The sequence below is a fragment of the Spea bombifrons genome, chromosome 13, assembly GCF_027358695.1.
Source record: "Spea bombifrons isolate aSpeBom1 chromosome 13, aSpeBom1.2.pri, whole genome shotgun sequence".
Lineage (NCBI taxonomy): Eukaryota > Metazoa > Chordata > Amphibia > Anura > Pelobatidae > Spea > Spea bombifrons.
This window is the reverse complement of record NC_071099.1, coordinates 3,322,447-3,466,625: the sequence shown is the minus strand read 5'-3', so window position 1 is coordinate 3,466,625 and position 144,179 is coordinate 3,322,447. Positions and strand designations below refer to the sequence as shown.

Below are 144,179 nucleotides of genomic sequence, written 5' to 3'. Positions count from 1 at the left end.
AGAAAAATAGTTAGCTAAAACGGAAATTTGGTGCCTTCTTTTTGGAAGCAAAGGATATGACTAAAGATGATGGAGTCGGCCAAGTTGAAAATACATTGATATATTTACTTATTATGTGCAAGTATAATCCTGCTTTAGTTGTAGTGATCACTATGATAGGTATAGAAAAAATGCCTAAGAAATACATAATTCAGCGCATCTTACAAACAGGAAATTGGTCCAATAAGGGAATATATCGGCACATAGGATATTTTGTTGTCCAAATTGAGTCCTTGTATATAATTGCTAAATGTTTGCATTCTTTTAGACTTTTATAGAGACCTTTGCACGTTTTTACACAGGTTGAACATTATTAAAGGTCTTTCTTTCGTTCTGCATTATCTGCACCGGATACCTCAGTAGAATATGCACTTTTGTATTATATGCTATTTAAAAAATGTAAAAAAAACCAAACCGTCATATCCTTTTATTTTTTACATGTTTAAAGTGCACACCCACTGTAGGTAGGTATCCTAAATTGGGAACTTTTGTGAGTAGTATACACAAACCTGGGAACTTTCTAAATTGGGGGGTCATTACGGAGGAGCTCTAACTCAGAGGCCTCCAGATATTAATATTAACTGTTTAATAGTCCATCACATTCATTCTCTTGTAGGAACATATTAATAGTGGCAACCTAATAGTTCTATTAACAGTCTCCTACATATCAGGAGAGACAGATATTCTGATTTACGTGAATCATATTCAAGCAGAGATTTCAACGGTGGTAAACCAATGAGAAAACCAGTAACTGGGATGTTCACATCAAAACGCCCTTAAATTAAAGTGAAAACATTTGAGTCACCCCCTGATAGGTATTATTATATGTGCAAATTTACATACACATGTATCGTACATTTATATTGCACCATAACTGCATTTAGAGATTTACAAAGTACATTGGGTATGGCCAAACAACTATATAGAGGGAAGCCAATAAACAAGATGAAAGGATTCTGTTTGTAATCTTGCAATCCAAACAGAAGTAGAGTGTAAGTAAAACACACCTAAAGAGATGAAGGAGATACCTAGAGTGATAAAGATGGGAAAAGATGGGTATCAGCAAGACAAAATTGACTAAATAAGACTTCTTTGACAAAATAGGTTTTACATTTTATTTCTTGAATATTAAGGGAAAATAAGAGAATTGCAGGCTTTGTGGGTTGTAGAGATGTGATGCAGTATGTAGTAGTAAGAAAGATTTGGACAAGGACACCTGCAGACCATGATTAGAACATGAAGACCATGCCGTAGATAATACTGGGGAACAGAATCGTAAAGGGCTTTGTATGTTAGGACCAGTATTTGATTGTAAATCAAAACAAGAGTTTGTGGCATCTTGGACAAGGAAAACTTTTGTGAAATGTGTTTTTAGTGTACCATTCAATGGTAACCCTAGACAGTTTTACATAGGAGACAAAAGACAGTTGGAATGTAGCACATGAGAGGTGGGAATAGAGAAGGGACTTAGGTATCACTTAAAATAGTACGTCAAAATGAAGGTTGTGACCAGCAGTGTCTAAAACAACAGCTTTACCAGAGTAAAGAGAATCAATCAAGGAATTAGAGGAAAGGAAGTTAATTAAGGTGTTGGATACAATTACCTCTAAAAGCTTTAAGGCAAAATGGCAAAGAGAGATAGGATGGTAGTTGATGGTTAACTTGTCACCTACCATATAATTATAAGTACAGAGTAAAAACTGATCTAAGTACTTTATCACCATTCCATACATCTTCATGGAGGCCTTACAACAATTCTTAATTCCAGGGCAGTTATCTCTCTTTGGCTGCTTGAAGTATTGGAATGTTTAAAGAAGACTTCTCCCCTATGAAGTTTTTAAAAGAACAATTACCAGAATTACCCTATACTGTAACATGTGGTAATTATCTTTGTTGCACAAAAGCCACAGCTCTAAATTAAATGATTTCTGGTGACCTACTTTACATCACACTTACTTTACACACAAATACAGTTGTCTTGCTCTGGCACCAATGTCACAAAACATCTTTTTTTTACATTGATCAACAGAATATTATGACATATATCAATACATTGTTTTATTCTGTATAAATTATTAAGTGCTTAGACAGGTTGTGATGTGAACAATGACATAAATTAATCTTTCACCATCAGTCACCTAAAGGGTTTTTATGGTGAGGTTGTAAGTAGTATTATATTATAAAATATAATAAATACCATAAAACTGATTTCACTCATTATATTGTTTGGAATTACGGTACTATTTATAGTTAAAATGGATGTAGTTTTCCCAATGCTACCACCTCTCCCTCTCCGATGTAGTTCAGGTGTAGATCAAATAAATACCACATGGAAACACAAAATTGCATGCATAGATCAACTGAAAACTCACAAGCAAACTCAGCACTGAAGGTATAGATCAAATAAATGATGCATGGAAACCCTAAAATTCAATCATAGATCACAGGTAGCACGCTCCAGAGGCCAGCCCGGCACTCATATTGGACTCAGAGGACTTGCCATAGCACCCAGATTGCACACAGACACTGGATTAACTCAGCACCCAGGTTGAACTCACAGTGGCCTCCTCTCAGAGTGTTAGCTCTCCTCTCAGTCTGTTTCACGTGTACATTTTATTCCTTCTTTACCCTTTAGGCCCAAAATAGAAACAGTAATGGGTATTCCCTTATAAGATTTTTTTTTTGTTTTATATATTTGTTAATTTAGTCCCAGAAACAAAGAAAATGTAAACTTGTCCCAGAGAAGAAGGCAAGTGAACTCATTAATCTCTTTTATAGGAATCCGAGCACAAAGTATAATTTAACGTTAGTAGAAACATTTCAACTCATCGACTTATCCACTCTGTATGATGTTGCATTTTCCAATAATATTAATAACACATGTTCCAATTCTGTATTGTATTTTTTAGAGGAATTTCAAGGTGGAATAATCCAGTATCCTAAATATGTTCTCACTCGACCTGGAGCGTCAGTCATGGTTACTTGCTCTGTCATATTTCATGAAGAAATAGAAGGGGTAAATCTGTGGAAGCAATTCAGAAGTATAATGTATATATACAAGGATAATAACATTACCAAAGAGTGGGACTATATGAGACGTCTAACTGTTTCGGGGACAGTTTTGAATTTCACAGCAACTTTTGTGAATTTGACAAAGAACGACACTGATCTCTACATATGCAATGGATTGACAAAAAGCAGGACTGATATATATGGAGACGGCACTGTGATTTATGTAGCGGATCATGTAGGTTGGTAACCATTAAAATAGTTCAATGAAATAGTTATATATTTATCAATGTAAATAACTTTATATGGCTCTGGATAAATTGATCTACCTGCACATTGATCTACCGATGAATCACATAGCATACATACTGATTGATTTTAACTTCCTAGCTCATTCATTTTTTATTTTTTTTGAGATTTATCAAAATTTGACTCAATGTGAACTGAGCCATATTCAACATGATGGCAGATAAAAGCCGTTCGGCCCACCGAGTCTGCCCATTTTTCCTGCTTTAAAGACTCACACCATAATCATTCTTTAGATTCCTTTCTGTGATACCCTCTACCACTTCCACTAAGAGGCTGTCCCACTGATATACCACCCTTTCAGTAAAGTAACAATGTACATTACATCTAGAATGTCAATATCTTACTGGGTGAGGTCTGACCAGAGATCTGAAAAGTGACAGAACCACCTCCCTCTTTATGCCGCTAATGCCTTTAGCTATAGAACCCAGCTTCCTGCTTGTTTTTTCAGATGCTTTGTTGCATTGTTTATTTACCTTTAAATCCTAAAACATAATTACTCCTACATAAGTACCTCTCCTTAGTTGTTGACATCACAGTACCCTCCGTGCTATATTTCTCCTTTGGGGTTTTGCATCCTAAATGCATTACTTTACATTAACATTACACTTCTGCTGTCACCCTTTCGACCATTCTTCTAATTTAGTCAAATCATTACCCATTTGGATTATTCCACCGGAATGTGTACCCGGTTCCATACCTTTGTATCATATGCACAAAGACACATTTGAGACCTTTTGACTTACCAGTAATAAAAACATTAAAACGTACCACTCCCTGAGGTACCCACTATTAACAAGGCAATCTTTTGAATATAATTCATTAGCAACTCTTCTACAAATTCACCTCCGAACAGCAGTTATGAAACAAAAAGCCCTTGGTACAATATTACATATTGGGGGGAAAAAAGAGAAACATGGAAATATTTCTGCTATTATTAATAGTCATCTCATTCTCTCTTTGCAGAACAGAAGTCACCTTCAGAAGACCGATTAATAATCACCATCGTTCTTGTGTCCCTGATAGTGCTACTAACTGGAATACTGCTTTTCAGAATAATTCTTGTAGGTATTATATGTACCTTTCTTTTCCTATCATAAACCACTAAAAACATTAGAATTAGTATTCGTTTTATGTGAGAAACCCCCTTTGCTGCTAAAGAGCTTAGAGATAAGATATTTCACTACTGCTATTTTGTCACTTAATTTTTGCTATGGCCTGTAAAGGAAAATAATGGGGGAAAATGATTTAGCATTTTGTTGCATTTGTACCGTAATATCTTGGGATGTTTTGTCTGAAATTAGACATTTATGAATGGCTTGAAAAAAGTTTAGCTATGTAACGTGCAAGCTATAGGAAAACAATGAAAACCGCCATGACCTCCAAGAGGTAAAATGTGTCTACAGTTTGGTGCACAGGGTTTCCAGGTGCTATTACTATACAGAGAGCAGGGCTGATTGAGGAGACAGGGGACCATAAATGCCATCTGTGCAGAGACAGGTAAATACCTTAATTAGACCACCAGACAGGGCAGCAGATTATCCATTAGGCTGGAATATGTGTCAACGGGACCCCTGGCTCTGGTCCCTGGTGCGCTAATAGTCACTGGACAAATAACAGTAGCAATCAACCGTAGCCAGGAGGTGGACACTCAGTTGGGTAACGTTATGTTACCCCACAGTACAAGTGCGGTCACTCTTATGGATTGGGAGCGGAAGAGAAGCCACAGTCTTGGGAGGAGATTTTTGTATGTGTGCGTGTTTCTGTTTATATGTATGTGTGTATGTGAGCTAGCACTGATCAACCTGTGTGTTGAAGGTCTATCAGGATAATATATAATATATTTATATAAATAACTACTGTTGACCCATTCTGTTGGTTTCGATGCTAAAAAAGCCACGTCTTAAGCTTTACATTAGAATAACTTGGATACCTTATCACCATTATTTTAACAAACTGCTTCTCCATTAGTTCCTGCATTAATAGAGAATGAACATGGTGAGTTATGATGTCACAGCATGCCATCCTGAACAGAAACAGGAAGAACAGATTAATTGCCTCCCCATGATATCGCCATATGAAATGTTTGCAGAGTATTTATAATACAAAAGAAATGGTAGCAAGATGCTGCAGTATTTTCAGAATACAGGGTCCCCTGATAATGATAACACTGCAGATATCCAACCATTAGGCCAAAACCCAGCCTGAGTGAAGACAGAAACGAGGCAATTTCAGTTCATCTTCATCATGTTGTGGTTTGGCATCTGAGTGAGAATACAAGCGTCCATGTCTGGGTCCCAGCTGACAATAGCACATCTTATGTGTGAATCTCATATTACTAACAGCCAGAGGCAATCTTTTTATTGGTGTACGTCTGTCAATGTGTGTGTACAAAGCCACTTACTCCCCTGGTAGAGAAATGTAGAAGCCGTTTTCGTGCATAATTATTTCTTAATGCTCTGCTCTAACCAAATCGACCAATGCTCCAACAAACATCTTGTTCTATAAAAGCTTCAAATAAATTGAATTTAAATGCGCTATTTTAATTCAGAGACAATATAAAGGGGAACTTTTATTAAATTAATTAATTTATTAAACATATGTATCTGTCATGCTCTTCGTAAGTGTAATTATTTCTCATATGTGACGCAAATAACATTATATCATCAGCTTCTTGCCCCGAATGTATACCCCTTTTTCCGCGACCTTAGACAAACTGCCTTAGCCAGTCAACAAAAATCAGCAACTTGCCAGAAGTGATGACTTAATGGGACGAATAGTTCTGAGAGTAGAACGTTAAGATTACTTTATACACATAAAGTAGAGTTTATATTTAACATTAAAAATGTAGATCTGGAACAAATCAACCTTAATTAAATATCAAAACATACAAAAAACAAAAACTGTCTGCGCTTCTTACCCTAATAAAGTTGGCAACAAATATATAAACATAATATAAAGGAGAGGTTTTGGTTATATGAATTGGCCAAAGCATAATTAAGCTCACCCGCCACGTCAAGGCGCAGACAGTTTTTGTTTTTTGTATACATTGTACAGCCAAGACACTGTTTCTTGCAGCATGCTTACACCTGTTTGGTAGGCCTCGTATTATACATTTGTATTATTTGAGCCTGAGACTAGCCTAGCGCACCGACATTTCTTTTTTTCCCTGTTTGCAAATATCAAAACATGTTTAAATCAGATAAATTTGATGTCCAAAAACTCTTAGTTGTTTTTATTAATGCAAAATTAAAGCGAATAATTAAAATAAAATAAAATGTTTGACTCAATACACAAAAACGACATAACACAAATTGAATTTTTGTGACAAAAATAAAACCGGTACTGCACCAGAATAGCATATTCTTGTCCTGATGAATATGGATGAGTTCATTTAGAAAATAATCATGCCAGAATATTTTAATAGCACACAGTATGTGATGGTGAATAAACATATCCCCGATATATACTTATTTATATCCATATTTGTATGTATATAATTTATAAAGATACCATATAATATTAAAATATTATATAATATGTGTTACATTTTTTTAACAGAATAAAATTAAAAGTCAGGAACAGACAAACAGAAACATGCAGAATGCTGTTTATGAAGACATGACGCAGACCATCCGTCGGAACGAAATGGGAAACTCCACCTATGACATTTAACATAAGCTGTACTATTGCATGTATCTTTGGGTCAATCGTTCCCAGACACAGATTTTAGGGATTTCCACAAAGTATAAGGAAGGGTGTGTATCCATGAAAACGGGACTGGTCATGTTCTATAAGGACTGGGTTAGGAACCACTTGGGGGAAGTGGTGTGCTGTGTTTCTCTTTAAAAAGACACTTCCTTTTCACATCAAAAAACTTGTAGTATGGTGTAAAACCACACAAACATACGGTATATATATATATATATATGTATATATATGTATAAAAGGTTTTCATGCTGTAATGTTTTTCCCACAATGGGTTCTGTGGTCCATAATTGAGATCAGAGTAAATGCTTTGAATGGGAAGTTGGTTTATTTGCTGAAATATGGAGCAAACTAATGTTATGGCATTACGGGGTATCCATGACCAAGAATGGATACCTGCTTGCTACAGGGCAAAGGTCTCCTTCTTCCAGTGTCTGAACTCAAGTCACCATTTGATGGAGGTTCTCTGTGACCTTTGTGATATCTGTGTGATGGTTGCTGTAGAAAATAACGTTTGATGAAAACAATAAAATTTTATTTTCACCATCTCTTTGATTTGAGTCTCATGATGGAAGCCACCAAAGTGGATGAGTTAAGAAAGTAAATTCAGCCAATAATGTTATACCCCTTTTGCTATTCCATGTTGCCAGTTTAACACACTATAATAAAGGGTATGCCTTTCATGTTGCCAGTATAACACAAACACACCGGTGTTGTGTGGGAAATAATTCATTTCCAGACTGTAGTACATCACCATTTTATGCTCTTGTTTGGTCCACAGACAAATAGACACAGATCTGATGCCTGGCCCCAGTCCTCCTTGCACTCATCCCTTCAAGAAACTCCACATGCACAGTACATACAAATGAACAAACTGGGAAATAAGTAAATATGGGACTTGTCTTTTTTATTCCAGGGTTATATTCCTGATGCAGCTACCTGGGATTCTTGGTACTAAAATGTGCCCTGAGGTTTTCTATACCACAGTTGAGCAATGTCACATGTTTTAAGGAGATGTCCTCCTTTGTTTACCTTACTCTGTGGTCTTTGGATGGATTTGTAATAAAACTGTGGCCAAAGGTTGACCACCAATATAAACCCAATATAACCCATATAGAGTAGTGTCACATCCCACCACTATACACAATGTAGCCCCTAGGGGGCAGAAGACTCAAAACTCTGAACCAATGTTCCACTCTTCTTAGGGTAGCTGTACATTAGCTCAATCATTCATGACCAACAACTCAACAAATTACTTCTTTTACCTCCTTTTCTGTTAAAAATAATAATAACAAAAAAAAAAGGATTAACTTAACATGGTGGTACCTGTATTGTCTTTTTGGCTATCCATTTACTTTGTCCGTCAGGTAGTTCCATCCTTTTGTGACATATAACTTTTGATGCACTTCAGAGATTCTAAATATACCTTTTCTTTTTGACATTCTCAATGTTCTAGACTGATGTCATTGATCTATTAATCATATACACCTTACATCATTGTTAGTGGAAACAATAATAATGGGAAAGATCGTTAAGTATCTTAATGGTTTGCAAGATCAGAAACAGCATGGACTGCACGTAGATCTTGTCAAATGTAATTTATTTTTTGATGAGGTAACTAACTCTATACTCAAAAGCAGGACTTGTTACTAGTGGTGTACTTCAGGGATCAGTATCGGGACCTATACTTTTTACTATTTTGATTATGGAAATTACAAAAGGTCTTAATGGTAAGGTATGTCTTTTTGAAGATGTTACAAAGGTCTGTAACAGGGTAGACATTATTGGTGGGACCAGTCAAATTAGAAAAATGGTTGCCAATGTGGAGGCTACAGTTTAATGTTGATAAATGTAAAATAATGCACCTAGGATGTAAACCTCCTAAGGCAGAATGTAGCATTGGGGCACGCGTACTTATTTCTGAGGACTTAAAGGTAATCAGAGGGAGGAGGTTCTGCCACTTTACATATCTCTGGTCAGACCTCACCTACAGTATTGTGTACAGTTCTGGAGACCCCATCCCAAAATGTATAGCCTGGATAAAAGAAGAGAAAGAGGACATGTAATATAAAAAATGAATTAAATACTTGAAGGGATATAACACAGTACAAGTTAATTTCACAAGAGAAATCTTAGAACAAGAGGCTGTAGTCTAAAGGTGAAATGTCTTAGGTTTAGATGTAATTTAAGGAGAAACTAGAAGACAAATCGACAGCCTCCCATCAATCGTGGTAGAAGCTAACACAGGGAGGGAATGTAAACATGCATGGATAGGCGCATGGATAGGCGTATGGCTATCCTGAATCTAAGGCAAGACCAAGGACTAATAAATGTCTGAGTGTCTACACCAGGAAAAATGGGCAACTAGATGGCTTCTTAATCTGCCATCAAATTCTATGCTTCTATTTTAAAATTACGTATTTCCATTTATCTTGTAATTTAATTTTTTAGATGACTATGTAAAACTGATCTATAACATGATATTGTTAACCTCTTCCTTTGCTTGTGACTACATTGTATATACACAGATAAAATCTGCTACATTGCCTTGGTTTCTTAACTTTAATCCATACAGAATAGTCATTTCTATGCCTCTTTTATCATACTTTATGCATCAGTCAAGTTTAATACAAAGTATTATTATTATTATATTTTCTTTACAGAGCACCACCAATGTATGCAGCACTCCTTGTAATACATTGAAATCCATTTCAAATGGATGATGCATTTTTAAAAGTTAAAGAAAAAAGATGCATAAAAATCTATTAGTTGTGCGTAGGAATTATCATTTCTTACAGTATGTATGTAGCTTGGGAGAGCGCCCTTTTTCTGTGTGTTTGCTGGTTAAGTTTGAGCTCCTTTTTCATTCTTAACCACAAACTTGAGGTAGAAGCAAGATGTTAAGCTCTTTGTGTTTGCTCTGTTTTTTCTCACTTGCGACAGGAACCTGTTTTCAAGGTATGTACAATGCTTTGATCTATGCTCTCATATTTACAATTTTTTTTCTTATATAAAAGAAGTAGAATTATCTGTAAAGTTGTTAACAGAACAGCGGCCAACTGTTTCTTGTAAAAAAGTTAAACTTTCAAAAGGAAAGAAAAAGGCATATATATATATTTATATTTATATATTTATATATATACACACACACATATAATATCAACTCACACACAACTGCTAGTAACAGTGTATTCTTCTAAAAATGTGCTAAAAGAAGTTAGGTCAGCTATGTCAAATGTCATGGTGCCATTTTATAATAGGTCAAAATGGTATTTATACATTGTGTTTGGAAATTTTCTAGCAACTGTATAGAACAAATGTTAACCTTTACTGATTGCATTCCGGAACAAAGTATAAACATCACTGTATGTGCCCAACATGAATTTTGTGACAGAATGGAGAGGATTATAAGTGCATTGTAACCTCATCCGACCAGGTCCCTAGTTTCTTTTTTCTATCTAAGTCAAAATTGTTGTGTGATGCATTACTTGTCATGTACAATTCTATGGAATACGATGGTGCCTCATAAATCAATAAATAATAATAATGTATGTATGTGGACTGTGGTGTCAAAGACCTTGGAGACTCTCACAAAAGAACATACTACTTCCAAGGAGCAAGACTCCACACACATCAGGAATGCTTTGAATAAGTAATTACAGAAAAAGTATGAAGCTTTGGTTAATGGAACTGAGTGGGGCATGCTGGAAAATACATAATTTAAGGTCAAACATAGGTACGAGTGAGTAGGACTTACTGGTTAAGGTGATATACTCTGTTTAATTGATTAAGTTTAATTACGGCATAATGTAAATAGCATGAATTACGGTATTATTTTCAATAGCGTTTAGCTGTTGTTATTATTCTTACATACCGTTTCAAGAGAGAACTGAGAATGTGTTACCACTGAGCTTCTGTATTCTGAATAATGCCCCCAAATATATTTATTATGCGGTTCTTCACGAGGGGTATCCAGCCAGTTAAATCTTTATACAGCATATACACCATGGCCATTACATCAGTGGTGACTTTTAGCAAGGTCACATCAGGCTGACAACCAGTAACAAGTGCAGGTAATCCTATGTAAAGTAAAAATAACATAATACTTTACTATGGGACCACAACTTTATTACAGATACTCCAATCAAGTAGCATCTCTGTAATGTAGTGTACACAGGCACATAAATATACGGTATACCCTTAAAAGTGCCAAAATGTGAACAAAGTAGGGTTCAGTCTAAAAACATTACACTGTAAACATGCAAAGCATGTGGAAATGCTAGGCCTAAGTCCTTAAGTGTCCCTAGGTGTCCTACGGCATTGCTTGCTGGTAATGAGACATTTGCGTCCGTTTGCACCTATAAAATATTAAAGGCTCTGTTAGGTATTACTATTCAAATCTATAGGCTTGTTGATCGCATTACATTTCTACAGAATCGTAATCCTGAGTTAATATATTTATAGATTTACATTTATTTTATGCCGATGACACTTAGATCTACCTATCCTCTCTTGCTCCCTTTCTATGAGATCGTGTAACTAACTGCCTCGCCTTTGTCTGTAACTGAATGTCTGCACGTTTCCTAAAACTCAGTCTCTACAAAACCCAACTTCTTATCTTCCCTCCCTCCAATGCTGACGTCCCTAGACAGTTTTTCTCAATGGTGCAATCACCCCCCCTATCCTCTCATTCACCCTCCATATCCATTCTGTCTCAAAAAACTGCTGCCTCCATCTTAAAAACATTGCCCACATTCGTCCCTTCTAAACACAATATGCCACTAAGGCTCTTGTCCATGCCCTCGTTGTCTTCCGTCTTGACTATTGTAACTCTGTCTTAGCTGGTCTTCCTCATACCCGCCTCACCTGTCTCACCATGAAGGCTGCTACCAGACTTTTCTTCCTCTCACATTGCTTTGCTAACACCTCTCCCATCTGTCAGTCTTTTCACTGGCTTCCTGTGTGCTTTAGGATTCATTTCAAAATCCTGATTCTTACTTTCAAGTGGTTGACCTATTATATCTCCTCACTCATCTCTAAATACTAATCTCCTATTCAGTCTATCTGCTTATCCAATGATCTCCATTTGTCCCTTTGGGTATGTATGTTTGCATGGATGTGGGCATTAATGTGTAAGTAATCATTAATGTGTATGTATAAGTGCGTGTGAGCATGAATGTGTATGTATAAGTGTGTGTGTGTGAGCATGAATGTCTTTGTGTGTTGGGATTTGATGTCATATTTTAGCGCTCAGCACTGAAGCCATGCCCACTGCCAGACCAGAAGGCGGTTTCTTAAAAAAGATAGAAAAGTAAGCAAAAGAAGAGGAGTATGCGAAACAGATTAAGACAGAAAAGGAGCCATAAGTGCATGGCTCAGCCTAAAGTGATGGCAGCTAAGTGTACAGTGAACCTTAACTCTTATCAGTATATACTAAGCCAGGCATTGATTGTGGTACCATCGTCGGTGTCTGGCTCAGTAAATAGTGATGGCAGTTATGCTGTATCACCGTCAATGCCTGGCACAGTATATAGTGATGGCAGTTATGCTGTACCACCGCCAATCTATGGCTCAGTATATAGCGATGGCAGTTATGCTGTATCACCATCAATGCCTTGCACAGTATATAGTGATGGCAGTTTTGCTGTACCACCTTCAATGTCTGGCTCAGTATATAGTAATGGCAGTTATTCTGTACCACAGTCAACGACTTGCTCAGTATATAGTGATAGTAGTTATGCTGTACCACTGTCAATGTCTGGCTCAGTATATTGTGGTGGCTTTTATGCTCTAGCAGCGTCAATGTCTGGCTCAGTATATAGTGATTGTAGTTATGCTCTAGCACGGTCAATGTCTGGCTCAGTATATATTGATTCCAGTTATCCTTTACTACCATCAATATCTGGCTCAGTATATAGTGATGGCAGTTAGGCTTTACCACTGTACATGTCTGGATCAGTGTATAGTGATGTCAGTTATGTCACAGTAAGTACCATATTATTATAAGACGACCCCCCAAATTGAATATTAATTTTGAAAACAAAAAAAAGCCCTTAATATAAGACTACCCTATAGTAAAAAGTTTTATTAGTAAATATTAATTCACATGCAAACAATTTTTTTCATATTTAGTAAAAACTATGATTTAGAAAAATGCATTTCTTGTTTTTATTTCCTTTTATTTGCCAACCTGCCCCCCAGTTATGCACATCTACCCCACGGCTTGCAACTCTGACCCATAGTTATGCCATGTACCCCCTATATGACACTCTGCCCCCTCTGAAATGTCTTATACCCCTGATATGCCATTCTGCTCCCCTGATTTGCCTGATACCCCTATTTACCACTCGGCCCCACAGATATGCCTTATACCCCCTTTTACCAATCTGCCCCTCTGATATGACTTATAACCCTATATGCCCCCCCCCACGACTTACCGATGCATCCCTAGACTTTTCCCACATGCTCCAGACTGCCTGATGTCAAGTGGGGCCAGCCAGCGGACGTCTGCATGATGCGTGCACACAACCTCTGCTGCTACCCGAGACTTCCATGACTGAGCGCCACAAGGTCACATCACGCCAGTGCTCATAGAAGCTCCGGAGGAAGTATCATGTAGCAGCGGAGGTTGTCTGCGCACATCGCTCACTGGCTGCCAGAGAGGAGGATCCAGGTCCCCTGCAGCGCTGCAGGGGATCCTCCTCTCTGGCAGCCGGTGAACGTCTGCGCGATGCGCGTAGACAACCTCCGCTGCTGCGGGGATTCTATAGTGGAGCACCAAAAGGTCATGTCACGCCGGTGCTCCATCATAGAAGCCCCGGCAGAAGTGTCAGCAGCAACGGACATTGACTGTGTGTCCACCGGCCGCCACAGAGGAGGATACCCCGCAGTGCTGCAGGGGACCTGGATGTTAGTCTTGTAGACCTTGTCTTATAATCAAGCAAATACGGTATATTTATATTTTTCAGATTGAGTTTCTGTATTTATATATTTTGTATTAATTATTTTTCAAATGCTGCCAATAATTATATATTATATATAATTATATTTATGTTATGTGTGGAAACCATAAAACCTATCTTTTGTTTTACTACAAATACTCAAAAATAGATATGACCAAGAAGAGGCATGGCCATGATAGAGCGTGGCTAAGGGAGGGGCATCACCACAGGGACCCCATGAGTTTTTGTTGCCCGTGGCCCTGGATGGTCTCAGTCCGCCCCTGTGTGGGATACTACCTAACTCCCTCTAGATTGTAAGATCATTTGAGCAGGGCCCTCCTCACCTGTTGTTTATGTAAATCAAATTGTTTTATATTGTTTTATATTACTTTTTATGTCCTGTTTACCCATTGTACAGAATATGATGGTGCCATATAAAACGATAAATATCAATTATACTTTTATTTATATATTAACAGGGGCTTGGCTTGTACGATAATATGAAAGCCTTTGCATTACATCTAAATTAGAATCTCTTCTTTCCAAATACTATTTATACTATGCCAGATTTAATTAATACAACTCAAGAAAGGTTTTATTATTGTCTTTTATGTCATGTGTAACTAATGCTCTTATTTTTTTTTTAGAGAAATACAAAGGTGGGATAAACCAATATCCAAAGCGCATATTAGTCCAGCCTGGAAGATCAGCCACTATTTTCTGCAATGCCACAACAAAAGATCCCATAACGGGGGTGCATCTAAAGAAACGCTTCACAAAAATAATGTATATAAACAAAAACAAAGTAAACTTTTATGGAAATCATCTTAATCTGTCTGGATCAGTTGGTGATTTCAGTGTAACACTGCATAATCTGACGGAGGACGACACTGATATCTACTACTGTGATGGCGAAACAGTAGCTGAAGAAGACATCTGTGGAGAAGGGACTATTCTTATTGTGGCTCCCAAAACCGGTTAGTACAGATCAGTCTATAACAATGCAAGTCAACAGGAGTTTACGGTTTGATACACATTCCAGATGTAAAAACACTGGTGGGATTTTACCATTTCAAAGTATTTTTAGACAGCTCAAAATCATAATTTGGGTGGAATATATTTGAAAATGGATAGAGTGTAGAGCACCCTAAATTTACAGCTCTCACAATTACATGCCTGGTTTGCCTTATGGTAGAGTTAGCCATAATTCATAGTTAAGTTGGTGAGTATGAAATGTTTTGGATTTTTTCTTTTTTAATGAACAAAGAACAGAAAAAATGACAGTTTCATTACAGATTCAGCCTGACATTTTTTTTTTTTAGGTAAATGTCAGGATGGCATAATGCAATATCCAAAAACCATTTTAGTTCAATCTGGGAAATTGGCTACGTTGCGGTGCTCTATAACATCACAGGAGAAAATAACACGGGTCCATCTCCTAAAACGCCACTCTTCTATAATGAATATAGATAACTTTAACAAGGTTGACATACGATCAGACTTTCAAACCAACCTTGTTCTGTCCGGGACATATTTGGATTTCAATGTCACACTGAACAATCTGACTTTAAATGATACTGACCTTTACTCTTGCAAAGGAGAAATCAAGGCGAAAGAAGACATATGTAGTGAAGGAACAATGATTACCGTTATTGCCAATAATGGTCAGTAGATATTACTTTATATTACAATCGCTGTGTAATGCCAAACTGGGTACTCTGGCATGTCCTATATGCACTGGCATAACTACAGGGGTGGCAGCGAAGGGGCCCCATGCCTCTACGGGGCCAGATGTGTGACCCCTGCGACGCCTTGTACCTGTCTCCGCTTACTGAAAAAATGGCATTTTTTATCCTAAAAAAGATCAACTCATGGGCATTTCTTACTTATAAGCCACCTAAGGGAATCCTATTATATAGATTGTAAGAATATACAGCTTATATATGAGTATATAGTTGCCCTGTTCGCAATGTAATTTTCCATTTAAACTATTGGTTCACATATATTTTAGTTATTTCATTTTTTGGGGTTCGCAGACACATTTTTGTTTGGTATTTTATTGTTATTACTTTTGGGACAATTGGGGAGTTTGTCCATTGTGTTTCTTTCAGCACTATTTCACTATATGGGGTTGGTTTACATTGGCTATAACATTTTGTGCTTCACATATTGTGTTTTTTGGATGTGTAATTGTGTGTGTGTGAGCATGGATGTGTATTTGTGTGTGTGTGAGCATGGATGTGTACGTGTGTGTGTGTGTGTGTGAACATGGGTGTGTACTTGTGTGTGTGTGAGCATTGATGTGTACTTGTGTGTGTGTGTGAGCATGGATGTGTAAGTGGGGTGAGATGGAGTGTGTGTTGGAATTAATGTGTACATGTGTGTTAGTGAGTATGAGTAAGTGTGTTTACATATATTTTATGTTTGAAGGGGGCAAAGAAGGCACAGATCAGCTATTGAAGTTGAGGGGGCCCAGGGGCAATTTTCGCACCAGGTACCTGTGGTTTCTAGTTACGCCCCTGCCTATATCTGCAATATGGGTGCTAAACAAGTAATTTAGATATAACTTGGGTGCTGGTGCAAGTCCTGTGGAAGCAATCTGAGTGTTGCTCCAAAACCTATGAGTGCAATCTGGGTGCTGGGCAAGTCCTATGAGGTTGATCTGGGTGCTGGGCAAGTCCTGTGTGTGTGATCTGATTGGTGGGCAAGTCCAGTGGATGCGATCTAGGTGCTGGGCAAGTCCCTGTAGATTGTGGATGTAATCTGGGTACCATGGCTGGCCTTGGGTGTGCAACCATGAATACTAATGTGCATTTTTCACTTGATAGCAGTAGATTTCTGTTTGTTTTTTTAATCCTAACTTTGTTGACACCATACAAATGTCATTTGTTGATCTGTGATGAATCAATGTTCATATTTTTAATTGCGCATTCTTATGGGCCAACCTTCCATAGTTTCTTCTAGCTGGTCCTTTTATATACCTAAACTGTTGTTATGTAAATCAATTGTCTGTTTCTATAAATGCAATGCAATGTGAATTTTTTTTTTTACCATATTCCAGAAAATCCTGTGCAGTAAAGTACATAATTACTTTCTTAGTCATATTAAGAAAATGGTTGATTTATAAGAATTGATATTCATTTGGATAGATATTCAAGGATAAGTACAGATAGTCCTTTTGCTCTAGATACTCTGGTCTACGAAACTGCAAACAAAACACACATTTGTGACACAAAATATTCAAGTCAGAGCAGCCCATAGACTAGTCGTTCTCCTCACCCCTTGCCAATTCTCATCTGGTTTGTGGGACTCGATAAGGAATTTAGAAATAAGGGCCTTGATTACGAGTATTGGGCAGTATTCTGGGGTCTCAGCCAACTCAGTTAGAAACATGTATCTGTTACAGTTTATGTTGATTGAACTCTACTGTTCACATAACTTGAAGTGGTTACTGTGGCAGCATTGGGAGGCTTAAATGTCCTTGCTATGGTTTTGCTTGCTTGGCTGTATATGTGCGGTGTGTTTAATTGGTTCTTGTACTGTGTGTACAGTTAGTTAAGTCTAGTGGAGATTACCCAAAGGATTCAATGGACAGAAATGTATGGACAAAAATATATTTATTGAATTGTATACATCTGTTGGGTGGATGTTTTATGATTATTGTATGTTTCATATCTTATTTATATTTTGTACGGTTCTGATGTGATGCTCTATTTTGGAATAATAAAAATATATATGTATGTATATAGATATATATATGTATGTGTATATATATATCTTTCAGGGAAGGGTTTTCCATGGTAGCATTTTATGCGCATTTATATTGTAGGAAGTACGATTGTTCCATGAGGTTTAGTTAGCCCACTGAATTGCTTACTGTGCTTTTTTTAAACAGTTGAGTTGTATCTACTATATACATATATTTGGCCTCATTGATTCAATCCTTTAAATTCAGATTTAACAAAAAACAAAGATCTGGTCCTAGAGTCAAATTAATGTTTTAAAATAATTTTAGAAAAAAAAGTACTCCAATGCCTGGGTTCGACAAAGAGTCTTCACGCTTCCCTAGGCCACTAATTGCTGTTTGACTACACCCACTTCCCACCCACTAAAGACTGTTTGGGGCTAGCTATGTGGCTAGTGCCCTATTTATGCATAGCTAATCCTATCCGTCCATAAAACTAAACCCCAAAAGGGGGAGAGCTACGAGAAACCTACCCTGCTATGGTCTTGAGGACTCCTTAATTTGAATATTGCTGTTTTAGATATACCATAGGGTTGAAAATGCACAGCCCTGCATGTTCCACCTACATATAGTAGATGTTTCAACATTTTAGATCTACTTAGTGCAGGAAAGGAACAGTTCTGACCCATGCAAGTGAAACTGAGAACATCTACCATCTAGCCAAGTGATAAAGCCCTCCAATGTTTAGTGTACCGCATGCAAAATGAAATACAAATGTCAAGTAATTTTAAGCTTGTAAATTTTAATAACCCTGCAGTTCCCAACTATGACACTTTAAATATTTTCCTCTTCTCTCTAGGTGCCAACAACTGCGAAGTGGAAATTGCCATTGTTTTTTTTACTGCCATTCTCCTGGCCCTCACAACCTATTCTGTATTTGCGATGGTAAAATGCTATGTGAGTATTAAATATCATCATTTAATGCCTAATGATCTGGGTAATCATGCAAGCCAGGGGTCAGTAAGGAGTGCATACATAGGCCAGACTCACTAGGTAGGAGAGCAGTCAGGCAAGCCAAATTAATGAGTATTAAAGACTAGTGTTATGACAATGATAGCAGTAGGACCCCGTAGCAGAGAGAGTAACCACAGAAACAACTGGACCAGTCAGTGAAGCAAGCTGAGTCTGGAGCCAGGAATTAGGGATGTCAGAAGCCAAACAGCTGGAAGGAGCTGAGTCACAAACAAGCCGGGTCAGAACCAGTGTGGGGCCTTAACAGGAGCCAAATCAGAAGACTACCAAGAACTACCAAACTGGATCAAATGTAATACATGAGCAATACAAAAGAGACATCAACCTAGGGCAGTGTCAGACTGCAGATTATAGATATGAAGGGGTGGAACTATGTGAAAACCATCTAAAAATAATTTTGATTCATTTACCCATTAATATATTCTGTTAAACTTTAAGGATAAAAAATTGAATAATTACTAATTATCTAATTTGTTTAATTAAACAGAAGAAGAGAGGTGAGATTCAATCAGCCAGGCTGCCACAGAACACAGTGTATGAGGACATGACACAAACCATCCGTCGGAACACAATGGGCCACTCCACCTCTACCAGCTACTGAGGATTCAGTTGTAAATGTATAGCTATTGTAATTATTTGACCTTTTTTTGCATGCCAGTTTATTGTGCAATTATTACTTAAAATAGTTGTTCCAGACTAAAAAGATTACAACTTGGTGTCACCCTCCATTCTGCTCGCTCCTTCATCCCTCACATCCAGTCCCTCACCAAATCCTGCCGCCTCCACCTGAAAAACATCTCCCAAATCCGCCCTTTCCTCAAACAAGCTAGCTCACACCAGATAAAGATATAAAACAGAGTATATTCCAACTGCAGTATGTTCCAGTTGCACAGTTAACGATATATAGTTTCAGCTCCCCATTTTCAATTTAGAAAATGTCATAAGGAAAAATTGTCATGTATACATTACCCTGTTTATCAGGAATACAAACATCTTTGACTATAGTTCCTGTAACCATTACTAAGTTTGACAGAGAGCAGCTTTACCCATCCTTCCTTGAGATAATGAAAGCTGACAATACATGTTCCTCTTCAGAGATGAGGGCTGGAAAGGGAATCTTGCCTCTTTGTTATCTGGTTTTATGACATAAAATATCCTCCCCAGTTTGACCAAAGTAAGTGTAGGCAGCATCTGCGTCCTAACTGTATCCTTTCTGTTCTTTGATGCACTTCTTTATTACGTCTTGTCAGAGAATGCCTCTACAATTAGTTGATATATTTTATCTCAATCCAGTCTACTAGTTATTACATCCTACAAAGCCTCCAGAGCTTCCCCCTCCGTTCATCCCTTTTTCTAACCTTTTAGTTTGATCCGGCACCTTCAAAAAACGTTGTCTCTTTTCAGTGCCCTCTTTCAACTATTCCATATTGATAATATTATAATAGAAAGGCCTTACGCCAGCCTCCTGTGAACCAATAATGGCTCTGTCTACAAGCCCACCCATAGCACAATAACATTATTTATTGCCCGAGGCTCTAACCTGTCAGACAGGCCATGTAGGGTAGGCCAAGGTTCTGCTTATATTTGTAATAAATTTTCCATCAAGCTTATTTACCCCACAGACTTTGGTGTGAAATCGGCGAGTTCCTGTTTTTCGGCGCCAATAACATATGTTATGTGGTTAGCAAAATAGGCACAGATGACCGACAACACTATTAGCGGTCTGAAAAATATGTTTCCTGTGAGTGGTTTGGCTGCCAACTAGCCGATCCGCATCATGTTTTCTCATTTTTATTGCAAGACTCGGGTGGTTTAATTACACGTGTGCAGTGAAGCCTCTTGTATACAATCAAACACATGGCATCAGGCAAAGGAAGGACTAATGCTGCTCCTTGGTCAATAGTATCTTCTCTAATTAAAAAAAAAAAAAGATTCAATTAACGTCGGGTTGCAAGCATTGGTGTATAGAACCGGCAGCTAAATGTAGTTGCCAGTTTCCATGGTAACAAGTTAAGGAAAAAAGTCCCTCAATTCTCACAGCTGATCTATAGTTAATAATGCAGGAAAAATCACCCAATCTTGCAGGGATTGGACGATGTGGTCACCATCTGTCATACACCCCCCCCACGCAAACAAAATATCCACAAATGCATACATTTATAAAATAAAAAAAATAACAGATGCAGTAGAGCTACAAAAGGGGTGGCATGATTGGGAAAATATATATTTTTTGTCTAGATAGTTTCTTTAGTAAAGTTTTGCATGTAACCACAATGTGTCTGCCCTGCAATATGTTATGTATGGTCACCTACATGTATGCAAAACCATGTATATTGGATAAATTACTTTGATAATTAGATTTTTCTTGTACTGGGAAATAATGGAGACTCTAAAAGGGTAAAACGTGTGTCCAGATCCCCAGGACTCAAAGGGTAAACATGTAGAACATTGGTGTCATGCCTCTTTTGTTTTGTGAAGTTTCCCTTCTGTCCAGACCTCTCGTATAACCACATAATTGTGTATGAAAATTCAGGTCACCTCTCCATGGAGCCTGATTGGTATTTCCAAACTTGTTAATTAAAGGTCACATGAAAACGCTGTATAATTTATCAATCAGCCTTTGGTTAAATTGCTATCTTAGCTCAAATGCTTTAACGTACGTCAACTACCTTAAATAAGGCAACATTGTTCTTTGAGATAGACTTGATAGCGGCTAACTTTAACAACCAATCCAAGCTAAAATAGTGGATGAGAATAATCTCTAGTGGCCATTTTTTCTACACATACTTAGTCTTTACAAAAAAAACACTATACAGTTTATATGCCATTAGATAGGAACTTTTGGCTTCACACTTCCAAACTCTCCTTTTATTCACATTCCTTGTTCCTTGTTTTTTTATTAATCGTTATAGAATTAGTTTAAATACGCAGTCTGAATTGTTATCCTTGTCGTTGCAATTGGATTTTTCACAAAAGACTATATGCACTGAATATTTCCCAAGATTGTGTTCTGCGGCTATGAAGCAATGTACTTATTGTCCTCCGTTTCGTGTGTATTAGCGTCATGCTCAGCATAGAATACCAGAACCCGGGAGCCAAGACTCAATAGTAGAAAAGTATGAGAAGGCCAATATGTTGTATATCCTTCTACAACAAATACAAATCTAAATATACATTCTACAGCCAAAAATATTGCAGCACACAACTGGAAAACATCACACAATATCAGCAAAGTATCTGTTAAGATACCCCTTAATGTTATAGACTACCATACCTGCAGGAGTGTAAGTAAAAAACCACAAGGCCCTGCTGCGAAGATTGCCCCAGGCCCCCCAACTTCACCAAGCACATGTACCACAGTGCCACCCTTGCCCTAAACAGCTTGTGAGTGCCACCTCTGCCCCGAACAGCTTGTAAGTGTCTTTGCCCCATGCAGCTTATCAGTGACATTCTAAACCCCCAAATCTTTGACCCAAACAGCTGGTCTGTGCAATCATTGCCCTCAAACAGCTTGTCTTTGCCATCATTGCCCCCTTCCAACATACACTATGGCACACATATGTAAACACACTTACACACATTTACTCATACTCACTGACACACACGTACACATGCTTTCTAACACAGACTCCATTTCGCCCCACCTGCACATGCTCACAAACACCTATACATCCATGCTTTCACAAACACAATTACACATCCATGCACACATGCATACATATCGTGACAGGGTGAAAGATGGCTTCTATGTAAGCAGGAGATTGAAAAGAGCAGTTTATCCCAGTGACTAATGGGTTAACTGCTGGTCCAATTAACACAGGTGCCCCAGGTTTAAATCTGCACTGAGGTAAATGCAGGGTGGAGGAAAAAGGCTTTCTCTCTCTCTCTGACTGAGAACAGCCCACTGCAATTTGTCCACATCTTGGAAGGAACAGGAAGTGTACCTGAGCTCCAGGGTGCTACAAGGTGGGCTGGTAGGAGAGATGACTTTTGGGAAGAATATTCTGTTTTATTTTATGGTGGAAACCGGCTTAGCTGGCAGTTCTGTGTTAGTCAGGGAAGACTACTGTTTAGTACGCCTCCTAAATAGGAGTAGGTTTTTCTTTGTATGTTTTACTGAGTTGGTGCAATTAAAACCTGGAAACATATTGGGTCTCCTGCTGTCTCCGCTGCTCTAGAAGTGTCCTAAAAGTACTTTACTACAATATATACAAACCTATATACATACATATTCCCGCCCGCCCTGACTTACCTCTCACCTCACCTGCAGCTTTCTGTCCGCCTTGTGACGTAAAGAGACCCTCATACGTTCCTGTCTCCCCTTGCCTGTTCAAAACAGTTTAGAAAGGGCTGGTGCAGTGTTTCTTATAATTGTTTTTTTATAAGTTATGTTCTAAAAACCTAAGAGCAATTGAAATTACAAACTAAATGCTCCAATTTCTAACAGATATTTTTGAATAATAAATAACAATCTTGCTGTTTAAACTATTTCTTGATCTCGAGAACCGATATGGAATTGTACACTTGGCATGAACATTTATCACTGACTATGGTACAGTATCTTATGTTAAAGGTTAATTAACACATACCTATTGATCAGAGAGGTTCATTACATGTCAAACCACTGGGCTATTAACTGCTAGGGTCTAAATAGCCACCCTCCTATACCAGTCCAGGTAAAATTTTCAACATTGGTTGTAGAGAATTGAAAGGTCGTCCCATTAATGTCTTATTGATATAGGCATCAAATTAAAGGCAACTTCCTTGATGTCTATGTCTTAGAAGAAATCAACAAGAAAGCATCGTAATTGTGCGTTATAAGAGATAAGTATGCGTATTTGGAGGAATACAAAACATGTCTGCTAATTACCTTAACCGCAATTTAAAAAAACTCTACTGGAAACTGCCTGTTATCTAAGGATGCTGAAAATTGTGTTGTTATCTGTTGATGTGGAAAATGTGAAAAGAAAAAGGATGAGAGGTTGCCAGAGGAGAATGTAAAAACTAGCAGCTAGAGTGACAGTAGGACACAAAAGCTACAAAACAATAACCGTGTGCAAAAAAACACTCGTAAAAACACCCAAAATATATAATGCACTTACAGAAAAAAAATATATATAATACGCAATCGTGGATAATAAAAATACTGGACCTTTTTTATGTCATCAAGGTTATTCTTTTGATGTGGAAAAGGTATCTGACAGAGTGGTCTGACCATACCCAAAATTGGTGATGGATCTGAGACATGACTCGATGACACACATTACGTATAGAGTTAGGGTCCAGCTCATTGGGTGTTATGTTAGGTGTTATGTTTATAGCAAATGACATTAGGCAAGAAGATCCCTCTTTTGATACCAGTTTTAATAACTTAAGCATCTATGGTGAATACACAACATAAAGTACAGGTTCCTTGGCAACGTGCACCAGCAAAGGTCCAGCCATTGTCACAAGCTGCCTGTCGAGTTCATCACAACAATCTTCTCATAAATGTTCTGCATGTTGGGGGGTGTTCTGTAACTGACTAAAGGTCCCTCTCCCTAATCTGTCCTTCAAAATACTAAAAGCCAAAGATAATGAATGTTTTAAATATCACATCCATTTCTGGTTTCAACGCTATTGCTGCCAACTAGAGGACTATAATGTTTTTATTTTGAAAACTAGGTTTTACTACGGTCTAAATACTCTCCAAAGACATAATTGCCAACATTTGGAAACACTTTTCAGGGATATTTTGCAGCACAGCTATCAAATACTTCACAATTTACCACACCCACTGCCCCAAAAGCTCCACCCACTATGCAACACCCACATTATTAGCATAATTAAGGTCTGTCTAATTATTATGGTTATAGGATGATTATTATATATCACCAGATTCACAAACAGAAGTTGCAATTACACCCTGGCACCTTCTGGACTCACCTTTCACCAACAACAGCACCATCTCAAGGTTAAAGAACAAATCCACACTCAGTTTTGCACTATAAGGACCACCTGCCACAGAAGCACTTCACCAATAGATTTATACATCCAGCAGCGTGTTGTGGGACTCAATTTCTCCAAAAATTTGACCAGTTGGATAGATTGATCCCTCAGAGTAGTGAAGGTTATATGGCAGCAGCAGTAGTAGCAGGGCACTGGGAGTAGGTATACACTGGCATATATTCAGCCCCACCATACAGTATACTGAATTCCCCCAAAATTAGAAAAATGTTTATTTCTCAGAGTAAGGAAGGAAATTGAGCTGCGGCAGCAGAGGCAGAGCACGGCACAGGACAGGCACTGGCATAATATGAATGCCCCATTATATTAGATACAAGAGCAATAATCATACCTAGCAACTCTCTGGGTTTGACCCGGAGATTGCCGGGTGAGCACTGCTTCCCACCTCAATACTAGAAAAAATAAGAATTCATCCTACAGGGTTGGTGAGAGAGGAGCGTTAGTAGTAGGCTGGCACTGGCAGATAATAGGCACATGCAGTCCTGTGGAGCAGGACTACATTTCCCCAATATTATATATTATACGTATTATAATGCCTGGTTGTGTCACCAATGTTTATTTATCAACGCAGAATAACAGATGATATGATAGAAAGATAATAAAATATTTTTTAACCTGTCCACAAATTAGAGGTTTAGCTGGTTGCATATTTGGGCAACTCCAGTAGGGTAACTACAGGTCTCTCAGAGGTCACAACTGCAACGGGCCCACCTCTCTCGGTACTGCTTCACAATTGTTTAGAAAGGGCCCTTCCGACCTGGTCTGCCTTACATCATATGGCCCCACAGTGAAACCAAGGCTGCTCGCACAGTTTGTGTCACGCTCTACCCAGGCTGCAGAGCTGCATGTCTTTTGTTTCCCTGTCTTGCTGTGGTCCATTTCTGGCTTTATGTATGTTCTGTCCTGAATCTCTGATTCCTTGATTCCAGTCTTGCTCTTTGCTTCAGCTCTGTTTCCTTTATAAGGTGTGCCCCACCCGTGTGTGCTGTTTGTCAGCAGTCTACAGGTATGTCTCTCTGATATGTGTTTGGAGTTCATGTTTAGTTCCTCTGTAGGCAGGTGTTAGTGTTAGGACCCACCGTCATTGGAGTACTTTGGCGTAGTGGTGGGCTAAGCATACTACGGCCATAAGATGTGACAGAATCTCTGTTATGATATAGTCCTAGGCTAGTTCCTGTATTTATGTGTGTCAGTCTGTGATGTAACCTGTGGGGTGTCCTGTCTTGTATCCCCGGTAGAAGGGTGTCCTGTCTTGTATTCAGTGGTGGGATTCAATTTTTTTAGTAACCATTTCCGAGATTTCGTACTAAAAAATAAAAACCTTAATTAACTTTTAGTATAGTAAATGAGTAACGAGAATTAATTGCAGCAACTGCTAAGCTAACTGTCATTGTCTTATAACTTTCATTAGTCTGTAACTGCTGCACACTATATATATTATTCCCCTTGTAAATTCGGATTGGCCAGAGTAAAAGTAAGAAATAACTCTATGTATCACAGCCAAAACCATCAATGAGACCACCTCTTGTTTTTTTGGCTACTTCGACCTATCAGGCATTGTACCCTCTTACACACAGTCCCTTCACACTTTACCTTATCAAGGAGCGCCAAATGACTTGTAATGGTACCAAAGTGGCTTGTAATGGCCGTAGCTACACGTGTCAACAAATGGACTTATCCTGGCGACATTTCGACTCTTTGCAATTCGTTTTCGCAGTTTCGTCAGGGAATCACGATTATGATCAGAGACTTGTACGAACGCACAAAACAGGCAATTTTCAGTAAGAAACAAGCTTGGCCAAATACGAATGCATAAGTCTAGGATTTATTATATCAGTCTTATTTTCTTTTTCTCTCTGAAGTTTTATTATTGCATACAACATTGGGGTATCAGTTATAAGTTGCAATAAAAAAACCCACAGCAGCCTCCCATTGTGCTACAAGTGCTACTACATGTCGGGTTAAATAGCTATGAACCACACAAACCACAACTCTCTAATACGGAGGATGTTTCAATGTGTATTTCTCAGCAGCCCACCGTACATACACTAACAATGCTCCTTAGTGGCCTGCGGCCTGCAGTGAAGCGAATAACACATTAAATCATTCAGAACACAACAAATCTATCAGAAAAACCTATGCGCGGCAACACCCAAATGTCTTAAAGAAAATCAACAGCACGTAGGACTGGGGGGGGGGGCTGGCAGCCACTTGCCTGGTGGGCACCGGGCTGACCCGTCGAGCATTTTCCAGCCTATTCAAATCTATACACATATACATACATACATACATACAGTAACCGGTACTGTATATGCACAGACATGTATACACGCAAATATAGCTTTATTCCAGGTTAGACAGTCGAAATTTATATCTAGGCCTAGGGAGATAGGTCAAGGGGGGGCAGCATAACAGGGAACCTCGGGCTCCTTGCAATGCTACTACATTGATCTTCCCAGCTGGCCCATTAACACCATTGAGGACTCTGACAAGTCTGCACAGTCCTCCATAGTTTCATTTCACGCGGAGCTTCCTTTAAATGCCCAGAAATAAGGACAGTGATGCAGAGGGGGTGGCAGGCGGACACAGTGTTCATTAAAAAAGATGGGGTTTTAGCAGGCTCGCAGGGAAAGCTGAGTTCCAGAATAACAGTATATATAATGAAAACCCTACATAAACTTCACTGAAAGGCTCACTATGCAGGAGATCATACATGTTCGCATCAGGTTTAACCCCTTAATGACAAAGCCCGTACGTGTACGGGCTCAAAACGTATTGTTTTCTATGGGTTTAGGGGCCGTCCATTGTCCTTAAGGGGTTAAGTTGTACCCTAGGTAAGAAATGCCTCAGGTCACAGGTCTGAAGAGGCCGTTGCTTCTTTATGAGGCACTGGGCATCTATGCGGCCCGACGGCCACCTAACGCGGACCCGCAGCTTCTGTGGAGGCCGCACACTGTGTGAGAAAACTCTTTTCCTGCCCAGGGGAAGCAAGAACCTGGGTGGGAAAAGTGCTTCCTTGCAGAGTGTGCAAGCTTCACAGCGGTTAGCTGCAGGCCCGTGTTGGCCATTGGGCCACCGGGCACCTCCCTGATTAGTGGCACCCAGGGCGGGCCACCCCCCTGTAGCGACGCCTATGCATCTAAGGTTTAGCAAGTAATGCGACAGAACCCAATGACTCGGAGGATGAAGATGGTCAAAAAGCCAGAGGTAGGGTTCTGACCATTTTGCATAGCAGACCCAATGCTTGCAACTCAACAGATACCCAGCTTATGGTGAGACCTGCACTAGGATACTTGTGCTAATGTTACTCAAGTTAGTGGTACCTTGGATACCTTAGTCAATTGTTAGACTTTAGGGACCCGTGTCAATGTTTATCATCCTTGTGACAGATTATCTTTGTGAGATATTCGTTCACAGATGCCTGAATCCATAAAAATCTATCCGTTTTCTAGCATTTTGTTTATAGACACTTTGTTCTCTTCAACGTAGGTACAGGCCAACCAGTAGCTCTCGGGAAGCAAAGGTCAACCTTTTTTTTCTTATGAAAACCGATTAATACAACCACCAAATAAGGAAACTGTAAACCACAATTAAGTAATGTAAAGGTTTCACCACCAACACGTACCTTAAGCAGACTCCCTAGCAAGACATAGCTTCCGCTGGCTCAGGCTGTGAAAAAAGAAATCACACAAACATGCAAAGAGGAGATGGAGGAAATCTTTAAAATACCGAGACTAGAGACCACTGAGTCTTGGCTCACTTCAAGCTCAGGAAGCTAGATAAAGCAGGTAGGCATGAATGCACCCCAGTTATCTACTTATAGAGATCATGAAAAGGCCCGGCAGTAAGCACTTATAAGCCAACACTTGCAGTAAGTACATACACCATGCAGAAGCAGCCCAGCTCTCTTGTAGGTGTTGGCCCTTTGTAACATAGTTAAGTCGGTGAGATCACAAGATTGATACAATAATAAACATAAAGTGCGAGCAAAATATAGACATGCTTTTGGGATCGATGCATACTTTTTGCAGACACTAAAGAACTTTGGTTGTGTATATATTTTACTTACATGTAGACTTGATACGCGATATTTTCGGTCATAAACATATTTTTATTTGCTGTTTTGCCTTTTGAACTTAATTACATGGTGAACAGCATGAATCAGGGATGAATGGTACCCCAGGCTAGAATATCTTTTTGTGCCTCTCAATTTTCTTCCAATTTTAGATATCAATTTGTGTAAAGAATATTTGCTGCTTTTCTGTTTTATCTAAAAATGAGTATGCAGTTTATTCACTTTCAGCAAACTGAGTTCTTAGAAAGGAGGTGCATCGGGGTCATAGAAAGAAGGACATGGATTTGGGTCACAATAGTGTGACATGACCCTGGTAAAGAAGCCGAGTCGCTGCTACCAATTCATTAAAAGATAATAGAAAAATACTGCACACTCAATGTTTAGGCAACAGATGGCCTTCTTTGGGGCAAAAATAATAGTACCGGCGAACTTGATGGTGCATCTACGCTCTCTTGAAGTCCCTCCCAGCGGAGGTTAAAGGGTGACAGAAATATCACCTAGGCACTTTCTATTACAAAGTAGCCAATATATGTCTTGTTGACATATACAATGATTATAACTACACATGGAGTTAACCCCTTCAGTCCCCTATGGACATACCGGTATGTCCATAAAACGCATCTTAAGAAACCCTTATGGACGTACCGGTACGTCCTGGCCTTCTCAGCCTAAATTTTCAGCTACTTATCTATTACTATGGTATCAAAAGAAAGCTCTATCTCTCCTTGTAAAAACAATATATAGTTTACATGGGTACACTATTTGCAGGAAAGGGGAATAATCGCTGAACCAACATACCGCAAAAATAGCAAAATTACTCTGGGACTTGCAGTACCAAAAACCCCTGGGACTGAAGGGGTTAACACTTACATAAAAAACGTCATAAGAATTATGACATTAATAATTTGGGTACCATGATAACCTGTTTGTAAAAAAAAAAAACTACAGATAATATTTTATAAATTCAATTGTGTAAATAATGTATGTTTTATATATATATTGAGCAATTAATGACCAATATATAAATAAAGTCATACTCATAATTCTCTGTGTACGTAAAAAATGTTGAGAAACGATCACCAAGATACACAGCAAAAAAATAAGAAAATATGTCAGGTAGGGGACAGATCTTTTTTTTAGCAGGCAGCGGTGTCCATGATTGAATGGAGAAGCCAACAATGGAGGTGATCTTTTAGAAAACGGGATACATTATAGTCATCATTTAATCAACTTAATCGTCCATAGAACAGTTACCTATAAGGGACTTATTCTATGCAATTTACACTCATTAAGGATGAAACATTATGCTTAAATTCCATGCAATGTCTATCAATTGTAGTGGTATTTTTTAGCTTTACATATTATGCGTTTGTGTTCAATGAAACTTAATCAAATTAAAACATATGTGGTCTGGTAAATTATAAAATTATGTATCCAGAATTTTTTTTTATACATATGGGAAAGAAAAAGTGTCTTCGATGATAAGACTGTTACATATAAAGCCACTGAGACATCTGTAACAGCCCTTCTTTCTAGTACTCAAAAAGTAAGTAGGCATTGGTTTATAGTGTAAGGGATGATCTGAACCAAAATATCGTTAAGATTATGTCCGTGTTTAGGTGGATATCTATATAAGGACTGAAGAAGGCTGCCTGTGGCCGAAACACTGACATAGAAAATCATTGTGTTCTATCTCTTAAGATTGTGCACTGTATTTTTCTGTTATATTTAATGTATTACATATTGGGGCGCACCGTCAGCACCTCCAATTATTTCTTTCTCATGTGATGGGATCAAATGGATCTGCAACGACCGATTACCACTGATAGCGTAATGTACGTTTTGTTACATCGATTTTATTTCATTTTTCCAAAACTCTTCCATAATCTGTAGATCTAGAGGCTGCCATTGTTGTCAGTAGTGTGATATTTTGAGTGACTTTACCTACTTGTTGTCTAATAGATTGGGCTAAGATTATAGAGCTAGAACACATATATAGCTGCCTAAATATATTATGTGAAAACTAGAACTGTTTTAAAAAGATAACAGGAAAATCGTTTTGACTTGTATGAGTGGCTTCTGGTTGCTTCTAGACTTGGGCGCCGGCCATCTCTTCGTGGAGGAAAAAATCTTCGTATTCCACGAATATTCGCCCGTTCCTGTCTTTTGTTCAGGCAAATTTTCATGTGCATTCTTCGTGTTAATTTTTTTCTTCGTTTTTTTTCCGTCTTTTGTGGAAGGAGTTAATACGTGGTTAACGCGGTACGGACTACGCAGCAGCTTTGGCGCCAGTTTAAATGTCCGTACGAGCAAGGGATTTCCGCTCCCGTTATCTCCAGCATCGCAAGGGTTAACGGGAGCAGAAATCCGTGCGAGTGAGCCTATTGGTTGATGCCAGAGGAGGACCCTGCAGGCGACCAATAGAGTCGTTCGAACGGCCCCTTAACCCCTGACGGCGAACCTACGGATTTCCGCTTCCGTCAACCCCTGCGATGCTGCGGAGATAAGGTAGGCTAGATAGGGAAGGGACCAGGGAGATTAGTAGACGAAGACGAAGATTCTTCGTGTTGTGTGTCTTCATCTTCGTGTACGTTTTACCGCCGCTATCTTCGCTTCTTTGTTTCTTCGGGACGAACATAAAAACGCACTCTTCGTGTTCGTTTTCATGTTCGCCCGAAGACGAATGCACAAGTCTGATTGCTACTCGCTCTTCTTCTATACACTTTACGGTATAAGAGAAGCCCAGAGAATTCACCTGTGTTTCTCGAGACCAATGTATGGCATGTAATTTTTAGGAACGTATGGGAAGAGCCAGTAGAATTAATATGAAGGTTAAACATGCACTTTATGAAATCCTAAAAGACACAGAAAAAGGGGAGAGATGCAGTAATGGTTTTCATCATATTATCTAAAAAATATATAATAATAGAAAACATTTTAACACTTGCATATTTGGAAAAAATAGAATGCACCAAAAATTACAGATAACACCTGAACTTAGGATAATAGCAATTTCATTGCGTGGGAAGTTTTGCAGATCTTCAATCAACATGAAAGCAGTGAGGTCGGCAGCAGACAAGTAAGCAGTACACATTTCAGTGATAAAGCTATATGCAGCTGTGGTTATAGACAGGAAACAGAAACAGTAATAAAGCATGTGGTTTGTGCGATGACTGCACAAAGATGTTATTTTGGTAAAAAAATAAAATGACCACAATGTTTGCCGATTATCATAACGTTTTTCCATTTTTAAAATGCCCTGTGTGAATGTATAACGAAGCTTTTATGACAGTCCAGTCAGGGGACAGAGCAGGCACCTGAACGCCCAGCACCCCACCAGATTGCTCAATGTTTCTCGACAACTTTGAATGAGAAAGCAATTGGGTGCAACTGTAAGGTGGCACGTTTAAGAAATGTGGTGGTCTATAATGAAGACAACAATCTATAACGCAAGAAATAATTTTTGGCTATACCCTTGGCAAAATGTCTGCAGACACCCCATGCAAATACCTTCAGAATATGCCCATGGGCTAAGTGTATATGCCAATGATGTGAAGGTGCCAAACACAACAATTTCAACCAATTGGTAGTACATATTATAAGTCGACCCTACAGCGACCAACATCCTGTAGGCTGGTTTTGATTATTATAAAAACTAGGAACTGTCTATCAGGGCCGGACTGCCGATGGTTGGTGGCCCTGGACCATTAAGTCTGGCTACTGCTTGACAAGGACAATGTGGCCAACAGCTGCATATTCACGTCCGCACACTACTTTTTCTTCTCGTGTGGTGTGAAGCCAGGCATATCCGCTGGGCATTGGATATCCAGTCCAGGCCTGCTGCATGTGTTCAGGAAAGGACAGCAGATAATCAGGCCTTGAGGTAGCCTTTATTATCAGGGTGGGAGATAACTCTGAGGACAGGTTAAGTAACCATGTTCTGCATTAATATCCTGAATCACCTTACAAGAATAAGATATGCTATCACAATAAATAGTTTAATAATAGAATATTCTTATATGTCATCAAAGCACATTTTTACTAATACAAGAGTGTAATATATGGCACAGTGATATGTCTGAAAGTACTGGCTATTCATTATGCTGGTAAAATTAAACTGCCATCATCCTCCATGAATCTTTGATGACAGGTTGATGATGATGGCAGTATGCTCTGGACAGCAATATTTTTAGTAGGTTATGATTACATAGCCAGGATTAGCAGCCATCCATCATCCTTTAAAAGAATTAATGAGCGAGACGCTTATAGGCATTGTGATTACTTCCCGGAAAGTTTGAAAACCAAATGTATTATTTCATGTTCGGAGTCACTGAATCCAATGGAACGCTTCCTGTTCCGTGCGCACCCTCTCTGTCCATGATGGTGAATATTACCATACATGTTGGTTGTGCATTATGGATTGGATGGTAATGTAACTTAATGCGGGTTTTCTGCAGTGCCTAGGGGAGTAGCTGTGTTTCTAGTTGTATTCATTATTAATATTTTTATTTCGCATAATCTTATTTCTGTGAATTTAGGTCTTCAGCATTCTTGTTCAGTGTGTTTTATACCTCGATGTGTATCATTTTCATGATACTGTAAGGCGTATGTAACTTAAAATCAACTCTCAGTCCAACTGAGTTTAACACCCCTGACGTTAGAAGGTGGCCAGATCCATACTCGTTAGAGCTATATATCATGTGTACCATCTGGGTAATGCCACATGTAGTCTTTGTTTAAAAGTAGCCATTAAATTTATTGATGCTAAGTTGCCCGATTCTGAATAGTAACTATTTCTGGTTTATTCTGAATGACGTACATGGGGTGCTCCCCCTGCTATGCAAATTAATTTATGGCTTTTTGAAGGAATCTTTTGTATTTCAACAATATGACTGTGTGGAGAACCTTATGGCCTAGTATTAATATACTGATGATATGTTTTTAATATGAAGTTTTCCTAGAAAATGTCATTGAATGAAAATGAATACAATACAAAGTTGTTACAACTATTGTTGCGCCTATAATGTGGTAAGAGTGCCCTCTTTTACTTTTTATGTTTCTTATAGGGAATATCGGCCTAAGGACCTCATTACAAGTCACACTAGAATTTGTGGATACACCATACTATGTGGCTGGATGTGTCTGCCAGTGCCTGCCCATTGCCCTAATACTGTTGCTCAATCACTTTCCTGACTCTGAGGGATCAACCCTAGTAATTGTTATCATTTTTGTTTAAATTTAGTCCCATAGCATGCGGCTGGATGTGTCTGTCCATTGGTGCCGTCCTGCTGTTGCTGGTGGTGGTCCTGCAATAAAAATTCAACCCTGGATCTCTTGCCAAACCCTAAGATTCTGCTGTTGAGTCCAGAAGGTGGTGGTAACAATCAGAAATATTTTTTTTTGTGTGTAAAATGCATGAACCAGATACACCGTGGGTATTTTACATGTTCTGCGGTTCATTTTTGATTATTTTTTTTTAAATTTGTGTACATTTATATATGGCAGTGGCACAGTTCCCTATCACACATAAGTACCACTTGTAGTTTTAATTGTAAACTTGTATATAGCTTTAGTCTGTGCCCTTCCAGCTTTGTCTATCATTTAATAAAAAAACACAAATCACATCAGACAGATCTTTGGGTGGCAAAGTGAGAACGAGTCCATAAATAACTAAGTAATATGCCGTTTGTAATCAAAGTTAGTTAAATAACTGGATTGTAATGTCTATTTTTTAACACACACTTACAAGGCCAAGAAACTATTTAAAATTGGGAAGTCCCATAGAAAAAAGACGCTTAATAAATCTATGTGGAAAAAGAGGAACGGGTGGGGAACAAATTTCAAGAGATTTGGGGGAGAATTTCTGAAAAATTGTCTATTTTGAATGAGGCTATTTTGACCTCGATTTTGTAATTCTCTTGAACGTCCCTTAACATTTTATGTTTTCAAGTTTATTAATGTAAAAATTTAACAAAAATCTTTTTTATTTAAATAAATTGCATTTTTATTTGTTGTTTAATCTAATTTATTTTTTAATTGTGTTTATTGCAAAAACATCTTGGGCCCTACAAGCTGCACCAGGGCCCTTAGCTCACCAGACAGCACTTTAGCATATGTGATTTTTTTACTTTGCATTTTTTATTATTTTGATACTGATAACAAATTCTGTGGTATGTAATTCTAATAACTTGTACAGAGATAAAGATTAAACAAACAACAGATGAGATGATGTCCCAAAAGAGAAGAAAAACATTGCTATCGTTTCCCCTTCCTTCCTGGCCTTATTGACGAATAATTCTCCCTTTGTTAAGCGTCCGCACATACTTACTGCTTAAACAATTCTGTATGATCTGTTATTCAGGGGAGTGAGGAGTCATGATAAAAGTTAGTTCGCTATTGCATCTGCGTAGAAGAAAGACTGTGTCTACTCATATGCTAAAGAGGTCCACATGGACTTATTTTTGCCTTTTTTTTCTTTATGTGTAAACTAAACACACAGACCACACATATATACTTTACACCTCAACACCTCATAGTATAATATGATATTGCATAGGAGTGTTGTGACAGAATGACCTGTCATACAGGGCCCCAAGGTACTCAGAGATGGCTCCAGCCTGGCTGTCAAACAGGCAGGAACTCCATTGTGTAAACTAATCCCATTAACAGGATGGCTGCCAGGGGGAGATTCAGTAGCTAAAGGGGATGAAAGGTTGGGTTGTCTACATGTACCTGTTTATCAATGTTCATTTATGTTAATGAAGTTCTGTGGCTATATCAGTCTATGTTTCACAGGAATAAACTGTTCATTCCTGCTGTACTCAATTCAAGGTAGTTGTGTCTACTTACTGAGTACACATAGCAGGGTTCCAAGCTGACTGGTGCTGGAAGTGTTTTCGGGGACAACAGGAGGATACATGTGGGTGATCTCTGGGAGTTACTACAGCTCTCTTGGTGAACTCTTTACAAGTGTAAACACAAGGTATCTGGTAACTGAGGGAGAAGGAGCTATGACCGTCAATCTTATAAGGAGTTAGTAATACTGTGAGGCTACCAGGATAGTATCCCAGCACATATATATATGGTTTACAATAATTGGACTTCTGAGACCAGCGAAATGCTCCAAACTTGCATGCATGCCTTGATTGAGTGGGTGTGGGTTGGTTCCTCCATGGTTTGTAGGACATAATATCTAAAACCTCTCCCCAGGTCATAGGGGTTGGTCCTTTCCAACATCTCACAAATTTCTGGCTGCCAACAGTACATAACTTGAACAGTAAATAACTTGAATTCTGAGAGTATGTGCAGCAGAACTTTCATTGGCTTTAGAATCATTTGTTTATGGGTCGCTTCCTTTAAGAAAAGTGTTTGCTAGTCTTGCTGGTAAGAGAAACCTGGTACCAAGTACTGCTTGGTCCCATTTTTGCCCTGCCTGTATTTTAGAATTCAGATCCCTGATCCTTTGTTTGTATGAATTTTGACGTTCCTTATGCAGTCAGGAGATAACAGTCTGATAAATGAAGGGTAGCATTTTTTCACATGTAAAGAACAAGAGAGAACGATTTACAGATGTGAAATTCTTTATTTATAGGAATGGTGTTAAGAGACGGAATGGTAATCCGTTAAACCGGTTTAGCTACAAGATACAATTAATAAATGTAACAATGTAGATACAAGTATGGATTAAGGCTGTAGTTTTTACAATGGCTAAATGGTTCAATTAGTTTTTGTAGACTCCAAAAATTTAATCTCACTTAGAGGATGATCCACATCGTTTTTATAATGTATGCAGCTCTCTTTTTAATATGACCAATTGTTACGGATGCCACTAAGCCCTGCTCAATAATTCAAAATACTGCCAGGGAAATGAAGCAACGGCACAACTTATCAATTGAGCAGTAGATGCACTCAGTACACATTCATATAACAATATATAATATATTTACAATTGGCATGTATATAAGACTCACACTGCTCCCAAAATGTATTCATCATAACACAAATCTGTAAATCACCATTATCTCTCTAAATGCACCCAAATCTAATGGGGGGGACAATGGTTTTATAGCGCACCTTTGTCACTCTGATCAGTTTGGAAACCCCAAAACATGAATGCTGCTATGTAAGACTGCAAATTGTGAATTACCCTGATCTGTCATGAGTGTTGATGTGTATTATCCTTCCTTCCCTTATTGCATGTCCCTTCCACCGATCCACAGTTCATTTCACAAGTCATTTCACCATATTGTCAAGAAAAGACACACAACGATGTACTTCAAAGGCAATTTAAATTGCAGCATTTCATCACAGAGGTGTACATCCTCTCTGAATTGTTTTTCACGTCCGCTTCTTCAGGATTATCACTCAGCACATTGAACAGACAACTTTCTCCGTTCCCTCTCGATTCCAAAGCCAGGACACCCACAAGCACTTAATTTCACGCAAGGATCTTAATGAACTTTCAAGATGTCCTACCAGTACGGAATTGCCAGTTCTCAAGCTTCAATTTCTGAATGGTCCTGAAGGTCATTTCCATCACTGGGTGTCCTTGAGTAACTTCTTCTTAACGCTCTCCTCCTATCTGTCAGAAGAGAAATAGAGAAATCTGGAAACAACAACTAATTGACACGACGCTCTAAAAAAAGTCTTTGGTAACGCAACTGGTCACAATAGCTTAATTTGATCACCCTTTTGCTAGGTGTATTTTATACCAATCTAGAAACAGGCTTAGCATCTAAAGAGTAACGACACCAAAATAAATTCGTCTGTAAAAGGACTGGGTCCCATGAATCTTTGGGTCTCTCTAGAAGTAGTACAATGTATTCATCATTTAACATTTCCATATATATTGGATCATTTAGTGTTATTTGTACATTCCAAGGATTGTTTTATTAAAAAAGGTTTTTTTTCTGTATTTTCATTTTTTGCGCAGTCCCAAACGCTCCCATTTGACATATTGTTCTGGGTTTCTAAAGAAAAGTTTAAAAGGGATTTAAAAAAACCCCAAAACAATATATAATAAGACAGGACACATTTTTCACTGGTAATTATCCTTCATTTTACAAGATGGCTGTGAAATGGGTATTTTGACATGTATATATCTCATATTGATAAAAGTATGTCAGGAGAATATAAATAGATCATAAAAATGGAATGAGGTGGTGTTAACAAGGTGATTGTGAAGGCATGCAGAATCCAACAGGTAACCTCCCCCTCTCAGCCCCATCATTCTCCCGTCCTGCCTGGCACTGATTTACATTTTACACAGATTGACGGTGTTATAACCATGTCGTAGCTGTGAGCTGTCTATGCTGAATGAGAGATCACAGATTTCATTTTGTTTAGTGTTATCCATGAAAAATTATACCCTATATACCGGTGTGTGTGTGTGTGTGTATGTGTGTATATATATATTTTTTTTTATTATTTTTTTTTTTATATTTTTTTTTATTTTTTATTTTTTTATTTATTTTGTACTTTAAAATGTTTAAAGCAAAAAAATCTTTTACCTTTATTTAAATTATTATTATGAAGACAGAATTTTAAACAGAACCAATCCCAATTACCTCCAGCAGTTGTTGCATCTGCTGTTTTCATAGATTTAGAGTCCTAATACCTATTAGTCTTTTGTAAAAATGAGGGCTGGACCAAGCTTTATCCCGAGTTCGGTCCGCAGCTAGGATAAGTGTAGTTTACTCCTTATAGTAGAAGATGAATCGATGCATACCATCCAGCATTTTAAATTTCCAAAGAGTGGCAAATTCCATTGTGTGGTCAACGATATGGCAGGGGGAAATGGCTCAGCCAAGACTTTTTTATGTGAATGTGTTACCTGTTCGTAGCTATTTGTGTAATAAAATAAGACAAAGATGTAAAACTTAGTTATTTGAGTCATACAATCTAATTTATAAACACAGTATTTTCTACCTTATTATTATATTCTCATTAGCACGACTTTGGGATGTAGATCACTGTGAGGCACCAACCATGCTGGGCTCTAGAAACATGGGACATCAGGAAAGAGGGGCAGAGTAATATGTGTCTCAAAGAGGGTCATTTGAGAGGTCACATTACTTCCAAAGCACACAGTCACCCCATTCTTTTTCCTTCGGGGGTGGGCAGTACAGTAGAACTTATTAATTATCCTTCCTTTGGTGTACCGTAATAGAGAAGAGACTCACCAGAAGTTGTAAAGCTGGAGTTCTACGTACGCAGAACAAGGACACACGACCTAAAGCGGCCCCCACTTAGAGCTTTGTCTGTCTAATATCCCACCTGCCTGCTTAACATGGAAAGGGTTAATTAAGACACTGGCCTTCTTTTCTTCATTCCTAGTCATGGTCACATTACTCCATCAGGTGCCACCACCCCACCATGACTATTAGTTTATAGTAATATCAAGGCATTTTTTTCTCATTCACTCATTGGCTTTTCTTACCTTATTGTTTTATCTTTGAAACTGAATAATATCTACAAAATAAAAAAATAGAATTCCTTCTTTTACCCATACAGATTTCAAACAAGCAGAAGGCATCGGAATGTGGATAATCTGGAGTACAAGTGGATACAAGTCCACTTATTTAACAAAGATGGAAAATCTCAAACCCATTCTTAGAACGTGGAGGGCTTACCTGTCCTATCTCTGAAACCGTCCTTCAGGCTTCCAGTACTTCAAACATCTGAGAAGCACGAACTGCTCTGGTAAATTAAAGGTTTAGTTACTTTTACAAACACCGCTAATGTATGTTGTAATACCGATGCTATGAAAATTACCCAGAATTTTTTGTTTTGTTATTTAAACCGGTTTCAACTAATGTAGGGAAATTATTCTGCCGGGGAAAAAAGTAAGATTTTCAGGGCTTGTAATACATCTGAAGGAGGTGCCAACAAGGACAGGACAGTACAGGTATACAGGATTAAACAAATGCTAACGTGTCATACCATTGTTGTCATATACCTTTTCAACCGCCACTGTGTTGGAAGAACCATAAGGCCATTGAAGACATTGGTATCGTCCTACATAAGTACCTAAAAACCCATTTTATGAGCATATTTTGCCAACACACACGCAGCAGATCCTATATTTTATCTTGCTGGTTATTAAAAATAATCAGGGAAGGCAGGGGCATTGGTAGGTTCCAAAAAGCTCTGGGGCAAAAACCCAATAGGAACCGTGGCATGAGCTTTCTGTGATTCTTTTTTTTTTGTATATGTGGACATTATTTTATATATTTAATAAATATTGTATTAATACTTAGCTAAAATAAAAGCAGAACAGATATTCCCTAGACCCTATATACCTTTACCTGCTGCTTTTTAAATGTATTGATTCCATACTTATTGGTCATTGATCAGTGATCTCCCTTGTAACTGGCCCACCGACACATTGGCTACAATACACTTATTTTTAACTCCCAAAAAGCTATAAGGAAATAGTTGCTGGGTTGTTTTGTTTTTTTACGTGAAGTGAGTCCCCAGTACTATGACTGTATAATCTTCACAAAAAATCCCAAATGTCATCTCAACATTTCCGTATTCACACATCGCTGTCATTTTTAAGAACATTTCCCACACTCACTATATATATATATATATATATATATATATATATATATATATAAAGGTGTTACCACACTTTTGTTTCCTCTTCCTAACTGCAGCCCTATATACCCACTCAACTCATTTTGTGTGACATAAATAAAGATGACACAACTTACTGAAAGCCCGATCTCAGATTCCCCTGCAAGAACGGCTGCGTTGACTCAACAAAATGTATTGATACATTCGTGAAATGCTTTATTTTAGTGGCAATTGCCCCCCGGAATGCTGTGATTTGAAGATTTTGGGCCACTGCCGTATCTGTTTTACTTTATTATTATTATTATCTTTTATTTATATAGTGCCAACAATTTACGCAGCGCTTAATACAATACATATATTCAACTTGCAGTCCCACATGCGGCCATCAGGGTTAAGATTAAGAAGGGCCTTTTTACACCGTACCTGCATCCTTTCTGTGCCCCTTTCTTGACTTTCTATGTAGTCTACTTTCAGGGCCGGCCCTACAATGGAGCCGACTGGGGCAATTGCCCCAGGCGGCACTTTAGAAGGGGCGGCACTTTGCCGCCCCAAGCGTTTTTTTTTTGTTTTTTTTTTAAGCGGAGGAGAGAGAGAGAGGGGCACCGAGTGGTTTTCGCTTACCCGCTCGGCGCCCCTCTCTCTCTCCTCCTGCGGCGAGTCTCCCTGTTCGGTCTCGGTCCCGGCTTTTAATGCAGAGCGCCGGAAGTGACGTCAATTTCCGGCGCTCAGCATTACAAGCCGGCACCGTGACAGAGCAGGGAGACTCGCCGCAGGACTGTTTAAAGGTAAGTACCGGGGGGGGGTTAGATTATGGCGTCGGCGAAGTTTAAAATGCCGCGTTAAGTCTTCGGCCGGCCCTGTCTACTTTTTGTAAATAGGTTTTGGCCAGGACCAGATGGTGCACGTGGAGTATTGCTGCGCAAGCCCATCACTGGCCAAATGTTTAGGACACTATATCATAGGGCTTCTAGTTTAGGATTGCCCCCAAGGCTGAATGGTGCCTACCCTTCCCTGGCACAGTTATCATCTTCTCCTAGTGTAAATTTCAGGATTAACCCCTGCCGCTCCAGCTCAATGCGCTACCAATCCTGCGGAGCGTACATCTCTGAAACAAGCAGGGGGCGGCCATGGGAGACTTAATTTCAATAAGACGTAACCGCTTCAGCATTTACCTTACTGTAGAGTTCACTCAAAGGGAAAATGATCTTTTCCAGAAAGGCAATGAGAGATAATGTCAATGTACGGTATGTATCTGATGAGGGAATCTTATCATGTCTATGGCTACCTTTACAATTTACTTCTAAAAAATACACTTCTTGTATGTCATTATTGACATATGTTTTGCAAATTCCTGAGCAGTGAGACATAATTACTTCCTACATTGCTCCGGGGGGTAAGTGTTTTCACTATTTCTAATGAGATGATGGCAGAAGATCACTTTCACGGGATGTTCTAGACAATATATACACACACACATACATAGATACACACACGCATACATAGATACACACACGCACACATAGATACACACACGCACACATAGATACACGCACACAGATACACACAAGCACACATAGATACACACATAGATACACACACGCACACATAGATACACACACACATAGATACACACACACGCACACATAGATACACACACACACGCACACATAGATACACACACATGCTTGCTCAGTAAGGAGTAGGCTCCTCTCCATATTATCAGTCTCCCTCAGTGTTGCCGGTTGCTCTCTTAGATCCAGTATCTTGGATTCCAAGTAGATTGCTTCTCGCAAAAAATACAATACACTTGCCAACATGATATCCCTGATGTTCCAAAAGAATTTAAAAGTGCATAACATATACCTTCCCCTGTTTTCTGTCTTTTAAATCCTCCACAAGTACCAGTTTTATATTTGGCAGGTTCACCAAGGCTCATGATTCGCCTCGCAGCTCTGTAAAAAATGGTAAAAAATGCAACAAAAAAAAGCTAAAAGCTGCTTATAAGATGCCTCCTGCATACATTAGAGTCTGAGTTTCTAGTGTGCCTTGTGGATAAACTGACATTTTTTTAGGATGGGTGCCAATTTTGGGTTTCCGAGGGCCCATGCACAGCAATCTACATATGGGCTCCAGTCCTATATTCAGGCCCGGGCTGGCCATCTGGCAACGTGCATTGCAAGGCAGCTCCTAGGATCCCCTCTCTGGCAAGAGTTAAAAACTGGGCTAACATTAGACATGAGTTCACAATTAAGAGAAAAAACCCAAGATTATCGTATATTATATTATTTGTGATTTGAAAATCAGGTGTATTTCCAACTATTTGTGCTAAATTAAATTAAGTTATAAATTATAGCCTCTATAGTTTTTATTCTAATTTAAGTTAAGGTAATAACTCCACTGACGAATACAATTTGATCGGGCAGGTGAATTCCACAACTTTGGGGCAGAAATAATTTCCTTTGTTTTCCATGAACGCCATTGTTCTCTCTTTAAAAAACAATTGATCATTTTGGTTGACTTCCATTAACAGTATATATAGTAAATGGAACTGGTCTGCTATAATTGTGTTATATGTTGCCAGAGGTGGCATTTAGCACTGATAAACGAGTTGTATGGAATATTCAGAGGAAGCTCTATAAGTGATTACTTTACATTGCTAACGGTATTATGGCCTGAACATAGATAAGCTGAGATCGACCATTGTTAATTGCAGCCACATGGAAGCAGAAATGTCCAGTTGATTTATGCAATAATTAACACGTCATTAAATGTATTAAGGAGTCTAGAATCTAAAGATGAGGCATTCGTTATCTTGCTATATTAATGATCTTCTGAGCTATGGAAGCTTGTGGGTCAAGGAGCCACTACATGGAAAATGTTATCTGCCTATATCATTAAATGCAAATGAGTAACGGCATACATACTGAGAATAGCCATTGCTTATGTGGAGCGCTCGGAACTACCTCAAGTTTTAGCTAATTTGTTCTGCTACAGATAGAGGATCTCCAACAAAGTTGTACGATTAATATGTCACCCAATGCAGTCACGCAATTCTCTGAGGTTTTCTTTCTAAGTCCCCACACCCACTACATGTTTCCACCTCAAATAAGGTCTTTTCTTAAACTTAACCCTGTTCCTATATACTGTACCTATTCACAAAGCATACACATCTATTGACAGTATGTATTTTAAGCTTACAACTCACTAGACATCATAAAAGACCAATGACTATGAGCTTCTCCACCAAGAGTTGGACACGCAGAATGTTCTACTAAAAGGTAACTGAGACGACTACTTGGGTTAGATATCTTCATCTCCATCGTGGTCATGTATAACGTGGTAACACAAGATTAGAATTGAAGACTAAGACAAACCGATATGTTAGGTGAAGACAGCCCTGCTCACAAGCTTACAATCTTGAGGGAATGGGGTGAGGACAGACATAAGGAACAGAGAAAGGCGAGAGGTAGTGCCGTGGTTGTATGGGTGACTTTTCGAAAGAACTGGGTTTTGAGATGTTTCTTGAATTTTGGGAGGGAGGGTGAAAGCTGGAGGTTCGGTGGAAGTAGGATCCAGAGGTATGGGGGCAGCACAAGTGACATCTTGTAGACGGGAAATATATCACTGAATTCCGAATCACATAAATGTATTACCAGATCATATTCACAGCCAGCTCCACAATGATGGCTTATCCAAAAATATGCTTTCACTTCCAAAAACCTAAAAAGGGTCACAAATAACTTAAAAACTGAAAAAACGAAGCCTTAGACACCATCACACATTGGGTTTAACCGGCCAACCATTGCTAATTGCTACTCTGGAATTCTGCAAGTTTGGTTAACCCTTTAGTCAACTTAACACACTGATTCATTATTTAGTCTCTATAACCTTTTTGTTTTTCTACTACAATTACAATTTTTTTTTTTGTTAAATATATTTAATATTTAGTTTCCTGAGTTTTTTTTTTACTTCTGTTTGAATGCAGCGTACCTCATTACGTAAATTGGTATCTATACGTCATAAAATGAAAGTCCTGCATTGGGACATATATGCTTCTGAGGATATTGGTTCTCACGATAAAATACGTTCCTGTGCGTCTCTGAAGACTCTGAAGAGTTCATGTCCCTATAAATTGGCACAGGGCTACCGATCACGGTCCATTCTCCAACAGATGGAAAAAAGATAATTGTTTTAGACAGCACAATAATAAGGCTGTCAGTGGAAAATAACACTTGTGGTCAACGCACCAACCTACATACAAGAGACTTTAAAATCAAGGGTAGTACAAGCACGGTACACGGCACTCCATGACATTGAAGGGAGCCTAAAATGCCCCAAGAAGAATTCATATTATAGTAATTAGCACATATTTTAATATGTATTCTGTAATTATAATAAAGAAAACTAATCACTGACAAAGAAAGACTTCCCATTGAAATCAGTGGTTGGCAGTGAGCAGGGCATGCATGCGCACAAGTAATCAAGAAGATGTATTTGGCATCCCCTTCAAGCCAAAGAGCTGCGAACTGAGAAATGGTGCAAAAGCTTTATGATGAATTATGATGAATCCTTTAATGCATTTAGACAGCAAAGAATATGTTAATTTAAAGGAAGCACTGTTATCATATGATGACCAGAATGTCCCTTTAATAATAAATGGTATAAGTTGAATCATCAGATATGGAACCTGGTGTCCTGAATAGCCAATTTGCAAATATCTATATGATTGCAAATATTCTTCCTGAGGCTTTAATATATATATATACAGAAGACATAGTAACTTGTTCCTTTTTTGTCATATATGGTTACATTTCACATCATTGCTATAGCCTAGTAAATAGCAACATAGTATTCATGCGTTGGAAGACTTGCTCTGTCTTCTTTAGTTGGCGGCCCCGTTAATGAGTTTTACCTGCATAGGAGAGTTGAGAAAGTGATCTGTAGCTGAAGAGGTTGTAATAGACTCTTTATTAGATTATGGTTAAAACTACTTGAAACAACAGTTCGAATGGATCCGGTGAGGGCACAGCAGCTCCTGGTGGCTGACAAACAGATGACACTGCGCCCAACATTTAACGTTGATGATGAGATAACGTTTAAGTGTAGGCATCCTTGCTAGTGATCATAGCAATATGTGCAGGTTGTATGCAAGCCAGTCTTTACCTGCTGCCGTAGAAGGCGGCAACTTGTTAATGTTATATGTTATATATGCCATATATGAGTTGCCGTCGGATGCTGCCCCCTCTGTTGCCTGCCGAGACCCTTCCACCAAATTATTTAATCATGTTTTTAGGAGATGTTTAATTGTCGTGTGGCACAAAAGCGGGCACAGGAATCGAAAAGGCTTCTTAAAAATGTCTGTGTTGCTTTATGTGATTAAATCACCTTAAGAGGATACATATTTATGTGAGGCAGTGAGCTGGGAAGTGTGTTACACCAGCATGCATAGAGATAAACAGTTTTTATTGTCTTTTCACCTCAGAAAGAGGAGATAATTCCTTGGTGTCCATCCAGTTTCTTACGTTTGAGAACTAGCTTGGCACCGGATTAGCACCTATTTGGCATGTTGTTTTTCTTTTCAGCTGGTCGTTTTCCATCTTATTTTGGTGGGTTTTGTCTTTTTGATCAATATTTATTTCAAACTATCTTTTCTCTTGAAGGCTTATTGCAGTGTCTGTGCAGCTACCTTTATCAAGGGCGTAGGTAGGAAAGCCCTTAGCAATCAGATCATTTGGTATATTAACTAGGAGGCTATTTTTCCAGCAGCAGGAAAACCTAGCTAGTTCGAAATAAATAACCGTGTAGTTTTTCATTTGCAAATGCACACCAAATTTTAAAAGCAATAGGAGCGTTTTTATGTCTCCAGTCACTTTTACGATAAATATTTACATTATGCTTATATACAGGAGGCATGGTATTCCAGATGGTGTTCTGAAAGCAAGAAGCTCACCTACATTATTATTCCCTGTAGGATATTGAGGTGGAAGTCATAGAGGTTTATTCACTAAATCTTGAGTTACACGGGGGTCCTAAACATATATATATATATATAAGACTTAGGAAAATCTTCAGCCTGTCACTGGTTATCAGCTTAAAAGTATACTGTGCATTTCTTGGGTCCTAATTGCCTTCTATGATGTAATGTGTTACTATGGGGTTTATTCAATAAATGGAGCGTTATAGGTACATTTAGACAAAACCCTAAACATTTTGGGAGTATGGGGCAAGAGTATTTGTGGGACCCATGTGCCTGTAAAAAAGGGGCAAACAGGGCTCCTGATCTAACTCATGCTTGTGGTCCCTGCAGCTATGAGAGAAGCGGAGTGCTGAGAGATGACATCATATCTCAGTGCTTTGCTTCACTCTGACCTGGTGACACCACAGGTGTGGTGTGTAAGCAAAAAAGTGAGGGGCCATGGTTGACATCGAAAATGTGAAATTGGTCTAAGAAAATGCATGGATTGAGTGGAAGACTGGAGACAAAATTTAACAGCAGTCTAATGTAAATTTCATAGCTTGCCCTACAGGGCTTGCAGTCTGTGATACAGAAGAGCCCCCAGCAGAGAAGCGTCAGGGGTCCAATTATCATTAATGATGGTCCTGGTGATACCAAACCAGTCGTTTGCAAAAAAAAACAAAACCACCCCAGCTAAAGCATCAGGCACCTGCGGAAGAAATATATCATCTTGACTTGAAGATTTCGTTTGAAGTATAATTCTCTCTAGGTGTTATAGGACTGCAGCTCCCAATATCCAGCATATGCCTAGAAAAAAAATGCCTGGAGTGCTAATTTTCCTACAGATCTTAGCTTACACAAGCTAATATATCTATAAGAATTATTCATTCGTGTAAATGGCATAAATGTTAATCATTATAACTGTGTGATTTGTTATATTGCTATATTAATATTGAATCAACCTGCTGAAAATCATTAATAATGCATGGCTGCTGTATAAAAATATTAGCTCTCTTGTAAATAGCGAATAGGATGCCTATGATCTCAAAAATATGATCACAAACCAGCAGTTCCCAGGCAAAAGGAGATCTCATTGAGTTAAAAAATAAGGTATAACAATATATATATATATACATGAGTCTAACACAGAGCACTTGGCCTTTGACCCCTTCTATAAACACAGAGCGTTCAGTGCCAGATAAAAGCCTATACACAGACACTGCATAGCACTGTATTGTGGGCAGTCCTCCTACGCAGATATTTTGTTTAAGACATTCTGCTCCTTCCAGTAACTTGGTGGTTATTCTTATATACCTTCTGTGTGGATAATTAAGTTATGGTGCATAATTAATGACAAGCATGCTTTTTTGGTTACTGATAAAGGGAGTACAAAGAAAATACACTATATGCTAGTAGGTGATAAGGTAAACGTGCCTGTCTCCAGAGTTGCTAAGGGTTAATTTCCAGCACTCAATAAAAGTTTTCCAGACCTCAAGGGTAATGTGTACAGCGAACTGTAAACCAAACACAGTCTCCTTTTCATGTGTTAGACAGTCCTGAGCCCCATTGTGTTGCTTAGTGTAGTACTGTATTATGTCATAGCTAGTGTTTGCATTTACCTTTAACAGCATGGCTTAAGGGCCCTTAGAGAACAAATGGTCTGACCCCCCCACCTCCCCAAATGACCCCCTCCACACCCCCAGGGTTTTCTCTTCTATTCACTATTTATGGTGACACAGATAGCACAGACAGACTGTTTGGGGGCAAAGATGGCATTGTCAGCTTACACTGAGCTCCATGAGAAGGAGAGGCTGCTGAACTCTCAACCAATCAATAGAGGCTCCTGAACTCCCAGCCAATCAGGAGAGTTGAGAAGTATTTCCTGATTGCGACCTCTTTCACTCAGAGCTCCTTGTGAAGGCCCCTCAGGACAACCAGCTGTAATAGTTGTACCACTCCTGATTACATCTATAAGTGGGGTCCAAGTTTTTACACAACTTGTTAAAAAAACCTTTAATGGAGCACGATTAGCAATGTATTGGTCTGGTGGAATGTAATTTTGTGGCAGGGAAGTCATGCTTTGCCCATATTTTGGTGAGGCAGGGTATGATCTCTCCACTAATAACTAGTTAAAAAAGGAAATAAATAATCACACAGGGACAGTTGGAATTTAAAGGCCGCTGGGTTTTCATAAACACTGCAATGTGTAAAATGTACAACTTTTACTTAACGGTTATGAATGATGTTGGCATAATCAATCTCCATAATTAAGAACAATCCCACGCAAGGAATGAGCCCCTGCCTTAAACCTCGTCCTAGGAGTGTCCGGCTAAATACAACGGACCATAACCAAACCCCAACATGGTGGTCTGGCATTACCTGTTAAAAATCCATAACTATAGTGCAGGTTGTAAAATAGAGACCATATTGTTCAGGACCCCAGGAGCAGAGACTGGCACAGCTGGACCCAAGGATAAAATCTGGCAGAGTGGGTCAGCAAAAACCATGTACGACAGGACAAAATCAGCAGGCAGAAATACAAGATCAGGCAAGCATGACCGCATCCTGGGAGCTGCTCGTTTCGTCTCTCCAGCCGAGATGGAGGCAGCCTGACGACGTGGGCTGAGGATAGTATGAGGATGGTATGCAGTTGAGAATGATAATTTAATGCCCAACATCTGACAGAATGCTTTTCCAAATGTAGAGCCTCTGGGAGCCTCGATCCGACACTATTTCAATGGGTAGTCCATGAAGTCGAACAATCTCTTTAATTCTGCTAATTCTTAAGCGGAAGGTAGTTTTTTGAGTGGCATCAAATGAACCATTTTGGAAAAACAGTCCACTGTGGTAAGTATTGTGGTATATTGGTTGGAGGGTGACAGTTCAACAATAAAGATCATATTCAGATGTGTGTAGGGATAAGAAGGAATAGGAAGATGTAGTAAGCCATAAAATGGACCCCTGAGGGTCTTAGAGTGCAAGAACATTTTTCCTTAATGATTCTGGTACATATCGTCTTCCCGGAGGGGTATTGATAGGAGCCGTATTCTGAACTTCGCAAAGTTGATAAACTAGAGGAGAAGAAATTTTAGTGGTCAGAGCAGCGATAAAATAGGTTCCTCCCTGAGAGGAGTTTCTCTGGATCCATCTCAAACCCGGTGTCTGTAATGATATATCCAAGAAAGGCAATTCTTGTGTTTGATTTCGCATTTCTCCAGTTAGGCATACAGTAAGACCTTCTGGTGGGTAGGCCAGTAAGGTGTTGTAAGTAATCACGGAAGCACTCATTGACAAATTCTTGAAAAAACTGCGGGAGCGTTGCAAAGACCAAAGAGCATTACAAGATATTTGTAGTGTCCGCTTCTGGTGTTGATTCTGATCAAATTGTAAGCACCACAAAGATCTAGTTTGGTGAATATGCGAGAACCACAAAGTTTGTCAAACAGTTCGGGAATTAAAGTTACAAAGAAGAACCTGGCTACTGCAGGAGACGTGAAGCAGCAGATAAAGCCCCTCTTCAGGTTTTCACCAATAAATTGTTTCATGGCTGCAGTTCCAGGGATAGACAGACAATAAACTTTACCCCGAGGGGGTACAGTTCCTGGCAATAAGTCTATGGGACAGTCGAACGATCTGTGAGGTGGGAATTGATTGGCCTCTTTTATGTCAAAAATGTCGCAAAATTGTTGATAAGCGTGTGGTAAGTTATTGTGGTTCAAGGAAGTAGAGGCAACAGTAAGTCTAGAAGGAACTGACAGCAAGGGCATAGTACAGAGGCATTGCCAAGCTGTTATCTGTTGGTATTCCAGTTAATGTCCAGATTGTGACCGTGAAGCCATCTAAAACCCAATATTACTGGAGCCGTGGGTGAGGAAATAACATTCAAAGAAAAGATCTCGGTGTGAAGGATCCCAACGTGTAGAATGAATGAGCACAACCTTGCCCCAGTTCTCTATTTTTACTACCCACTGATTTGGTCAAACCCCCCACCCCCCTTCCGCCTAGTCTACTCTAGCGAGACTCTTTCACATTATACTGCACCAGGTTGTTCATAATTCTACTGTCCGTAATTCTACCTTTCTCATTGCCCTTTCTTGTGAGAACTGCCCCAAACGAAAGGAACAGACAATATCAAGTGATGTTACTACAAAACTTGATATTCACTATAAAACATAGTATCAGATGGAAAAAAAATTGAGAATAACTCCTCAGTGAGATCATGGATAACATGCATTGATTTTCTTTTTTTTTTTTTTTAAGTAAAATTGTGCATATTATACTATACTATAAATGATGTTTGATACTCCTGCAATACAAAAGCTAGTGATCTTGAACCCTACCATGAACTGGAGCCATCCCGTGTTGGAGCTCATTTCTGTTAAGCGAGAAACGAGGAGCATAAGGCAGGTCCCTACTTCAAATCCGCTGCTCAATTTTGGGCAATGATTCATATGAAAGACATGATGGAACTGGAAAGAGTACAAACAAGCATTGCAAGCTGAATAGAGGGAATATCAGATTTAAATTATGGAGAACATTCAGTTAAATTGGAGGAAAAGGGAGCCTAAGGGTAATCCATGACAATGTACAAATACTGCATATTCACGGTCCGTATATGGCCATCTCAAGATAAATCTTCAATCCAAGAAAAGTGCAGATGGAGAGGCCGCCTATTAAAATGTAAGGAACCACAATGTTCTTCACAGTGGGGACAATAAAACCGTGGAATGCCCTGCCCATGGGGTTTGGCTCCAATTTAATTTACACTTTAGTTGATCCAAGGATTAATCTGACTACCCAGGAGATTATGAAGGATGTTTTCATTTTTGGTCAGTGCAATCAGGCATCTCTGAAAAAGGTTGTGTTTAGCTTACTTTTTTTACTTGAATAGGGACAGAGGAACCTGATGCAAAGTACTATATATTTGTCTGAAAGGCATAATAACCATCAAGCCAGAGGTTACTATAGGAACTGGTCGTGTACTCCTCGGCAGATGATCTATCAAGTGGAGACCATGCAAAAATCCGATCATCACTAAACTCTCCCATCTGTGACATATTAAGGTTTGGCATATAAAAACGGGCTGAGGTAGTTACCTTGGAGGGAATTCTTATCCTCTCCGTCCTTCCAGTTCATATTAGGCCCAGCCATACCTCACCTCTCTGACGGGCCTTCCCCTGGTCATTAGGGTCTCGACTTAACTAGGGACAAGGCTGTCTCTTTTTCCTTTTTCTCTCACTAGGAGAAGAACTGAATACATTGCAAACCCTTTTTTTATATTATTATATTTTATATTATATATTGTAACTATACATACGTATACGACAACCATACGCCATCCACCTATCATTTATTATTTTTCCGCTTTTGGTTTTGATTTTACTCTGTTGAATGAGTAATTCTCTGCTGATACATGGTTTTGAAACATTGTATACATTGACAACTTGAGACACAATTTATTAGCATTTCTAAACCATTTTGTTCATTTTGTTAATTATTTTGTTAACTGGTGCAGATTGAAAGTTTTGTGCCTATTGTATATTACTGTTCTATGAGAAAGACCACTGTACCATTACCATTTCAAACATTATTGCATGTTATGCTATTAGTTTGTCCAATAAAAGGAGAATTGATTAAGTGTTTCTGTCAAGATGTGATGTCATATCCTGACGCTCTACCCGTGAGCAGCATCTAAAGGGTACAAGTTGTAGTGCAGCGAGCCCCAATTGGCAAAGATTACCATTCCCCCAACTGCCAACTTCCATAGAGGGGCCGGTAGTGGGCAGTAGGTACATTTTATTTGTTGGCACATTGGCGACACAGCGTTTGGCCTGGCCTAGCATGGCATGTTTACGAAATACTGTGTTTTATTGCTTTATCATTTTAAAATATATTGGCCAAGCAGGCTGTACGGAGGTAGAAAAGTACCAATAAAATGAAATAGTCGTATACATATAACAGATTTTATCCCACTTCTTATGAAAAATCTCTATTATTACAGGGTGTGGGCAGCATCTTGCTCCAGTTGGGGAGTAACAGCTACCACTGTTTGTCTTTGATTTATGTTAGTTCTTGGCTAGATGTGATGATATTATATGTAGTAATAACTTACACTCGGAGCCTGAAGTTTGCATTAGCAGAACCTGTACTTTATTAAACAGTGCCGTCATATATCAGCATTCCATCCAGCCCCAGACGTTTCCTCCTACAACCCCAGAAGAAGAGTAGGAAAGCTCTGAGAGGCAGTTATTTCATCTCCTGATAAAGTGTTATAATCTTCGCCTACTGTGGCTAATCCCAGAGGCATAACTCATATGGCAATCACTAACCAGAGATAAATGGTCTCAACACATGGAAATGAGTCCCTCAGAAACCTCTGCCTTCCATCGTCGGGGATCTTACTGAGTGCCACCTAAACTCTAAGCTGCAATTATGTCGTTTCACTTGAGAAATACTTGTTTTTCTGGTGGCCTCTTGCATACCTCCCACCATTTCAAACAACCAAACAGGGGGCTTGCTTGGAGACGTTACAAGGGTTGGGACTTTTAACAAGACCTTTTCTGACATATTAGTAGCTATTTATGGATTATTTAAGGTATTTTAAAGAATAAAAATGCATTTTACGTACCCAATTTATATAAATTATCGTGACTATTCGAGATATTGAACCCAGTAATACCTTTAACCCCACCAAAAAGTCTATTCTCCAAAAGAGGAGTTGTTTAGCCTATAGAGGACACATGGGAGGTATGCTACCGAGGATGAACCCAGTATGCATTGGGGATGAACATTTTCATGCCTCTATCCTGAATCCTGCCAAGGCCCACATGGGCTTCTGATGATGGTAACCCATGCCATGGGAAGGTGACCTTCAGTATTCAGCAGGGTGGAACTTGATGGACATTTTTTTATCCTACATTTTTAGGTTACTGTGTTAGTATCTGCTTACTCCAGTTTAATCGCCTGCAATGGGGTGCAACAAGCAGCCAACATATTTGGGAATCACAGAACGTCGAGGAGCTCCTCCTGGCCAGCTTTACAAGCAGGTAAGAGCATTATTTCTTTTATAGAGAGTGAAACCTGCATACTTAAAGTACTTTCTAAGTACCTTCAATGCAGTACTACTTGGTGAGGCTGCTTTGGCAGCATGGGTACTTCAAACACAAGTCTTTTATTAGTATGCTTTATTTATACAGCAACAACAGATTGTGCGGCACCGCAAATAAAAATAATTCCACTAATTGACATAATTAAGTAAATACAAAAAGGGAAGACCCTACTCAACACAGATGCCTTTATCACGCGCTTGGATGTCAGCATCAGCAAAGCGAATGAGCTCATAAAACAACACGTTCATTTGGTGGGTGATGGCAAGGGCACTTACCAGTCAATTTTGGCCACCTGGATGTATGTCCTTTAGGGTTCAAATCACCTTCTCATAAGTATATTGAGGGTATCATCTAATGTCTATCCGATATCTTTTTGTATAGGATCAGACAGCCATAGATGTACCCAACTTCTATACTTATAGGATAGTTACTCTCATCAATCCCACCAATTCTTTTCTGAGGTCAACTGTATACTGCCGGTGCTTCAGCATGATGTCATCACCTGTTGATGTCTGGTTGATCCTTCCTAAAGATCTTCAAGTGTTGTAATGATTTTAATGATCAATTCGATGTGATCCTTTATTACTTAATTCAAGTGTGACCTCATATGCTGTGAACCTTCCCTATCCAAGGCTAATAGATAGATTTTTTTTCATTATATTCCTCACTTTCCGTTATATCTCTTTTTTTCCCGCTCTTTTATTATCTGTGTTCCTTTTTTACGCTCGTGGACCTTGCTCAGTGACCATCCCCAACACTATATATCTGAGATCTAATAAATGAAAGAGCCCTGGGTGTAACACCCCTCTTCCCCGGACAGAAATTTAAAAAATGCAAATATTTGAAATCGTTCTTTCAGCATTGTACCCAAATCTGGAAAAATAGACAACATTTTATACTGTATTCATATTCTATAAAATGTTTCATGGAATGAATGAGTGCACTTTTTTGGTAGGTATCCAGCAGTGTAAGGGTTACATGTCATCGGGCCACTTCGGAATTAAACATTAACCTGGCCTTCAAGGTATCACTAAGCTTCCTCCTGGAAATCAGCTGGTCATAGCTGCATTAACTCTTTTATGTGTATGGACTTTGGAGACGAAGGGTTGCGTACGTATTTACACTGATAGGGGGTGTAGGGTGAGTTTTCTTTGCACAATCGTTAGCGCATGGAGCGATACCCCAGCAGAAGTGGTACAATGCTTCGTATGATTAATGGCAAGAATGTTACCGTAATCTATTAGCTGTACTGGAGGTCCTGAACGTGCATGTTTCTCTGATGTCATCCCCCCCTCCTTTCACCAAGCCTTGAAATTAGATATGTTTACAATCAGAGCTGTCTGTAAAAAAGACACCTCCTTTTTGACGGAGAGCAGTACTTCATACTGATAGAGATTACGGTGCAGGGACTCTCCCCGGTCAGCTGTACCATTCCTAAAACACGGGGGGGGGGGGGAGGAGGCAGAGCTGAAATATATCTGCAGAGTAAATAAATGTGTTATTACACATAATATGAACATACCCGCAGCCATTACATAATGCAGGCAAGAGAATATATCTATCTATCCATCTATACCATAATCAGACCAAGTACTGATTATGGTCCGAGTCTTAACAAACAGCTAGTGGTTCTTCTACACAAAAGGGAAGTTGATCCATCAACCAGCTTCCCAGAAGAGATGGTAAAAGTAGACAGTGTTCTTGTTGTATAAAACAACAGTAGTAGTAAATAATGCTTTTTCGTAGCACGTGGATACGGATTAAGGGGGTTTTTAAAATCCCCGCAACGTCATTTAAAGCATTTCATAAATATTGGTTTCTGTGAATAAGCAAGCTGTTCTCGTGAAAGGGATTATGGGAAGACAACGTCTGTGCCAAAGAACTTGCAATCTTTGTTAGACGTTTTTTCAGGAAGCGCAGTCCAGAATCAAACAATAGACTCACTCCGAGAACAGACTTTTAATTGTTATGGATTTTGCAATCTCTTTTTATGTAGGGATTTCTGAGTTGTGAGCGTTTAACCCCTGTATTGCCTGTTCTTTTGGGCAGGGGTGCCCGCCGTACCCTCTCTCCCACGTCGCATTGGTGCATTCCATAACTGTGCACAAGTTCACGAAAGGTGTGTTCCCGCAGATGGGAGTGTGCTGTGTGTGTCTGTGCGCCTCTTCCTCGCCCTCCCATTCTGGATTTTGCCTCCTGGGAGGTCACAAATCCCACAGGGTCTCGGAGAGAGGAGCCGCAAGAAACCGGGGGGACCATGAGGAAGTCATCGTACACAGGTAACCACGACAGCGCTGCGTGCCGGACAGGTGCTCATGCCTATAGAATGATATATGTGGCTATAGGGGTAGAACATTACAGCATAAAGACTATATGGTTAATCCTGATAAAGACTGCAAGGGTTAACCAAAACACTTACCCCTATTCTCTGTACGTTTTAGATAAAAATATCTTTATTTGTGCAAAAGACCAAAAAAGTGCAAGTGCAACTTTTTTTTGCTGTTTTTTTTTATTATGTATATTATAAAATTATATTTATATATATATATATGTATATATATATATATATATATATATATATATATATATATATATATATAAATAATATTAATCTCTGCTATATAGTATATAGATTCTTTCTGCAGGGCGTAAACTCAGAGTTAACTCTCTCCGACCTTCGCTTCCCCTGGCAGTGGAAGGGTTAAAGGTTGCCCTTTTCAATCCCATTTCCTTGGCGTAGTTCATCTTTCGTTAAAAGCATTATGCTGCGTGACCTTACAGTTATTTGCGTTGTAAGGACCGAGCGTAATTACAGATCACCGTGCAGAATGCTCCGAGCTTGGAGGAAAAGCGCTGAGGGCTGAATCGGGTTAGAAACTTTCACCTACATTAAAGGGATTCCACAGAGAAGGGAAGTCTATTACAGACAGAACGTGTCAGAAGAAAAGGGTTTGGAACCTGGGAAGTGTCAAAATCTCTGCTAACAGGAGGAAGGTCTGATTTACAACGAAGGGCTGAGCATGAATAAGGATAGGGGTGAAGGAGAAAGAATAATCAAGTGCCGTTAAACAGTGTATCATTCATTCACAAAAAGAAAGAAAAGTGTCAAATATGATGTCCCGTAATATAATATTATGTAACAGTATATCGTAAGAATTATAATACGATCTGTTTGGGAAATAGGCAGGATGAGATAATGGGGTCTAGTCTAAGCGGTAGAGGTGGTGCAATCACCATAGCAACCTGTGGAATGTTGCACGGATTTCCGCAATTCTTTTTACCCTGTACCAGAATTTATCTCATAGCTTCCAAACTTCTCACCGGCCTTTATATTATATAGAGATTATACACTAAATGTAGATGAAATAAATTATATTAATACATGAATTATCTGTTATCTGATGAATTTGCGAACCTCTATATAGTTTGTAAATACTGTTATAGGTGTAAATATTTACCATTTAAAATTTTTCAGTGGAATATGCTCATGTGTGCATTAATAAACTCTGAATGTTCCAAAGGGACTTAACTAGTGTTATTGTCTGTATTATTTATTCATGAAGGGATGTTCTAATCCTTTTAATTGATTAAGGAAGATGAAAACTGAACGGCGATATAAGTATATGAACTTCACACATAGCTTGGAAGGGCATAGTATATATAAATATATTATTATTTATTGTTATATATAGTGCCATCATATTCTGTAGCGCTGTACAATGTAAACTTATGTTAGTTGTGTTTTTTTACATTTAACCAACAGTACCGATATTACTCATTTATTTTCTTAGAAGGGAGATAAATAATTATAAAATGTTATTGTCTGGACTGGAGGCAAAGAGGTAAACTAATTCACCCAAGGTCAAAGAAGACATGACAAGGTTACCTGGGTAGCTGGATTAGGCATTGTATGCAGCGTGTGTGTCAACGTTTGTGCTAAGCATGTTATACGGTGTTTACAAGTGTGTTTCTTGCCGGGAGTCGGAGCACAAAGGCAGGGAGGAAATCTAGACTTACAGGAACAGGACTGATCTGGGCTCTGGGGATGGGCCCTGAAACATTAGGATTTCATAAGGAGCTTTATACAAATTACCTTGTGTCATCTTTGCACAAGAATCCCGACGTATTGCAGGTATTTCAGACGCATTGGTTTTTGAGGCTAAGCTTCCCTGGCTGAATTACCTAAATTATTTAAGCCTACGCAAATGTGTTGTTTGATAAACCCCGACACATTCATACTTGCTTCACGATAACTATTCAAAGCTGACATTGACTGCATTTATACATTATTATTATTATCATTATTTATTGTTTTATATAGCGCCATCAAATTCCGTATACATTCTTCACCTTTCATATCATTCTCTGTATGGTGTAAGCTAAAAACAAAGTAACGTTCTTCATAGAATATAACAGATTCTTCCAATCTGAAAATTGCAAATGTGTCAAAACATACTTAAAATCAGCGCCCCAAGAATATCGAATGTTGTGCTTTCTTGGAAATCCATACTTAAGTACGTCGTACTTCTCGGGTGTTTCTCTTTAAAGGGACATTCTGGTCATCAGATGGATATCATGCATATGATGGCTGGGCGTCACATTTAAATGATCATTATTTTCCGGTACAATTGCATGGAGATTCGTCCTTCTGGCCATGTTTCCTCCCTTAATGTTTTCTAAGAAAGTATTTTTAGGCATGCGTGTATCACGTGATTCCGCAGCGCTGAAAGTTGTAGTATGCGTTCATTAATAGTGGGTTAGTTACGAAGAATAGTTAAGATGCTAAGTTATGAAACCGGTCTAATTGCATTGTCAATATAATCTTACATTTTTACCACTTTTCAGTTAGGAAAAGGTTTAGAAACACTAGGGTGGAAGATACAATTACAGTCCTCAAGATTGTAAGCTTGCGAGCCGGGTTCTCCCCACCTAATGTATCGGTTTGTCTTAGTCTGTCAGTTCTCGTCTTGTCATACCCCTTGAATTTATGTATTGTATTAAGCGCTGCGTAAACTGTTGGCGCTATATAAATAAAAAATAATAATAATAGTAATAATGCTTAGTTCTGCAGTCGTCAAGTGGTTGAGGACATGAAATTAGACATTGGGCCTACGGCAAAAGGAATATCTTTGACATAAGTGGGTCAAAACAGAGTGAACCTTCACTGATACGAGATTTACTCGATGGTTACTTCAATGTGTATTCATTAAAATTGGGAAAAACCACTATCCTAAGATAGAAGCTGCATCTCTGCTGCTTAACTAACCACCTCTTTCACGGTTCAATGATTCTTGCCACCGATTGGCTGCTTGAAAGTGTTTTCAAACAAAACCACCCCACTACAAATACTTTCTACCAGGTGCTTTTACATAAAGTTCTCCGTCTCCTGTATATTTGATTTTTTTTTCTTGAGTTTGGAGCACCGGTACTCTTTTTACCTTCACGCCCTTCTCTAGTGCCATCCCCCACCCCATGCAATTGTTGCCGTTATCCCGCGCGGATATGTCATACAAGAACCAGCATGTTAGGATGACACAATGCAGGGAAATAAAGATTTTGCTAGCAGACCCTGAGGCAATACCGCCTCTGTTCCAGAGATCTGCCAGAAGTGACTGAGCTCATAGGCCTTGTGTACCGTGGAGGACACTTAACCCAACAGCCACCTAACATGAGATATAAGGGACTGCCAGAAAAATAGTCATAGTCTGTGAGGATACAAACTGGTACATATGTAGAGTGTCTCACTCATCAATTAACTGCCTTCCATAGTCTGTCCTTTGCTGTCAAATCCTGCTTTTTCCAAATGCTGTGGGTGTCACAGAAAATACCCTAGTATCTCCTGAAGATCAGGGACAAATAAACGTGATGACAGACATATCGCTACAACCTTTTTTAATATTTGTTTCTTTGTAATAATTAAGCAATGTATTTTTCATGTTTGTTTTTCATGCATAATGTAGAATGACGGGCCTTGGCATCTTGTTGCCCCACACAGTGGGCACAAGCGATGCCCTTTTAACCTCACTAGGGCCAGTAGCATACCCCGGCTCCTTTCCCTTCCCACCCGGTGCACTAATCTTAATTGCACCGGAGGGGGCAGAGACCGGTCTGTGAGTTGTTGGTCATCATAGCTCAGAGGTCCTCCTGGCCCTGGAAGCGGACCGGAACCGGGGAAAGCACTGCTCCGGGGACGGTGTTGTAGGGAGGTACAGTGATGTTTTGGGATCTTTGATCTACAATCCATCCTCATCAAGCTTTATTTTATATAATAGTTACACCAACACAGAATTCCAATTTTAAAACAAAATATATATTTTTATTAAAATATTATTTTATCCAATTCTCTTGTAGGTTTTGGTTAAATGGCAGGTCTTGTTCAGGTCTTGTTCAGCGCGAGACATTTGTTTTTGATAATACATTCTGTGAATCACTTTACTTTGTGACTTTGTAAATATTTGGTACTTTCCCCAAGCCTCATACCTTTCTCCTCAAATTTTCAAAAGGTACAGCATTGGATAATCCTGCCACTATTGAGTTGATGAGTGACGAACGAGGGGGTGACACATGGGTCACATACCAAAGTTATCTACACGCGAAGATGCCAATACTCTCAGACACTGGCCCCCTGTCACCTCTGCGTGACCCTGTTACACCTCTTTCAGCTGCCCCTCTGGTATCATTTTAGATTTGGCTTGAAAACATACTGAAAGGTGACATTTTTTTCTTTTCTGTAGAGATTACTCAAGAATGCTCCTCACCCTTTAATAGGAAGTAGTGTTAACACGCCATGCAGACAATACAATGTCTCAGCGTGCATTCATGATACCATTTCTAAGAGGTATATTCACTAACAGGTAATCTGAAGTACCTGGGAGCTTCTCCTGCGAGAAACATTGAGTTAGTCCTCCATAATGCAGAGTTAAAGGGACACCCCAGCCATCATACGCACATCTCAGCTGAACGTCTCTTCTCTACCTTAAAACGGCATAGAGGGATTCAGCAGAATCCTCTCCTCCTCAAGCATTCCCCTGCCCTCCAGCTGCTTGGGTTGCAGGAACACATGATGACCTTCAAGAAAAGGGAAGCAGAGAATAAAATCTTCTGCAAACCTTCAGGCTTTCTGTTTGTGAAAGAGTTCTTTCAAGGATATTTTACATACAGCAAAACACTCACATACATTTAAAGTAAGACTTGCCCTCACGATAGCTATCTTGGCATCGAACTGCAATCTTCTTGGCAATCAGTCAGTGTGAATGAAGAAGTACCTCTCAACACATCCGGTGAATGAAGAAGTACCTCTCAACACATCCGGTGAATGAAGAAGTACCTCTCAACACATCTGGTGAATGAAGAAGTGCCTCCTTCCTTTATGAATAAAGACAAACTATCTATTGAGCCCGTTATGCCACGAGTAATAATTCTAATCTATGGAATATTGTTAGGCAGGTTTGAGCCTAGGGTTAGTGGCGGCTGGGTGCCTTATTTCTAAGGCATTTCGTTATCGTCCAGCGTTTCGTTAATGAGTGTATACCTCTCTGAGATGCCACTGTGTGATCTTACCTATAAAAGGGTTAGAAGGCCGGTGTATATGCAGAATTCCCCTGGAGTGTAGCACAGGACCCTTACCGCTTATGTATACTGTAAATGTAAGATTTAATGCCTTGTTGCCCGTGGCTGTGTACGCTCTCCATATTTGGTTTCTCGTTTGGATAACGTTTTCCTAAGAAGCACATGATCTATTTTAAACGACCCCCTTTCCTTTTGTCTTTGTTTAACTGAGTGGTTGTGTTTACTTACTGATCAAGTCCTCTGACTCACTTGTAGTCCTGTGCATAAGTTGCATACCAATGAGAAGATGCGTGGCTTGTTTACGTGATTGTATATATATATATATATATATATATATATATATATATACCCACTTCCATAATGCTGCTGGCCAGATAATTCTAATTCTACTAATCAAGCCATACAGCATTAGACCATCTTTGAGACCCACATTTCTCGGTACCTCTTTCCTTTCCTTATGTCCATGTTTTCTAGTTGCTGAGAATGTTTGCTGGGTATCACAGTGTTACATAGCACTAAAAGTCAGAATTTATACTCATATATAAATGAGATGTATAACATACATATGTATAGCCATGAATTCCTCCGTGTTTGGTTGCAGAGGTGGCTCTTCTGTGGTGGTCTTCACAGTCTCTTCTAGCACAGATAGGGAGAAATGACATCATATTTTGGTGCATGTTTCTTCTCCATCATGGGCAGCACTGTCTCGGCTTCCTACTGCTCCTCTGATGGTGTAACCCTATGCGTAAATACACTACAATGTTTTTACACCTACATTTTCTATAGTTCCATGGTTTTATCCATACATACATGTAATATTTTCCGGAAAAGCAATGTACAGTCAACGAATAAGCAGCCTAATTGCTGTTTCACAAAACATTAATTACGCTCTTTAGTCTGTTACGCAAATACAGCTTTGCAGATCTATCATTTTATTCTTTTCTCTGAAGGTTTCATCACCTAAAACTAACACAACACCTTTTAAGAAGCTTCTTGAGTTTGTATAACAACCTTTGCAAGAACTTGGCTCCATGGAATCTCCCGGTGCTCTATAAGTAAAATGTAATAATGGAATGTTAACCTATCATTCCCTTCTTTTCTGTCACATGAGAATTAAGTGTTCCCAGCAAAAAGAATACATGATTAAAGACTTTTCTTTCCTGGAGTGGATTTGTGCCCTGATAACCGGCTGAAGGGATTTTAGTAAGATCCTCAGTATCAGTTTGAGATGAAACGACGTCCTACTGCAGGAGCAGTGAGCGTATTGAATGTAGGGTGAATGAATGTGGCATAGTTTGTGGATGAGAGGAATGAGTTTTCTGTAAACCCTTACTGTATATTAAAATGAAGCCGTCAATCCCACATTTAAAAGCATCGAGTTCATGATTACATCATAGTCAGGAGTCAATGGGGGTAGCGAAAATATTTTCTGCGATTGGGATAATTATGCTATTAGTATTGTACTAAGCCTAAATTGGTAAAGAACAAGATTAGTCTAGCACAGGTTAAATAAGAGGTTGGGTTGTACATGTGGTGTCTCAGGTTCCTCCTCGTAGCTCTTCTTTTGCTTTTGGCCATCTATAATATAAATAATCACATATGATCCATGATAGGCTTTCTCCTCTAAGCTCAGTATTTAAAAAATGTGTTACATGTGTACTAAACATTTTAGATCTCTCAGTCAGCGCCAGATTTTGATGTAATAGCACCTGCTATAAATCAAATAGTGGGGACTCATACTATGCTTTCAGCACCTTGTGATTCATGATCCCAAAGGCGTTGTCCTTCTACACACCACCCATTCTTAGTTTGTAATCGCTTAATGCAAAAAATATATATGACAGGGATATATTAAATATAAAAGAGCGTTGTATATAAAATATGCTATATGAAAGCTAGATCACGGGATTCAGTAAGATATGGAAGCAGCTAAGGCCTCCGTATTATGGTTTTACGTCTTTTCCTGGGATTTGTCTGCCTTGTGTACGGTTATACAAAATTGTTTTAATGGACCAGACTCTTGCTGTGTCATCATATCTTGTGCCTGAATCTATTTTATTTTCATTGCATATGAAATAGAAAAAAGTTCAATAACCTAAAAAGCAAGCTGTTTTGAGTTTTTTAGATTCTTTTTTCTTTTTTGTGTCATAGTGTCCATATCGACCATTGTGGCTATGAACAGTGACTGCTTCCCTGTAGGAGAAAGCACTTCATAACGATGCTGGTGGAAATGAAAAGCAGTGATAGCTCCACCCACTTGTGTCTATGCTCCACCCACTTTAGGTCATGTTTTGGTCATTTTGCAGCCATGTATGTTGGGGGTACCTGCAGTCTTTGTGTGAAGTGTAATTTTAGTGTAAATATATACTGAAAGTTATTGTTGGATTCAGGTTGACTTATTGACTTATATTTGTATTAATTAAATATTTACACCAGGGACGGATTATCCCATGGAGCAATTGTCGTGCTCTGGCATTCTGACTAATCCATACTTCTCACCTGTCCCATCAAGCGGCGTTCTTTTGGGACAGCAATTGGACTGCATTTTCATACAACCATACCCAGCGCTACCCAGAGTCCTCCCTCTTCAGGTTGCGGCTAGTCCCAGAAATCTTTAGAGGGGGCAGAATACGCAGAATGGGGGTGGGGAATAACCTGGATGTGGTGAGGAGCGGACATGGCCACATGTCGCTTCGTTGCCCAGAAAAAAAGAAGAAACTCCCCGGGGACCCTGGGAAGTTGGGCTTCATCTGGAGACTCCGGGTCAAACCCAGAGATAGTTTGCTGGTATACACCCAACCCTGCTGACTCTGCCCGCCTCTGTATATCCTGCTTTGTTATATTCTATGCTGTTTTCCAAGTATCTCAGTTTGTAGTGGTTAGTGCTGTTCAGGTGAGTGCAGATAGTTTTGTAGAGGGACATGGCTTATAAAGTGTCCATGGCTGAGAGGCACTCTCTTCACATTAACTGTGTCAGTCAGCCTTCTCTCCATCTCAGCTCTGTAGGTATTTGCAGACAAACACTCCTATAGCACTCAGCCACCCCGTGATCTACCTAGGTGCAGGTCGGTCTTGGAGATAATGTAAAATAATCTCATTTTTTATTATTGTTTAGCATTTTTTTATCAAGTTCAAAACAGATTTAACAAACTATTTTGTAGTTATTCTGCATTCTTCCAAATACACATGGCTCTTCCCAGCAAACATTCTCTTCTCTCTAGCAGTAGCTAATTACATCATGACACAGTGACATCATGCTGTGTGAACCTGGCACTGATGAGCTCATTTTTCTGGACTTGCATAGACTCACTCGTGCTCACATTATTCACATGAGAGCTGCTGGTTCGACAAGCCAGGTAGGCTACCTACCGCTCCACAAGTGATTACGTGTCTTCAACGGATAACTAGGGCCAGCAGCCCATCAAGCACTTGCACTGTGTGCTCAATGGCCAGCCCAGGCCTGTTCCAGGAATAGTTCGTATATGTAAAATCACTTTGACACTTTACAGCAACTTTCAAGTCCAAATACAATTTTAAATCTTTGCAAACAGAGGAATTTGCCTCCTTTGTAGACAGTTCTAGGAATGGAAATGTCAGAGGGTAGCGTGGCAGCCCTCCCATAGCGGGTTACAAAGCACGTTTCTACCTGTAATGGAGTAAAAATCAATATTTGCAGTATATACCTCATCCACATTCCAAAGTAGGTCATTGCTCATTAAATCGGTGTGAAGTTTAGTGAATATGTTGTATCCCAAACAACTGATAACATGCGGTACCAGGAACAGAGAGAGATGCTGAAACAGTCTGTGTTTCAGGGCCATCTGGGACAACCTGTGTTTCAGGGCCAAAATGATAAATGGGGTGCCGTACCCAGACACCCCCACTGCATTAACCCCTGAGACGCTGTCCTCTTTGCAGAGTATTCATACAGGTGGGAAAGTCTTAGCAGCTGCCAGGGGTGCCAGAATCGGGCGGTTAGTGGTGGTGTATTCTTCCTAGGGAGACAGCCCCACCTTATTAGAGGCAGAAGGAAATCTATATGCCACTCTTTCCATGATGTGACATCATATGCCAGCTTGCTGAATTGTCGCTATGCATTGTTTCTTGGTTTGTTAAAAAAAGGACTTGGACCCAGTAGACTATGATCAAAGCTCAGCCATACCACCATGTGAAGGATTGTATGCCAATTGTAGACCATAGTTCTAATCTTTTAAAGGCACACTGCATATCTTACCTCCATAGCCTCTAAAGGGCCGAGTGTAGCTATTGAGTGTGATTGAATAGATTACAACATTGTAAAGTGATTTAGATTGAATAAATACATGATATTAGTTATATTAATATGCTCCTGACCCCACATACATTGGAACCACCCCTGATTGTAAGTCATTGTCACTCAGCTAGCAGATCACCATTGATTTTTGTGCAGCCTCTTAAAACCCATGGAATATATAACATCATGTAATTTAAAAAAACTGCCCTGCAAGTGACACGTGTAAATGTATAGCAACCAAGCATGTTAAAATCATAGATAGCATTCCTGTTAATAACAGGACTAGATGTCACACTTCAACTGTTGCTACATAGAAACACTCTGCCAAATCATTGACCTCTATATAAAACCTCTTCAGCGGCAAATGTCTGAATTATAGAGACATTTGGTTAAATAGCACATGTCACTGTGCAATGTTCCAGCACTGAGTTGAGTTAACTAGTCCCTTTTGCAGAGGCCCAAATGGCATTTAACTGCAGTTTACAAAGATGCCTGTAGGTGTCCTCAGAACACCACGTGAGACATAAATCCTGGTTAAAACATTCCTGAGACTGTGGCCTCTTGCCTTGTGTATTTCCTAAATATGCAATAATGTTACAAATTAGGTGTGTCATTAAATACATAATCAGAGATAGATATATTTTTTTAAAAAACAAACAGTTCATGTAACACATAGGAGCTCTGACTCTAAAAGCTCTGGCTTTTAAGTATACTAATTGTATGTTTTGAAATTTTGCTGTACATTACACTTGAAAAAGTTTGGCTTTCAGGAAAACAAGTTTTAAATACGTACAAATTACTATTACGATATATGATTAGCTTGGGATAATTTCTGGAAAGAAACAAACTGGACAATGCACTATGCAGGGACAGTTAAGTTACCAGACTGTCCTGGTCATAATCCATAATGAATTCTGATCTGAAACAGCAACGTTTCTACAAACTCATCTTCAAACACATATAACCTAAACCCATTATCTCTCCATATTTATATGCAAGGCTGATTTAGGCTAAAAATATTTGCCTGGCTCCTTTCCCATGATATCATAGTCTTTACTGAATAAGCTCACAAATATCTGCTTCCTGTCTACCATAGACTCTTCTCTACAAGATGAGTTTAATGCTGTGATCACCTCCATCTTCTTAACTTACTTTGACAAGCATACAGTGCCCTCCACTAATATTGGCATCCTTTGTAAATATGAGCAAAGAATGCCGTAAAAAAAATATTTTTTGTTGGATAGCAAACAACTGCAAACACATCATGGGTTTATCAAAAAAAAATGTATGGCACAATTATTGTCACCTGCTCCAAGAAAAACTATATTTGAATTATATTCCCATTTCACATTTTTAGTAAACATGGGTGACTAGGAACAGGAAATTGTTCAGCCATTACTTCCTGTTTCACAGGGGTATAAATATTAGGGAAACACATAGGCCTAATTCCCTTAGTCATTCATCACAATGGAATATAGCTTTTAAGAGCGGCAAAAGGTTGCTAAACTTCACAAAATGGGTATAAGAGAACAGCAAAAGCACTGAAAATGTGCATTTTCACCATCAGGGTAATAATTAATAAGGTTCTTTCAACCTGAAAGAAAACATGTGTCTATATTGTCTCAACACACTGTTAAGAGGATGGTCCGAGTGGCCAAAAACGGGGATGGAGAATTGCAGAAGTCTGAAATGCGTCTTGGGGTCAGAAAGTCTCCAAAACTACAATCTGATGTCACCTACATCACCTCAAGTTGTTTGAAAGGGTTTTGAGAGAAAAAAACTTCTAATGCAAGAGACCTAGACATTTTGTTAGGATACAGGGCATCACCTGACTGGCTCTGCCAGATAGCTTGAAATGGGCCGTGGTTGGATCCAGCATTGTCCTGTCCAGCAGGACAATGATTCAAAACATCCATCAAAGTCAACACATAAATGGTTTACTGACCACAAAATCAAGGTCCTACCATGGCCATCCTTGTCCCCTGACATGAACCCCATAGAAAACCTGTGGGCGAACTAAAAAAGAGAGTCCACCAGCATCAACCTCAAAATTTGAAGGGTTTGGATAAATTCTGTAAGGAGGAATGGCCTCAGATCCTTGCCATGTATTCTCCAACCTCATCAGGCATTATAGGAGAAGACTCAGAGCTGCTATCCTTGCAAAGGAAGGTAGCACAAAGTATTGACTAAAAGGGTGCCAATAATTGTGTCACACATATATATTTCACTATTTATTTATTTTTTGATAAACCTTTGCTGTGTTCGCAATTGTTTAATAGAGTATTTTTGTGTATTTTTTAAGAAAAGATCAAAAGGTTAAACAATAGATATTTTTTTCACAGCATGCTTTGCTCATATTTACCAAGGGTGCCAATATTACTGGATGGCACTGAATGTGATATGGCTCCATCTCAGTTGAATTCACACCTGTCCAAATGCACATTTTCTATTGCCTTTCTGGTATGACGTTAGTACCTATTTCACTTGTTGGGATTTATCCATTAACGTGAGAGTGTGCAGGGAAGTTTCCGTTTCAACCCAAAGGTTGTATGCCTAATGCTGACCAATTTCTCCTCCAATAGAGCTGGGCTGATCCTGCATAGTTAGATTATGCTTTACTGATCTCTAAAAAAGGGGCATGGCGGCCCCTTTAAAGGTAATATAATCAACAGACCAGTTAGTAAAAACAGACGGGTGCTTAGGGATTGCTTTATAGATGATCAATATGGCTGGTGTCTTCAGGTTTTAAATTGCAAGGGTTATTGATGAATAGGTGAGTCAAGGATAAGTGATAAAAGCTGGACACTGCTGTAGGGTCATGTAAAGAAACATATGTTATGAGCCTTTAACAGCTGTAAGTTGAATGGCCAAACCCTATCAAAATATGTAATTAATAAAGTTCTCAGGAACAAAGAACAATAGAACAATCCTGGAAGACCACATCTGGACCATATTTCTCCAGTAGGACAGATCTGTTTAAACCATGTTGAGATATTTTAATGAAAAGCTTCCTTTAAATCTTGACCTATTGGGAGATCATCTAATCACCAGCTGTTCACATTATATGATCAATTGCTGTCTTCCATTCTCATTACCTCACTTACTACTGGAACACTTTAAGGGAGCTACTCCTATCTTTGAAACAGGCAGCCAAGTTCCATCTGACCTTCCCTTATCAGTCTGACTTTCACATACTCCTGTGGCCATCTGAGTCAGCTTTAAATACGGCTTGCATTGGCTGTTTTAGAGAATATTATCAGACTCTCCCTTGGTTTCAGTTCCTTCATAAAATCTGTTCTACTTCTTCAGGGAAGTCTACCATCTAACCCATTAAGCCCTTTTTACCATTGTCTTACCTTGCCTAGTTTTACTCCCATTGTGAAGTGTCTCTCACCATATAGGGTGACCGCATAGGCCATGTTTACAGGACCTCAACTTTTGTTTCTTTGAGTCTAATCTAGATGCACTATTTGATGGCATAATATAAATAATATTAAGTGTGGTTCTGCACTTGTGTTACATGACTGTTTTCTTTATAGATGATTATGTCCATACCATTTTTTCCCCTAGCTCTTTGAGAAAAACAGGTTTTCTTACAAATATATTTTAATGGCTACTTAGTTCTGGATACCTTTTTTGATCTCTGCAAGACCAGTCTTCTTCCGACAAGACTTGGGGTCTTTCTAGTCTTGAGTACCAAAAACTTCCTAGAAAGCAGCTTGTAATTTAAAAGTCACAGGCTGCTTTCTCAGAGTGACCACCATGGTGCACTTGCAGTGATATGGCACCTCTCATGAATGATTTTTATCAAGATTAGTAGAGGGTGATTCAACTAAATCCTCTCAGACATTTGGGATCCAAAAGGAACATTCATCACTGCAGAGACAGAGAGAGAACTTTGTTCAACTTCTTGGCTGATGTGCACTGACACCATTAGTAGGTGTCTGCAACCCATCACCTGTCAGTTTCACAGCTAGAAGTAAAGGTCTATCTCAGTAGAGTTCAGCGAAGCCAAAGTTGGTTTCAAAGTTTAATGGCGCATTAATGGTAACTTTGTAACTCAAACGTGACACCATGCAACCCTGTTAATTGCCTCCAAAATGTAAAGGATGTTGGACTTCACACATAGACACTGATAACTTATTATTTATCCTTACTTTTGCGATCTCTGTTTTTCTAGGTGTGACTAGGACAACAAGTGGGAGACTACGGAAACTGAGCACTGATGTGACCAGTCCAAGTAAGTGAGACTATCTGAATAAATGCTAAATGATAGATGCTAAATCAAATGAGTCAACTTCTCAGAAAATATGGGGAATTTCTCAGCCTCAGCACTTCAACATTTGTAAAATTTGCATTGTGTTGAACATTTATGGCGAGTAAAAGATTCAGTCCAACTGTGGAACAATTAAAACTCTCCACTCTTCCTGTTTGGTAAACCATAGTGATTGCGTTTCCAGTCCCTGGGAAGAAATACTACCAGAACCTAAAAAGCAAAAGAAAACTACAATGAATAGGTTTTATGAATCGCACTCTTGGTAAAGGCCTTTTCTGCGTTATGGACACTATGCATAAAATTCAACTAATATAAAATATGGCGGCAGATAAGAATTGATTGTAAAACATTTGTCCTTAACTGGTCTGATCTAGAACAAGAGATCCTCATCGAAATCTTAAAATGGTGAGGATGTTTTACTTTACTGGGCAGATGGTAGATAAGTGGAACAGCCAATGTGCCATAAAGCTAGCCTGAATCTATGATGGACCAATTACTGATTATGGTCTAAGCCTTTAAATCAGGAAAAATTGGCAAACTAGATGGGCCGATGGGTTCTTATCTGCCGTCAAATTCTATGTTTCTATATATGATGATCAGGAGACAAATCTCGATCAGTAATCATTGCAGAAGAGGCTTCTACCAAGAGCTGATGCAGCTAAAGTTCATCCAGTTTTATTGCAGTGTTGCTGACATTTAACCTCCTCCTCATAGAACAATGTTTAGCCACCACAGCTTCGAATACAAAACAAAGTTTGTTTGGAAAATTCCTCGTACATTATTTGGAACTCAATAGAATGTAACTTTTTTTTTAAACGGGTGCAAATATGTAATGTATAGAATACGGGCAGTGGCTGGACTTGCACACATACACAAGAAATGTATGATTGTGATATCTTTTTAAAATGAAATGGCAATGGTCAGACTGATCGATAGATTCGGAAGTGTTGTCTTATATACTTAGTAAAGGTTCGCGGTGTCGTAAAAGTACACCCGTGGTCTTCAGGGTATTTTGCACCTAAGTTGAGGGGAAGAAAGGAGCATGACTGCCCTATTAAAGTTATCAAAGTGTTAAATTTAGATGAGCAAGTGGAGCAGCACCTTTACTATATAACACATGGTTTCCAATGAGTGCTCTCTATATATACAATTTCATCATTCGTATAATAACTGAGGTATTTCAGTTAGATTATTTCCAATTAAAGCCCATGTACTTTCATGCCTCTGCAGGATAAAAGCTTAGATAATTGTATATATTATAAGGGGATCTAATAAGGAGATGATGCAGTAGAGAATTAAGAAATATCTAACTTGGCAGGATTCCCAGACCGTTTCCATAGTAACCATAATCAGGATTTGGCCAAGTAATGTTTGCCATCAAATTCTAGAGTCAAGGATGGGCAGATGTGAGCACAGAAAGTACTACTTCCATATCCTCCAGAGGTAGGAGCTCAGTTCATTTATAGAAACTAAGGTACGCGCTCCACCGTTCAACTCTGAGTATTTCCGCAGTAAAATCGATTGGATTATCAAACATTTTCACATAACTACAGAAAATGTCTGCCTATTCTCCATCAGTAATTATGCTCTTAACAGTACTGTATGAGTGAAGCCACAGGTTCATCGCTGTGAGATGAACCATGTGATTTACTTTCTGGGGTCTATTCACTAAGCCGTGTGTTAGGATGGGATGAATCCGTTCATCTCACAAGCTTAAACTGTACATTTAAGGCAGGGAGGGGTTGGCTGTATGTAGGTAGGGTGGGGTTGAACGGAGGGAGGGATTGGCTGTATATAGGTAGGGTGGGGTTGAAGGCAGGGAGGGGTTGGCTGTATATAGGTAGGGTGGGGTTGAACGCAGGGAGGGATTGGCTGTATATAGGTAGGGTGGGGTTGAAGGCAGGGAGGGGTTGGCTGTATGTAGGTAGGGCGGGGTTGAAGGCAGGCAGGGGTTGGCTGTATGTAGGTAGGTAGGGTGGGGTTGAAGGCAGGGAGGGGTTGGCTGTATGTAGGCGGGGTGGAGTTGAAGGCAGGGAGGGGTTGGCTGTATGTAGGTAGGGTGGGGTTGAAGGCAGGGAGGGGTTGGCTGTATGTAGGTACGGTGGGGTTGAAGGCAGGGAGGGGTTGGCTGTATGTAGGTAGGGTGGGGTTGAAGGCAGGGAGGGGTTGGCTGTATGTAGGTAGGGCGGGGTTGAAGGCAGGGAGGGGTTGGCTGTATGTAGGTAGGGTGGGGTTGAAGGCAGGGAGGGGTTGGCTGTATGTGTAAGGTGTGGGTGGGACAGGTCTTATGAAAGAACTATCTACCTACCCACCTTCCACAAAGAGCTCAGAAATCTTTACAGTTCTCTAGGCTGGAGTGATCAGAGGACCCCCCCCCTCCCCAGCTGGTCCCTGATCTCTACTGCCTGCAGAAGTGGGACAGTGGGCCAGCTCAGTGGGACTGTTTCCATGGAAATAGGACATTTGGGAGGTATGAGTTTCACCTGTAGTCAGCGATTTAGCCCCATGTCATGCAGGGCCAGTAAACATAAATAAAAATTTAAATATCTATATAATGATTATGTACGCATGTAAATTACATATGTGTATATACCGCCACTACTCCAACTGGCCCGTTTTTTTAAGACAGTCCTGTCATAGATTTGTGTTCTGCTGGCCTCCAGCATGCATAATACTTTTTGTACTGCAAAACTGGCAGTGCACATGCGCAGGGGTAGCAGGGCACCCAAATTGTTGCGTGGATCAAATGTAAACGAAGCATTGTAAACAGATGGGGTTTTTCCATAAACTTTCAATTTCTTAAAATATTAAACAGTTCATACAGTACAGAAAAACATCACAAAAGGTCTGCAGCGAGTGATGTATTTCCCAGGAGCGAGTCTCCCCGTGGCTTGTTTTGAAACTCACAAATCTCACGCCGGAACAAAATACGCTAAATTAGCTTTGCAGTGTTTCTCAAAATAAACATAAAACCATCTGGTATCTCGAATTTTCTGACCAGAACAAATAAACTGATAGCTGGCACCTGCTTCGCATCTCAAGAATAAGAGAGTAGATTACTTTTCTACCAAATTTTTTTGCATTTTGAGTTATTTCTCATCAATTACAGCCATGTGTGTCAGAAGCTCCTGATGGAAGTAATCTACAGAGCCGACCAGCCTCTGTATGGAGGACAAGCACACACGGAAACATTATGGCTCCAGCTATCGGTAGCCCCCTTTGTTGGATGTGGGCAAGAAGTCCCTCTGAAGTCAGTGGGTGATCTCGCGGACATCAGTGGGCCGTCCCACTCATACCACGGAACATGCCGAAATGGGGGGGAGTGGGGCATGTCAGAATGCCTCTCTCACGTACTAGAGTCTTCCGGTGTTGACTCAGGAGACAAGGAGAAGCAACAATTCTCCTGGAGTGTCTTGGTGAAATCTGGAGAGTTTCCCAGTATGAGGAAAAGGGAAGCATGATGGGGTGCACCTGACGTTCCCCTCCTTTGAGGCAGGGGTTATTTTTTGTGGCTGCTTGAAGAGGTGCCTTAGGCAGGCAGGGGATTGTGGGAGGGCCAGGCCCCCAGGGATAAAAGGGGGCTTCTGCCTGGCGCTCTTCCTCTTTCTCATCTGGAGCTGGTTTCCCCTCCCTTCCTTATTATTACAATGGTCTATAGTGGGCATGGTCTATTTCTTGTGTGGGAGCTGGTTATGGGGTTTGGTAATGTGCTTGCCCCATGGGTTGGTGCCCCTGAGCCACCTGGTGGAATCCTACTGTGATTGATGGAACGCCAGTATGCAATAACCAACAGCAGAGAAGCAATAATCATCCTACCTGTTGTTGTGAAATATTACAGTTTCAACAATTTCGGATATTTATCTAAACCTCCTATTTCCTTATTTTTCTACTCTGCCTAATAACTAGTTTTCTTTCTTTGTACGAATATAAAAACGACCCCTGTTATTTATGGTTGTGTCTTTGTGGCATTATAGAGGAAGTACGCATTTGTAAGCAAGTTTGGTGCTTGAGACTTGTGTGTCGTCATCTACAACAATGCAAACCAAACACAGCGTATACCAACATATCCTTCTTGTTTTAAAAGTGGGATTCCTCAATGAGATATCAAAACTTTGTATGTAGTTCCCTGAATATGTCTTTGGTGGAGGCCGATATGATATCACAGCTGGAGAACCAAGGGAACATTATTATAAAATAATACATTTAAATAATAAATAATAATGTAGGGTTTTCAGTGCTGGATTGCATTATGGTTTATATCATATGGAACAGTTCTATTTTAAGGTTCCTAAGGAACGCTTCGGTGTTACTGTAGCCATTTCTTGTTCCGTTGCAGTCTAGAACCATACTGATGACCTCAGTTACACGGCTCACGCCTAACAAACAACTTCCCAAGCCTCCTCTCCTCACGTTCTCTTCTAATGAGTGCTGAGGCAGGTCTAACCTGGCGTTTGGCTAGCAGTCAGTGTGACCTGCCAGCTTCAGGGAGCACTTGGAAAAAGTTGATCCAGTGATTTATTGTACTCAGCAGGAAAGCAGGAGTCATATGAATATGGTAGACATTCTTCACCCAAAGAAAAAAGTATAAGCACATAAAAAAAAGGCAGTTCTAAGTGTCCAGGTGTAATATTTAAAATGCAGATTTGATCGCCCATGTGTACTTTTCTCCCATAGAAGGATAAGGACAAGAGCCAGATAATCCTACAAAAATAATCAATTTGTTGCCAGATGGTGGCAAAAAGTTTCCTACCAATGAAGGGTTAAATAGCAAGAACCCGATGTAATCCCTTCACTCTGGCCAAGGATTTAGCAATGGAACAGTATAATTGCTAACAGGTACGGCAGGATCCCTTACTGTAACAATGTATTATATATTGGCAGGCTGTGTAGTGATTTGGGCCGCAGAACCATATTTCTGAGGTGGGAGTGCAGCCCTCGGTAACGTTCCAGACGAGAGCGGGCTGGGGGCGGCATTAATGAGCCTAGAGCGTTAGAAGGAGCCGTGCTTCTAGTCTTTGAGTTGGCATGCTTTGGATTTTAAAGTCATTTGTGGATGTTAAATCAACCATTGCTGAAACAGTAACAAGAGTAAGACGAAGGCCAGTAAAAAGTGGGGAGAGGAGTGCATAGATTTGGGTAAAACTTCAAAAAGAAATCAGGTATAGTGAAGAATGAGGGGGGGAAACAAATATATAGAACTAATATAGAAAGGCGTAAAGAACAAGGGAACGGTAAGAGTGAAAGAAGGTAGAGAGGACAAACAAGAAGGAGAAAGTGTGCAAGAATAAGCCAGATGGGAGAGGAGGACACCTGCGTTTAAAAGAAAAAAAAGCACAGAGGATCAATAATACAATATTTGAAGTCGAGGGAGAGCTGTCTTTGGCTGGATAACAAGGAATTCCAGAGATTTTTGAGGGGTAACAGCTGTTAGCTGGAGTCCATCCAGTGACAGGTAGACGGTTAGCTGTTGAGTGAAGGATGCAGGGCAAAGAGTGGGGAGTGTATAATCTCCAAGGGAATGTTGAAAAGGTGATACATCCTGTACCATGAATATTAAATTGGGAGAAAGCAACGGGGGGGGGGGGAGAGGTGATGAAAGAGTGAAATTCCGAGAATGCTCAGGGGTTACTTGAGGTGTGTCAGGCAGAGAGACGGCCTCCTGAGAAGGCATAAGCATGACATAAAACCATTCTCAAACCAAAACGTCAACAGCAAGATTCTATCGTTGTGATCTGGGCTCTTACGCTGCCAATCATGCTAATTGCTGGTATCCAAAAAGTACAGCTAATCGCAAAGTGTGCAGGGATTTTTGTCTCCAAAACCATATGTTCCATTTTTGGGTCCCCCACCCCCTCAATACTCAATACGCAGAGTGTTCATCTATGGTAAGAGCTGCTTGCTCTCACCTTCTTCCGTGTCCTGGCACGCTACACTTGTTTTAGAAACATTTGGTGGCAGATAAGAATGATTCAACCTATTTACTCTGCTCGCTTTCCTGATGTAAGTCTCAGATCTTAATCGGTCCTTGATCTGTTCTTGGATCTCTCCCATAGCAGTTTCTCTTATCAGCGGCTTGAATTGTTCAATGCAGGGTTCAACCCTCGAACCTTATCTTTAACAAAAAAAAATGCATCGGAAATACAAGTTTTAAATAATAAGCATGACTGATCTTCACACAGTGGTGACAGTACGGATGCCTCAGGCACATTCTAATGACATGTTTGCTGCATTCTGCATTACTGGTTTATTCACTAAATTAGGTTGGTATGGCATTCATTTTGCACTAAGAAGGGCAAACTCACAGTAGCGTAGATAAAGGTGGCAAGGGAGGGGGTAGTCCGCTCAGGGGGAGCAGGAATCTGGGCGAGGAAAGAGTTTTCCTCACACAGTGCGTGGGGGGGCCGCTGTGGCATGGGGAGGCTGTTTTAGGGGCAGAGGCCTACCAAGTTAAAGGCAGGCTTACCGTATACTGATAGGGGTTATGCTGCAATACCGTCAATGTCTGGCTCAGTATATAATGGGAGTTATGCTGTACCATATCTGATCAGTAAGTGTTATTTATTTAAACGTATTTAATTTATTTATAAGTTAATAATTTTTTTCAGATTTCTAGTTTTTTCCAGTTGACATACAGTTTACAAATTTATGAAATAAATAATAATTTTTTGTGTAGGGGGTTTGCCACATACAGGATATGCCCCGGGTGCCAAATACTCTAGGTAGGCCCCTGCAAACTCCAGAAGTTTTTTTTACCGTTAATAGGGCAAACTTAGCCTTGTACAACACAGAGTTAACGCTGTGAAATTTTTATCTCACCCACAACTGAATAAACCCCATTGAAATTTTGACAGACGTTATTGGGAGGCCAACATAAACCCACATATTTATTTAGAACCCTGTCCTTTAGGAATGAAAAACGTTTGCATACTTTCTTATTGTATTTTATTTTACATTTGTTTTTAATGGCACCTAAGCATGGGTTTTAACAATAATATTAAGATGGAGAAACCGAGCATTTTACAAGGACTTGGCCTGAGCTTTAAGTAATAATGAGTAAGATATGCAGGCATTAAGACCACAAACAATTTTAGAAAACTAGTGTTTTTGGGCTACAATTTTTCCAAAGTAATTGTTTTTTACAGATTTTGATCCTTATCGGGCATGGGGGAAAAAAAATTGGACTTTGTAAGGCAGAGATTTAAAGCTGCAACAATTATTCCAATAGTTTGAAAAGAAGTATTATTTATTGATGTAAATAGCACCATCATCTTCTTTAGCAATGTAATATGCATATATATTTAAGTATCCCACAAAGATCTAGAAAAGTAGAAAAACATCAAAGCAATTCACACAGAAAATGAACGTTCAAAACATTGAAAACCCTTTCCTGAAAGGGATTCTATGAGGTGGGCAGTTTGCAGGACGACTAAAATGGATACATTTTTTGCCTGTACATTTCAGACCATCAAAACGTTCATCTAACATCCGCTAGACCTGTCTAAAAACTGTAGAGATCGTACATGAAATGATAAAACACACTGCGCATGCGCAGTCACGCAAAAATAAACAGACACAAGGATATTTAACCCTGACACTCAATTTCAAATTCTAGTTATAGTAGACTTTAATAAATGTTGAGACACATGTTTCTAATCTGAGTTGGCTCTGTTCCTAGACTTCTTTTGGGAAAGCTGCCAGCTCATTAATTGGCCTCTTATAAGTTATTATTGAGCAGGCAGATTTCTGGGAACTTAGCCAACTACTGTAATCAATGCTGTTTTGTATTTTTGTTTTGGCAAGAATGCTTGTTGTGCATGTGGCGAGGAGCAGTGAATTGCTCATCAAATTTGTATACAGAACAAATGTTATTTCCCAAACACGGCTAAATTTCATCTGGAGACCCATTGTGTCTATTTTGTTCATTGATCGACGACTTGTACATTCTAAGACATCATAATATGATTTAGCCTATATTAATATGATGAACTATTCTGCATTAACATGGTTTGGTGTATTGGCTTAGTGAACAAAATCCTGCTAAATCATGTTTTAAATCATTCTATATTTCTTATACTGATTGCGTTGTGATATTTACCCCAGTATTGTCTGGCCCTTCCACAGAGATCTACTTCATTTGCTTCCTTTTCAATGTTATACCTATCCTGAGTCTTAGTAACTAGCTGCCAAGATACTTAATTATCCCGAAAGCTTCCATATAGTCTTTTTTTCCCAATATCTTGCTAAGTATTAATGCTGCCATTAGTAACCCGTGTGCAGTAAGGTGAGGGTTGAAGCAGGTGTATCTCCAACTCAGCTGAGCGTGTACTACATTCATTCCCTATTGACTCTGCTCAGAAGGCCATTATGCATTGATTTTGGCATTATTCCAACTTCCGTCCTAATATGGGCTCAAGGATTTTAGTAAAGAAACTGCAGTAATAAATTCTCGTGCTAGATCCTTTAATTTATTACATCTTGGGTTAGGTCTTGGAGTCCCTCAACACATAAACACCCTTCTCGTATAAATATATTGTTTCTGATTCTTCCTCTGCTGTATCTTCCAACGATTAAGAGGTTAACTTAATTCGATTTATGTTAGATACTTTGGAGATGGGATACTCAGCCTCGCTACTCGCCCCCTCTCTTTCCACCAAGTCTCTGGGGCTGTAGTCTGCACAATGAGTAGTATTTATAACATTACTGCTGGAGAAAATCTGTCAGCATAAAAACAAGGCACGGAAAACAGCTGGAGTTTAATCAAATAATCTGGAGCTACTTTATTGCCTTTGTACCAGGGGATGCCACAGCATCATGGCAGGCCTCTGGTGGCACATGGGGCAGAGTTCATATGACCTGAGTTTAGCGAATGTGAGCATAAGAAGAAAGTGAGGCAGATAAACTGCCTTGCAGGACAGAGAAAGAGAGGGAAGCGAGTATACAGAAGCGAGAGATAGAGAAGAAACGAAAAAGGAGAAGATCCTGTGCTGGAGTGTAGTTTCAAATAGGTAATACTAAAAAGTAGTAAATGCAAGATTTGGGAGTGTTCAAATAAATGTAATGGCATCTAAAAGCGGGAAGGGGAAAGGCACAGAGAAGTACAAAAATAATGAGATTAGGGAGCTGGCACAAAATAGCGTGAAGAAAGAGCAAGAAACAACAAAAAATGATTACAATAATGTACATGGAAGAAGAAGAAAGGCCGGAGGAAATGAGAAACTAGAAGGAAGGAGGAGGGGAGAAGGAAATAGAGAAGTAGCTGTAGAAGCGAAAGAAACCGTGAGACGGAGCTGGACAGAGGATATCAGAGGGAGAATTGGGGAGCCTCAGACAAAGGAAGGCAGGAGAAGCGGAGATGACAGACTGGACGGGAGGAGTTATTGGAGAGTTACAGAGTGAAAGAGAGAAATAGAGGGAGGGAGGGAGTGACACAGGGAAAAGTGAGAGCTACAGAGGGGAAAAAAGGTAGAGAGAGAAAGGAGGCACTGGAAAGAGGAGGACTGAGAAGTTACCGCCTCCCAAACAGGGGCAGAGAGGCCGGGCTGCAGATAAACTGATGCTGGGGGAGTGATGGACAAGGAGCGCATTTCAGGTAGGGGATTTCACTTCAAAGATCCTCTTGTACAATAGCTTTTTGTCACTCTACGTTCCCATTTATCTTGCTGAGACAGGAGTGAGTAAGAGGGGGATCAGGTCACTGTGCACACTGTGTAATGGAATCACTCCAGTATATCCCTTAACCCGGTTAAGAGAGTTAATCTGGTATCTATCTATCTATCTATCTATCTATCTATCTATCTATCTATCTATCTATCTATCTATCTATCTATCTATCATCTACTAGATGCATATTTATGTATTTAGACATATAGATAGTATATGTTTGTATGCAGTATAGTACATGTATATAATATGTTTATCCAACAGTTAAAACAAAAATAATTTCACGTTTCCCTTCAGTGTTTTAACTGGGACAGCTGATTTCTCAACTTTACATCTTCCCACTCTCTACCTGTCCTGCTCTCCTCTACTTGTTGAGTATTTTATTGTCCAGTTAAGGCTTATGGGCACTTGGTAACCTCCACATTTGTCTGGGTAATTGTGGTTAAATGGAGGATTATAATACCCAAAGAGAACACGCTAGGTGTCTGGTTTAATACTCTTTTTATGAAATCACCATCCTTTCAAAGTATTTTGCATTCTGTATGATAATTTACTGTTCAGGAGCATACTGGACTCTAGGAGTCTAGAAAGGTGCACTTGTAGTGCTATGGAGTTCTCCTTCGTTCTAAACCCTGTTGCCAGTACCAATTTGCTCCCTAGGATAGGCCTTTGTCTCTGTATTCAGAGCTGGCATGGGTTAATTCTGTTCAGACTATCACTGAGCACAGTCACAAGTTGCTGTCCAACAGTTAAGGTTTTTAGGAAGGGGAGGTCCAGATTTGGGCTGCCACGTGAGCAGATAGCACTACAGACCTGAGTGGTTCAGCAGAACAGACCATGTCACACTCTACGTCATCCCACCTAGTCTGTGGCCATCACTTTTCTTTTTTTAATTTGGACGATGATATTAAACGTACTGAAAGGAGGCGGAAAAGTAATACAATTTGCAATGCGTTTAATATACAATTTGAAACAAAAAACAGGGTGGAGCTCTGGAAAGTACAGGAACAAGTAAGAAAGTGTCACATGGGCAGCTGTGAAGGACCATAAGACACCGTAGAGTAGTCTTAATCCCATTTAGAGCAAGAGTGCTGTGTTATTGAATGGGTTAATTGTGTCCTGCTGATTCCATGTGAGCTTATTAAAACTCCTCGTGACAACCATAAAGAACAGACCATGGCAATCATGAATCAGTCTGTGCAAACTGAACCATCACTGAGAGGATGTGGTCACTAAGAAAGTGTTGTCAGCACATTACTGAGCGAGGCGGTGGGGGAATCGGCTCTCCGAGATTCAGCAGCGTGACACATGGGAGAAAGGCTCCCTCAATATGTCAGATCCTAAAAGAAGGAGCCTCTGTGTGTCAGTATCACGCACACAGGAAAAGGGATTTCCACTATGTGCAAGCGCGACATACTGATGATAAAGGCTTATTAGGCCAACAGACATAGGGTGAGCATAGGCTGGCAACGCTCGGTCTCCTGGGACAAGCACATTCAAATGTCCCGGTAACCAAGCAGGAGATCACGCACTAAAACATAGAGAACATACAAAAGAGTCAATCAAGGTTGGTAGCCCAGGGATAATTTTTAACCTTTAGGAGAGGTGTTCCTACAAGCACACAGTGATAGATTCAGGCTAGATACTCCTTCAGAGTATCCATAGAAGACACTTGAGGAAGCCATGTGTGCAGGAGTTGCTCAACGCTTACATGCCGCTCTATGGTTCAACTGCTTTATGTCAATAAATAAGCTAAAAAGCAGGGGAAAGACGAAAGGTTGTCTCAGGATAAATGTGTGATGCACATAGTACACCCCCTCGAGCCTTCTCTGTAGCAGAAACAAACAGGGCAACATTGGAGTGACCCAGATTGATGGCGTACAGATCGCATTCCGGAACTGTACAGTCCAACTGAAACTGGAGCAATTTAGAGGTATGCAAATAGGAAAGTGGATCCTTAGAAAGGAAAACCCCAGTTTTTGTTCTCTATGTGTCATATTTGTGTTGTCATTATTGTACATAACAAAGTAGATTTGTACTACACAAAGTAGAAGGGCAGGAAACGTACATAAAGTTTCACTACAGATAAATGTGGCCTTTCCAAGCCACTACGGCGCAACGCTAGCCTTAGCTGACTCCAGTGTTGTCGAAGATAAAGACACATGTCACTATTTTTGCAGTACATATTTATGAAGTTACGTTGCATGTTGAGTCACATGTGGTGCAATCGCTTCTGTGTTCTAAAGCTTCCAAAGTGCCAAGAACTAGTTTCAAAAAAGCGGAGGATCATGGGTAGACGGCTACTGGAAAACACAAGAACAAATGATACGTTTACTAACTATGAGATTTTTTTTTCCTAGGAAAATAAGTCGAGGATATAAAAGTAGGTGGGGATTCGCGTTGTTAGATCACAAGAGGGCCCCGCAAATGTCCATCTGATAACTTGTCGCCCTCTTGTTAACGGTGTGCTGTGGGGTGTAGTTTAACCCCCAGTGTATAAAAACTTATTGGAAAGAAGCCAAACCTTCCCCCTTTCATATATACGGCCGTGACATGGGTATATTTAATGTGTGTTGCACGTAGGTAGTGACACATACAGGAAAGACTATTTTAGTGACCCATGAAATGGGAAATAAGCTGGATCTCTGTGTCTTATAATTGTCACATACACAGGGTATATCGTCCACAGGGTGAGGACACTCGTTCCTCGGTGGTCATACAGCGTCACGCGAATTAGCAAATCACTCTGTTCAACACACCTAACAATACGGCTATTTGTGTCTAGTGTCAATGAACCGGGCGTCATACGGTCCTTTTAATCATTTCTATTTTTTCCAGTAGATGCGTACGTAAGAGAGAGTTCCGTTAGGTTGGCAGTGTTACCTACAGTTAATGTCCAATCGTTTTTTTTTGCCTCTCTGGACTTTGTCTTGTACAGAGTGACTTAGCAGTTTAGGTTTGTTTTTCTCCTCTCTCTTGGTGAATGGGCCTTTGTCATAACAGAAATGATGAAAGGAGCAGTGTTTCTGTTACGTTAAGTTATTAACTTGTTTACTGTAAGAAATGGCTAGCGCAGCCTTAAGTTACTCCTCTCCGAAATCTTATACTAAATCCTTCACTGCAGCGTCTGTAGCTCCTTCTCAAACTGCCGCTACATTTTCTTGTTTATTACCCCAACAATGTTTCCTTAAAGAGGAATCACCAAATTTCAAGGTATTCCCACTATGTGTATTATGTTCATTTTTTTTCTTTCATTTAAGTACAAATAAAGGTTACCTCTGTTATTTTTCTATTGTGTTGCGTGTGAGAGCTGCCATCTTGCTGCCCTGCCTGTTGATAGCAGTGGAGGCTCGCAATAATGTAACAAATCTCTTATTTTAAAGAATACCTTTTATTTAAGAATCACAGTTTTTAAAGACAATCCTGGTGTCCAGGCACTGTCCACTGGAGGTAGTGGTAGCACAGGCAGTTAGGAAGACACCAGAGAGCTGTAAAATGAATGGAGATCTGGGCTTCCAGGACCGGACCCTCTCCGTCTCTTGCCACACCACTGACACAGGTATCTCAAGTCCGACACCTGAGATGTTGGGGTTTGCTAAAGGTATAAATGCAGTGTATAAAAACTCTTTCTTCAGCTGGCAGTAGGATTTTGATGCAATCTTTATTATGGAAAATTAGATAATTTGTTTATTTTAAAAAAAAATGCCATGGTTAGGGTTTTTGTGTTGAGTTGGACAACTGGGGCTTACCATAGCTACTGTGTCAATCATGGACTGTTCTCCAACAGCTATACATATTCTCTTTGTTCTCGACAGCCTTACATATTTATCTGCGTAGAGAGATTTATACATACAGGGATGATGCCAGGCTGACATCCCGCGTCCTTTTAAGGACAGTCCTGTTTTCCTAGGGGTGATTTGGAAAGGTCTGCATCTGAAGTCCGTCAATGTCTTTCCCAGCAGCCCATCTTGAGATTTATCTGTGCTCCACAGCATTTAGCAGATCTCAGTTTGCATGGGGTATCTGTGAACAAATAGAGGAAGGCTTTCCGCAAGATTTTGGAGTGCGCCAAATTCAGCCATTTCAGCATTTGTGAGGTTTATAATACCTTATAATACTTAGATAATATATAGGTATAATATACAGATTGTATCTATAGAAGCTGGGCTCTAGCCAGTATCCCAAAATACATACTTGTTAAAAAATGGATCATATCTCCCCAGTGTCCTTATCTAGGTGGCCCAGTAATTCCATCTGTCACACTTTCCTTCCCTGGGGTCCCTCATGTCTCCTCAACTTTTCTAGGAAGGTTACATGGATGATGTTACATGGTTACAGAAGGTTACATGGATGAAAAAAAGACTCACTAACTACACCCCCAGAGCAAAAATGCCTGTAATTTTAAAAGTTAGGAGGTTTGATGGAGAACTGGCTTTACTTACTAAGACTTTCAAGAAACAGAGATTACATTTGTTTTACTCCTGCTGAACACTAAATCTCGTCCAGCTCAGCAGAGTGCTTCTGTGCTACCATTAGAGCCACAAGGCCCCAGCCTTTTTGGCTATGAACCTGGGTACTAGGGCACGATACATTGACATTACTGCCAAAAGTCTCTAAATTGCTAAAAACCAGACTTATCTCCCCTCTGTTGGCATTGGCGCTGCTGGTAGCTTGTCAGACTGCCACTATACAGAAATGCAGGCAGTGGAGACCCATCTTTATTAATATCCATAAAGATAATGGGAGGCTGAGCTCTGTTCTGTCTGCAAATTGCAGGAAAATATCTGGCATTTTTAAATTACGGATAATTGCTGAGTTTATAATTAGTACAATTACATTTACCTTATATTTAATGCTCTAATGAACAACAAAGCATCTCCCTGTGCCCTCCAGTACAGCAGAAGTCAATAATGTTGTATCTGGAACTAATTGTCCCTGGAACTGTGGATCAGAGGAGTAATTGCTCGTATCTCATCTCGTCCAGGGCACCTATGTCATAGATATCCAATGTTGTGGCATGATCTACTGTTTAATATAGGGAATTCTGAGGCTTTACTGTTTTTAAAGTTCTTTTTGTGACATTAACCAATATAATAATCCCTTAGAAGGAGTTTTCAGGTTAGTGGAACATTTCAATTCACAGACTTCATTGTACAATGTCAACCACGATTGTCTTCTCTGCAGAAGGGCGAGTTGGATCTATTTACCAAGGGTTAACTCGGCTGACCAGGTTCAACTTTAGTCGCAATTATAAAATAACTTGTATCCCACAAGCATCTCAGCTGACTTTTTGCCATTGCAGATGTAGGTAAAACTAAAGCCCAGCTGGAGCATTTTGCTCACATATTTTGCCGTATATTAGCGAAGTAACCTCAATGTATAGGTAACCTGGAGATATCTCTTGAACGTCAACTTACCAATTTAACAATACATTATGCAGGGCCATCTCAGCATTTTTCACAAAAGTTCTAAGAGTTATATTTTGATCAGTCAGTCTGAAAGCAGTTTTTGTTTATTCTAACTTTTACTAACCTATTGTAGAAGAACACAACATAAAATGAACAATCTTTGTCATAACCTTCCAGCATTATAAGGCACACATCTCTACAAAAAATGGCAAATAAAAATAAGAGAAAATATAAAGTAATCCCACGAGAATAAGGGAAGATGGATATAATACAAGATGGAGCCTTTTGTTGGGAGTTGATACCTTTTTTTATACCAGTGTAGAAAAAGATGTAAAGTAGATAAGATGTTGGGCCTTTAGAGATCTGTTCTTCAGAGCTCATCTGAGGGACAGTAGCAACAAAGACTGGTTCTATAAGAAGGCCACCTGCTCTGGTGTAGGACCATACATTGATAGGTCACTACAGACAGATTGCATTACGCAATTTCTACATTAAATTATTTATAAACCCACGTGTCAGTAGTCTAGTCCTAATTTACTCTCTTTATTCATTCTAAATTGGTTTGATAATAACTAGACAGGTTTATGATAAAACTTGATGGTGTATTGATCTCCGTACAGTTCTGTATTGATCTATTGTCCCATGGTACAGATCAGCAGAATATGATGATGCGATATAAATCATAGCCTAGCATCCATTAATGCTTGTCTAATGCGATCAAAGCAGATGACTGCACTTCCAATTCTCCCTAGAGTCTTGTTATTACTATATAGTCTTTATGGAGATCACCATAAAAATAAACTTTTTAGAATTTTTGAACCATAAGTATGCAACACTGTAAAATGATTGATGATGTTTAGTGCTGATATGGAGTGGAAGCTTTTAATGTTAGAAAACTTGTATTAGTGTTGAATGGTGTACTTTGCATATACACGGTGTTAATTTCAGTGTTCTATTGGGCGTTACATTATTTTAGAGCTGTCTTACCATTTCTAGGCAAACTTTTCATAATTTGGAATGTACTTGTAAAGTGTATCTGTTGTAGACACGCTTATAATTTGCAATTGCTTTTTTTTGGCAGGGAGTTGTATCGCAAATCATTAATTAAGAAACACATCACTTATTTAGAGGGATCAATGAATCGAGCTCCTTGTTTATTTTCTGGATGTTGAAAAAGCCTTTGGCCTCCTTTTCCAGACCCTACACTACTTCTAATTTCTAGATTCAAGGGCATGTGGGATGAATAATTCATCATCATCACTGAATTTGCTTATCCTGAGGTCCTACTCCCCAAGTTTACTATACATTTACATATCAATCATCCCAATGAAACTTTTTCTACAGCCTCTCCCTTCTTCCATTATTGCTGCCATTTGATCTTGGAGTGAATGCGTCCTGCAGTTTGCATTTCATCCAGCAGGGGGTAGTGTTGCATTCACCTATGTAGTTCAGAATCATGTTTAGTTCAGAAGCCAGCATTTTCGCTAGTGTTTTTCTTAATGTCCACCCATGAATAATCAGTGACCCTGCTTGAGAACATTTAAATGTGGGAAGGTTCTGGATATTCTTAGCTGCTCCAGCACACACAAAAATATCTTTGAACCTCTGTTCAATTAAAATCCCACTGCTCTATTTGTTCTTTCTCAGTAAGGGACTGTGCTTTGTCCTGGAACTTTATGTGACTGTCAGACAGCTCACCAATTCCCCAGTCCATTACTTTCCCATGTACTGCTTTCCTTACCTGCTTCCTAATCCACTCATTCTCTCTCCATCCTCTATAAAAGCTGACAAGGATATGTTTAAAGGGACAGTATAATGTCCCAGACATCCTTACCAATGCCTGCTAAAGTTACCCTTTATATGGCCAACAGAGAAAAAGATGGAACATTACATACACTTTTGGGAGCTCAGTAGTCTGTTCTTCAGATGAAAGAAGATATATTACACTTAATATAATCATTATTGTTTTGTTTCTGAATCCTGAAGGGATAGAGCACATGAGATACTCATTTTTATTCATACATTTTACCACTCATAATACCTGTTCTGGATTTAACTCATAACTGGATTTTACATACATATGTAGTGATATACTGTAGAACCTAATTTACTCTACTGTGATAAGGGATTCCATTAGCCTTTTCCTGGATACTGGACTAAGTATGTACTCTTAAAGGGAAGCGTGTACACTAGGCTTAGCCAGATCATTAATTGTAGGAGTTTGTAGGTCAGTCAAACCACCAGGTTCAAAGTAGTTTTTAAAATGACCCATTATGGCATAAATAAAATAAACACATATAAACACATTAGGTATTGGACATGGGTCTCATTCTATTCTTCTTCTACTAATCTTCCCACAAATTTTTCGGCATTCTCGCTATATATTATCTTATGGTCCTATATTCCTGCCTGTTTATTATGATGGACATCCTTGCCTACTGGGTGTCCTCTGTTACAACCATTGAATGGCTGAGATTTCCTTGCTCATGATATTATATATATATATATATATATATATATATATATATATATATATATATATATAGTACATCCTGAGAGGTTTGAAAATTCCAGCATGTACTACTTGAAAAGTATCCAATTTGTATCCCCATTTTTTTGGATCTGCAAAGATCCTTTCGAAGTCTTTATGGGGAAATTCTGTAACTTTGTGGCTCTAAAGCTGAAGAGTGATGTGCTCCATGGGGTACTGTCTTCAGTGTTCATTATTCCTTCAATTTATTTTCCCTTACTGGTGCATCGTAATACCAGGTTTCTCAATGACATAGACCCTAAAACATCATGATTACTAATCCTGGTCAAAGATCGTCTTCACCAATGAATTCTCAATATTACATGGAGACTTATCTGCTTCTCAACTACACAGTATCTGCTGCTAAATAGCTTCATTGACTACATTCTCTGAATTGTCCTAAATTGTAATAAAAAGGAACCTCTGAGGTGTAGATGTTAGAGCACCTTATTATTCAGCTGTTATGGTGGTCCATGGCCCCTGCTTAAAGACCTTCTTTCATTCGCTAACCTCCATTATTTGCTTGCTCTCTTTAGTTTTGTTCTAAGGTCTTTGCAAAGCGTACTCCCGACATAGAAGTTAAATTCTGTTCTACGGGTCAGAAGCCAGACCAGTTCAAATACATTTTAGCTGAATACTGTGAATGGAAGGCTAGTAGTCAAAGTATGTTTGCTCAATGATTGAATATTATTATTATTATTATACTTTATTTATAAAGTGCCGACAGATTCTGTGGCGCTGTACAAGATGAAAATGTTACAGATAACGACAAGTACAATACAGCAATCGACATACAGATACAAGAGGAATGGAGGGCCCTGTTCCCGCAGGAACTTACAATCTGGGTGGATAAGGGGTGAGGAACAGGAGGTGAGGACTGCGTGGTAGTGAATGATGTTAATATAGGGCGAGATAAGGGTTGTAAGTGGGTGAGAGGGAAGTTTTGATGTTTGTGTCAGTGGTAGGCTTCCCTGAAGAGAAAAGTTTTTAAGGAGTATTTGAAGGAGGGTAGAGTTGGTGAGTCGGACAGCACGGGGAAGAGAGTTCCAGAGGGTTGGTGCTGCGTGAGAGAAGTCCTGTGGGAGGAGCAGGTTATTGTTGGATCTTAGAGGGCAGGCTGGAGTATATTTGCTGATGAGGGAGGATAGGTAGAGGGGAGAGGCGTTAGTGAGAGGTTTATAGGATAGAGTTGGTATTTTGAATTTAATTCTGCTATGGATGGGGCGCCAAGGACTCACAGAGAGGTGCGGCAGATGCAGAGCGTCGGGTGAGATAGATTAGTCTGGCAGAGGCATTGAGGAAAGACTGGAGGGGGGATAGTCAGGAGAGAGGGGGGCCGGTAAGTAGGTTGTTGCAGTAGTCTAGACGGGAAATCACAAGGGAGTGGATTAGTTGTTTTGCGGTGCTGGCAGTCAGGAATGGACGAATTTTGGAAATGTTGCGTTGTTGGTTGTGGCAGGATTTAGAGAGTGATTTGATGTGAGGGATAAAAGGTTTGAGTCTAGGGTCACTCCGAGGCAGCGGACTTGTGGTGAAGGAAAGATAGTGGTACCGTCGCCAGTGATGGACAGGTCAGAAAGGGGAATAGAGTTAGAGGAATATTCAAGTTCTCTGCCTTGGCTAGAATTGCTGGAATTATAGATACAGCAGAATAACCATTTTTAAATATCTCCCACGAGCTGTAATTTCCAGCTGGTCCGACTGAGACATAAAGACAGACAGAAATACATCAGCCAACAGCTGGTAAAGTCTTCAGTATCTTATAGACTCCTCATAGGTATGGTAAATTACATTAACCCCTTCAGTAGCATTGTTGAGAATAGCTATCTGATATTAAAGGGATAATAATGCCTCAATAGCCTTTGCAATGCATCGGAGACCCTGCCAGTAATGTATCTCAGTTAACAGCATTTAGGTGGTCTGTCCCATAGCACAGAGTTTAGCTTCTATATTGTGAGTACCCTTTACAAAAGCGTTTAGGGCACAACAAAGGGCAGCATGCCGGCTCGCAAATTAAATATCACACGCATTTAAACATTGTGTCCCCTCGTTTTGACATCACAGTGCTTGTCTGGCAGTAAAAAGGTTAAATTGCACAGAACAGGTAAGAGAGACAAAGCGTGCCGGAATAGTTATAGTTTAATATGCTGAAACATCCTGCTTCCTGGATGACTGTACGTTGTAAACTGATGAGACACAATGACACGCGCTTCCTTAGTCTGTCAGTGTCACACACGTAATCCCGGTGTCAGCGTTTCGTGCACACGCAGGGGAATGTTCTCTGTCAGTGACCCAGCCGCACACACGGCGGGTGTGAGCTGTCATTGTCCACAAAATCTGTGTATTGCGTCTGTCAGTATCACACAAGCAGCGGGTGTAGGGTTGCCGTGTCAGACTTTTTTTTTTTTTTCAGAGACATGTATATTTATTTCACATATAAAGCACAGGCAGTATCTGCCAGTGTTACGTCCACACACGTGTCATTGCCGTGCATGCATGCAATGTGCATATCTCATGCAGGTTCTGAGACTTTTTGCCAAATATGTCAGCTTCCATGAGGTAAAATAGTCCGTTATTTTTTGTCAGTGTCTCTGATATAAGTCGTGTCCCTTCACTCATGTGAGTCGGATGCCGTTTCTCAACGTGTGAGGACACCAGAGTCACTGAGATACTGTGCATGTTAGACAAGGTCCTTCAGTCTGTCACACATGAAAACTCATCCTTCTCTCCATGTGTCATACGAGCTGTATCAATCTGTCAACGTCACACGCTGCCTTTGTAGTGGTTTTGTGTCTCACACACTGAAAGTCTCACTGGGTTGATTAACGACTGACAAAAACTGTCTGCCTCAGTCAGGCAAGCTTAGATTGTCTCTTTTTTTCTGGAAAGAACACACTATCAGACTACCATGAATTGACTGTATTTTTTTTTGTGTCACATTTATGTGACTCACAAATCAGTCACTCCTCGCTCACTTGTAATAGTCAAAGGACCTGGGAGCAGAGCCAGTTTTAGTGCTAGGCATCCTAGTCAGCTTTCTGGGTCAAGAGGTGACGGGCAGTGTCACACTTTTTAGGGAAACAGCCCCGAAATGGTTGTAGCTCCCGGGCCTCTTTACTGGGGCAGATCACCCTATTGGGATCCTAATTCCTGTTTCCTTCTTTCCTCCCAGGACGTAGCACCCTTCTAAGAACATTGCTGTTGCGAGTGTTCCAATATTTTTTTTTATATAAAACATGTAAAAAAAATTGGAATAAAACAAATCTTAAATAAAAACAAAATCCAATCTTAAATTGGAAGAAAATTGGGAGGGGGCACCACAGAGTATTCTTGCCCGGCTGCCCTTCAGCCTCAACCTATCTTTCCTCTTGAATACAATAGAAGATAACTAGTTCTCCTTTATCTGGATGGCTTCGAAATATATGTTTATTTTCAATTTGTTCCAAATAATCTGCAGTTATTTGATGGAACTGTTACTGTTGTTCAGATCTCACATCCCAAAAACCTTTCCAGCCCTTTTCTGCCTTAAGTAAAAGTATTTTGATATTTTTCCTATATACGGTATTCATGAGGATATTATTATTATTAATAATAATATTTCAATAGGTAATTACATAACTAATAACTGCCAATGCACACCTTCTAATATATAAGGATACTTTTGTTTTAGGGGTTGGTGTAGAGGTTTGACCATGGGGCTAGGCTTTATCAGACTTTTTAGATGCTGTTGTGTCATATTGATGGCTGTTTATGATTGGTTTCCAAAGAGGATAATGCATTTTACTTACACAACTTTAAATTGTGTAAGTAAACAAATTTACATTTTCTATCTGACCTCCTAGAAAAGAGGGACATCAGGGGAAGAAAGAGGGACAGAGAGATTCTGGTCCAAAAGAGACATTGTTCCACCTAAAGAGGGACACTTGGGAGGATTGTCCATAATCTGGGTTACAAAAATAACAATGTCAGTGTCTGTTCGTCATATCCGACCAGGCTTAAATGAAGTTATTCAGTAATATAGTGTACCGATGCTTTACTTGAGTGATTACATGCCTTTAAAATGTAGCATTGTTAGAATGTTAGTTGAATGAGCATGCTGGAATGTTAACCCATGAATGCATGCTGGATTTGGATTGTCCATGCAAACAGTTTATTTCCATTTAGGCTTGGCCCAAAAACTATGTTTTAAAAAAAAAAAAAACATTTGTCGAAGCTGGTACCCGCTGTGTGTGGTTGGCTTCCTGTTGACAGCTGGTCCTTCCTTTCTCTCGATATTTCGGGAGTTCCTGCTGCCTATCACTCCAGCTTCAGGATACAGTGACGCCATCACTTTAACCCTTCTGATGCTGCTGCCTTGCTGGCTTTCCACATCCAAGAGGTTATACAAGATTTCTGACATGGTAGCACAATATCAATGCTTAATGCAAGGTAGACACTGATACGAATGTGATTTGAGCACATATATCAGGAGGCAGAAATAAGAGGAAAAATTGAGAAATCAAATGAAAAATTGAATACAAATTCTGCCAGTTGTTATCATTGTGTTAGAATTTACATCGGATAACTTACTTAATCAAAATCCTTACAGGGTTCTGCATTCTTACTCTGGTAGGTTTTCCTAGAGATCGTTTCACTTTTACGTATATGGACGTCCGATACATAAACATACTAAAGTCACCGATCAATTACAATATAGGTTGGCGGCATCTGGCAGAGTATGTTAGGTGCCTGCTTCACCATTTCTTTAATTTGCACTAAACGTCTTGGCACACACCTGTTGGTTTAAGATCGGTGAAAACTGTTAAGGAACAAGGGGGTCTTGTTGTATGATGCATTTCAAGGGGTTAATCGTGACTTCCATAGGCAGGCAACTTATATGCAGCCGGGCAGCTTGGGGAATGTGTGTGTATGACATGGGTGGAGTTAGTAGGCTGCCTCTGCACCATTGATTCAGATCAGCCTTTAGGGGCTGTATCTCTATCCTCTGCTCAACTTAGGGAGTGCGAGAGACAAAACCCCACACACAATAAAGTCAAAAAGTTTAGTACTGCGTTCACAACAGGAGAATCCCCCCCCTTCTCTCCTTCCCTCTTCTTGGCGGCGGCTTCTGATGTGATCCCGTTTTTCCAAATTTGGGATTTGTTGTTTAGAGGGGGAAAAAAATCAGTGTCGTGATCCGAGCACACTCCGGAATTGTGGAAGGTCTCAAAAATGTCTGATCCTTCAGTGAATGCCCACCTGGAGGGTATTATATCCGATTTTGAAGGTTCGTATGTATGCCGTTTTGTCTTCTTCCTATGCTGTATACATAGTATTGTTGTATTTGGTTAAAGATTGTTGATAGGGGTGTACACAGTGATCTGTTCAGAGCGTGTGTGTGTGTGTGTTGGAGCTGTGGAAGAGGGGGAGAGAGGAAATTCAGATTGGAGGATAAAAAAGAAGTCATGGTTTTGCAGACTTGGACTGCTTCAGATTAAGGAGTTATAAATGTGTATATTACACATATAGGTAAATGAAAGAATGACGGCTGGATTGCGAATATAGATAGGACGCTGGTGGTATTAAACTAGAAGCAGATCTATCAGAGAAAATGTGACGTTATAGCAGGCTGAAGAATTAGTCAGAAAGCAGAGAAAATAAAGCGGTGAGTCACAAAGAGGGGGAGGAAGTAAGAAAGAAAGGTTTTTATTTTCCATCACATATTCAGTGTTCTTTAGATCAATATAGGTATCCTTCTAAAGAATGCTAACAGAAGACAGTTAACCCATTCAGGGATACAAATATAAATAATGCTTAGATCAAACTGTGAACATTATCAGTTTAAAATGATGCCACGGTACATTTACGGTATATTTTATTTGTGAATGCTTCATGTTTGAACCAAGTTTCCTTAGCTCTATTCTATGGCTTTCAATGAAATTAAATTACATCTGTAAACAAGAGCAGGTCCACAGATGCCTCTAATGAACATGACAGTTGACAAGTAGGATGTATCACTTACTTAAAGCAAAGCGTATAGCATCAATGTAACGATACGATGTATTAAAGGGATGTATGACATTCTTCCTCAAAATATATATCTACCATCTGAGATTCTGTAGAAAATCTAAATAGAAAACTTTTATAAGCTCTGGAATACCTTGATATTTCTAGATATTTGATTGTAAACAGTAATTATATTCCTGGTTGGTAACAAGACTAAGAGACCAATCTAATGCCGTTCATTAACCTTATGCAGTTCAGGGCCAAAAAAATAAATATTTCAAGAAGACAGTCTTTGCAATGTGTTCTAAAAGAGATAGTCTGAGATCTCCGGGATGTCAGACTTGGTCTGATGACTCTCTCGAGAAGCACTAATTATATTTACACACAGACAAGTATAGTTTATGTTCAAATCCTACAGAGCAGACCTAGCACCATGCTGAAAATCACTTCTTTCACCTCCTCTCTTCCCATATTCCTCTAAAACGATTTGAAACCTTATCTCTTCCTTTTATACGTTCCCATCAGCATCTAGTAAAATACTATACAATCCCTCTGTACTACCAAATTAAAAATGTTCCTGTCCTCAAATCTCAGTGGATGGCCTGAAGTCATTTGTTGTGTCCACCAGATGCTAGTACACACCCCGGTCCCTCATGCTGAAAATTGAGAGGCTTTTTAAGCATCCACGAGGTCTTTCTTTTTCCCTGAGGGGTTTTCCTTAGCTGGATATTTTGGCTGGTCCTTTGTAGTAGTCAAGTGGTTTTTGTCACATCTCCTCCCAGCTGAGTGCCAGTCTAAGCCTCTCATATTTCTGTGTCTGTAGAATGGGGTCAGCAGCTGAGCATGTGGGTTTCAGAATAGGAGGCATCATGGGGGTTGGTGCGGGTGAGTGTAATTTGCACCCCCTTCCCCTCCTACTAGGAACAATTAGTGAAGTTTAATTAAGTGCATTAGGAGTTTGGGGACTTTGCTACGTAAGGAAACACTCAGTAAACTTACAGACCTCTCTTTGTATTATGAAAGGTCAACCCTGGAGAGCATCTTCTGTAACTATAGCTAAGTTGTCCCTGCTTAGGTATAGTTAGTTTGAGATTTCTTGAAAGTCATCTTACCATTTGAAATATACTCTATGAAGGGCCTGCTCAGCCCTTGTTACAGACCAGGGTCACGTGGACTGGTCTTTAATAATGCAGAGATGTTGTTGAGTTACAGTATTTAGGTCACATTTGTAATGACAGTACTGGGTGCTGTACAGCTGTCCTCTATGGTGTAGAGGTGTCTCCTACCACCTATAGAATGTAGCCTCCATTTGTGACTATTTGTAACATATGCTTATAGGCAGGAATACCTGTATGTAGTACATGGAATTCAGCTAATTGACGCAGGCGTGTTTAGCGTGTGTTATATTGCCCCAGATGTCCAAGACATCTTGAGCAGCAGTACAGTGTATCCATGTGGAATGTGACCCAGAGAGTACAGGGGAAGTTTTGCCCAGGTGTTCAGAGCACATAGCCCGAGGTCGTATTGCCGTTGTTGCACCTGGTACATGTTCCAGGCAGGGTGGAAGACCCTTCTCCTAGAATGGCTTTTTCTTTCAGGCCTCAGCATATTATTCCCATCTAATACATTTATCTGGGATGTGCATTCCCACGCCAGCCATTATATGATAGCCCATTGGTCCTTTACGTTTTCGTAGTGTCCCCCCTGCAAATGCATGGAGGATATTCCAGGATCCCCACATATGCATTAGTCCGTCCGCTCCACCACCCCCACCATTTGCAGTACAGGAGACTTATTTGACTTTCTGTGAATAATTAAAGTATTGTGATTATATCACTTAAACTATGTATCCCTGATTTATTAGTTTATTCATGAGCTGATGAACACTCTGTATAGTTCCTTTTGATACAAATGTAATAAATCTCTCTTGTAGTTCAGAGGAACCCAACAGAATTCTGCCAGCTCTTTGACTCTACATGCCCTGCTCCTCCCTGTTCTCTTTCTGCTTCTGAACTCCTCTGTTTCCCTCATCATCCTGACCTAATCTCCCTTCCAACTAAACTGGGATTTCCACCAGCGGTGCAGGATATGGCAGCCAGTCAGAAGCTTTCCCTCATTTTTTCCACCCCATTTTGTTTGTCTGATAAACTGCAGCTATGGCAGCGATAATTAAAGGTGGCATAAATGTCCAAAAGATCTCAAGCTATATAGCTTGGAGGAAAGAAGAGCGAGTAGATGTGATAGAAATTGATCTTTTAAGTATGGGGGAGGGGGTATTTCAAATGTTAGAGCAAAAACTAGAAGGTCAGAGGCTTAGATGTAATCTAGGGAAGTTTTACTTTAATGAGAGAGTGGTAGTTAAGTGGCACAGCTCCTCAGCAGAGGTGTTGTAGACCAATACAGTTCAGGAATTTAACCATGCGCTGGATAGGGGTAAAGCTAGCCTGAACGATACAAAGGACTGATAGGGGGTTGAATCTCTTACGTCAGGGAAAATGGGCAGACTAGGTGGGCCAAATGGTTCTTATCTGCTGTCAGATTCTAGGTTTCTATGGAATATTGGTTCTTATTGTACAAAAGAACCTCTTAAGCACAGCATGGTGAGTAGTTATATGAAAGAGTTAAACATATGAAACAATTAGTATAGTGAATCATAGTGAACCTAGTACAGTAAGGGCAGTTCTGAAATACAATATAAAATGCTTTAGGCAGCAATTACCTCCTGAAAGGTATAGGCAGCAATTATATGGTACCGTAGGAGGAGTTCTGTGTAACCGTTACCTGGTGCATTTTATCCCAATCTTCAGAAGCACTGATTTATTTTTTTATCATGGTACTTTTAAAGCCGCTGTCCCACTTAGACAAATGAGCCTTAGCAGGTCTGCATTGAAAGGTTTGATCGCATAAAAACAATACATAAACGTTTAATGTTTTTTCCCCAGATTCTATGGCAACTACCTATCAATTCCTGGTTTTGTGCCACATGACAAATTATGAATGAGATAACATTTTACCTGAATTATCTTTGGGAAGGGTCTGTGTATTCACCAATGTTAGAGAAGGCGATTTTAATGTTACGTTTAATTACAAAAGTGTTCCATTCAACAGGGTTTACTCTGCTTCTGAAGCTAGACTGAGAGAAGTGATCTACTATAGGATGAGTTGTTTAGGAAGGTGCATAGGATATTGTAATATATGTACCTGCAGTATATTACGTTCTGATTTAAAACAAATGATGTCCCTGACACCCTCACTGTAGAAGAATACATATTAAAAGACTCTGTGAGTAACGCTCTGTGAGTACGTTAATATGCATTCCAAAATTAGAGGAAAAAAAATTTTTGACACTTTTCGGAGTGTCTCTATAAGCGGTACGGATTTTAAACGGCTCATCTTTCATACACCCAAGCTATGTGTGACCACAACACAGCACGCTTTCCCAGTCCCAACCCCTATTGTACAGTTATCATAGGAAAACGAGCACATCTGGCCACTGATAAAGGATTTTATTACTGGGGAATTGACATACGTGCTTAAATATTTTATCCCTGCATCTGATATGGTTTGCACTGGAATTGGTTAAGGGTCAGAATACAAGGTCCCAAACAAACATCTCTTTATTGCTTTTTTCCATGCAGTAATTTTTACCCATTTCCTGGATATATAATAGACGTGTGCCAGGGAAATTTGAAATATAAACTAAATAGAACATATAATCATGCAAAAAAGGAGTAACAAAAGGTCGGTGGTCTGAAGAATGTAATATGTAAGCTTATTTGAGCAGGGCCGTCCTTACTTTTGCCTTTAATAGAGGTTATGTATAAATAGTGCCTTTGATGCACTTTAAAAGTGGTCTTATCACCATAGGAACCAAAAGAATATTCCTGCTAAGAAGTCCACTCCTTTGGTTGCTTTAGTGATAAGAACACATTTCATGTGGCACCGGTAACCCTTTTAAACAGCCATCATGTGCCCTTTAACACATAGGCTAATTTTTTCCTTTAAATAAGACTATGAGTGTTAGAAAAAAAACTACATAGAGATCGATAGAAACAGGTAGGGAGAAATTCAGAGAGAGAGTGAGAAAGCATTAGTAAGTGTGTGAGAGTGATGGGAGTTATGCTGTACCACAATCAGTGCCTGGCTCAGTATGTAGTGATAGGAGCTATACTTAGGTCATAACTTCCATCACTATATACTGAGCCAGACATTACATTATATGAATGTATATAGTGCCAGCAGATTCTGTAGCGCTGTTACAGTCAGTCAGTAAAATTAAAAATCACATAACAAACCAACACAAAAGGAGAAGAGAGCCATGCTCTTGTGAGCTTACAATCTGGTTGACGATGGTACAGCATAACCCCTATCACTAAATACAACTGCCAATGTCTCATGATATAATGATAGCAGTTATGCTGTACCACCGTCTATGTGTGGCTCACTGTATAGTGATAGTAGTTATGTTGTTCCACTGTAATGTCTGGCTCAGTGTGTAGTGATAGGCGTTATGTTGTACCACCTGATACCACAGTATACAGTGATAGCAGTCATGCTGTACCACCATCAATGTCTGCCTCAGTATAAAATTATAGCAGTCATGCAGTTTTAAAGCGTGGGGGGGTGCCACATACAGGATCCGCCCCAGGTGCCAAATACTCTAGGTACGCCAGGTCCGGGGTCATTTTTTACTATGAGGCAAAAAGGCATCTACCCAGGGCCTTGGCTTAATTTATGGGACCAATACACCTTTACCCTGTTCATACTTGCCAACTTTTGCTCTAGGTGTCCCAGGACACTATGCAACATTATACAGAGCTGCGTGACCAGGCAGCATTGAGCTTCAGGCTACCCAGTATGGATACCGGATTTCTGGAGCTCATTTGACAGCGCTGTTTCTCAAACATACACAGTTTAAACACAATGCTGCCTGTTGTACACCAGCATTTTTATACCAGGACAGACCTGAATTTGATGGGACAAAAGATGAAACTGTCCTGAAAAATCCAAAATGTTGGCAACTATGCTTGTTGTGGTCATCCTGGTTATGGTAGGTACAACTAAGCTGGAGGCCTACTAGTGGAGACTTGCTAAAATGGCCCTGGTCTGGCCAGGTTAGAGCTGTAGAGTAGTTTGAGTCCTGTAAACGTTGAAACTCTCCTAAAAAGTTAACAATTGTTAACATCAACAGTAATGTGCCCATATTTCCCATATATAATCTTCAAATCAAATCTTCAAATCCTCCACGGTTACAAGGGTTCTTTATGATGTGTGCCTTATCAGTCTTGCCTCTCTCTCTTTCTTTAGCATCATTAACCAAGTCTAGTACATGGCATTGACATGTGCAGGGTTGGTATGTCCCAGATGGCATGCGTTTGTGCGCCCAACTTTTCAATTTCAAGTAAACCCAAGATTTCAAGTAATCTTGAAATGAACGATCTTATTGCCTATTATTCATTCTTGTTTATTGTTCCACATAGAGTTTCATCTTGTAAACATTCTTTGTGTACCCTTCTGCCTTCGGCTTGTTCTCTGTCACCGTATTACTGCTCCTCCAACCGAACCCTCCTAAAATGAATCAAATCATTTGTCCGTTCTCAAAATGGGTGGATTCTCTCTGAATATTTTCATTAACTCTTTTCATGCTGCTTTCGTGGCAGTCTGTGAATACAAAATCGCTTGCCGCAACTGCAAAGAAGCCAGCAGAGGAAGTGGTTATTCTGTGTCAGCAGAATTTAAGCACCGAAAAAGCTAGTCCTTTAACCCATTTGTACCAAGTGACTATTATAAGGAGTACTAGCAGTCCCTTTGAACAAAATAGCATAGATGAAAATTTTTTATTTGTTGCAGTTCATCACTATAAATAAAATATGTTCATTTATAATATCTCCTTATAATGAATACAATTCAGATGTTTCCTTTTAGTTACAGTAGGATAGAATATAACTGTTTTCGTGGACTATCGTGTAGATTTACAGCTAGTTATAAAAATGAACCTTTACTTTTTTTAGTTTGGAGATGCCTGGTTTGAATTAGCGATGTTATTTCAGAAGGACGGGGTTCATTGCTATGTGGGCCAAGACCTGCAAAACTAACTGCTTCCCTGTTCTACTTTCTTCGACCATACATGATTCAGCCCAAGCCAGTGCCGCCTAGGGCCCCTGCCATGGGCCTACACATAAGATTTTACCTAAAGAATTTCTATGTGCGTGACAAATGTCAGGAAGTATTCTTAGGTCAATACAAGGAAGGAGATATAGGATATTTGATGTTCTTTTAAAAAGGAAGTAATAAATGAGTGTAATGTGAAATAAGGGTGACAACTAATTGACATTACAGAAGGTAAAAGTGGGAGACTTTGATTGACATTATTTAGATCTTGGCTAAAAATAAAAAAAAATATGTGGATGGCCCTGGCCTCTTGGAAAGTCTAGACCCTAACGTTGGCCATAACCAGAACTTGTATGGTTGAGTGGATGGTAGGTAAGTCTTGTAAAGGTCAAACTGTACACAGCGCACCACGTGATCCTTCCTAAGCACACCACTGCTGAAATGTTTCTTATTACTTATGAGAGTGGAGTGGCACTCCAGGCACATAACGTGTACAACTCTGACCTCTGGGAAGATTACATAATATGACTTTATAAATGGGATTTCACAGTCAAAAAGGTTGAGGACCACTGCTATCGACTGTAAACTTTAACAGACCTTATGCTGTGATGTGTTTCAAAGACTTAGTTTTGTGTTGACACTTTATAGTATGTTTGTAGTTTCAAAGTGTGTTGCCATTGCCAATTATTCTGTAAGGAGAACATCAATTTCTGGTGGTCCCCAAAGTTATATGTCAGCTTCTTTGCCTTCGATCAGTATTAAAGTGTGGCACAAACTGCAAAAAGCCTTCCCAAGCTTTGGTATATGGATTTTTTTCTGCAGAATGCTAGATATATATTTAATGTGTATAAAATAACATGTTTTTAATAAATTATGTTACTTCAGTACAGCACTTGGCACTAATAGTATTCTGTATCCATGGGATAAATGTGTAAATATATCCACACCCCTTCAGGCTTGAGAAATCAAAATTTTGCCCGCTGCAGTGATATAAAAGAAAATTACCTGAAGACACTTGTCTATGGTTGGGGGAATTTGGCAGAGCCCAAATACAGCATTAGTAAAAAAGTGAATGGTGCCGTCAGGTTGGGCCGATGGCCAGTCCATGCTGGACATTGGTCTAAATTGCAGCGTGCTGTTCATCCTTTTACATAGAAACATAGAATGTGACAGCAGATAAGAACCATTTGGTGCATCTAGGCTGGCATTGCTTGTCTGCTATAAAAACCGTACATCTTATTTGGGTCCTTGGTTCTATATTTATGCCATAGTTTAGGTCTATCCCATGCATGTTTAAATCCCACTGTCCCAGTGTCTACCACTCTTTCATTGAAAAAAATATTCATTACATTAAATCTAAACCTCTGACCTTCTAGTCCTAACATTTCTCCTCCTTTGAAATATAATTCCCTCTTGCATGTTGTTGAATTCCTTTATGTATTTAAATTTCCCTATTGTATACCCTCTCTCTTCTCTCCTCAGTGCAATATGAGATCCTTTAGTCTTTCATGATAACAATATCAAGAACGATTAGAAGCTCACAACAATATGTTTACTTCAGAAATTCCCAGTAATCAAAAAGTTCTGAATGTACTCTGTCTATCTTCTCCTTTTTAGCGTTGAAACGGTCCTTTGAAGTTGAGGAGGTTGACCAGTCTCCGAACCCCTCTGTTCCTCGTAGAACCCCAAACCCACTCCTTAGAGGTTCAACATCCACTGCACAGAAATTTCAGGATCCAGTCACAAGAAACACTGAAGGTCTCCTGAGACATGCTGACCCTGGAAATCAGCGTTCCCCTAAATCCTCATTAAGACGGATTGAACTAGCTGGAGTCCGACACCCTGAAACCATGTCAAGAAGGACAGAAATCTCAATAGACATATCATCAAAACAGGTGGAAAATTCTGCTCCTGGATTGTCCAGGTTTGGTTTGAAGAGAGCTGAACTTCCTGGACACAAACCTCCCGAACCAAGAAGGGCAGAGATCTCCCTGGGAAAATCCCACGAAGTAAGAGGAGAGACACCAAACTCCAAAATCCCAGAGCTGTCACCAAGGAGAGTAGAAGATTCCAATCCAAAGCGAGTAGATATCCAGGTGCCCAAATCCCCTGAGGTTCCTCCAGTGAAACAGGTGGAAAACTCCATCCCACCACCCACCATGCTTCATCATCAACAAGAGCCTAAAGCACAACCCATCCAGTTGGAGATTCAGCAGAGAACTCCAGAGGGTGAGTAAATATGATACTCTGGCCTTTTCTCTCAGTTCCTATTACTCTCAGTAGTAGGTCACTAGGGTCACTACAAGCTGATAAATCATGACACAGTAGAAATGATGGTTAAACATGTATGTAAAATACTGATCTAAACTACATTCCTGTGATGTATTCATTTTTAGTGAATTATTTTTGAAACTGCCTTTTTCTAGATCTATACATATAATCATTTTATTAACAATGTACATAGCATGGTGTTGTAAAAGCTCTACTAAATTATGTACATTGGGCAAACAGTGCGTTTGGAATTATGCAGTGTATGATAAATGTATCATAGACATGACCCCCTCCAGGCTGGGTCTAACCCCATGTAGAGGCCTATATTCTATCATATGACTTCACAAAAGAAGCCTTCTGAATATTCTTTACTCAAATAGATTCTTTGTTACATTCACATGATTCTTACTTGTTTTACTGATAAGAAACCTAGAATAGAAAAGGGAGGTTATAGTGGTTCATCGCAAGCATCCCTGTGTATGAGGGGCAGCCCCTCTTTGGGAAACATACCGGTATTATTGTGTCCCTCTTGGGTGTGAATTTACAATAATCAGTCTATAAATAGCAGAAGTTGGTTTTGAAAATTAAATTCTATAAATACAATGAGTTATTCTTTTTAAAACATTGTTCAAGTACATAAATAGCTATCAAAGTCACATTAAAAAAAATCTAAGTAAAGCCCTGCCCCAGCCATGCCACACAACAAAAGAGGTCTTTTTTAATGTAGGGGTGAAGCGTGTTTACAGCAACCCTAGGGCCAGCACTGGCTAAGGCCCAGCCTGTCTCTTGTAAACTAATAAAAAGGCTGTGTCAACGTGAATCAAAAGAAAATAGGCACAAAAACATGAAATATTAGAATTAACTCCTTTTATTGTTTAACTACAAAACCAAATGACGGTGCAACGTTTAACCGAGTCATACATAAATATGTATAGGTTCATTCAGTGTTAACGGATGGACTTAGTACAGTATAATAAAAGGAGAAGTACAATAAGACATGCCTAGAAAGTGACTACTGTGGGAACAGTATGGGCCACTTTTACTTTGGCTCCTTATCCAACTTTTTGGCACTGGGTGAGTTTGACATTGTCTGGAAACTGAAAGGTTAATTCTTACCCATCACTGTAAGCATCCTGCCACATCCGGATACCAACGGCAGCTCTCAGTTTCGGCGTTCAATCTAGAGAAGGTCTGTAATATAAGACGATCTCAAGACTTTATGGTGTTATTTGCATTGCTCCCTACCTATTCTGCTTGCTAACAATCCATGTGACCTGTGTCTGCGATAGATCTGCAGAAAAAGTATATATCATTCTATGGGTGAACTTAGATATCAATACTTATCATAAAATATTTATTCAAACTATTAACTATGAGCTCTGGGTAAAGATAAATATGATATTGGGGTATGTGCTAATGTGGGGGAATGGGGGTATGGTCACTTTAGATCTTTTCCCTGCTCTACTACTTTGAACTTTGGCACTGCTGGCCTTTAACACTAAAATGCACGAGGTAGATGATGAAATAAGAGATTAACATGTGTGGTGTTTCCTATTAAGAGAGTTGCGTTCAGTAGATTGTGCAGGGGTTGTCCATTTGACCTAGTGAGTCACGTTGAGTAATTCAGAGATCTGGGAATTGAGCTACCCATGGGACAATGACATTTCTTTTTAGTGGACTCTTTAACACTCCTCCTGCCAGTTCGCGGAAGAGAGTTATTTTCTCAAACCCCCTTACCAACCAAGATTGACTTTGTGTCTTAGTTCTAATTATGATTTGTAAATTGGCTGCTTTTCTTCCACAAGGTCTTGCCATGCACAAAACCTAAGGGAGCTGGGTCAACGGTACACCATTTCATTAGAGACATTGCTTGCAAATTTCTGTTCTGAATACGAAGCATTTGAAACACAAAGACTTTTTATTACTTGGGTGCAAACTGTATGACAGGTGGTTATTGTATAACTTCTATATCCTTGTACCATCTTCCCATATGCACTTTTCGACCATGCCTGGAAATGTCCATAGTCTTAAAAATGTAAAAGGTGATTCTTCATAGAAACACCATGATGCTGGTTTCCTAAACTGTCTAGGAAGGCTGCATGTTGTGGGCATAGATGGAGCACATATATGTATGAAGGTGAATGCCATAGTGTGTGTGCATGTCCAGAAAGTAACCTTCACTCTTATCTGACTTTTGCCAAGAGCTACATGGCTGAGCAACATTTCTCTGAACCAGTTTACTTCAACGATCCCTGATAAAAACAAAAAGCTACCCCTTTAAGACCTTATACTTATATTTTTTCTCCAGTCTGTATGCGTTAACCCATCTGGCTTATATCATTGTGTCCAGATGTAGTCTCCTTGCAGATAATTGCCAGCTGAGGTCTTCTTCACATCTGTCCCTATAGCCTTATATGGCAGTGCATTGCCCTTGGCTCATCCTTGACTCCATACATAGAGGTGGTGGTAAAATAATGGATGCCAGCCCTATAGCCAGATCAAAGAGTCTACACATGTTTCCAACTTGGCAGACAACATTATTGTGGCATAAATAACACCACATAACCTCAAATGCGAAACAATTTATAATTGCTGGACAGCATACCTCCCAAGTGTTTCTCCTAAGTATGGGAAGTCCCCTTTTTGTGACCAGATCCCCTGCCCTCCCCTTATGTCCCTCTTCTAGACCTTAAAATGCTTGCTGGGTATCAGTGTAAGACACAACAAGGTACAAAACAACAGATATGTGTTAAAAATTATATAAAGTACTAAATTTGTCTGTCCTAATGTACATAAATAGCTATTAACAAAGTCACATCGACAGACGTCGATCTGTTTTGAAATGTTGGGAGGGATGGAACAATGCTGGCCGTACAGAAACCAGGAAGTGCAAGCAGGAAATATACTCGAGTACAGCTCATGCTCTGTACCGCTTCAGTTTAAGTTAATGTGAGCTCAGAGGAGCAGCCAATCCCACTTACCTTTACAAATACTTTCAGAGCAAATCATCTGCCACCAACGAGGGGCAGTAACTTAACATGCTCATTGAAGCTTTCATTTTATTTAAAGTTTTCACAATATTTGTGCCTAGGGTTGTTTAAGTATCCATAATGAGAAACAGTTTCTCTTGTCTATCTTTCTAGGAGCTCCAAATGGTTGCTGGGTATGAGTGTATCACAGTGTCCTATAGCCCTAAAAGTCAATAATGTGAATAAAAAAAGGGGAAAATGGGTTTGGAAATAATATTGTGTAAAGAAAATACTGAATTTGATCTGTACCATCAGGCTGTGGCGAAAAACCCTTTGTCCTGATAGCTCTTGAGGTAGCATTAAGTATAATGTAAGCTTGCAAGCAGGGCTCTCTCCACCTAATGTATTGGTTTGCCTTAGTTTGTCAGTTGTAGTCTCTTCATACCCCTTGAATATATATATAGTGTAAGACATATGTGTAAATTGCTGGTGCTATATAAATAAAAGATAATAATAATAATCATAATTAATAATAATAAAAATGAAATGGAGACTGGATTGAGCAGCATGTTTGCATCAAGCACGTATGTAATTATTCTGTTTCAGGGGTTAAATTGTTCTCACTGCTGCTTGGGCAGCTGTTTCATTCCATGTGTCCAATGTGGAGCAGAAGAAACATGCCCAGTCAACCAGCAAGTAGGAGCCAGAATGGCATAGGAAGGTTCTAATCTCTGGCGTCTTGCAGGGGCCAGCAGATCCCACAGACGTTTGTTTAGGATTTGGGGGATGAACCTTAAGCTCAGGATGCAGCTCGGCAGCTGTTAAGAGGCTAATAGGGGTGAATTGCAGCCACGATTTCAGCAGGAGGCAGAAGGACAGCTGCTGTGGACAAGGCTAATTAAATACCAACAGCTGCCTGCACAGAACTAAACAGGACAATAACAGTGGAATATCAGCAATGCAGTTCATATTTTAGTTCCAGGGTAATAAATGGGCCCTCATATCTCTTTTCGTAAAAAAGCATTGCCATGTTTCCTTTGTCTCTGTCTTTTGATTCCCCTCCCCCACACAAAAAGTGGCAGCCCCCAACCCTCCCCCACAGCACTATCCAGTAGGAACCCTTCCCTCCACACACAACACTATCCAACAGCCCCTTGCCCCCAGACAACCCATACAACACTATTCTGTGACCCTCCCTTCCAATGCTCCTTCAACACAACACTACCCAGCAGCCCTGCACTGCGCAGAACCCCTCACTTATCTGCAGAAAACACTATTCAGCAACCCTCACCTCTAAATGCCTCATCCCCACAACACTATATGGCAGCCCCTTACTTCCAGCAGCCCTTCACGCCCCCTCCCCACACACCCTGCAGTAGTCCATTCCCTCTAAAACCCCAGCTCTACAGCACATCCTTTCCCTGGATATTTGTGGCCCTTTCTAAGAGTTCAGAACGTTTGGCGGGTATGATTGTATCACAGCGTTCTACAGGCCTAAAAGTCGATGAAACAGCTGGACAAATCATAGGACCCTACCACGTTTTTTTTATGTCTTGTGTGTTTATTATAACTGTCCTCCTTTATTTGCAGGTGTGATGGTGATTTTGTGGTTTACCTTCAGATCTTTGTACATTTTTCTAGGTGATAAATTGTACATGATGTGGCTCATAGCTGGAAGCTTTCAATGTGAATGCTTGGAGTTGGGCCCTGATTTCGGAATGAAACGTGTGTTCTTTTCTCTCTTAGTTGTACAGTCTGGGGCTTTGGTGAAATAAGGGGTTGTTTCATAGGCAAAAACCACGCAGGAACCTAACCTGAGGATAAACAAATACTTATTTACCAGACAACAAAAAACTGCATCTTTCGGTCATCACTTCATAAAGACGAACTACTGTTACCAGAACACTCAAAGGGAACTTGAAACATACCAAAGACGATTAACCATTTCAGTATTACACTAAATTAGGTCATATGATTCCTGCCCATTACCAGAACTTGAAATTAATTTAATCAATTTAAGTTCCGTTCACAGTTTTACAAAAATATTTTTGGTTTCCGTGGTCACTTCCTCCTTACACTGGCCTAATTCATTATGAAGGCAATATTTTGCTGTAATACCTATTTTTCTTCTCCTGTATACATTAGAAAACGTCTGATGTTCTCTACTTCGTCTTCTTTTGGGCTTGCTGAGGAGAGGCCGACACTCTGTAAGATGTCCTAAAACCTGAATGTTAATTGGGTGGTTTAGTCTTCATTTTCATTCTGTGTTATGAAGGGCCAACTTTGACAAGGTTCGTTTCAAACTAACTGCCAGTACTTACTAAGTTCTTTAATTAATATCATTATTATTACTATTTATTGTTTTAGATAGCGCCATCAGATTCCACAGCGCTGTACAAAGGGTATACAGGACATAACAATTAGCATATAACATAACAAGAAGACATACAGAAACAACTTGTGAGGAGGGCCCTGCTAAAATGATCTAATACACATTATTTGTTGCATGGGACATTATATTGTCCCTTTCAGCGATCCAGGCGGTCGGCACCAGGGATTATCCGCGGATCCGAAGCTTTAGCTCCTCATGCAGGTTACCTCTTATTCTATCTATACATGTTACAGCGCGAGCTTCACCAAAACACATGCTGTATGAAGGATGTGGGTGTCCCATTAAGGGAAAATGAGTCTGTTAATGGGAATATATCATGCTGTGTAATGACATTGACGTTCGAGCGCAGCAGGAAGAAAGCTCCATCTGATTTATTCATATGTTTATTAAGATGTTCTTTCTTAAACGAATGCGGGAGAAAGCTTGGTGTGCTTTACATCTATTTCAATTCATTCCATACCATATTTACTAAACCCTATATGGATCCCATTTTAAATGCTTTTCGAGATAGATTCTTCAAATGTGTCAGTTTTAATTAAACATTTTTAGTGGCAATTGATGAAATTGGACTCAAATTACGTAAAGCTATACTTTTAATAGAAGCAACAAAACAAAACACTTTCATCTGTTACCAGAAGAGGGTTTACTATCAGGAGACAATGAGTTCGCTTTTAGACATCCTTTGCGTGTCCCGTTGTCAGCAGCATTGGGATTCTCCAGCTCTACTAGCTATGCTTCGGTTTGTGCACACACCACGCTGGCTCCATGCGGTTATATTAATGCGGAGCTTCCCAAAGCCAAAGGTTCCCATCGCCCCATTGCGGTCAATATCTAACGCCAAGCAACTTTCTGTTCCTTACTCGGCCAGTAATGTCTCACACACACCACCGCCTGGTATATGGACGTAGATGAAACTCTAAACGTTTCGCGAAGAAACGGTGATGCCCTTGCACGGCACGCCGCTTAACATATCCTGGATTGTTAACCCTGTGGGATCGTGTAGGAGAATGTTGTTGGTAAAAGGAAAGATCAGCTATGTAAAAAGGCTTAAACAGGAGTAGGAATTATATAGGGTCTCGGTAAGTAGTTTCTTGGATATGCTACTGATTTTCATTTGAGTGTGTAATCTGTACACTTATCCAGAGACATGCCTTACTAGATAAACGAATTGGTGGTATTAGCGTGTGCAGTTATTACACCATTCATATGTTATAGCATCAGTGGTGTCACTGACGTGTTAAGCCACCTAATTTGAGTGCTTTCATCTCTCTGGGCTTCAGATTGGAGCTTAAGTGCCATCTACTTGACCAGTTCTTCACTTCAACGTGAGGACGTGCTGATGACAGGTCTATTGAATCTGAGACCAGCCTTATATCTGAAACTCAGGCTGACCAAGCAGGGCTTTGCTGGCATTATTTCGTGTGACTTTGTTATTTATGTAACTCACTGAGACCTTTAGAAGGAGAAGAATATATCGTATTTACACAATTCAATTCATATGCTGTACATAGAGTTATTAGAATGACTTTTAAGCCCATAGAGTACTGTGCTACGCTCATTCCCACCAAACTTTCTGAGCTGCTAGAAAAGAGGGAGATCAAGGAAGGAAAGAGGGACAGAAGGATGTAGGCCTCAGCGATGGGACTGTCCATCCTAAACAGACACTTGGCACATATGCCATTGCAGTTTTTCAGAACAAGAGTAAACCTAGCAATCTGCCATTTTTTGTGCATCTGTTCTAATATTTACCTTATCCTGGGGATACGCACCCATGAGTGTAATGCTAAAAGATGCACACGATGGAAGCCATTGTCAGTGTGAGTTTCTGAGGATTGTTTTAAGTGGTGGTGTACAATAAGCGTGCATATTGGGTGGTATGTGTATCTGATGGGGTGGTGGTATGTCTGTGCAGAGCTAGATCTGGTAATTTCAGATTCCAGGTCCCTATGATGAGGACCAGACTGTATACAAAGTTTCCGGCAGTGTTTATATTCCATCTATAGGCCCTGGGTAATGAGGGAGCAAAGACGGTGAACAGGGTCGTAATTTCCTTAATATCAACAGAATTCTACAAACCCCTAAAACCCTGTTTCAGTTGTTATCCTTCTCTTTTTCCCCCATGTGTTTCTTCTCTATTATCCCCAGCTCTTTCTACTGCTCTTTTTATCCTTTCCTCTCACTTTCTCTCCCCCCTCTCTCTTTCTCTCTCTCTCTCTCTCTCTCTCTCTCTCTCTCTCCCCCACTCTCTCTCTCTCCTGGCTCTCTCTCTTTCTCTCTCTCTCCTGGCTCTCTCTCTTTCTCTCTCTCCTGGCTCTCCTCTTTTTTCTCCTGATCACATCTGTTCCAAGTGTGTGTGAGGGTTGCACAGAGCAGTGTTACCCTGGGGAGTTCTGGAACTATTTCTGCAGTTTGAAGCACAGAGCCGCACTTGTGGGGGGAAGAGGGGGTGCGGTGGAAAACATTGCTCACTGAATATCTAAAAAAACATGCCGTTTATGTCACTCCTTTAACAACGTCTGCTGCCAGAGACGGATAATGTAATACGTGTATAGCTGCAGCGCTTCCTACTTTTTATGCGTGTGCCATATAACCAATTGTAACAAATTCCCGTTGGATAAACAACGTTCCTGGGATAAAGTATTCTTCAGGTGGGAGTTCTGCTAGTGATTCCCTCTGGGGAAGATTGGGGGGGGGGGTATAAGGTCTTCTGCTTCCTATGCCCATGATCCCTATGATGCATTGTTGATGTTTAGTAAAAAGTTGTACAATGTGTCCAACAATAGTTGGCTTCTCTGCTTTTCACCCCCTTTGGCCCCTTTTCCTTATCGCATAGTGATATACTTCACAGCATAATTTTGCATTGCCGTCATAGAAAATCACCATTTTGATTCCTTTCTTCACTTTTTCTACTGTGTAGATATAGATGTTTTCCATCCCAGCTATTCAATATAAGACATAAATGTTGTTGGTTTTTTTTAAACTTCTCTTTTGGAATATATATATATATCAGATCTGTGTGAAATTCTAACCTTGCAAGTTTCAACTACTACCCAAAACTATTATATGGGTGTGAGTTTGGCTGATTCTGCTCTGTTGAAGCTTTTTGTACAGTATAGCAACTCTTTGGGGATTTCGTAACATAGAAACATAAAATTTGACAGCAGGTAAGAACCATTCGGGCCGTCTAGTCTGCCCATTTTTCCTGATGAAAAGACTCAGACTTTAATCGGTCATTGGCCTCGTCTTAGATTCAGGATAGCTTTATGCCTATCCCATGCATGTTTAACCCCTTAAAGACAATGGGTTGTCCTTAAACCCATTAAAGACAATGCATCGTGAGCCTGTACATGTATGGGTTTTGTTGTGAAGGGGTTACGTTCCCTCACTATATTAGCCTCTACTAATTCTGCTGGGAGGCTGTTCCATGTATCTACTATCCTCTCATTAAGTAAAACTTATTTGCATTACATCTAAACCTCTAGTTTTAGATTATAATGTCTTATTCTAACTTTTCTTCTCCTTTGAAACAAACGTTCTTCCTGTACTCTGTTAAGTCGTCTGAATAAGGCTATTGTGCAGCTCCGTCGTTCATTGTTTTATCTTGAATCTGACTTCTACACATCTACCAACCCTTTAAAGAAGAATACACAAAATCAGAATCATTACCTTCCAGGCTGATTCACATCCGACCTACTGCCCTAACACACTGCCAGGTGTCTGGAATATGATGATCAGGCTTGGACTGGCCATAGGGCATATAGGTCAAATGCCTGGTGGGCCACTGGATCTGGGTGTATTTTTGATTTGTGGAAGCGTGTCATCATTAAATCTGTAGGCTGCTGATTTCAATGCCAAGGCCTGTTTTCTTCTTAGTCCGACCCTGCTGCCGATGGTGGCCGCTTTCACTAACATTACTTTGTTTGCTGTGGAAATCCAGTAGGATACAGCCTAATTATTAAAGCATATTATTAATAATGTATCTTCATTAAATGTAAGGTATTTTCCTAACTATTTTAGCCATCTAGGAAAACATGCACCTGGTTTTACTTGTTACCCCACTCCTTAATTCATGCTATACACTCTATACCCTCTATACACACTCTATACCCCCTATACACACTATACCCCCTATACACACTACAAACTATACACACTTTACACTATACATACTATACCCCCTATACACACTACACAATATATCCCTTATACACACTACACACTATACCCCTATACACACTATACCCCCTATTCACACTAAAAACTATACACACTTTACACTATACATACTATACCCCCATACACACTACACGCTATACCCCTATACACACTATACATACTATACCCCCTATTCACTATACACGCTATACCCTCTACCCCCAAATGTCTTATTATTCTTCAATGTACCGGTGCCAGTTCCATTTTCAAATCCTTCTACTCACTTGAGGTTGAATTGTGGCTTTTTTTGTTGAATGCGTGGATATATCTAATATATAATATTTGTGGTATTTTGTAACACGCCTGTAATTTCACCTGACTTTTAAGGCGCAATAGCAATCACCTCTGATTTCCAACCACAGAAAGGAAGACCTGATAAATATAGTTTCCACATCCTGAACTACAGCCCTGCTAAGTGGCCAAAGAACAGATTAAATATAAAATCCTTCTAAAATGGTAAGTAGATACATAACAAATGCAGGAGGGATTAAAGCAGTAAATTGACTGTGCCCCCCAATATTCCAGGTGTCCAAATCAGGAGACTGTTCCACTTATCTACTACTCTCTCAGTAAAGAACTTTCTTATGTTACATCTAGTTTTATAACATGCCCTCTTGTTCTTACGTTGATCCCTTTTCAAGTAAACTTTCCTCCTGTACTTTGTTAAAAGTATTTAAATGCTTCTATTGCATGCCCCCCCTCTTCTTTCCTCCAAGCCGTACATATTAAGATCCTTAAAACTATCCTGATAATTTCTGTCCTTCAAAATACTTACCATTTTTGTAGCTCTCTTCTGAACTCTCTCCAATGTGTCAATATCCTTCTGGAGATGGGGTCTACAGAACTGTACGCAATACTCTAGGTGAGGCCTGACCAGAGATCTGTAAAGTAGCAGAACCTCCCTCTTTCTCCTACTAATTCCTTTCCCTACGCAACCCAACATCCTGATTGCTCTTTCAGATGCTTTATTGCATTGTTTGCTTACAGTAAGTCATTTGCCATTTGAGTTGTTCCACCCAGAAGGTCTACCCTGTTGCAGATCTTTTTATCATCTGTACAATTACATCCCTTACCATTAAGACATTCTGTAATATCACTAATACAAATATCAAAAAGTTCAGGTCCCAATTCTTCCTCTGAATATACACCATTACTCACAACCTTCTGCCTCCTATCACCAAACCACTGCCTCATTTAGCAGAGTAAGTGGAACAGCACCTTTAACACCAGATGACTATGGTTTCCTGTAGCTCTGGGCCTGGTTTGAAATCTCTATGGACTTTTTACCTCATTGTTTTAATCGAATCTGACCCACCAGCGTACTGGGAGATCTGCAGCCCACCCGAAGAAAAGACTCCAGCTACATCGTGTTAACACGCGGACAGGATCAGTGCAAGCAGCCCTGTTAACTCCGTGTCCCGGTGTATGAGTGACACTCTGCCTTCTCCAGCCTTCATTGTTGGCTCCTTGCTTTTGGAGATTTTTTCCTGCAGCTATATATAAGGATTCAGTCACGTTCTGAGCCATCTACTAATCTTTTAGTGTCCAGATGTTCCCCAAACCGCTTGTGATGTTTGTAGAGAGCCAGCTGTGGAGATTAGGAACATGCCTTCTCTGCTGTACCCCACACAGAATGGCTTTTGAAGCTGCAGCCCTCCCTTCCCTTACACGAAAACACCACCTTCCTTCCTTCCCTTCGTGAAAGCCAAACAGGCAAAATGAGCACAGATTCTCATCCAAACAGCGTAGGGCCTGGATTGTCTTCTGGTTAAAAGTGGTGAATAATAAACCAGAATCACCATTCCTTAACGTGTATAAATACTAATGCCTTCCGATAATACAAGGCTGAGTAGAGAGAGAAAGGCTATATGTATTTTGTACACAGTGTTTGGCATCTGTATGGTGGAACAATAGACATTTTAAAGGAACATCCCAGCCATCATGCACACTTTAACAAAAGCTGTATGTAAACACACTTACACACACTTACTCACTAACACGCACATACACATGCATTCTAACACACACTCCATCTCACCCCACTTACACATACATGTTCACAAACACCTAAACATAAAAGCTCACACACACAATCATACACCCATGCTCACACACACAATACACACACAAGTACACTTTCATCGAATTGGTGCAGTCCAGGTCAGAAGGGACCTTTCTGAACAAATTTGAACCGGTAGGAGGAGACACAAACAAGGGGTGGCAGGGGTCGCACTTGGCCCCCTAGAGGCACGACACGACCCCTGCAGTTACACAAGTGCCTCTGCTGACTGCTGTGTTTGGCCAGGCACGTTTCTTGACCCTTTGTATACTCAGAACTAGTTATCTTCAGCATTCTTAAGGGGACGCTAACAAGACCCACCATGTGCATGCACAGAAATCGCTATCAATGATTTGAATTAAAAAGTGATTTTCTGTCAACGATTTGCTGCAAATTTTATTTAATTACACTTTAAAGAATGCATAGTAAAGTGCTCACAAAGTCCTTCATAGTTACTCCACTTGGGGAGCCCTTGAGTTTCAGCTGCTCACATTTACACTGATCCAGACTCTTGAAATGCTCCAGGCTAGGCTGTAATCCTATTGGCTGTCCAAACGTATGCTTTGGCTCAAAGGTCCAGTTCCACTTGCTTCACTGAATGTAACATATTTGTTACAAAAGTTAGCATTAGAAAAAAGAAATATTCCTTTAATCATGAAAAATGTTGCATTATTCATAATTTTTGCTGGAAACACTCCACTGTCACACCAATTAACGGTTGTTGCCAATAACATGACAGATATGCGAAGGTTTATGTGGTTGACACGCTACAGAGCACACTTTTAGCCACTGGTACAATTTCATAAATCATGTACTTTTTCACACTAGCTGGGGGCAACATATATGTTTTCTTGGGCTGCATGTGCCCTGTGCCCCTGAAGAACATCTATTTCTAATTTGAGCATTTCTCATTGGATTATCAGCGATCACATCCTCGTTACTAGGATCATTAACGATTTGCAGCATATAAACATAGTACGGTACTCGTACAGATATATCACAGCTTAGCAAACCTAGCCCACTTTCCCAGTCCATTCTGCAGCCCCCCTTCCTTACCAGTCCAAGAAAGGACCAAGGGAGACCTCCATGAGGCCCCCACCTCTTTCCAGCTTGTTAACCGAAGAGCGTGGTCGCAGGGGGGGGGGTATAGCATCAAACACTCCTCTTCCAGACAAAAGGACTCTTCAGATCCTTCAGCCCCACCCCAGTCATTTTCCCCACTAAAAAAAGTATTAATGTCTTAACTTGCCACAAAAATTAAAGCATATAAAAATGTTTTAATACCCCGCTTCTTGTTGGTTACTACTTCATTGTTCCTTATTCGTGTCTGCCTCAAGGATAACAGCAGATAACGTGAAGAGTCCTTATAGATTTCCTTAGAAGATTTTTTATTTTTAACCCCTCTCAACTCGGTTTTCTTAGAATTTCCTTAGAATATTTTTTATTTTTAACCCCTCTCAACTCGGTTTTGTTTCTCCATCCATTTCTCTTTAGATAGAATCGAGGACGGGACAGTACGTTGTTTACTTTGAATTCTCGTTTGGCTGCGTCCCTATGTATCCATTGACTCCAGAGGCGCCAAATGTTTTTCTATATCACGCTAGTCCAACAACCTACTTAATCATGAGGCAAAAATGCAATACCGTGGTCTCTTTCAATGTCCTCTCATAATGATCTTGGTAGCGTCACTATATAACCCCTACGCTGCGGTAACCGGTTGCTGTGTGACAGGATGTGCAGGATTTACATGTAATATTGTAGAGGTAGAGGATAATATAACAAAATGCCCGACCCGTCGATGAAATCCCTGTGGTTTGTTGTAACCCAGCTCGTGATACCACTGCGGCCTTCGTTGATCCAGATGATGAGAGGAAAAGGGGAAGCAAAGGAAGGCTTACTGGGTGGTATTGCAGCTCATCTTAATACTTTCATAGGGATATTAAGACCCTCATGTTAAGGCAACTCTAATGGCAAAGTCATAAAACCCTCAAGCCTTCCACCGCCATCATTCTTATTTCATATTATGTCTATGTTCTGCTCAAAAATGTTGGCGAGTGTTCATCTTTTGAGTATTACTGCCACGTTTATCATAATAGGTGCATCAGCAGTTTGTTGGACTGTGGGCCTTATAAATAAAGCGATACGGACATTTCTTACACATCCAATGAAAACCTCAACAACACATTCTTAACCACACAACAATATCACCGGGTTAACGGGCATAGACAGACACCCCTAGGATTTAATGCCTTACAGTCCCGGTTCTGCATCTCCCACCATTTTGAAATTGCAGGGGGAAGGGAAACCAATTTTAGATCTTCTTCCATGAAAAATACCTTCCAGGTCCCAAGCTTTAACCCTGTCTCAAAAATAAAGCCCTAATCAGCAAGCTCAGCCTAGCCCTAATCTTTGCCCTACTCTGAGCCCCCTCTTCCTACCCTCATTGATCTTGGTGGCTGCTGCATCTCCTCTGTTATTGTTGTCCTTCGTCATAAGATTCCCAAATCTTCTACTTTGTCTCTGACATAAACTTCTTTCAATTTTATTCCTAAAACACCGATGACACAGGCACCCATTAAACGTGTCTCAAAGGGTTTTCTCCTTTTCTAAGCTCATCTCTGTTTTCCTGTCTCCCTTTTTACTCTCGCTCCCCACCCCCGTCCATTATTCTCTCTCTCTTACATGGTTTATGATCTCAGTCCAGCAAAGTCCTTGTTTCTATGGAGACAGCATGGAGGTGTATTTGGGAGGTTTGCAGGGAGATGGAGAGAAAGGAGTATTTGCACAAACTCTGGCTGAACTCGCTTCCTGTACAGGGAGAATGCTCCGTACAGTGACTGGGGAAATGACTTCACGCGTGTCAGAGGTCTATCCTGAGAATCGTCACCGAGGCTTCACATTCACCATGCCCCCGCCAGCCCAACGCACCCTTGTCCTACATCTGACAGCCCGCTGATCTCACATTGTCAGCACTTTTTTCTCCAATGCCTCCCACTACTTCCCACAGCCTCCTCCTATATTCCACAATGTCCCCGCTCCCTCTCTGGCACTCAAAAAAGAGGAAATCTCATGAAAAATGACCTTTTATAGTAAAATACTCCTTTGCAGTATCAGTTATTTTGATTGTTAGATTTTAAAGGCTGCTAAGAAGCCCCCCTCATTTGCCAAAATCCGTTGACCTGTCTACTGTAATTTCTTTAATATTCATCAAAATTCTCGGGAGCAGTGAACAGGTCGAGCGGGTCAGCAAGGCTCAGCTTGTTACTAAAAATGCATTAGCTCCCATACACAGGGCTTTTTTTTCCCCTTTTCCAAGTTTTTAAATGTTTTACAGTGCTGGAGAATGTGTCCATCTTTTAGAAGATACTGATATTAATTTGTTAATGATATCTCATCCACAGAGACACACCGTGGTAGAGAATGCAGTTTTATTTCTCTAGCGTTATAAACAGCTACACTTATAGCGCAATAACTAAATAGAAATAGATACCGAGTTACGCCAGCTGGGCAAATAGCAGCGCCTGTCCTACCTTGCCAAGGGTGGCACTTGCTCCCTAGAAAAGAAGCCCATGGGTTATTGGCCCAACCCAAATCCCCTATCCTAAGCCTAGCCAAGTATTCAATACACCACTACTTTATAGAGTAAGTACTGTATATGTATTCTGTTCCCATCTAGTTGTGGCATATAGATGGGGAGTTTTATAAATGTTTTACCTCTTGATATATGCACTGATTCACCCTTATTGTAATCATTTATGTATACCTTCCCACAATTCAACTGGCAAAAGAGTGACTTGGTTGTTGTTAGAGGTGTAGCTAGGAGTCAGATCTTGATGTGAAATTACATGTGACTAAATTCTCCCTTCAGCCCTCGTCCCTCACGAAGCAGCGAGGAAGACGCTTTGTGTTTTGGTGTTGTGCAGCTCTAGCACATCTGGCATTAATTGAGATATCCCAATAAACCAGCAGGAGCCAGGCAAAAAAAACAAACAAAAATGCATATACAACAGGGGAAAAAATATTCTTAAACATCCACTCTTGTTTATCCGAAACGATAGCTTTCAGTAAGAGAGAAGTTGGCCTGTCCAAAGACCCAACACGGTCAAGGAAATGAACAGGCCGAAATGTTGCATGGGTCCAGTAGAAGGGTACAGTTAAACCCAGATCCTCTGTCCAGGCCTTGAAGAGGTTAAAAAAACGCTGATCACTCTGTCCTCCGGGGTTTAAAGATGGCAACTACCCCATCATGTGACCTACATTACTGTTTGAGGTCCTTATTCTACGAATGATCTAGGGCTCTCTGAAGTTGCGTTTGATCTGTTTTCTTCTCACAAGCAGCCCTCTGTTTCAGCGGGGATGCCCTTGTTATGTGGGAAATGGTTTGGTGGCCATCAGGTGACATTATCTGTGTTTTAGTATGAGAGAGTGTGTACTTTTTTATAGGGTTATTAGTATTTCATCCTTTTATAGTAGATATCAAGAATCAGAGATGAACAGACATAAAGACACATGGATGTGCATTGTATGTTTCAAAATACAGCTTCTTGCACAATCCTTCTTGTGTACGATTTAACACTTTCTTGAGTTCAAATTATTATCGGTGTTCGATTGGTGTGAAATCTAGAGTTTTGAAGGTTATTTAAAAAAAATATGGCTTTGTTCATATAGTTAAAGGGACAATCTAGTACAGCCTCACCAGTAAATAGTACATATTAAAGTACTCACCCTTAAAGGTAGGTGTTTTTTCCCCCACACCCTCTGTACTTCACTTTTCATGCCAAGAAAGCATTCCCAATGAACTTAATAAGAATGCCTTCTGCGCTTGTGAGCAAGAAGTCTTGTTAGCCAAGCCTAGAAGCCAAGAAGTTGGGGAGCAAGGACACGGTGCAAGTAAATAGAGGGTATTCTGATGAGGATGGGACATGCTAATAATTAAAAATACATTAAAGTACACACGGTGGCTGGTGAGTCCCTTTAACTATTGTGCTATAGTTTTGCATGAGAATGGGTCTCAGCGCTTCTAGATTGTGAGCCACAAGCAAGTAGTCAAATGCCCATAAGGAGAGCTGACTTAACGAGAGCAATCATTAGCAGAATGACGTCAATACTAATTCATCAACGTGTTTTTTTTGTACGTCGCTTCAGAACGTTTTGTACGATAAACGATACATATATGACCTCATCTGACCGTTTTTGGCAGATTGCTGAGCCTTCATCTAGCTGTTTCAAGTTAGACCATTTGGATATCATTGGATGCATTTCTATTCAATAGATACGCCTAATCTAATTACACACTTGCAACAAATATAAATAGTCACAAGGCAGTTTTGTGCTTCATTCTAGAGAAATCAAATACAAAAGAGAATCGATGTCTGATGCCTTTGATGATTGATGTGTTGTTCTATAATACTCATTATAACAAGGCCATGTTTATTAGTTGTTTTATACATAATAGTTATTTCAACTCGTTTTTGGACCGAATTCAATTCTGGGTGCATGAAGTAGGAAAGTTAAACCCTCGATTCTGCTAAACCTAACCCATGGCAACTGTAGAACAGTCTGAAAGACTACAAGTTTCCCATCAGAAGAGAAAGGAGATATAATGGACACAGGAGGCAGGCTTATGGGAAAGAAGGAGCAATGTTAGAACAAGAGGCCTCTAAAACTATAGGGTCTGAGGCTTAGATGTAATGTAAAGAAGTTCTACTCTACTGGGAGGGTAGTAGATAAATGGAACAGTCTCCCAGCAGAAGTTGTGGAAGCTAATACAGTGAGGGAACAGGCATGAGATAGACATAAAGTGATCCTCACTATGGGGCCAGACCAGGTGAGGATTGGATCCTTTACATCAGGAAAAATGGGCAGACTAGATGGGCTGAATGGTTCTTGTCTGCTGTTGAAGTCTATGTAATGTACACTCACTCTAAAACATGGTCCAAAACCTAATATCAAGCATGGAAAAAATCAAACTACCCCTTTTGTGATCTGTGGGAGGATAACTCGTAGTATCATGTTGTCTATACAGAATAGATGGTGGAACCCCTGGGACCTCATAATGCCGGGCACGGTGCTGCTATAGACAACCTTTGGCTTTTGCTGCGTTTCTTCTTCGACAGTTTACTCCTGCACAAGGGAGATGCGTTTCCTTGGGCTCTTTTTGTCAACTAATAGGAAACAACTGTTTCAGCTACACTTAGTTCCTTAATTATATTTTTTTTTTTTTACCAAAGATTGACAAGAAACAATGTTAAATGATTGACCTACCATAGAAATTCAATAGTTAATTCTTGGATAATCGGTGGTACATAACAGCAGTGTATATACTACACTAAACAAACCAAGAGTAATTAACAATATTAATTATAAATATATTACTATTAATGTGATTGTAAGCATTTACTGTTTTATAAAAAAATGGAAAAGTAAAGCGCAGAAAATAATAAATAATAAGTGTAACCATATTCCAAAGATACCTGTGTAATACATCTGGGATATATGCCAGGCAGCTTAATATGTTTTTGTGTAAATACTCTGCATTTTCGTTTTTACAAGTCACTGACTTTTAAGTTGAATTATATCTTCTACTTACTACTGTGTTGCCTGTGTTGACACGCCATTGAAAGTTTAGAGAATTTAACCATTTGGCAGCACCATTAAACTCTGAGTTTACACATGTTTCTCCTGGAAGAAGAGTCAGGTAAACCCTGCATAATGCATACTTAAGAAATCGTACTGATTTTAATATACGTTATATTGGGCCAACTCTGCACTTCTTGCAAGAGAAAAATTCAGGGTTTGAGCCTCCATAAGCAGTTCTTGGCTTCTTCTTAAGTTACTTTGAATCACAACTGTGCCACATATTCACAATTTCATGAACAAACCTCCGTTTCCTTGATGGTTGAAGGCCAAATCCTTATGGTTTATTTTTTGGGGTACGGTACCCTATGTTAAGCAGCCAGCTCACGGTTTTGAGAGATTAGGATAATGGACAAACCTGGGAACTTTCAGGGTTTTGCCCCTCTTAGGGTGAAGGGGCAGATTCTCGGGTTCACACAACCTGGGACTGATCTCCTTCCTATTCTTCACTGCTGTGATCATATCTAAGACCACCAATTGTTGCTTTTTTGTGTTTATGGTTGAGATCCCTCCCTAAATGCAGGTGACTTAATTAAGTGCATGTCTAAATAAGGACAAGTCAACATTTACTTGAGGACCACTATGAGCCATTTGGTGAACACATTTGGCAAGTTACTACATAGATTCTTCATGACAGTTAATATTTCCAGAGTCACAGTTAATTTAGAAGGTTCCCAGGTATGATCATAGAACAGAGGTGAATGAATGAGGAGAAAGGAAACAGTGAATTAGAAGGTTGAAGGTGTGTATGAATACTTGAGGTCGGAGCAGTTGTAACAAATAGTCTAAATTCTTAAAATATAATTCATATTTTTCTTCCGGCTTCTCCGTGTGAGCTGTGTAGCCATTCTGCTGAACCTCCGCGCGGGACAGCACATCCCATCACGTTCGCCTTTCCTGGTCATGTTGGCATCAAATACCCAGGGCAAAGAATTCACCAGGATTCTGAGGAATGCATTGATATCTCCGGCCCGCGGCCCGCTCCCACCTCCAGCTACTCACCCGAGAACATTACTGTCATTCCTTCGCTGCCCCATACACAGCTGGGCATATGCGCGGAGACTTCATTCTGCATCCTCTAGTGGGGGCTTTTATTTAAGTTCTGCTGGCAGAGAAGTACCAGCCGCTGAGATACAAAAGACAGCCTGTTCTGACCCTGTCCATCCGGCAACGTCTCAGCCTTTGATCTGAGTATCAAATACAAACTAATATTTGTCTCTCTGAATATTTTCTCATACTACCCAGAGCAGCGATAGCATCATTCAACACGCCCAATGGGGTCAGTTTACTTTTCCATTTCATTTACTTTGCATTATTATTATTATCATCTTTTATTTATATAGCGCCAACGGTTTACTCAGCACCTCTCACAGTCCATACATGCAAGGGGTCTGACAAAACTAGAAGTGACCAATACATTAGGTTAAGAGGGTCCTGCTCACAAGCTTACGATTTGTAGATGTTTTATTAATTTTTTCCTGCGGTTAAAGGTGCTGTTCCACTTTAACATTTATTTCACATGTTACGCAATGAAACCTTCCTAGATCTGTCATTTCATTCATTCCTCTAAATGTTTAATTTCATTAACATTTTTTTCTGTTGTTTTGGTGACAACCTATCACTGCCCTTCTTTTGTGTCACATGACAATTAAGCGTTCCCATCATAAAATAACAAATCAGGCAAATGCTTGCTTGATTAAGTACAATTTCTGAGAAGGTTTTGGGGGATTCAACAATATTAGAAGTTATGTTTGTAATGCTCCATTTAGTTACAATCCTCTAATGTTTACTGCAAGATATTCGTATCCCAGCCAGCCAGCAGTAAGAATAAATGAAAGGGTTAAAAGTATTCTGATCGGGGATACTGCTACTGGTTTTATTTGTGGTGGAATCTGGAGGGGGGGGTTGGTCTGCCTTGTAATCCACGGCTTTAATAATCTCAAATATAATTTTATTAAAAACTCTTCGAAATACATGTGAAGCGATGACACGTGCCTTATTTATTGGATTTCTAAAGGAAATATTTGGCAATGTTTTCCTGTTGAACAAAGCAAACAAACTCCGATCACTTCATTTAAAAAAGTTTTGATGTTGAACCATATTCTGGGAGATAATCCCCATAATTCCATATCATATTAACCCCTTCTGTGCTTGGGGTGTGTCCACTACATTGAATAACCCTCTGATGCTCCTATGGGGGGGGGATGCATATAACACAAGCCAGATTAGGAAAGCCACGCCGCCTTTATACGTTTGTGTCTCAGTTGCAATAGCGCCAGCTTTCGCAGGTTGGCGCATGTGCCGCTCGCCTGCTAATTCATTCGGATTTTTTCATTTTGTCATTATCGTCACTTGGACAGAAATTTGGGTTTGTCGCCCTGAAAAACGTCAAACTGCGCTCTACAGTTTGTCAGGGAAAAGGTTAAAGTGTTTAAGAAAGTTTTGTGCCTCCAACCGCACTCTGCTCCTCCTTCTTCCTGCCTTATAGACATTTATGAACCAATATAGGTTACTTCTTCAAAGGCCAGATTACTCCAGAAAGCTTTAACTTCATAAAAGAACATCTTAGTTACGTGACCCGGGAATACAAATAAAAAGCCCTCCGCAGGGCAGCAAATGTTAGTAATTAAGCCACGGAGCATGTATTATATATCTACAAACACGCCCAGAGGTCCTGTCTATACATAATATCTATACATTATATCTATACATTAACATGTGTTATATATCTACAAACACGCCCAGAGGCCCTGTCTATACATTATATCTATGCATTATATCTATGCATTATATCTATACATTATATCTATACATTATATCAATACATTAACATGTGTTATATATCTACAAACACGCCCAGAGGTCCTGTCTATACATTATATCTATACATTATATCTATACATTATATCTATGCATTATATCTATGCATTATTTCTATACATTATATCTATACATTATATCAATACATTAACATGTATTATATATCTACAAATACGCCCAGAGGCCCTGTCTATACATTATATCTATACATTAGCATGTGTTATATATCTACAAACATGCCCAGAGGTCCTGTCTATACATTATATCTATGCATTATATCTATACATTATATCTATACATTATATCTATGCATTATATCTATGCATTATATCTATACATTATATCTATGCATTATATTGTAGACATTTACATTGAAATTACCGGTGTATTGAAACAATTTATTACAGTCCCTGACCTAAAGAGCAAGTCAGCAGCTTAAATATATATACTTGTCAACAGTCCCAATTTGGGTGAGACAGTCCCAAGGGGAGGAATTGCCAATGTATGCGCACGCGACATCCGGGACGCAGGAAGGAGCAGTGATCCGGGGATAAGAGAGCAGCGCACAGTATGGTTTGGGGAGCTCGGCGCAGAACGTCCCCGGGGGCAGGATGTCCTGGGAACTTGGTGGATGGAGTCAGATGATGCTAGAGGGGCAGAAGTGGTGTGAACTGGTGCGGCACAGAAAGCAAAACAGAAGAGGCTGCGCAGCTCCACATCTGGTCCACATCTGTGCGGATTCACTACCTAGCGTTCTGGGCCAGAGAGCGGCGACCGGCGTCAGATAACACTCCCCGGTGGCCGTGTCAGAATCCCACTGAACATGTATAACGGTACCGGAAACTACACACAGCAAAGAACAGCCATGAAGACACCGTGTGCAGCGATACATTATTGCGATCAACTGCTCAGCTTCAACACAGATATAAGTCTGAGGACACGGCTGTGTAATAGATCTTAAAGATGTACGTCGCTGGGGTCCATCTGTAAGCCGGATGTCACCTCCTGGCTTCTGTATGGCCCCTAGCCTGCTTGAAAACCTCATGGGTTCTAATGCATCACATATTAGCGGTGCCCCAGGGGCCACAACCTTATTCTTTCACTATGCAGACCCCTCTATGGGAAAAGTCAGCAATACGTTTGATGCAGATGAGGATATTGTGAATAATCCAGATAGACTTCTTATTACATTTAATATATAGATCACCAGCCTATAGAACCGTCTGGCCCATCTAGTCTATAGCAATGTCCTAGAGAGCGGCCAGATGTAATTACATTAGATGTAATGTAAGAACGTTTCACATTACCGAGAGGATGGTGGATACATGGAACAGCCTCCCAAGTGGTAGAGGGAATTTAAACATGTATGGGATCGGCTTATGGCTCCGGAATCTAAGACAAGAGCAACGACTGATTAAAGTCCGAGTCTCTACGACAGGAAAATGGGCAGACTAGACGGGCCGAACAGCGATTATCTGCCGTCACATTCTATGTTGCTATGTAAATTTAAAGGGACACTCCAACCATCGTATGCACTTTATTATATATGATAGCTGGGAGGGTCCCTTTACATTTTCATGTGCTTCGTTTAGCAAATGCCGAATCCCCCCCAATTGGATGAGCCCCTTTCCCACCCCCAGCTAACCCCTATATGCCATGACGCTTTTTTATATGTTTACATGTTAAAGGCTGGTGAAAGGCTGTGGAATAAAAAATAATAAAGAGCAGCGCAGGCGTGCGCCCATACCCAGCAACCTTTAATATATAAATAAAAGATAATAATAATAATAATAATAATAATAATATATTATAGTGCCATTATATAATGTTGCTATTACATCATAATTTGGTAAAAACAAAAGGTAAAGTGTGTCAGTGTGTATATATATATATATATATATATATATATATATATATATATTTGTATATATATAATTGTGTGTAAGTATATGTGTGTATATATGCATGTGTGTATATATGTATGTGTGTGTATCTATGTATGTATGTATGTATGTATGTGTAAAACCTCCTTTGGTGGCAGGTGAAGGGTTAAGTATTCCCGTTGCACACATTGTATCCATCATATACAGGCTTTTCAGTGTTAAAGATGTAGGGGACGAGTTGCAGTGCACATCGCTGAAGGGGTTAAGCATGTCACATGTGTATGATGTTTGTATGTTGCATGTTCTCCCTTGCGCTTTGAGACTCTGGCTGGGAACTGTCTAGAGGCCCATAGAGAACGTTAACCCTTCGCCCGCAGAGACCCCACCTCTTTGTACCATGTGACCGGGGGCGGGGCCGCGTGTCTCTCACAGGCGCTCAGCTTCAGATAGTGGTCAGTGCGCGCTGCCTGTATCGGGGTGAGTGTGGGTTCTTTGCGGGGTGCTGTTTATAAGGCTGGGTGGGATACGGAGGGACACGGCCGGACCCACCCGGTGTGTCATGGAAGGTATGATAGCGATGCTTGTGGGTGAGACTGCAGCGTGTGTCGGGTAATGGGCTTTGTTATGACGATACATAGAGTGAAACCGGCATGTAGAGGGTTACTGGGCCTTTATGTCACGAGATGATGGGTTTGATTAAAGGAGTGATAGGTGTGAGGGGAGGGGGCAGGGGTAACGTTCATACTGTGCATCTCCACCCACCCCCTGCATCCTGTTATATGTACATGTAGATACATATATGTGATCTGTGTGCATGTAATGCTGCATCTGCATGGCATATAAAGTGAATTCACAGATTGGGGCTGCACAGCTGACAGATGGTGGCCGTTTGGGGCCTTTTGAGGCAGTGAGTGACCAGCCCATGGAGAATAATACTAAATGAATGAAAAGGGTTAAATGATATAATAATAATTCTATGTAAACAGCCCCAAAAGGCCGGTAACTGGCTGCACAATGCATGTGTAGGCCCCGGGGGCAGGGATTTTACTAATGAAATAATGTTATGCACACAGTTACATGTACTGCAACATACACGGTTACATGTTCTGCAACATACAAGCAGGACAGGGCATGTGTGAAAGAGCCGTATGTAAAGCGCCTGCAGCGTTGTATGTGATTCACGCCCCCCTAGCATGATGTGAGGCCCTAACATTGTAAAGATGGTTTCATTCCGTGTTTGTGTCTTTAAATGTTTTAAGCTGCATGGCGGTGCATTTAATGCGTTGATTGCATTCGCCTCCCGTCTGCTTGGCTCGTATTTATATCTTATTTTTTTTTCTCGGGGGAAATAAATATTCCCTTATGTCTGCCTTTGATTTAGAAACCCTATCCGTGTGGCCCTACGCCGGGGGTAGGTGGGCTGCTGCCGGGGGCCGTCGGATGCTGCAGTCACCTTGCTGTCGGTACACGTGACGCCGCTGTGCCAGACGCCATTGGCTGTAACCAGGGGACGCAGCACTTAAAATTCTGCCGGAGTTCCATCCCGTTGTCTGTCGTTGATATAGCCGGATCGTTCCGACGAGCTTCTGACGCTCTCCCCCGTCGTGTTTGATGTTTTCAGGGAACGCTCCACGGAGGATAACGCCGTAACACGCTAATTACATGCAGTGTGCCCGGCAGACTGCACTCCGTGTTGTCACATGTAGGGTATTGGAACAGAAAGCTGTGCTACGGACGCCGAGCCCCACGGCGTAACGTGTCAGCCGTTACTCACTGCGGAATAACTGGTGACCGCTTAACCCGTTCAGTGCCAGTGGGTTGAGTAAGAGGTTGCATAGTAGTTCACATAGACTGCGGTCCGTTTGTGTTCCTTGTACTAATAGGGTTAACCCCTTTATTGCTGCTCATGAAATGGTGACTATGATGCTCGCCTCCTCCTAGCAGCAGGATCTGGGTATATAGTCTCTGTTTCCGCCGCGCTGAACACATAAGATCAATTTTGGTTTCCTGTCCTCTGAGAGAAGAAACAGCAGCATCCCCCCCCCCCCGTGTCATCCATTCTCAGTTACCCTCCCGTGTAATCTCTCTAATCTGCCAAAGACAGGCGCATCCTCTGGGTGCCAGCTGACCTTTCCTGTAACCTCTTTCAGGTCAGTGTCCTGCGGATTGACTGGGAAGGGGTTAAATGCTTCATTATTACACGCGCATTATTACGCTGCCCGAGTGAGGCTTGCTCAGTTTCTTAAATCTTGTAAATTATTTCAAGATGTCCGTAAAACCGAGGAGGGCAAATATTTGTTCACCCTATTTATTAAATGGGGCAATTAATGTAGACCGTGTATTAACAGGGATTGTCTCGTGGGCCATTATTCCTTCAGCACAATTAGGATAGCATGGATTGCGGGAGCAGCTTGTGTCTGACCGCCGGAAATCTGCTACCTTCCGGCTGCTGTGTCCGTGTGGTTGGTACCTTCGTTGGGATTCTTCTGCGTGGTCTTCTGTTGCTGTTGGACTGGTTTCTATACAATGTATTGTATATTATAAAGTCATTGGCTATAATAAGGGTCCCGGACTGCTGGTGGTATTCATTAACCCCTTATATTCCATGCCGCTACATCCCTGGTTTACAGTTTTGGGGTTGACTTTCTCTGTACCATTCATGGCATAAAGACAAACAAGGGAGAGCGAGCTCAGAGGGGGACTCATACCATAAATTACCGGGGAAGGCCCAGGGGTCTGAATATGTAAATCTGGGAGGAAAGGCGAGAGGAGAAGGGATGTGATAGAAAGATTTAAATACTTAAAGGGATTTGACATGTTAGAGGACGGAGGTTAATTTCAGAGAAGAAACGTTATTAGTAATCTAAATTGAGAGGGTCAGAGGCTTATGTGTAACGTAAGGAAGTTATACTTTTACTGGGTAGTAGATAAGTGGAACAGTCTCCAAGCAGAAGTGGAAGAGGCTAATGCAGTGATGGAATATAACATGCATATCACAGGCGTATGGTTATCCTGAATCTAAGATGAGACCAAGGTCTGAGTGTTAACATCAGGCCAGATGGGCCGAATGGCTCCTATCTGCCATCAATTAAACTCATCACGTCACTTGCCCGGGTATTGTAAGCAAACGCATTGACTAAGTGCTGAGCTTTAGTTAAACGCGTTGGCGGGTCCTGGTTGTGACATTACAATGTTTGTCGCGTTTATCTATCTATCCTATCTATCTATCTATATATAATGTGTGTGTGTTTCTCTAGAGTATATACATTGTAACCTAGAAGAATAATATGGAACAATTGTATCTTCTCTGTTTTTGGACTGGGGGTATTTAGGGCTCTTATAATCTTACCCCTGGTGCCTTACTCTACCTCCCATAATATTCTGTACCCTTGAAACGGGTCCCAGTACAATGTGGCACCTAAACAGCATATGCTGGGGGGTGCGGAGTGCCTGTGTTCATCGATCTTTACTAAATATAAAAAGGTTGGAACCAAACAGAACGTTTTAGAAGCCCGTGCTTTTGCTTTGGTATCAGCTTTGCTTTTTTGCGACTGCTTTTTGACCAAAGAGCTGACAGTCAAAGATAAGGAGTGCTGCTGCGTTATTATGTGTAGCCTGGCACTGTTAGCTGGCTCGCCGCGGCCAGGAAGGTAGCCGTATTTATATTATGAGACCGTTACGAGACTGTCCTTGAAATCCAGAGAAAGCAACGCGTGGTTTGGGCCGGGACCTAGGCGGCTGCCTACCTTCTCTCTGTGAGAGCGGCATCGGGGATCCTGGAACAGTAATAGGGAGATGGAAGCTCATTGTCTCTGAGCGATGGCGTCCCCTTTCCTGGGGCTGCAATACCTCTGCAAAATCTCCCCCCCCCCGCCCGATATTTAACCCTTCAGTGACACTCCAATTTACAGCAAACTATAAAATGCAATAAAATCCATGTATTCGGGGCTGGTCCTGAATGTCTGCAGAATAGCTCTGTATTTGGTATTCATCTAAATTAGTTTCTGTGTCTTTTTTTTTAATGACAGTGGCGTTTTTTTAAATGTCTTTTTAATCAGTGTAAGGGTTATAGCGGTACCTCATGTACCATATTGGCTAATAACTTCCCCATTTTGACTTTATTTTTTTTTTTTTTTCTTTGTATTTTTTTTTGTGAATTTTTGGGTTCTTCCTTTCGGTTTTATACATAGCCTCTACAAGTATATATAATATATACAGATTGTAAATTTTTGGTACCTCTGGACATATGTTTGCACTTAAATCTATAAAGTTTCACAGGGCTTCATAAGGAAGTGATAAAACGTCCCTGGTGTTTCTCAGCTGCGCCAATCCGCCCCCCACCCCAAGACCTTTTTCTTTATTCTCCCTTCCTCCCCTTACACAACTTCCCGTCCTTTCCTGGTTCTGTTGGTGTGGAATAGGAAAGGTCACCATTGTTGGCCTTCAAAGGGTTCTGTGCCGAGCCAGGCTATGGGGTCACTGCGATGAAACACTTATGTCCATCCCACCAAACATCTTTACTTAAGCTCTTGGTCTACAAATAATATTATTAATATAATGAAATATGCACAGAAACCGAGCTTGGTCAGGACAGCTTGATCCGGACCTTAGACCTCATTGTTGGAAATGAGAAGATGCCGATCAGCTGGGACCTGACGAGGGGTTGGGTTCTTCTGCACCGGAGGGTCGCTAATTCATGGTTTTTAGTTCTAGGTCTCGGATTGAGCAGCATCTTTGAGAAGTCAATGAGAAGGTCCTAGAAACGTGGAGGTTGTGTGGTGGGATGAGAGTTTAATATGCGCAGGAGTCGCTGCAGCATCTGTTATCATTATGCTTTGCGATAGACGGGAATGATGTCACTGCAGAAAATGGATGAATATAAAAGGATTTGGAGCTGGGCGTACAAAAGGGAATGTTGTAAATGTTTTACTAGGAAATACAGTATTCTCCAGGGTTAAAGGTCAGCTTTCAGAGCACTACAATATACTATATAAAAGGGCGGAGAATTCTTCAGATCTAGATATATATAGATATATATGTAAACGGGTTTAGCTGTATTAGTCCAGTAGACACGAGTATTGCAGAGTATGCGGGGATACCTTTTTTTTTATCCTCTCCATCTGAACCAATACTCGGATATATATGTATATAGATATAGATATATGTATATATAGCTGCTAATAGGCAATAACTATTACTGTGCGGCCTTGAAGTGTAAAGTAACTCGCTTCTTACCCGTGGCAGATCCCACAGAAACCATTGATTCCCAAGAATATATGTTGTTTTGGAGCCATCTGCTATCTTTCCTTCGGAGTCGCTTAAGTATTGGCTGTAGAGTTGGGTGACCGGGTGCCACCTATGTGGACTCATCGAAAAGCCGTTGTTGGTCTCTATTCAGTAAAGATCTGGCAGGCGACTTATTACTTATAAATGTCATTATGTGCTTCGCAGCGTCCTCTGTGCTTATCGTATCTCTGTAGCCTCGCACTCACACTCACGCTACTCATCTGGAACCTGAACTTATATCTTCACCTTCTTGGATTCAGTAGGATGTCATCTTCCCCAAAATCTAAGTACGTAGACATTTCACAGATGTTTGAACCCAAGCACTCAGAAGCTGGCGTCATCGCAGCGTTTTTAACAGTTTCTAGCCAAAATAAGCCAACAAAATCCATGCCATCAAGCACTTCACATACCTGTGCGTTATTGTAAAGTATGCAGGCTTTTGCATATATGAGGGCGCCAGTCCTGTTCCTATGGCGAGTAGGAAATAAGTCTCAATACAGAACAGTCAAAAATGTAATTTAATTCCATTAATGTTGATTTATAGAGCATCGTCTTTTTCCGCAGTGGGTAAATATGACATAACAAGCAGCACATCAAAATTTGGGCATTTCTGGTCTTTCTGGAGTAAGATAAGTGATCTCTTCCAACGGACGATGATCTTGGAAATGAATATAGCGACACGCAATGAAAGATAAGCTCGTCCTGTTCTCTATAGATGATTTAGACTTTTCTAGTGATTTCTGTGTAGGAAATATTTGGATATGTGCAACGTGCAACTTTTCTTTATGGCTGAGGTGTAATAACACAACATATGGAATGTGTTCTGTTCCAAAGGTCCGACATCATAAGGTTTTGTTTGCCTTCACTTTGGTGTTTAGTGCAGAAGAGCTGGACTCGTTTCCTCCAGCAAAAGTGTTTTCTTTCTTCTATCTGACTTGTAGGCACAACAGTTTTAATAACAAACCTCCAAATTGTCTTCAGTGGGTATTTTTTTTTCTTGGCCTGTACAATGGCTGTAATGTCATCCTGGTTATAGGGGCAGCTCCCCCTTTGTGTACCGGGAGATAATATGCGCCGGCTCCTCTCTCCCCCCAGAGTCTCAACATAAACAGGAAGCTTTTAACATTTCATCTGTCTGTCGCCGTGACAAGTACAGCAAAGAGAGCTAGAAAATATATACATAACCATCTGATTGTGTGCTCAGGAGATGCGCATAGGTTTTTAAAAAAATATATATATTTTTTTTTATATACATATATAATTATTATTATTTTTTTTTTTTATTGAGGTCTGTTGTTTTAATGCTGGTATTTAACCAACAGATTACGCTTTGGTTTTGTAAGCTCACCAGCAGAGCCTTCTTTTGTGTTAGACTGTCAGACGCTTCGAATGTATGTATTGTAAGAAGCGCTGTGTACATTATCGGCGCTATATGAATAAGATACTGATCTATACGTGCAAATTGTTGCATGTTAAAAATAAGTCTCTACCTTCTACTTGCATGTCTGGGTTTTGACACAAGAGGAACACTAAAAAGTATCCAAACACTTCTATCTAAAACACTTACACAAAGGCAATGCACCCAACGGAAAAGAACAGAGCGCGTCCGGCCGAAATGTAAATGCTAATCAAGCTTGTTGACACCGAGTGGCTTTTCAGGCAGTAATGCAAAGTCTTTACATCGGGGCATTTAAGCGGCAGCCCTCCCAAGGAGGTTGGTATAAAACTGTGACCCCCGGTAAAAGATTTAGATAGTATGTCTATTGCCTGAATAATCGTCAGAATGGCCCCCATTAGCGCGGATACTCGGTCGGTTACTATGATAGGATGCTTTGGGCTGCTAAGCGCTGTGTATGTATTTGTATGAAACGAGGAATCTGCGCTTTGAGGAAATCCAGCGTAATTAAGATAATTGTCAAATAATTAGGATATTAAGTCTTTTCAGACTTAGTTTGTTAAAGCTGTCGCCTCTGTGTTCTCAGAATAGCAGCGGATGCTGGGGAGATGCTATTTAGTGGTTTATAAGAGCAGGCAGTGGCCACAGAGCAAGAGTTTCAAGCCCTTCTCATACTTAATGAAATGTCGGTGATCTTCTCCGCTGTGTGTTTCCGACAGCCGGATCTGTATGTAACGCAGTGGCACCCCTGGACAGGCTCGGGGCTCTGGTCATTGTATTAAACATGATGAGTAAAGCGACATAAATGTTTTGAGAATAACCCGCAGTTCCTTTTTTTTCTTCTTCTTCTATCTTCCGCTTTCTTCTGTCTAACATATTTAACACTTCGTTTTTGCTGCCTGTGCTCACGAGCAATACACGGTTTACATCCTTTTGACTTGGTGTGAGAAGGCGATAGATCTCGGTTGTCCCTCTGTAACGTTCTGGCCCTAGATGGCTTCTCACAGATATTATTCTTATGGACATGGCGAGACGGGTAGATGTCACGGAGCTTCTAACCCACCATAATCTAGTGGATACCCATTGGGCTATCAAAGCGGTGAATAACCGGTCCAGTGATACCAGTGTGACCAGCTTCTTGATAGGACATCTCTTGGCTTCCTAGTGGTTTTAAAGGATAGCGCTGAGGCAGCAACCGCACTGATCAAACGTTTAACTAAAATATTCTATTTTTCACAGCTCACGGGTTAATTTTTTTTTTTTTTTTAAAGACGGCTAATAGATAATTTGGTTCCCAGGCAGTAAATATCAAATAAAGAAAGTATCCTGAAGTCCCAGAGGCTGGAGATTCCGATTTGTCAACATTGAGATCAAAAGAAAGTGCTTGTGAGCCGTGCCATCTTAACATGTCCTATGTTTTTAAACACTGTGTAGCGTTAAGTAAACATGGGACAGATCTAGAGCTACGCTTGAGTGCAGTGCCAGATGTTATCAGAGGTTCCAAGTCCTGTAGCAGAAAACACACCTATGTTTGGTAGCAACTTCATCATCTTGATGCCAGCTTGAATCTGACAAGAATTGCGTAATCTGAACTATATGTTCTCTATCTATGGTGTCTAAGGATCATGAGATCAGAGAAGTTCTATAGACCTGATAGAGCAGAAGATGAGGACTTCTTACACTCATCACTTGATGTTGTTCACGTCACGTCTCCCTCATACATACCCTATGAAGTTCCCGTTCCTCCCCCTCTGAATTGGGTAGCGTTAGAAAGGATGGTGGGATATGGAGATGTGGAATTGAGAGGGCACCGTCTGCCGGGGTATAACAATCCCTTACCTTTAAACCAAATCTCTCCAGACCGTTCAACTGTTTATGGCAGTTTTATTAATGCTAAAAGATGTTGATGGCAATTACCCTTTAACTACAGAATCGGCACTATAAATAGAATAAATGTATTGACATAATACGGACTTTAATAACTCCGGAGACTCCTTGGCAGCTCTCCTTAATGTGGTGTGATATCTCCTGAGATCCGGTTTTTCTTCATTCTTTTCACCAGAATGGCCTCCAGTTCACATCGCATTCGTCGTTCCTTAGCTGTTCCAACTGGCTATGCTTTTAATGTCAAGGGATTATATCCTTGTGGATTATTACATATATTAAACAAAGTCTTAGGTCACACAGCATAGTATTTGTTTTGGATGTTTATCATTTCAATGGAAGGTCAAGCATTACTGGGTTTAGAGCCGATCTGTCGCTTTTACCGTGTTGGATTGCTATACATTAGATAACCATGACCCTGCTTGCGAAATAAGAAGTTATATGCATTCATACTTCTGCAGGACATCTTTTGTGTAAACCGTGGGGACCGTTGTCTTAACTCCTTCTTTAGAGGATTTCTCCCATTTTCTTTAGCAGCTGGTTGTTGCATCTCCAAAAGAAATGTCGTCAATAGCTCTTATGCAAGTAAAGTAATCCATGTAAAGTATGGATTGCGAGGCACCCTACTGATTCCTGAAATATGCCACATTCAGGAAACAATGGCGGGGGTCCCCCTTTAAAATGTCTGTGTGCCTAATGCATTGGAGACATAGCTGTCAGGATTCATCTTTCTTATCTTCCGTCTGCAGTTAGTGAGGACCCTCACACATACGGAGTCGCCATGACAGACGCCATCAGGGACGCAGGGATGAAGCAAGCTCTCCCTACTCGAGGTGTGGGAGAGAAACCCCCGACGGATTTTGGATATGTCGGGATAGATGCCATCTTGGAGCAGATGAGGAAGAAGGCCATGAAGCAGGGGTTTGAGCTAAACATCATGGTGGTAGGTGAGTATGCGAGTCTCCTGCCTCTTTCTTTCTGTAACATTGCAATGAGCCTAATGCAGGTATTTCAATGCAGATAAAAATGCTATAAAATTGTTACAATTCAGAAAACACAATATATGGACATTTACCCTAAATAGACATATGTAATGAGGACTCATTACATGAGACAGAACAAAACTGTCATATGATGTGACGTCTGCTTTGTGCTTTTTGTTTACTTTCCCACACACTATTGTCCCTGATGATCCGAGCTCGTGCAGCGAGTGTGCTTCACCTATATAGTGATAAATGGCCGGCCGGCTTCCGAGCTCCGTAAAGTTTGTTTAGAGCAATCTTCACCCAGAATGCATGACGCATGAGAACGTCTCATTATTTGTTGATTTTTGTTGTAAGGTTCAGGTTGATTTGATCTCTCTAATAATTGTCATCTAGAGCCCCTTCCTCTCTTTATTTTAACTTCATTTGTCTGCCCCATCTCTGCTCTCAGGTCAAAGTGGGCTTGGAAAATCCACATTGATAAACACGCTCTTCAAATCCAAAGTGAGCAGGAAATCTGTGCAGCCTACGGGCGAGGAACGTATCCCTAAAACCATAGAGATCAAAAGCATCGCTCACGGTGAGTATATTAAAGTATTTGAGAGAGTGCCTGTCTAAAGTGCGCTGCTCGCTGAAAACCGTTCACCTACACGTTGGGGATATACGTCAGTTGGTTGACTGGTTAATGGTGTCTACTTAATAGCACATGTAGCCGCTACTCAAACCTTCTTCCTTAACAAGTCTTGCTCTCTTTCCCCCCCCCTTCAATCTAAATACCACATTTTGTGTTGTTTTCCAGAAATTGAGGAGAAAGGAGTGCGTATGAAGCTGACGGTCATCGACACGCCTGGCTTTGGAGATCACATAAACAATGAGAACTGGTGAGGCTTTACGAAAGATAGGCATTATCTGTCACGGTCATGGCTCTTCTCTTCTGTCCATCATTAGTCTCCTGTGGTTTTCATGATGTATGGTTAGGGTTAACATGACTCATGTTTATGACACCATAATTTTAGTATCTTCGTATGCCTTCCTTCTATTTTTACTAGTGTAGTTACTATTAGTGCAGAGTAAGGTTCTCTTAGGAGTTTAAATGTCTCTGTAAGAGCCAACATTGTCTCTAATGTGTACGTTATTCTGCCTTTCACTTTTTAGCTGGGTGCCCATCATGAAATTTATCAATGACCAGTATGAAAAGTACCTTCAAGAGGAGGTGAATATCAACCGCAAGAAGCGAATTCCCGACACCAGAGTTCACTGTTGTATATACTTTATCCCAGCCACAGGACACTCGTGAGTACAAATGTTTGACATTAGTTTTTAAATATATCTTCGTAATCCTACATATTACATATTAACATCAGGGCTACATTTCTGAGAACCGCTTTATTTGGGATAACTAGACCCCTCACATTTTCCGGTAGTCTTCCCAAGAATCAAGTAAATTATTTGGCTGTGTGATCATTTTATCCTATTTTAAATATTAGTGAAAACCAGTGCCTGTGTTACGGTGAAAATAAAGGAGAAACCACAAAAACAAGACCAAAAAAACACATGGGATGGTATACTCTCTGGACAAAAAATAATTTTTTTATTTACTTTTAATTGCCAATGGAAGTTCCCCTTGAGGTATAATCATTCCTGAAGTGGTTTTGTAGCGTCACTCGGATGAGCATGCCGTCTTCTCACGCATGCTTGCTTGCTTGCCAGCACTCACCACTGTCCACAGCAATATTATGGAAGCAGTCGCCATGGAAACTAGAAACTGCTCCGCACTAAACACCAGAATTGGTCTTTATAACTATGGCTGTATGTGAGTAATGTATATAAGTGATCTTATCGCCAACATGTAGGATGCCCCTGCTGTTTGGGCCATTCCATTGTCAGGAATGCACCTTGCACCAGAGTCGTGTATGTCAGGGAGTTGGGCTGAAGCACGTGCTTGCAGCTCAAATAAACTTTCTCCTCTGCCTGTTGGAAATCCGAAGCAGCATCCCATTGGTTAAAAATCTCACTCCCAGTCATCCCCTTAAAAACAGGGGAATAAAGTTGTAGTGATGCCGTCTTTCTTTGGCTAACAGCCAGGTCACGTGTGATGCATTCCAATAGTAACCCAGCTGCCCATTCGCCTGGTGTTTTGACCTGTGTTTGTGATCGTAGAACAATCCTTAATAGTACCAGGTCTTTCTGGACTGTGGTATTTTGTGTAAAATGTTTCAGTTGTGAACCGGAGTCTTTAGCTGAATTTTATACTTTTTAGTTCAGTGTAGATAAGGAGGTGTAACGTTACATAAGCTTTGGGGTATTCAGTGGTCTCTTTATTATAATATCCAGAAAGCCTGAGTAACGTAACATATATTTTTGGGCTACAAGTATTTACAGAGTTGACCCTTAAATTGTATACTTTATGCAGTGGACGCATTGTTGCAAATTTCCATTGGCCAGACTGCTGCAACATAAGGTCTTCTCTGGCCACCATTAATGTGGCAGGAGGGGGCTGCTCAACCTTAACGTTTGGTCAGATTTATTATAACCTTTTTGAACTATAAGAGGACAAAACACAAAGCCATTATTTTCAGTTTCCTAAATAAAGCTCATTTACATCGATCTGTATTGTACACATAATATATTGATATATTGTAGGGGTGTCTACGAATGTACTATGCCTCCCCTGTCCTGCTGTAGTAATGTATGAGGAGGCTGTGATAGAAGATCTGCTTCATGTTTATTAGCACTGATACAGTACAATCACCCCTTTAAGTCTATATTATGTTTAGAATATATCACTGTTTATGTAAAAAAAGTACCGTATTTGCTCGATTATAAGACGACCCTGATTATAAGACGACCCCCCAAAATCTGAATATTAACTTAGGAAAAAAAGAAAAAGCCTGAATATAAGACGACCCTAAAGGAAAAAAGTTTTACCAGTAAATGTTAATTCATGTAAACTATTTTTTTTAATAAAAGCTATGATTGAGAAAAATATTTTTTTTTTGTTTTTATTTCTTTTATATTTTCTATTGTATTTTCCAACCTGTCCCCCAGTTACGCACATCTGCCCCCAGGCTTGCCACACCAATATGGCACTGTGGCCCATGATATGCCTTTTAACCCTCTATATGCCACTGTGCCCCATGGTATGCCTTTTGACCCCCTATGTGCCACTCTGCCTCCAGAAATGCCTTATACCCCTATATCCCATTCTGGCATTTAGGGGGTTAAAATGCATATTATGGGGCAGAGTGGCATATAGGGAGGTATAAGGCATTCCAGGAGGCAGAGTGGCATTAAGGGAGTTAAAAGGCATTATATAGAGCACTCTGCCTCCAGAAATGCCTTATACCCCTATATGCCACTCTGGCATTTAGGGGGTTAAAAGGCATATTATGGGGCAGAGTGGCATATAGGGAGGTATAAGGCATTTCAGGAGGCAGAGTGCACTATTAAATGCCCCCTTAACGCCACTCTGCCTCCTTACCGGTGCTTCCAATTTCCTGCTGTATTGCCGGGGCAGCGGGTTGACGTCTCATTCCGCGGCAGCCGGAAGGAGGTGGAGTTGGCAGCGGGGGTTTGTATGCGTCCGTCGCAAATACCTTCCCCGGCTGTCAGAGATCAGGAACTCTGGAACAATGATCTCTGACAGTCGGGGAAGGTATTTGCGACGGACGCATACAAACCCCCGCTGCCAACTTCACCTCCGGAAGCACCGGTAAGTGTGTGTGTGTGGGGGGGGCGACGACAGGAGGATCCAGGTCCCCTGCAGCGGTGCGGGGGATCTGGATCTTAGTCTCCTAATCAGACCTCTATTTGAGGTCTGATTAGAAGACGACCCCGATTATAAGACGAGGGGTATTTTTCAGAGCATTTGCTCTGAAAAAAACCTCGTCTTATAATCGAGCAAATACGGTAACATATTTTGTAAACACTGTAAAGTTCAGAAGGTGTCGGGAACAATGTTCTAGAGTTTTGTACATGTCTCTTGTTCTTAATCTTAAAATCCTAGGACTAGGAAGAATTATCTGACTGAGGAACGGTTTTGCATGAATTTATACCCTCACAAATGTGTGAGTGGGAGAGGGGGTGGAATACAGACTCTGAAATCATCATTTATTGCCCCATTGCTTTGTGTAGAGCAAGTTCTTCCACACCAAACTCATCCAACCGTGTCATTATGGATGTTGCTTTGTGCCCTGGAGCACAGTCATGCTGGAATAGAAGAGGGTCATCCTTGGGTTTCTCCAAAGTAACACCCTGCTTCATGTTTGTTGCACCGGATCATATACACAATATAAGCAGATGTACATGTGTATGATCCCTTGATGATGTGATGGGCAGTGTTGTCAGTACAGATGTGCTGACCTATTTTACAGCGAGATATATTGCATTCTGCAATATTTTATCGACCACTTTCTGTTTCAGGTTAGGTGGTTGTCTGAAAGCCATGATAGGTGGTTCAGGGAATAATTATAACCTCCCTCTTTGTTTTCAGACTCCGGCCCTTGGATATTGAATTCATGAGACGTTTGAGCAAAGTAGTAAACATTGTACCGGTAATCGCCAAGGCGGACACTTTAACCTTAGAGGAGAGAGATTACTTCAAGCAGAGGGTAAGTAGTAGTAGATGTTCTTCTAAAGATCTCATGATTACAAAATAGTATATTTCTCTAGCAACGAAACCTAGTTTCATTGGTTAGGGAAAAAGATGTTAAGAAAACATTCACTGTTAAGCAAGTTTAATGTTTTTTCCAAATAACTAAATGTTTTTAACCCCTTAATGACAAAGCCCGTACATGTACGGGCTCACAATGCATTGTTTTCAATGGGTTTAGGGACCGCCCATTGTCCTTAAGGGGTTAAGAGTACGATTGGATTCCAGTGTTTGTTTACTAGCCGTGTTAACTATAAATACAAATAATTGTGATACTACTTGTGTTTAGCACTGAATGCATCAGGCTTGTTGGCTGTGGTTCCAAATGTATTTTCACAAATCTGTTGTCGTTACACAGATCCGTGCCGATCTGCAGAACAACGGAATCGATATCTACCCACAAAAGGAATTTGACGAGGATGCGGAGGATAGGCTGGTCAACGAGAAGATCAGGGTGAGGACCATACAGCTGCTTCATGTGCATTGGCATATAGTAGTAGTAAAAAAAGAAAACTTGGTAAACCATAATACCAAAAACATTTAAGGTCATATTCATCCCTATGGGTACAAACCATGCTACATGCAGATCCACCATAGTCTGCTGCCTACAGTAAGAACGAACCAGGCTTATCTTACCTCCTTATATCCTTCAGGAAATGATTCCATTTGCTGTGGTGGGAAGCGACCAAGAATACCAGATCAATGGCAGGCGGATACTAGGCAGGAAAACCAAATGGGGAACCATTGAAGGTACATTGATGTGTTCTTTTTTTACTATAATTTGTAGACTCTTTCATCTCGAGGATGATACAGTGGTGCCCATGTCATTACCATGTCATCTCCTTAGCATCGAATGGTTGCCTGTGGGGTTTTGGGATCCCTTTTAAAAATGGCACACACTCTTGCAAGGAGTATAAGAAATAATTTCCTATTTTGGGTTACTGCATATGAGCTTTTGCCATTTTAAATCGTGTTTTGACTCCGGACCCCCTCCTCTCCCTGCTCAGCACAATGGATGTTCTGATTTGGCCGCATTGTACAGACAGGGTCTGCTCTCCCTTCACAATAGGTACAATAGGGGTTTCAGCACTGCTCTCCACAAGCTCTTTACAAGATCTGTTCTCCCTGTATGTGTGCTCCTCACAATGTATTGGCAAAAACCAACCCCTCTGCCTCCCAGCTTTAAGAATATCACGTTAAATCTCTCTACCTGCTCGTACTGCTGTATATGGATGCTGTCTACCTACTTTTTTGTTGGAAACTATGTGTAGAAAAAATAAAATAAAAATCTTGCTCTTCACGAGAAAGTGTTTTAATATTAAATTAGGTTCTGTTTCATGTTTTTAACAAGTCACAACATAAAACCTGGTTTCAGTCGATCTCCATTCTGTGATTTGTGGTACTTGATCAGTCTGTAGATGGCTGTTACACGCGTGTTGCATAGTTTGAATCCACACACATGATGTATAATCCCTTTACACGCCTTTTGCTCCACTATAGGGGCGATACTGGATTTTATTTAGAAGTTGGATAGAAACTAGTTTAGTAATTGAATTTCTATACACATGCCTCTAGTGGTTTCTTTGTTGAACATGGCGAACACATGATCTGTGGCTCGCTTCTTCTGCCACGTCTCTACTTTTAATTCCGACTGAGGTTTCTTGCGCGCCCCTCTACCCCCACTCCCTGCTCTACGGATTCAAGTCCTCTGGCTCCAGACAAACAATGTGTCCAGAACTGGGACTTAACCTTCTCTAAACCAAACCGAGCCTAGATCGTTGGGGAAAACTTGTTGAATAATGGGACTCTAAGGTTGTTATGGGTGTTTTGTAGCGACAGATACTCTCTATTGCAGCTCTTTTAAAATGCAAAGTGTTTAATATAGGTTGGATTTATGGATTTATATCTACAGGGAGTAACTATTTCTTTCAAATGGATTACAGCGTATCCATATCCATTTATATTAGACGCGTTCTGTTGAGTTATAGAAACATATTTTAATTTTTAGATCTAATGATCGATGGTTACACCGTGGCTGCCGCCTAGTGGTTTTAGGTGCAAACTGGCCTTTTTTGACTTCATTGTATCCAAACTTGCTCCTGCTATATGAACATTGAGAGGTGTTCATATAGCAACAAGACGGCTTTTTTTATTGTTTATAACGTTTGAATATTTAAGCTTTGTTTATTCATAACCTTTGAATATAGCAGCATTATGTTTCATGCCTACATGGACTCGATGTGCTCTTTCGACAATCTCACCCCCTCTTGCCCTCATATGCTAAGTTCCCTCTTTCTCTTTTCCTGCAGTGGAAAACCCAGGCCACTGTGAATTCTCCTGCCTGCGGGATCTGCTTATCAGGTAAGTGTCCATATTCTTCCAGCAGTGAAAACATTCTCAAGAATATCCACATATAAGGTGTGAAATACAATAATACTCTTTATATATTGTATATACGCTTTAATTCTGGAACATTGGGCAACGCAACATCTTAGGGAGTCTTCCATGGTTGGATCACATCTAGAAGATAATGTCGTCAATGTCGTCCATTGGTGTTAAAATAATAGCCTGGTTCAAATTCGTGTCTGGCTATTCTGTGTGTGTGAGGGACAGCCATTTTTCTCCACTTTTCAGCTCATTCCAAAGGAAAATGAAGCAAAATATCCTTCTTTTGAAGGACACTTATATGTTTTAAATAGTTCCAGAGATTGTACAGATATTTTTAGTAATGTTCTGTAATTGACAATTTTTTTTTCTTTCAAATTATGTCCCAGCTACAAAACATGTTACAAAGATTTAAAAATATCCCAGATTAGTCATTAATGAGGATATTCTGTTCTGAGCCACATCTATTATTTAAAGATGTCATGGTCCGGAGACACGTTTGGGAAACGTGGTCCTTTCAAATGGGATTTTTATTGTTTTATGTTCATGGTGATTCTCGTTGCATGTATTAATGCATATATTTTATATATTTTGTTGCATATAGGACACATATGCAGAATATCAAAGATATAACGAGCAGTATTCACTTTGAGGCATACCGTGTTAAGAGGCTTCAAGAGGGCAACATGCTTTCCAACGGCACAGCAGAGAAAGACTACTCCTCCAACGAGATGTAGCCCCTGCCGCTGGCATCCACCACACCGTCGCCCGTCTTTCATTGTTTCTATCTGTCTTCTGCTCCCAGTGTCATGTTATAGGAGGGGAGTAGAGATGGGGGAAGGAAGGACAGCATGTTAATTTTTGGGGAACCTCTCATTGTCCTTGGTGTTGACCTAAAATGTTCTATGAAGGGCAGAGGATGAGCTGGGGGTGGGGAGAATATGAACTGCCAAAATGTTGCCTTTCTTTCTGTCCGGAATTTTGTGTATGGGGGAGGCTGAATGGATCTCTAACCTTGTTGCTGACTTACTGGATTATGACCCCTACTACTGCAAAATATTAACTCCATCCATCACGTTGATATATATGTGTGTATCCAACACCTAGTAAACTCAATGCTGAGGACTGCAGGGCTCTCTAACACCCCCTTTAAGCTACTTTTACGGTGCCTTCCTCCCCCACAATCCCGGTTTAGAGAACGCTCCGGCATACGGAGTGCTCCTCACTGCATCGTTATAAGGAGGCTTGTGAGGGAGGCAGACAAACCTTATTAAGTAGAGGGAAAGGAGGTTCTCATTGTAATATGCCAAACGTTTCAATCCTGGGGGTTCTATGTAACGAAAGCAGAAGTAGATTGTGCTCCTGGTGTAATTTTGCAAGTTAGAAATTGTATTTATTATGGATTTAAGTGATGATGGGACGGAGAGGCGCTGGATGGAGACGTAAGAGGGCACTGGCAAGGAGTGATTATATGTGTTTTCTGCTTAGGTTCTCAAAGTTCAGGTTTTCAGTCCCCAAAGGGTCCTTCTCCTAACCTATTTCCAGTACCCTCTTCCCGCAGCGTTAGATGCCCCCCCTCCATCCAGTAAGTGTTAACAGCTAGTCTGTTTTCTGATGGATAACTGTACGTGAGCAAGTATTTTACCACCCAATGCACAAAATGGGACTATTTACTCCCTTCCTTTAAGGAAACAAAGTGCTTGTGTATTTAATTTTTTTTTAAAGCATATCTGTCACTGTCATTTTGTGAAATGTCCTTTTTTTTTTTTTAATACTCGTTTGTTCACCTCTCAGAAAATCCTTCCATTTGCTAAGCTGCATTCAGATGAAAAAAAAAACAACAAAATGTAATAAAAAATAATCATTTACTTGTTGAGTTGCTATATTTTAGCAAATAAAAATTATATTAACTGAAAGATATATATTTCAGATGCTAAGACTTTAGGTAAGCAGAGGCAGGACGCTCGATGCACTTGAAAAGATGTCACCTGTCTGTGATGTTATTGTACTGTCCTTTTGTGAAAAGGAAAATTAAATGTTTTTTCCCCCTTTTGTAATGCTTTTTGTGTTTGTTTTTTTTTTGTTTGTTTTTTTGAGGGATTTAAATAAACTCAGCTATCATAAAGTGGCCTTTTATTTGATTTATATGCATTATGACAAACTAGTCCTTTTTTGTATACATAATAATGTCTTTTTAAAATGTATTTCCTAAAATAAATGTTGCAAATGCAAATGTTTTGCATTTTTTATTTTGTAATCACACATCATGTTTCTGAGATGCTCGGACCAGCCCGTCTGGCACCAACAACCATGCGACATCCGAAGTCACTTAAATCCCCTTTTTCTCCCCATTCTGATGCTTGGTTTGAACTTCAGCAAGTTGCCTTGACCACATCTACATGTCTAAATGCATTGATTTGCTGCCATGTGATTGGCTGATTAGTTATTTGTGTTAACAAGCAATTGAACAGGTGAGTGTACACTACTTACTGCCAGTGAGCTCTGGTACTGGATTGATAATAAGTGCAAGGGTTTCTAGCAGCCAACCAGTTTCAAAATTTGTCTGAACACGTGGCAGGGAGTGGGGCTGCAGTTTCTATTTAAGGTAATTTTTGTTCCTTTTATTAATGTTATTGTACTCGTAAAGCACTTTATTGTGCGTTCTTAAAATAAAAATCCCTCTTTAATTTAGGGTGGCAGCTCTCAAGCATCAAAGTGCGCCTTTTAAATCTGACCCATCACTTTATGATATTCAATTACATTATGGATGCACAACCATCATGGTTCAATGGAACCCTTTAGGGTTAATTCACTAAAATATACGGTACGGGCAGCAAATTCAATAATATGCTGTTTGCGCAATCTTTGGCGAGGGAGCTTACACTCTTACACTTGGACCTATGTTAAAAAAGCAACCAAAAAAACTGGTATTTCAGTAAATAGATGTTCTTTTACAACAAAACACAGCAATTGTGAATGTTCTTTATCTGGCTATATGAATGAATACTACATTTTTATTTTAGGGATTATTAGCCCAATAAAACAGTATTTTATTTTGTAAAACAAATACAGAACTAGAAAGTTTTGTATA

At 40.1% G+C, this 144,179-nt stretch overlaps 2 protein-coding genes across 5 annotated transcripts; both read left to right on the top strand.

Annotated features, from left to right (window-relative positions):
• Nucleotides 1–9,948: 9,948 nt before the first annotated feature.
• LOC128471928 (uncharacterized) lies at nucleotides 9,949–19,378 on the top strand. The gene is made up of 5 exons (XM_053453925.1): nucleotides 9,949–10,020; nucleotides 14,651–14,980; nucleotides 15,326–15,667; nucleotides 18,548–18,645; nucleotides 19,208–19,378. The coding sequence occupies exons 1-5, from the start codon at nucleotides 9,960–9,962 to the stop codon at nucleotides 19,319–19,321; spliced, it is 945 nt and encodes a 314-aa protein (XP_053309900.1). The 5' UTR covers nucleotides 9,949–9,959; the 3' UTR covers nucleotides 19,322–19,378.
• A 36,231-nt stretch (nucleotides 19,379–55,609) lies between these two features.
• Nucleotides 55,610–143,321, top strand: SEPTIN9 (septin 9). 4 transcript variants are annotated; one of them, XM_053452935.1, is made up of 12 exons: nucleotides 55,610–55,725; nucleotides 69,469–69,528; nucleotides 100,876–101,487; nucleotides 133,819–134,016; nucleotides 134,504–134,632; nucleotides 134,852–134,933; nucleotides 135,208–135,345; nucleotides 138,545–138,662; nucleotides 139,062–139,157; nucleotides 139,357–139,453; nucleotides 141,013–141,064; nucleotides 141,693–143,321. In XM_053452935.1, the coding sequence occupies exons 1-12, from the start codon at nucleotides 55,704–55,706 to the stop codon at nucleotides 141,823–141,825; spliced, it is 1,737 nt and encodes a 578-aa protein (XP_053308910.1). In that variant the 5' UTR covers nucleotides 55,610–55,703; the 3' UTR covers nucleotides 141,826–143,321. The 4 variants fall into 4 exon arrangements, with proteins under 4 accessions (XP_053308910.1, XP_053308912.1, XP_053308911.1 ...); XM_053452937.1 differs by lacking the exons at nucleotides 55,610–55,725; nucleotides 69,469–69,528 and adding an exon at nucleotides 78,798–79,153; XM_053452936.1 differs by lacking the exons at nucleotides 55,610–55,725; nucleotides 69,469–69,528 and adding an exon at nucleotides 92,226–92,428.
• The last annotated feature ends 858 nt before the right edge of the window (nucleotides 143,322–144,179 follow it).

What these genes read in the sequence shown, in the direction of transcription:
- SEPTIN9 (XM_053452935.1), top strand. Translation starts at nt 55,704, where the DNA reads ATGAGGAAGTCATCGTACACAG. An exon ending in GCTAAACATCATGGTGGTAG is followed by an intron (nt 134,017 to 134,503) that starts GTGAGTATGCGA and finishes CTCTGCTCTCAG; the next exon opens with GTCAAAGTGGGCTTGGAAAA. An exon ending in CAAATGGGGAACCATTGAAG is followed by an intron (nt 139,454 to 141,012) that starts GTACATTGATGT and finishes CTTTTCCTGCAG; the next exon opens with TGGAAAACCCAGGCCACTGT.
- LOC128471928 (XM_053453925.1), top strand. Translation starts at nt 9,960, where the DNA reads ATGTTAAGCTCTTTGTGTTTGCTCTGTTTTTTCTCACTTGCGACAGGA. An exon ending in TATTGTGGCTCCCAAAACCG is followed by an intron (nt 14,981 to 15,325) that starts GTTAGTACAGAT and finishes TTTTTTTTTTAG; the next exon opens with GTAAATGTCAGGATGGCATA. An exon ending in TACCGTTATTGCCAATAATG is followed by an intron (nt 15,668 to 18,547) that starts GTCAGTAGATAT and finishes TCTTCTCTCTAG; the next exon opens with GTGCCAACAACTGCGAAGTG.